The 142272-nt window shown below is 45.7% G+C and overlaps 4 protein-coding genes and 1 long non-coding RNA gene across 32 annotated transcripts in view; 3 read left to right on the forward strand and 2 right to left on the reverse strand.

Moving 5' to 3' along the window:
- Positions 1-23669: 23669 nt before the first annotated feature.
- On the forward strand, positions 23670-26739 carry MYOG (myogenin). Its single transcript, XM_043486176.1, has 3 exons — positions 23670-24349; positions 25148-25229; positions 25838-26739. The coding sequence occupies exons 1-3, from the start codon at positions 23795-23797 to the stop codon at positions 25957-25959; spliced, it is 759 nt and encodes a 252-aa protein (XP_043342111.1). The 5' UTR covers positions 23670-23794; the 3' UTR covers positions 25960-26739.
- Positions 26740-31705: 4966 nt separating this feature from the next.
- On the reverse strand, positions 31706-85509 carry PPFIA4 (PTPRF interacting protein alpha 4). Of its 17 annotated transcripts, XM_043484897.1 has the most exons (31): positions 85363-85505; positions 84026-84066; positions 70376-70777; positions 66964-67065; positions 66415-66579; positions 65993-66067; positions 65698-65787; positions 64964-65155; positions 64522-64668; positions 64132-64266; positions 62217-62300; positions 59746-59877; positions 59376-59438; positions 58370-58461; positions 56197-56305; positions 54459-54667; positions 52762-53002; positions 52280-52315; positions 51923-52056; positions 51455-51621; positions 49523-49619; positions 48943-49024; positions 48197-48397; positions 47464-47526; positions 46846-46872; positions 44960-45135; positions 41376-41473; positions 40544-40719; positions 38338-38406; positions 34494-34668; positions 31706-33637 (listed from the first exon to the last, which is right to left on the reverse strand). In XM_043484897.1, exons 3-31 carry the CDS (start codon positions 70607-70609, stop codon positions 33501-33503), a joined length of 3708 nt encoding a protein of 1235 aa, XP_043340832.1. In that variant the 5' UTR covers positions 70610-70777; positions 84026-84066; positions 85363-85505; the 3' UTR covers positions 31706-33500. The 17 variants fall into 17 exon arrangements, 15 of the variants coding, with proteins under 15 accessions (XP_043340832.1, XP_043340833.1, XP_043340831.1 ...); XM_043484898.1 differs by lacking the exon at positions 84026-84066 and having other exon boundaries at positions 65698-65772; positions 85363-85509; XM_043484896.1 differs by lacking the exon at positions 84026-84066 and having other exon boundaries at positions 85363-85509.
- Positions 33949-51421, forward strand: LOC122451868. Of its 3 annotated transcripts, none has more exons than XR_006272525.1 (5): positions 33949-34019; positions 38231-38420; positions 48568-48758; positions 49090-49219; positions 50731-51421. It is a non-coding gene; the product is annotated as an uncharacterized LOC122451868 (long non-coding RNA). The 3 variants fall into 3 exon arrangements; XR_006272524.1 differs by lacking the exon at positions 50731-51421 and adding an exon at positions 49672-49789; XR_006272526.1 differs by lacking the exons at positions 33949-34019; positions 50731-51421 and adding exons at positions 34246-34376; positions 49672-49789.
- Positions 85510-88219: 2710 nt separating the features above from the next.
- On the reverse strand, positions 88220-103498 carry TMEM183A (transmembrane protein 183A). 9 transcript variants are annotated; one of them, XM_043485543.1, is made up of 10 exons: positions 103239-103498; positions 102962-103051; positions 102003-102170; positions 96572-96728; positions 93945-94125; positions 92446-92585; positions 91958-92121; positions 91372-91452; positions 90252-90407; positions 88220-88954 (listed from the first exon to the last, which is right to left on the reverse strand). In XM_043485543.1, exons 1-10 carry the CDS (start codon positions 103345-103347, stop codon positions 88860-88862), a joined length of 1341 nt encoding a protein of 446 aa, XP_043341478.1. In that variant the 5' UTR covers positions 103348-103498; the 3' UTR covers positions 88220-88859. The 9 variants fall into 9 exon arrangements, with proteins under 9 accessions (XP_043341478.1, XP_043341477.1, XP_043341475.1 ...); XM_043485542.1 differs by having other exon boundaries at positions 91958-92118; positions 96572-96731; positions 103239-103488; XM_043485540.1 differs by having other exon boundaries at positions 96572-96731; positions 103239-103488.
- Positions 103499-103598: 100 nt separating this feature from the next.
- The window catches only part of LOC122452366 (RAB11-binding protein RELCH-like), a 72574-nt gene continuing 33900 nt past the window's right edge, over positions 103599-142272 (forward strand). For both annotated transcript variants that reach the window (XR_006272666.1, XM_043485909.1), the window contains exon 1: positions 103599-103798. Coding sequence is in view for 1 of the 2 variants with exons in the window: in XM_043485909.1 (XP_043341844.1) it covers positions 103795-103798 (4 nt within the window). In the remaining variant the exon portion in view is untranslated. The remainder of the gene's footprint in view (positions 103799-142272) is intronic.

Genomic DNA, 142272 nt, shown 5'->3' on the forward strand with positions numbered 1-142272 from the left:
CATGTATTCCAGTCACTGCTCTAGAAACTAGGGTACAGTGATGAACAAGATAGACAAGGTCCTTGCTCTCATCGAGTTTTTAATCTAAGAGGTACTTTTATCTCTACTTCTGAAAAAAATAATTGGCATCAGATTACTCCTCACACTGAGAATTTTAAATCCTGGGTAAAAGTATTTGAAGGCACAAAGCTGGTAGCCAGGACTTAATGGGCCAAGATCCAAAGAAAAGGGAAATGTGCTCTGATAAGTGCAACATTCTAAAGCCAATTTCCAATGAAGACCTTTGTTTAAATTTTGCATGTGTGAGGCAATGCTTCAAGAAAAAAAGTAGATGACATGGAACTCTGATCAATGTTATGTGGCAGCCTGGATGGGAGGGGAATTTGGGGAAGAATGGATACACATATATATGTATGGCTGAGTCCCTTTGCTATTCACCTGAAACTATTACAACAGTGTTAGTCAGCTATATTCAAATACAAAATGAAAAGTTTAAAAAGTGAAAATAAAAGAAGACAAGTAGATATTTTGGCAATGTTTCTGGATTAGGGGAGACAAAATTAGAGTTCAGGGCTCCAGTTTAGCCACCAGATATTCTAGAAATAAGGATAACATAGAAACAGGTAAGTCTCAATTGGACCAAGTTAATCTGCTCATAACCTATCTGCCTACCAAAAGACAATTAAAGTCTTATTTGGAGGAAGTTACCATCAAGAGCTCCTAAAAAAAATATCCAGCAAGTAATTGAAAATTAACAACAAAAGAAAGATTAAAAGTCAAGAAAAAAGGCCTCTCCTCCCAAAAATAAACCCCAGAACCATAGGTGATTCAGATTTTTTTTATTTACCAGATACACACTTTAAAATAACAATGATTATGTATTTTAAAATAATTGGAATTGAATGGAAATCCCAGGACTGAAAAATACAATAGCATAAATTAAGAATTCATTTGATGAGTTTAACAGTAAATTAGACAAAACAAAAGAGAGTACTGGTAAATTGGAAAAAGGAAACAATAGAAAATATTCAGATTAAAATACGCACGCCTCCTGTCCTGTGTGCTCAGTCCTGTCTGACTCTGCAACCCCGTGGAATGTAGCCCGCCAGGCTCCTCTGTCCGTGGGGTTTTCCAAGCAAGAATACTGGAGTGGGTTGCCATTTCCTTCTCCAATGACTGTGAACTCAGTGCAGAGTATGGAATTTTGCAGGCAAGAATACTGGAGCGGTTTGCCATTTCCTACTCCAGGGGATCTTCCCAACACAGGGATTGAACAAGCATGTCCTGCATTGGCAGGCAGATTCTTTACCACTAGCGCCACCTTAGAAGCCCCCCACATGCCCCCTAAAAGGGTGGAAAACATGTGAGGCATATAGTACATGGTCAAAATCCCAATGTACACATAATTGTAGTGCCAGAGAGGGAGAAAAATAAGACAGATTCAGTATTTGAAGAAATATTTCACATAGAAGTATTCTAAATCATAGAATATTTCAAAATGAAGCCACAGACTGAAGAATATCCATAAAACTACCCTCTTCCCCCAAATCTAAATATATCACAGTAATCTAGAGAAAACAAAGACAAAGAGAATGCCTTAAAAGTGAAATCATTTATCTTAGACTGATACTTGAATGCATGTGCTAGGACTCGAACCCAGCCAAAACCCAGTTTGGGACCCAAACCCATATGGCTGGGACTCGAATTCAGCCAAAACCCTGCTTGGTACTGTTATAGCCACGCTTTCCGGGAAACAAACTCACTCAGAAGGACAATGCAGATAGTGGAGTGCAGTTTATTACACCGGCGGGCCCAAGGCAGAGTCTCCTCTTAGCCAAGGACCCCGACCAGCATTTGTGAAAATCTTTTATACCCCATGTGTATGATGTATACGTGTCCAAACCCACTACCCCAATTCCCTTGAGACTTACATAAACAAAGGAAGGGTAAATACAACTACAATAACCCCATCATTCACGTGTTATGTGTTCAAACAGTCAATCAATAAGCCTGCAGTTACATTCCAAATAGGTAATAACCGATAAACCTGTGCTTACATTCTGATAGACAGTGTCCGGAGGCAGGGGTGATTAGTGTCTGTTTTCTCTTAGGTGATGAGTAACCTGGATAGATCTTCAAGGTTCCCCTGTCCAGAGGGGGTCTTATCCTTCCATTGTCGTTCCCACAGGCACTAAGCAGAGAGTTCAGAGTCCACTGGAGAGGTGGCCGAGCACGATCAGCACAGACAGGCCTGAGATGGAGTCCAGGCCCTATGAATTCCTTCTTCAGTACTTGAACCCATGTGGCTGGGACTCAAACCCAGCCAAAATCTTGTTTGGGACTCGAACCCACCTGGCTGGGACTCAAACCGAGCCAAAACCCATGGTACCTGGTTTAAGCACCTAGTGAAGCTCATGTTCTTGATGCCTCAGCACAGGAAGAATTCAGTGAGAGACAAGGCGATAGGTAAGAAGTGGATTTATTCAGATTCAGAGAGAAGCACACCTCACAGACAGAGTGTGGGCCTTCACAGATGTCAGTGTGCCGCAACATGTGGCACAGTTAGCTGTTACAGACTGGGTAATTTCATATACTAATGAGCGGGAGGATTATTCCAATTATTTTTGGGAACGGGTGGAGATTTCCAGGATTTGGGCCACCACCCACTCCTTGGTCTTTTGACAGTGCCTTGAAACTGTCGTGGCACCTCTGGGTGTGTCATTTCACTTGCTGATTGAAGATCAAGGTCTAGTCTTGTCTGCCGCCTCGGTCTCATGTGATTCTAATTGGTTTATGTTGTGTCAGAGGGCTATGTCATTCTTTGAAAAGTTGTGCCCTGCCCCTTTCCCTCCTGTTACAAAAGGAGGCATGGTAAAAACAAACTTTGTTGCAGTTAGTGAACTTTTCAGCAGAAACAATGAGAGCCAGAAGACAATGGAATAATATTTTTAAAGTGTGGAAAACAACCACATGTAGCATTTTATAAACAGCAAAAATAGCCTTGGAGTGACATTAGCAAGATGGTAGATTAAGAGGTAGGAGCACTTTTCTGCCAACAAACAACAGATGGCTATCTACAAACAAAAAATAGCTCTGGTATGCCCAAGAGTTTAGAACCTCAGCAACACAGTGGCACAGAAAACAAAGAACAACCACAGGAAGATTATTAGGGAGATTGGCTTAGCTGAGATGTCTAGAGATGGATGGGGATGAAGAAGGAGGGAAGGAGCCATCTGTATCAATATCATCACAGTTCCCAATGACCCTCTCCATGGAGATCTCTGGAAGACTTTGTCACTAAGGACCTCAATAGCTCCCACGACAACTATTGGCTCCCCACAACTTTCACAGCAGAGGACCCTGTAGTGTTTCTTGGCACAGACATCCACAGGTCTTCTGAGGTCTGTTCCACAGAAGACCTGAACAGCTTTCACCATTGAGGTAACCAACAGCTTCCCATTACATACAAAACTCAGTTCCAGACAAAGAGAACTAATGAAAAGTTAAAACAAGAAAATTTCTGGAAGAAAATATACAAGAGTACCTTAGTGACCTTGAAGTGGGCAATATTTCTTTAATAGGAACTAAAAGCATTAGCTGTAAAGTAAAAGAGGTGGGAAGACATCTTAAGAGTGAAAAGGCAAACTGGAATGGGAAGAGGTTTGTAATACTTATATCTGACAAAGGACTCCTATTGACAGTATATGAGGGACCTCTACAATCAATAAGAAAATGACAAACAATCCAATAGAAACACGGGAAAAATACTTGAAGAGGAACTTCACAAATAAATCTGAATGGCCAAAAATATCTTTAAAAATAGCCATTAGGGATATGTAAATTTTAAACACAAAAGATATCAGTTTGTTCCCTCCAGATAAACAAAAAACTGACAAATCATCATCAATGGAAGTATAAATTGGTATAATTACCTTAGAAAACAGTTTTCACATTATCTAGCAAGGTTTAAGATGCATATACTCTGTAACTCACCAATTCCAGTTCTATATATATATATAGCCTAGAGCAGCTCTTCAGCACATGCATCAAGAGAGATGAAGAATATTCATTGTAGCATGGTATTCAGTACTCTCAAACTGGGAAAAAAAATACTTTTCATCAGCAATAGAATTGAGAAGTAAGTTGTGATATACTCACACAATGGAATTCTGTACTACAAAGAAAAGAAAATGATTTGCAATACACATAACATAGATGAAAGAAGCTAGTCACAAAAGAAGATATTTACTTTGACTCCATTGATAAAATATTCAAAAACACATAAACATGATGCCATGTAGAGATTTAAAATGTGATAGAACTGTAAAGAAAAGCAAAGGAATTGTAAGCACAAAATTAATGATGAGGATTACCTTAGGTTGAGGAAGGAATGGATGAGATCAGGAAGGCATACAAAGGTAATGCTACCATATTCTCTTTGTTAAATTGGTTGGTGGGAATACAAGTGTTTGTTAAATTGTTATTTTTATACTGCATGACTTATAAATAAATATTACTTTATAATTAATAAAATTTGGTACAATTAAAATTTTCTATCTTTTACATAAATATATGTAAAATACATTTACATGTAAATATATGTGAAATATAAATCTTAAATACAGATTTCTGGTCATGTTGCTTATGATGGAGAAAACATGACTGCCTCCGTACTAGGCTTCACTAGGGAGGAGACCACAGTCATTGACATTGTCTCCAGGAATTATCCTGTTTAAATGCTCCTCTTGAGAATAGGGAATGTCCTAACCATTCTGTTTATATACAGTATAACAACGACTTAGGCTGCCATAAGAAAATACCATGGACTGGGTGGCTCAAATAGCAGAAATTTATTTTCTCACAGTTCTGGAAGCTGGAAGTCCAAGATTAGGTGCCAGCATGGTCAGATTCTGGTGAAGACTCTCTTCCTGGCTTGCAGACAGCTGCCTTCTTGCCCCGTTTGTATGGCCTTTCTTTGATGCACATGGATAAGGAGTAAGCCCTCTGGTGCCTCTTTGTAGAGGGACACTAATCCAGTCATGAGGGCCCCACCCTCATGGCCTCATCTAACATTTATTTCCTCTCCAAATATCATCATATTATCATATTCACATATGAATTTGGGGGATGTGAGACAAACATTCAGTCTATAACATATAGTCACCCAGATTAGCTAATTATCACTTTGACAGGTTGAGAGGGACTGAGGCACAGAAGTCTTATGCAGAATATATGTTTTTAGGGGTTGAGAATGAGTATGAAGAAAGAGCCCAAGGACTTTCACTTTATTCCCTTCATCAAGGTGAGGGCTCGCTTAGCTCTGGGGACTTAGCCACTGCTTCAGAACCCCTTTGCCATGGTTGGTACCTACCTCACAGTCCCCTCACGTTTTCTGTGCACATTCCATCTGCCTTGCAACTGCTCGCCCAAGGTTGAGGAGGGAGCACACTATTTCTATGCAATTTCCTTAAAAGAGCACTTCCTTCTTAAGAGAAGTGCTTCTCTTCCTTCCCCCAGAGATTTCCTCAACATGTGCAATGACAGAGATTCTACACAAGGCTTGGGGTTAGGGAAGAAGGCACAAAAGGGAAAAGATTTAAATTCTAAAACAGAAAATTAAAATCCTGCCAGAAGCAGAATAACATGGGGAAGCATAGGGAAGTTTTGTTTTTTACTCAGTATGGGAGTTTCGGAGAACAGATGGCTGGGGGTTATTTATAACTTATAACAGGCAGAGCTGAGATCTGTGAAATGCCAGGTGGCTTGGCTGAAAATGAATAAGGCCAGGGTAAGGACTGAGACCTCCACAGACTCCTAGAATGTGGGTTTTGTGTATCTGGGGGGAGGGGCGGTTCCGCCATAGAAAGGTTATGGAGCTGATCTCCATCCTCCAGACTAGGTGAGAAACCCTCCAGAGAATCTCTGCTCTTAGGAATAATAACAGTTTCACTAATAATAATAATTAACGTGGTATTAGCTAACTAGGTGTCAGGCACTAAGCTAATTTTATATTTGTAAAATGAGAAAGCTGAGTCTTGATGAGGGCAGGTAACCATCCTAAGACCTCATAGCTATGTGAAGTTCTCTGCATGGCACCCTGGCCTGTGTGGGAGTGGGAAGAGTGGCAAGTGTCTAGATAAATTTCCCTATCACATCAGCCCTAAGTGACTTAAAGAGACATGATCACAGGGCTTGAAATATGGACCAGGAACTTTGACAGGGGTGGGGAAGGGGACAGGGGACTGGCACATTCAGGAGAAGTGCTGAAGGGCAGCTCTGAACAGCACATGTGTGTGTGAATATCCAGGTTATCTTCCAGATAAAGGCAGTGTGATTATATGTAGAAGAGATTAAGTTATTTATTAAATGCTTATTAAATAAATCTGGCTCTAGAGGACAAGGCAGGCAGGCACTGAAGTCCAATCTGGCTTATTCTACTCTGCCAAAGGGCTTATTCTATGCACCTCTTAGGAAAGAAGGCAAGCCAATTCCTCTTCTCTAGTTCTCAGTCTCCTCTCTTTAAAACAAAACAGTTGGTCTATGATTCTTCCCAGCTCTGATCATCTATGCATCTATGATTTCACTGTAGTTAGCAAACGTGGAGAAGAGGACAGTTGGGTATAAAAGTCAAGCTCTTGGCTATCAACTCCAAGGCCAAGAGCCAAACCTTGGCAAGAACAGTCAGCAAGGCAAAGCAAAAGGAAGAAAAGTCAGGAGGTTCTGTCTGTGTCATGTGGCAGGGAGTGAGGTGCTATAAGCAGCACTGATCAGGCCAACACCCACTCCCAGGGCTATGCACTGGTGCCAGCCAATCCTGCCAACAGGTGGATAGAATGCTTTCAAATTCATGACTCCCGGAGCAAGGTTGTCTATCTCAGAATAAGTAAAGCCCTAGGCAACTTGATGCCTTCTTGAGGAATTCCCTTGTGGGAACTAGAGGACTTCCCCTGTGGCTCAGCTGGTAAAGAATCCCCCTGCAATGTGGGAGACCTAGGTTCAATCCCTGGGTTGGGAAGACCCCCTGGAGAAGGGAAAGCCTACCCACTCCAGTATTCTGGCCTGGAGAATTCCGTGAACTGTATAGTCCATGGGATCGCGAAGAGGCAGACACAACTGAGCAACTTTCACTTTCAGTAACTTGATGCAGTTTATCTACTTTTCAGGCTGCAACAATCCTTTTGAAGGTCAAATGTTCAACTTCCTATCTCTATTAGTCTACAATTCTATGTCCCTCTGAACCACAACTTCATTTTCTCCCAGTGGGCATCATTATCATCCAAAGGTCTAGAATTGACCCCAGGTCACAAAGCACATAGACTATGATGTTCAGGTCAACCTAGGGAAGAAATGACTCTGAACTCTCACACTCTGTGCCACAGAAGGGACTTGCATTGATGACATGGGCTCCATTGTTTAGCTCAGCTAATTAGTAAGTAGTTAGTGAACAGCCATTATGTGCACTAGCTGGGTATATACAATATACCTAATCTGAAGAGGAGCTGGTTATCAAAGTCATCCAAGGCCTGAGCCTGAGATAGCAGACTTTAATGAAGATGATTGTCCACTGACAATGAGGTTGGTCAGGCTGGGTTCTAATCTTGCATCTGTCTTCAATTAGTACCATTAGAAAACTCCTTAACCAGAACTCCCAGTCTGAAAATTGTAATAATGATACATACCTCCAATCACTGAGGGTAGGTAACCATCCTAAGACCTCATTGTACAGACAAAATAGTTAACGAGATGTTATAGAGACAAAATACTGTCTGGAAAACAGGAAAGTCCTAAATGCTGACGTAGCTGTTGATGATGACATGGTGATAATTGCCCTGCCCTGAGTCAATCCTACTTTGGGCCTAGAGTACTTCCCTATCTAACACCCACTAGCTGATATTAGGTAGAGAATGCAGCTGGGTATGGGTTCAGGAATCCAAGAAAACATTGCCCCTTACTCCTGGAGCATGAGAGCCTCATTAGCAAACAAAGGAAACTTACTTTCAAAAATCTGGATTCAGTCAAGAAAGATGAAAAACAGGCAACTGGAGACTTGGGAAGCCAGACACAGGGTTGTGAAAGCAGCCTTATGAGGAGACCAGGGAGGGAGGAATGGGTTAAGTGAGGGGCAGGTGCCTGAGATCCTATCCTGGTCTGGCCCCCTGACCCACCTCCCAAGGCCTCAACTTCCCCAGACATAAATGCAGAAAAGCAAACTATCGGTTGAGGTGAACTATGGCTAGAAATTTGAAGTCAGGGCTATGTCTCCACTGTTAAGGAGCCAAAATGAGGTAAGGATATGGAACAAATGAGTTGGTGAATGTGTGGGTGTGTGAACTCCATGGGTGGTCTGGGAGTGTGAGGACTAGAACTTTGGGGATGGAAACAGCCTGCTGAGGAGAAGTCTCTGGACCCAGGAAGCAAGTTCACTCAGTTACATATTTACCACCAGGAGACTACCTGCTTTCAGAGGCAGAAAAGCAAATGGGTCCTCCTTTGGGCTGGTCCAAGCTCACACAAAGAAGGGAATGCAGAGGGGCAATATGGCTCAGGGAAAATACTCCAGGCAACAGGATATGGAGGGTGGAATGCAGTGTTCCCACAGCTCACTCCGCAGGGAACACAGCAGATGGAACTGCCCTGATTCAGGGGAACATTTGGTTTCTGTCTCACATCGACTCACTGGAGAGGATTGTGAGGAGGGCCTGGAGACAGAGAAACAAAAGAAAAGGTCAGGAAAGGGAAAGCCAGGAAGCTGTCCACAAGTTTCCTAAGATCCTTCCAGAGGCCTTGAACAGGTGGTGACAAAAGGTCAAACTGAATGAGACCTTCCAGAACACAGAATCCAATTCTTTTATTTTATAGCTCAGGAACCTAAGGTCCTTAGAAAGGTTGGCATAGCACAATAGAAAGAGGCTGTGGAGTCAGGGAGACATGAACTCACCACTTAATAGCTGTGTGATTTAGTGCAAGTTTCTTAACTTCTCTGAGCCTTAGACTTCTCCTTTGTAAAGGGATTATATCACTTGTAAGAAGTGAGTGAGGTAATTTATGTAGACCACTTAGAATAGTGGCCAGTACCCAGAAAAGACTAAGTAAATATTAACTTCAATTTCTCAAGGTCACACAGGGGTTATCAGTAGACCTAGGACTAGAAACCAGGTGCCCTGATTTTTAAGCCAATGAGTTGGACATTCTACCACCCAGCTACAGAAAAGTGTCAAAGACAAAACATGCCTATGATGTGCCATTAGAGGTGGGGTAGGGAGGGGTTGAAGGAATGTTAGAAGGGATTTTCTCATGACCAAAGAACGGGAATGTATTACCAAAGGTTCCATTTTGGGAACTTATTTAATTGTGTGCTTGGAACGGATTAAAGGCTGGGAGTGAAATAAATGTCATCTCGATGAACTGTTAGGCTCATGGATACAGGAATTCAACTTACCAGAGGCAGGGATGGTTATACAATTCTCTAAACCTCCCAAAAGACAGAAAATAAACATGCAATCATTTATTCAACAAACATTTATTAAGTACATGATATGCCCAAAGAAATAGGGTTTTTAATTACCGTTTTGCCTATGAGGAAATGAAGGTTCCAAGATATTAAATGAAAAAAATCTCATACAACTAGCAAGTGTCACAGCTAGGATTCAATGCCATCTTGATTTATCTTTGTCCTGCACCACACTGTAGTTCTTGTTTTCTGATAGAGAGAAAGGAGTAAGATTGGATCTAGGGCTGACACCCTCAGAATGGTGTGCATGGAAAGGAGGTCTAGGGAGAATATCTGGCTTGCCCCTTACGGAGAGTAGAAGTAGTCCTTAGAGGCTGCCTTTCACAAGTTTCCCAGCTTGTTCTGAGGGGCGCTCTGCCCCTGGTAGGAATCTCTGTCTAGGATCCCATGGCTATCTCACCAGGACCAGACAATCTCCTGGGATCACTCTCCAAGATAGCCTCACTGCCCAGGAGCTTCACAGGGACTGTCATATTCACATCCTGAGTAATTAGGGGCAGAAATATTCAGGCACAGGCACATTTTCTGTGTAATGGGGGAGACATGAGGGAGCCCTGACTCTTTAGGAGAGATGCAGCCCCTTTCCCTAGAGAGTTCCCAGGATGACAATGTGATAGAACAAACACTACTTTTGCTCTTAGAGAGCTCCCAGCCTGATGGGGGACACGTAGACAAAGATTGCTATTGTTCAGTCACTCAGTCGTGTCTGACCCTTTGTGACCCCATGGACTGCAGGATGCCAGACTTCGCTGTCCTTCACCATCTCCCAGAGCTTACTCAAACTCATGTCCATTGAGTCGGTGATGTCATCCAACCATCTCATCCTGTGTCATCCCCTGCTGCTCCTGCCTTCAATCTTTCCCAACATCAGGATCTTTGCCAATGAGTTGACTCTTTCCATCAGGTGGCCCAAGTATTGGAGATTCAGCTTCAGTATAAGTCCTTCCAAAGAATATTTGGGACTCATTTCCTTTAGGATGGACTGGTTTGATCTCCTAGCAGTCCAAGGGACTCTAAACAGTCTTCTCCAATACCACACTTCAAAAGCATCAATTCTATGGTGCTCAGCCTTCTTTATGCTCAAACACTCTCATCCTTACATGTCTACTGGAAAACCATAGCTTTGACTATACAGACCTTTGTCAACAAAGTGATGTCTCTGCTTTTTAATATGCTGCCTAGGTTTGTCATAGCTTTTCTTCCAAGGAGCAAGCATCTTTTAATTTCATGGCTGTAGCCATCTGCAGTGATTTTGGAGCCCCAAAATATAAAGTCTGTCACTGGTCACTGTTTCCCCATCTATTTGCCATGAAGTAATGGGACCAGATGCCATGACCTTAGTTTTTTGAAAGTTGAGTTTTAGGTTCACTCTCCTCTTTTGCTTTCATCAAGAGGCTCTTTACTTCCTCTTCACTTTATGCCATAAGGGTGCTGTTCTCTGCATATCTGAGGTTATTGATATTTCTCCTGGCAATCTTGATTCCAGCCTGTGCTTCATCCAGCCTGGCATTTCACATGATGTACTCTGCACAGAAGTTAAATAAACAGGGTGACAATATACAGCCTTGACCTACTCCTTTCCCAATTTTGAACCAGTCCGTTGTTCCATGCCTGGTTCTAACTGTTGCTTCTTGACCTGCATACATATTTCTCAGGAGGCAGGTCAGGTGGTCTGGTATTCCCATCTCCTTAAGAATTTTCCACAGTTTGTTGTAACCCATAAAGTCAAAGGCTTTAGTGTAGTCAATGAAGCAGAAGCGGTTACTTTTCTGGAGATCTCTTGTTATTTTGATCATCCACCGGATGTTGGCAATTTGATCTCTGGTTCCTTTGCCTTTTCTAAATGCAGCTTGTACATCTGGGAGTTCTTGGTTTATGTACTGTTGAAGCCTAGCTTGAAGGATTTTGAGTATAATTTTGCTAACATGTGACCAGTGTTTGTTGCTCAGTCGTGCCTGACACTTTACAACCGATGGTTTGCAGCCCGCCAGGCTCCTCTGTCCACGTGACTTCCCAGGCAAGGATACTGGAGTGGTTTGCCATTTACTTCTCCAGGGGATCTTCCTGACCCAGGGATCGAACCCGGGTCTCCTGCACTGCAGGCAGATTCTTTACCAACTATGTGAAATGAGCACAGTTGTATGGTAATTTGAATATTCTTTGGCATTGCCCTTCTTTGGGAATGGAATGAAAACACCTTTTCCAGCCCTGTGGCCACTGCTGAGTATTCCATATTTGCTGGGTAACTGAGTTCAGCACTTTCACAGAATCATCTTTTAGGATTTGAAATAGCTCAACTAGAATTCCATCACCTCCACTAGCTTTGTTCATAGTGAAGCTTCCTAGGGCCCACTTGACTTCATATTCCAGGATGTCTGGCTCTAGGTGAGTGATCACACCATCATGGTTATTTAGGTCATGAAGGTCTTTTTTGTATAGTTCTTCCACATATTCTTGTCTCCTCTTCTTAATATCTTCTACTTTTGTTAGGCCCATACCATTTCTGTCCTTTATTGTGTTCATCTTTGCATGAAATGTCCCCTTGGTATCTCTAATTTTCTTAAAGAGATTTCTAGTCTTTCCCATTCTATTGTTTTCCTCTATCTCTTCTCATTGAACACTGAGGAAGGCTTTCTTATCTCTCCTTGCTATTCTTTGAAACCCTGTGTTCAAATGGGTGTATCTTTCCTTTTCTCCTTTGCTTTATCTTCTCTTCTTTTCTCAGCTATTTGTAAGGCCTCCTCAGACAACCATTTTGCCTTTTTGCATTTCTTTTTCTTGGGGATGATCTTGATCACTCCCTCCTGTACAATATCATGAACCTCCATCCATAGTTCTTCAAGCACTCTGTCTATCAGATCTAATCCCTTGAATCTATTTGTCATTTCCAATGTATAATCAATCATAAGCGATTTGATTTAGGTCATACCTATATTGCCTAGTGGTTTTCCCTACTTTCTTCAATTTAAGTTTCAATTTGGCAATAAGGAGTTCATCATCTGAGCCACAGTCAGCTCCTAGTCTTGTTTTTACTGATCATATAGAGTTTCTCCATCTTTGACTGCAAAGAATATAATCAATCTGACTTTGGTATTGACCATCTGGTGATGTCTACGTGAAGAGTCATCTCTTGGGTTGTTGGATGAGGGTGTTTGCTATGACCAATGCACTCTCTTGGCAAAACTGTTATGCTTTGCCCTGCTTCATTTTGTACTCCAAAGCCAAGCTTGCCTTTTACTCCAGGTATCTCTTGACTTCTTACTTTTGCATTCCAGTCCCCTATAATGAAAAGGACATCTTTTGGGGGTGTTAGTTCTAAAAGGTCTTGTAGGTCATCATAGAACCATTCAACTTCAGCTTCTTCAGCATTAGTGACTGGGGCATAGACATGGATTACTGTGATATTGAATGGTTTGCTTTGAAAACAAACCAAGATCATTCTGTCATTTTTGAGATTGCACCCAAGTACTTCATTTCAGACTCTTGTTTACTATGAGGTCTACTCCATTTCTTCTAAGGGATTCTTGCCCACTAGATATAATGGTCATCTGAATTAAATTCGCCCATTTCAGTCCATTTTAGTTCACTGATTCCTAAAACTTTGATGTTCACTCTTGCTATCTCCTGTTTGATCACTTCTAATTTACCTTGAGATTAATGGACCTAACATTCCAGGTTCCTATGCAATATTGTTCTATACACCATCAGACTTTACTTCCATCACCAGTCACATCCACAGCTGGGCACTGTTTTCGCTTTGGCTTCTTCTCTTCATTCTTTATGGAGTTATTTCTCCACTCTTCTCCAGTATATTGGGCACCTACTGACCTGGGGAATTCATCTTTCAGTGTCCTATCTTTTTGCCTTTTCATATTGTTCAAGGGGTTCTCAAGGCAAGAACACTGAAGTGGTTTACCATTGCCTTCTCCAGTGGACCACGTTTTGTCAAAACTCTCCACCATTGACCCATCTTTCTTGGGTGGCCCTACATGTCATGGCTAGGTTCAAAAATAATGATGTAGATAAAGCTTATTGAGTACATACTACATGAGAAGCATTCATATAAATATGAACTCATTTAATCCAAAACATAACTTTATGAGACAGGTCTTATTTTTATCCTTGTTAAACAGATGAAGAAATGGAGGCCAGTGAGGTCAAGCCACTTACACAGCTAGAAAGTGACAATGCTAACATTAAAATCCAGGCAGTCTGGCTAGTCTGGATAGTTTGGGGATACTCTAACTCCTCACAGGTCTAGGTGACCAGCAATAGTGGGTCTGGTCTGAGAAGGCTGTCTCAGGAACATGGGTAGTCTCAAGGCTTGTTTGGAGCCAGAGAAAAGGATCCAGAAAGCCCTGGGGCAGAAAGCAGGCCTGCTAAGATTAGGAAGTCAGCAGTGTGAGCAGAGAAGGTGGACTCCTAAAGGAGGAAGACCAGGAAGATTTGTGAAGAGTTTATTTATCTATTTGTTTACCATCACACTATATGGAATGGGGTATCTTAGTTCCATGACAAGGGATCATACCCATACCTCCTGCATTGGAAGTGCAGAGTCTTAACCACTGGACCACCAGGGAAGTCTGGTTTAGATAGACCACATGAGAAAGGCCTGTGAGCCTGCCATGGAGAGAGCTGGCTAGGGACAGAGGAGCCCTAAAACAGAGAGGAATCGGGGTGGGGAAGAACACAAGGAAACATCCAGTGGGAGACTTTCCATAGGGAAGGAGCTTGAGCACCAAGTATAAGGGTAATACTGAGGGTGGGGCGTTGGTAAGGAGGCAAGTCAACAACTGAGTCACACACTGCCCTACCCATCCACTCAACAGGGCTCTCCTTGGAACACCTGTCTCAGATTCTCTAACTAGTTGACTATTGAATAACATACTGATCATGACCCGGGCTTTAGCTTTAGATAGATAAGACTTTCTGGTCCTAGCTTTACAACTCACCAGCTGCCTACCCTCTCTGAATTCTGGGTCCTCATCTGTAAAATGGTGATAATAGTAATTACCTTATGGGATGACTGTAAGGATTAAATGAATTACAGTTTATCTAGCACTTATCATAGGGCCTAGAAGAAAGGGCTCAATAAATAATGACCCTTGGACAGCAAGGAGACCAAACCAGTCAATCATAAAGGAAATCAGTCCTGAATATTCATTGGAAGGACTGATGTTGAAGCTGAGGCTCCAATACTTTGGCCACCTGCTGAGAACTGACTCATCGGAAAAGACTCTGATGCTGGGAAAGATTGAAAGTAGGAGGAGAAGCAGATGACAGAGAATGAGATGGTTGGATGGCACCACTGATGGACCTGAGTTTGAGCAAGCTCAGGAGTTGGTGAGGGACAGGGAAGCCTGGCGTCCATGGGATTGCAAAGAGGCGGACATGACTGAGTGACTGAATTGAACTAAGTCATTTAAAAGTTTAATTTCAAAATATTTGGGGATTTTCTAGAAATTTGTTATTGATTTCTAATTTAATCTCATTGTTTTCAGAGCACATGCTCTTTATTATCAGTATTTTTAAATTTATTTAGACTTGTTTTGTGGTACAGCATATCTTAACCATGTGCAGCTACTGTTGGGTGGAATATACTACAGATGTCAATAGGCAAAATTGATTGATAAATTTAAGTCTTCTATTTCCAAGGTGTTTTATCTACTTGTTCTATGAATTACTGAAAGAAGACTTTTAAAGTCTCTAGTTAAAATTTTGGATTTGTCTATTTCTCCCTTCAGTTTTATTTTTGTGTATGTTGCTTTATGTATTATTTTTTACTTTATTTTAAAGGGGTTGTTATTAGGTACACATATATTTAAGATGATTGCTTTTTGATAAATTGAGCCCTTTGTCATTATATAATGTATCTCTTTATCCAAAGTAACAGTTTTTTCTGAAATCTACTTTTCTGATATGAATATAGCCACCCCAGGTTTCTTATGATTAGTGTTCTCATGGTATATATTTTCCCATCATTTTACTCTCAACTTATCTGTGTATTTGTGCCAAAGTCTACTTATATTTAATACAGTTATAGATATGGTTGGATATAAGTTTCCCATCTTGGTAATTGTTTACAATTTATCCTATTACTCTTTATTCTTTTTTGTTTCTTTTTTTTTTCTTTTTTGTTTCTTTTATTATCTTCTAGATTAACTGAGTATTTTTTAATATTCTAATTTATCTCCAGTGATGATGTATTAGCTACAGTTCTATGTTTTATTTTTTAGTAGTTGCTCTAGATTTGCCCTAGTATTCATCTTTAACTTATCACCGCATTCATATGTTGAAACCCTAACCCCTCAATGTAACCAATGTAACTGTATTTGAAGATGGGCCTGTGGAGTTGGTTAGGTATTAAGGGTAGGGGCCTGGTCTGATGGGATTATTACCCTTATAAGAGGAAATACAAGAGAGATTGATCTCTTATTCAAGGAAAAGCCATGTGAGCACACAGCATGAAGGCAAGCCAGCAAGAGAGCTCTCACTGGAAACCAACCATGCTGGTACTCTGATCTCAGACTTCTATCCTCCAGAATGGCGAGAAAATAAAATTCTGTTGTTTAAGCCATCCAGCCTATGGTATCTTGTTATGGCAGCCAAAGCAGACTAATACATAATTCTACCAGTGAAATTTTGGTTTCTTTTTATATCTTCTATTTTTTTCTTCATTATGCTCACATTTTTCTTTAAATCCTTAAGTGTATTGAGCATATTTATAATAGCCCTTTTAATGGTCTTGTCTGTTAATTATGTCATCTCTATCATTTCTGGGTCTATTCCAATTGACTGATTTTTCTCCTGATTATAGGAGAAAATTTTCTCCTGATTTTAGGTCACATTTTTTTTTTCTGCTTCTTTGCTGCCTATTAACTTTTTATTGAATAACTGACATGAATTTTATATAATTGAGCATTGAATTTTATCATATTCTTTTGATGAGTGTTAGAGTTTGTTCTGGCAGGAAGTTAGTTTGACTCTTTGCTTGAGGTTTGTTTTAAAACTTTTAAAAAGCAGATTTAGAGTACTCTTTATTTTACTGCTAAAGTGTGACTCTTTTGTGAGGCTCTTGTTATAACTAGTGGAAATTTAAATAATTCTGGCTTTGTGTGAAGCTAGGAATTGTTAAGATACAGAGGGAAGCAGAGATTGAGGGGCTTTTGACGAATTGGATTTGGAAGGATAAGAGGTAGAGAGGAACTACTGAATGGCAGCATCAGTCACCTACAGTTAATAGGTGGCACAACTACTCACGGCTGACGGGGAAGACATCACTCATCTTCCCATTATAAAGATAGAAAAGTGAATCCCAAAGGAGGAAGAGATTTGCCTCAAACCACAACAGCCTGGAACTTGGCAGAAGAGATCCTGTTCCCTATATCTGGCCACCTGACTTCCTATCCCACAAAGCTCCCTCCATATCAGCCTACAGCCCTGGCCATGCCTGCAGGAACCTAGGAAAAGCTGGCGGCCTGAGTTCCAGGGAGAGGAATGCAGGGAGGGTCTTATAGCAAATTCTGGGAAGTGGTGGCTATTGAAAGAGATATTGGGGAGGAGAAGATAGAGCTGGGAGAAAAGCAAAAGCACTTCCACCCAGGCAGCAGCTGCTCCCAAATATGTCACAACTCGTCAAAGAGGCAGAAATAGAAGCTGTCCAGGGAGTAGGAGGGGGTGGGGTGGCATGCTAGGACTCTTAGCCCACAGGGAGGACAGAGCTGAGTGGCTGGAAGAGAAGGGGGACAGGTGGGGTGTGCTGTTAGAGATGAGTATTACACACACATGCTAGGCAGTTCTAGGTAAGCTGAAGTGGGTCCACAGAACATCCCAGTTGCCCTTCAGTGAGTGAGTATGGGAGCAGAGTGGAGACGGGAAGAGGACAGACTAGCCAAGGAAACCTGCCTGCTCTGACCCTATGAATCATTCTTTAGAGCTGCATCTGATTCAAACACTCAAAACAGTGCTTCTACCCCGACCCCAGGAGTACTTCCTCCAGCCCCACATGCTATGTCAGAAAAAGAAAGTCACCTCTCAAAGGGCCACTGGAATCATTCAATCCAGCATCTTGATTTCTGAACAGGAGAGTTCAGACATGGGGACAGTAACGTGCCCTGACTCCGTATCTAGGGTTCCCTCTTCCTCTTTCCCTGAACTGTCTCAGCTGGGAGCTTAAGGTCAAGCCCTCACAGAAGCATGAACTACTCATAAGAAATCCTCACCTATATTTTCCCCAAGTTCCTCAGGTTTACACTGCCACATGCTCTGCTAAGCCCTGTTCTGCTTATTTTAAAAAGTAGCTCTGCACTTTGTGTCTACCAACCACCTCTCCATGACCCTCACTTCCTGAGGACCCTACCACCTCCAGACCTGCAATTCCCCACCCCAAGGCCAGAGATTCTTGATGAATGAGCCTGGCTCTGAGCTCCAGATTCCAGGCAGGGACAGATTTCCCAGTGGTAATTTGATGCTCAGTTCTCAGTGGAAACAATGTGATGTCTCTGGAGGCCTGGAGCCCTCCCCTCCCCCTCATTTCTCCACCATGACTCCCATCTGCGTCCAAACTTCTCCTTCTTTCTCAAGACTTCAGAATTCCCCCTTGTCTCTCCAGCCAATTGTCTCACCCTTCTCTTGTGTCTTCTATTCATTTCTCCATCACTACCTCTCCCAACAGCTCTCTAAACACTATTTGAAACCTAGAGCACCTCCAGTTCCCTTGCTGCCTCCCACCTATGGCCTCACACTTACCTGGAAAGCATGTATTGACAGCACACTTATTCACCTGTCAGCTTCAGAGAGGGAGAGGAGGCACCTTCATTCAGCTTCGAGGCCTAAACTCAGGCTAAGAGCCAACACCTTTCACACTTCTGACATTAGTGCTCTGTGCACCCAATATATAAAAAAGAAGAAGGTGCACTAGCTGATTTTTAGACTACCTCACAGTTTGGACATTCTATGATTCTGTGATCTCTCCTCACCCTGCTACAAAGTCCTAAAAATAATGCTGATTTGCATGCCATGTTCTTGCATCTAAGTCCTATTGAAATGCATGTGCATCCTGCCACCCAGCTCCCACCTGGTCCTCTTTCATAATACCAGAGAACTAGCCTAGGCAAACAGAATGTGGGGCCTGTCTCGAGAAACCAGAGGCTCCCACCCTTCCAGAACCTCCTCCTTGATCCTTTATACCTGCGCATGTGAGACTCTGGGATAGGAAACTTGCTTTGATGTAAGTCAACCAAACTAGCAGCCCAGGTCAGCCCCCTGCGAGGTCAGTAGGGACTGGAAGATCCTGGAAATCAGACAGCTGGGACTGGGTATGCAGCAGATGCAGAAGCAAAGAGTCAGGAGCAGGTGAAAGGGATCTCTGAGCATTTTGAAATTCGACCAGTACCATGCAAATGAGATCAGCTCAGCATGCAAATAGACAGAATCAAGTTGAGACAGTCAGGGTAAGGGCACAAACAGCCTGGTTCTGGAGCCTTAGACAGGGACAAGGGCTTCCTCTGGAGGAAGCAGGACTACTAGAGGAGGAGGCTGCAGTCAGAGCAGGGGGCCCTGAGTGCCCACGCCAGCAGGGGTAGGGATTAAGACCTGACGCCCTGCTGTCAGGTTAGAGCTGATGGATCACCACTGGTGGCAGAGCACAAAGGCTGTTCTGTGCTTGGCACCAATGTGTTCCCATCCATCAGAGGACAGTTTGCATGGAGTGGAGGAATATGCAGGGGGGGCCTCTAGGGGCAACTTTTCCACAGTTCGGCTCTGAGAGAGGAAAAAGGTGAGAAGAGGGCCAGTCCCTCCATTAGGGATCTGAGGTCAGAAACACTTGGGCCGCCCTAACTTCTCAGCCCTGGAAGGGTCTGTACCTCAAAGCTGGGATTTAACATAGTCCACAAGTCACTTACTTGGACAGACATACACAAATACATCCACAGACAGGGATTCATTGAAACCCAGACACAAGGACATCTCCCAGTCCTGCCCTCACATTTGATCAGAAGCAAGTAATACACAGACATAACGCTAAACTCACACCCAGACTGAGGGCAGGAACTGACCTTATTTGCCACTCTTGCCAATGTCCAGTCTTGCCCAGGGAATGATAGAGAGTAGGCTCTCAGGAAACTGAGTTGAGCAGAGAAAGGAATAAATGAATAAATTCCTTCTCTGGCTTATATTAAGCACTGCTTCTAGCCTACTCTATTATCACCGACTTTGCATAATCATCTTCCCATGGGTGAAGTGAAGATGGCAGAAAGACCATGTCTTATTCACATTAGTGACTTTGACATCCAGTACAAGGTACACATTATGTAATCCTTGAATGAAAAAGTGAATGAATAGCTATATACAAACATGGCGTGGGATCATGTTTTCCCTCTCTCATTCCTGTTGTTCTGGTCCCCTGGAGACAATGAAGACAACCAGAGAAATAGCCTGAGAGAGAGGCCAGGAGTGGAGGAGGGGACAAAACAAGGAAGGGAATGAAGATTTTAGGGGTGTTTCCATGTACCAGGTGCCCTTTCATTAATACAGCAATGATTCCCCTATCATACACATGTACCATCCCTTTACCAGCTGAAACTTGCATTCTCTCCCAGTTGAACCCACCCTCTTGTCTCTGAGTAGCTTCTGCAGGTCTTTAGCACTTCGTACCGTGTCATTGTCATGATCTTCTATGTGGTCTCCTTGCCTCAAGTCCCTCCCTGCTGCCAGGTGGGCCTCCTCTCATCTTTGCAGGCTTATCTCTGAGCTCCATACAAGCTCATCTACCCAGTGACTCCACTGCCCTCTTCTCTTCATCCAAATCCTACCTTTTCTCCAAGATCCAATTCAGGGATCTCCTCCCCTTCCACAGAGACTCCAGCCTTTGGTGGTTTTGATTTTCTATAAACTGAAACATTCATTTGATGAACCCACTCATTTTCAATAGGTCATGGCCCCATGTTTACTGCTGAATTAAAACATCTCTCTCTCTTGCACTGTAATTTAACATTCGCACAGTATCCACACTCACCAACTAGATAGTTCAGTTCAGTTGCTCAGTCATGTCCAACTCTTGGCGACCCCATGGACTGAAGCATGCCCAGACCTCCCTGTCCATCAGCAACTCCCAGACTTTACCCAAACTCATGTCCATGGAGTCAGTGATGCCATCTAACCATCTCATCCTCTGTCGTCCCCTTCTCCTTCTGCCCTAAATCTTTCCCAGCATCAAGGTCTTTTCCAGTGAGTCAGCTCTTCTCATCAGGTGGCCAAAGTATTGGAGTTTCAGCTTCAGCATCAGTCCTTCCAATGAACGCTCAGGACTGATCTCCTTTAGGATGGACTGGTTGGATCTCCTTGCAGTCCATGGGACTCTCTAGAGTCTTCTCCAGCACCACAATTCAAAAACATCAATTCTTCGGCGCTCAGCTTTCTTTATAGTCCAATTCTTACATCTGTACATGACCACTGGAAAAACCATAGCCTTGACTAGATGGACCTTTGTTGGCAAAGTGATGTCTCTGCTTTTTAATATGCTGTCTAGGTTGGTCACAGCTTTTCTTCCAAGGAGCAAGCATCTTTTAATTTCATGGCTACAGTCACCATCTGCAGTGGTTTTGGAGCCCAAAAAAATAAAGTCTGGCACTGTTTCCACTGTTTCCCCATCTATTTGCCATGAAGTGATGGGACCAGATGCCATGATCTTAGTTTTCTGAATGTTGAGCTTTAAGCCAACTTTTTCACTGTCCTCTTTAACTTTTGTTAAGAGGTTCTTTAGTCCTTCTTCACTTTCTGCCATAAGGGTGGTGTCACCTGCATATCTGAGGTTGTTGATATTTCTCCTGGCAATCTTGATTCCAGCTTGTGCTTCATCCAGCCCTGCATTTCTCCTTGCATATAAGTTAAATAAGCAGGGCGACAATATACAGCCTTGATGTACTCCTTTTCCCAGTTGGAATTAGTCTGTTAAGATCCTAGAAACAATCACAGAACAAGCTCAATTCTCCAGCTTCCATTTTTAGAGGATGAGGTCACATTGCTTAAGAGTGTGGCAGACTGGATCCCAAAAGGACAAAACAGTGCAATTTCTGGGTTTCTGTGGTAACTTCAACATCACTCTCTCAGCACTCAGAATTTGAGTGTAAACTGAGGCTAGGATTTTCTTTTCTTTGTGGGGTGTTAGAAATATTAATAGATTCTTCTTCAGCCTATTTGAAAGTGGAAGTCACTCAGTTGTGTCTGACTCTATGTGACCCCATGGACTATAGAGTCCATGGAATTCTTCAGGCCAGAATACTGGAGTGGGTAGCCATTCCCTTCTTCAGGGGATCTTCCCAATCCAGGGATCGAACCCAGGTCTCTGACACTGGAGGCGGATTCTTTACCAACTGAGCCATGAGGGAAACCCAAGCATACTGGAGAGGGTAGACTCTCTCTTCTCCAGCAGATCTTCTAGACCCAACAATCAAACCAGGGCCTCCTGCATTGCAGGTGGATTCTTTACCAGCTGAGCTATCAGGAACCTCACAGCTATCAGCCTATCTGGTCAGGATCAAAGCAAAGTTTATAACCCATAGCCCCTATACTGCTACTTTTTATCACACTAGTAAAACCAAAAACCAAATTAAGGCCTTGTTGCTTCCCCTCAACATGCTAGGGTTAAAAAAAAAAATGTCTAGCTATATACCCTCCTCATCTCTGTTCCTTATCCCAAAGGACACATTTTTGGGATAGCAGCATTTTTCTGCTCCTGACCACTGACAAAGAGGGTGGAATGCTGCGTTTTTCAAGCTCCATTCAGATCTCACCTCCCCTGTGAAGTCTTTCCCAAGACTCCAGCACTGTTCCTCTTCCTCTTTTTATCCTTGCCACCAGCTGGAACTTGTAACATCAGTCTCATCTGTCATTTGAGAAGAGATGAGACTTAGTCCAGAGTGTCCTAGGGGACAAAAAAACTGGGATCAAAGGATAGAAGATTCAGGGTGCAGGCTGCAGTTTAAAACCCAGAAGGGCTTCCTGCTCATCAGTGGAATGGGCTGCCTTAGGAAGTCAGCAGATGTTGGACAATGGCTACCTGGGAAGGGGATTCAGGCATCAGGGGTTGAGCAGAACTAGGTGGCCAGCAGGGTCTACTAGATGGGAAGGTCCTCAAGGGTAGAGACGCTGCCTTGGGCATCCCTGTGATCACAGACTGAGAAACCCAAAGATTGAGCAGTCCCTCCTCCACCTGACATTTGAGATCTGCATGGTATATATAAAGCTGATGGCTCAGATGGGAAGATCAGAGCAACCAAGCCAAGTGGTCAAGGAGAGGGTATATTTAAACTGAGTTTGAAGGTCTCTGCTTTCTCTCCTTCCCTCTTCACCCACATTACGGAGCCAGGAAAATCCTGGTGTCTAAATTGGGTAGGAAACAAGTTGAAAAGGTGACATAGGAAGACAGATAAATGATTCAGAGTCAGAAAGGGAGGAGACAGAGGGCTTAATAGATCTTGACCTTGCCACTGTGGGGAAGATGGTGATGTGTAGGCTGTAAATTCTAATCTCTGCTCTGACCCTGGTCAGCTGTATTAAAGAGAAAACTTCCACTGACTCCTACGATAAAGGAGAAAACAAGACCAAAAAATACACTTTGCCTCAGTTTATCCACCATCACATGAGACCTAAGAAATATATGCTGTCAAAACTGCTTTGAAAACTTAGAAGTTGAATTCATCTGTAATCCTTCTTACCCTGGACACTGAGTATAAATACATGCCCACAAACTAAACTGCTGTCACCCTCTGGAAAGAGAATCTTTTGAAGAGTTTCATCTCACCGACACAGTCTGGGTAAGGCGCTATGAGGAAGCAGGGAGATGAATAGACTGACTTCCTATGGCCCCTTCCAGCCTAAACCTACTCCTTCCTTGTCCTTCCCTGCCCCCCCCCCCCCCCCCCCCGCCCCTCTTGTTTGAGGCTAGCAGTAGGCAGGCCGCCCAGCTAGGAGTAATTGAAAGGAGCAGATGAGGGGAGAATGTGTGTCCTCCCCCAGCTCCCCGGCCCCCACGGGGGCTGTCGAGAAATGAGAACTAGTCAGATTACACCCTGTGGCCTCCCTCCCAGTGCACCGGAGCCAGCTAGGGGTAGGCGGGCTGGGGCAGGGGCCGGCGTGGTGTGTGCAGGGGGAGAGGGAAGGGGAATCACGTCTAATCCACTGTAAACGTCTTGATGTGCAGCAACAGCTTAGAGGGGGGCTCAGGTTTCTGCGGCGTTGGCTATATTTATCTCTGGTTCCATGCCAGCAGGGAGGGTTTAAATGGCACCCAGCAGTTGGCGTGAGGGGCCGCAGGAGCTTGGGGGCTGGTGGCAGGAACAAGCCTCTTCTGCCCCCATGGAGCTGTATGAGACTTCTCCCTACTTCTATCAGGAGCCTCACTTCTATGACTCTGTGACAGGGGAGAACTACCTGCCTGTCCACCTCCAGGGCTTCGAGCCGCCAGGCTATGAGCGGGCTGAGCTCAGCCTGAGCCCTGAGGCTCGCGTGCCCCTTGAAGACAAGGGGCTGGGGCCCGCGGAGCACTGCCCGGGCCAGTGCCTGCCGTGGGCGTGTAAGGTGTGTAAGAGGAAGTCGGTGTCTGTGGACCGGCGGCGCGCCGCCACTCTGAGGGAGAAGCGCAGACTCAAGAAGGTGAATGAAGCCTTCGAGGCCCTCAAGAGGAGCACCCTGCTCAACCCCAACCAGCGGCTGCCCAAAGTGGAGATCCTGCGCAGCGCCATCCAGTACATAGAGCGCCTGCAGGCCCTGCTTAGCTCCCTCAACCAGGAGGAGCGTGATCTCCGCTACCGAGGTGGGGGCGGACCCCAGCCGGGGGTAAGTGGCCACCCTACCCGCCCGCCCGGGGAGGGGCGCACAGGAGGCATCTGGACAGCCTCAGGGGACCCCATCATGGGCTCAGTCAGATGGCTGGAGCAGGAGCCAGGAAGGGTCTTAGGAGGCTGCAGGATGCCTTTCCTTTGTTAAAGCTGGACCACCCAGCTGACCTCCTGTGTCCCCACATCCTTTCCAGACAAGACAAAGGCAATGGAGGGGGAGGGGGGAGAGGCATGTGGAGGAGGGGGTTGGCACAGGACTGAAGGAGGGGTCCAGAAGCAAGTCTAGAGTCAGCTGGGTGAGGAGGAAGGTTAACCCCAGTGTCTGGTGCTAGGGCCTCAAAGGCAAGGTCAAGCGTACCTGAGAAGACTGCTTTGCCCCTCAGCCAACCCCATCCTGGGTAGGGCGAGCAGAGAGGAAACCCACTCAGCCTCCCTCATGGAACCCCAACAGGCCTGCACAAAGGGGGCCTGGTTGGGCCAGACATTCTGCCTCCTTCACCCCTATCCCGGGGTCAGGAAACCACAGAGCCCCCCTTAGTCTGGGTGCCCTATAGGGGCAGAATCACCCCTCACCCCAGGGTGAGTGCTGGGAAAGGCCTTGAAGCAGGGGTTCTGTGGCCAGGTTAAAAGAGCTAATTTCGAAGATTCTGAAATAGGTGGTGGGCTAGGCTGGAGGGCTGCAGCTTGTGACCCACCCTCCAACCCCACCACCGGCACTTCTGCCCACTGGGACTGGACAAAGAGACACTACCAAGACTGGTGGTGCCCTACCCTGGGCCTCCATCCTGTCTTGCAGGTGCCCAGTGAATGCAGCTCCCATAGCGCCTCCTGCAGTCCACAGTGGGGCAGCGCACTGGAGTTTGGCCCCAACCCAGGGGGTAAGTGAGACCAAGACCTTGCTTACTTTGACTCATATCACGCAGTCTGTCTCTAGGCCCAGTTCTTCCCTCTTCCCTTATTCCCTGCTCCAGTACTTTTCCCTTGGCCTCTCTAGGGGCTTTTTGAAACTAGGGCCCCAAATGGTGGGCTAGAAGACCCTGTGCCTCTCTGAAGCTTTGACCCGCTACGGAGTTGTCTAGGCCTCCTGCAACAGCCCAGTTGGTGCCTGGTGGCTGACCTTCCCCACAGAGAGGACAGTGTCCCTGCCCCAAGGGTCTCTGGGAATTGCTGAGTCAATGCTGCAAAACTGGGCCAGCAAAGGGCAGTTCCAGTCTCCCAGGATACACTGTTCTGGCTCCACCTCAGAATAGCTGCTTCCAGATTCTAACTACATCAGGGATTTCAGAAGACACACTGGTGTTCAAACACACATACACATATGTGTGCACCTAGCATTTGGAAAGGCATGGGCTGTGGAGTAGAACCCCAAGCTTTTCTCACCCATCTGTCCTGGAAAACCTGTGCTACTCCAAAGAGTTCAGCCCCTGACTCTGGTCATACAATCCTTTCATCAACCAGGTAACATCTTCCTACCTTCCCCTTATAGATCATCTGCTCCCAGCGGACCCTACAGACGCCCACAATCTGCACTCCCTCACCTCCATCGTGGACAGCATCACAGTGGAGGATGTCGCTGTGGCCTTCCCAGATGAAACCATACCAAACTGAGATTGTCTGCCAGGATGGGCATCCGTGAGAGCCCCCCAAGCTGGCCACAGATGCCACCACTTCTGCACCAGGTCTCTTCTAAGCCATGCTGTCCTGATGCCAGGAAACCAGCTCTGGGGCTGACAAATGCCAGATTACCCCCTCCTCATCCACTTAAGGTTTACCTGCCACCCAGAGAGGGAAAGAATGCTCTCACTTAGCTGACTCCTTAGAGCAAGAGGGCAGTTCTGTTTCCAGGGAGATAAAGCAAGGGACCAGAGTGCCCCCTTGTGTAAGCCCTCTGGTCAGGGGGCAACTCAGGAGCTGCCCTTTGATTGTTATGCAGCCTCCAAATCCACTCCCTGAAAAGATAGCTTGAGATACGAAGACAGTGTCCTGACATGGACAGACTATGCACATCTCCTGTTCGTCTCTTCCTATGCCAGTGGCTGGGCTGGGCCTGCCCTGAATTGAGAGAAGGGAGAGGAATAATTCAGTTCCCAAGTCACTGGGGCGGGGGCGGGGGGGGGGGGCAGGCTTTTACAGTGAATCCTGGGAACCTTCCAGTGGTTTTATGTTTTGTTTTGTTTTGTGTGTTGTTTGTAAAGCTGCCATCTGACCAAGGTCTCTGTGCTGAAGTCGCCAGGGATAGGTGTGGGGCGGGGGGCAGGGGCTCCTGGGTTGATTAATTTTGTTAACTAAGCATTGTGTGGTTTTGCCATTGTTTTGTATATTTTTTTTTTTGCTAACTTATTTGGATTTCTTTTTTTAAAAAAAATAAATAAAGACTGGGTGCTAGAAGAGTGTCTGTGATGATATAGAGGGAGGAGATGACTGATGCTATAGCCTCTTCCACCTCAGTGGTCCAGACACATTGCAGGGCCAGGGCTTGTGAAGCAGATGGGGCTCCCAAAGCATCTGAGGCACCACACTGCTGGTAGTGACAAGGTGTTGGAACCCCCGCTTTTTCACCATCACAAAGGAAGCCATGCCGGGTTTATTGGCTGGGCAAAGACAAGATTCTACAGAGAAATCCTTGGGGGACACGCAGGAAATTTCATTCAGCATTCTGTTGCATTCTAGTTCATAGGTGCTATTCACAGTCTCCTGTACTCCATCCCAATAGGTTCATTCCCTTTCAATTAACTGAACATGCTCATTTTCCTAGCACTCAGAACACAGCCAGCAGACAGGGTGTAGAGCTGGAATCTGTGGGTTTCCCCTCTCTTAATTCCTGCCTCTCCTCTGGTGCAACATTAGCAGGAGTCCTGTGAGGAAGTGGGAAGTGATCAAATCAGGGTGACTGGGGTCAGACACTGTCCCTTTCTTCCAGGCCAAATAACATGCCCCCTCACCACACTCTTCTGATACTCCAGGTGCAGGAGATTCTGGTCCCTGTCTACAGCTCAGAGGATGAAGCCAATTTCATTGGGGGTGGGGGCAAGGGGTTTATAAAGAACAATCAAAGGAAATGAAGGTAGGGCTCTCTTCATATGGGATGCCATTTTCCAAAGACTGGCTTCCTGAAGGGAAAAAGGTGGGTGGAGAATTGAGATGAAGGATTTGGATAGAGATCACATAACATTAACTGAAAAAGCATCAGGAGCTAGAATTTAGTCCATTCAGACTAGAAACTTTATTAATTCCAACTGTTTCAGGCTGTCTGATTTATTGCAAATTATAAGTTTCAGAATCATTACAGAAGTCAGGGGATTCAGAGTGCGGTACATTCCAGCCTCAATTCTTCTGGGCCCTTCACAACAGGCGTAACCCAGTTTTATCAACCAGGCCCAGGCCCCAACGCCCCTTCTGTACTAGCTCCGGGCTCAGCTGCGCCATCTCTACCACACCTGTCTTCCTGACTTGTTCCTGGAGAGGGAAGGCAACACACTGCTCCTGGAGGTTTCTCCAGAACCTCTGCTTAAGCAACAGAAGCAAGACTCAGAGCAGGCTCATAGAACCCAGCTGAGAGCACAAAAAGGGGGCCTCCTCCAGGGCTCGCTCATCCCAAACCACCAGACAGGGCTGGGCCTACTGGGAAGCATAAACTGGCCTAATCTTTCCCCATTTGTGAGATTTTCTTTTTGGGTTTATGTCGCTGTGTTTACACTATGGACAGGGGATGTTGTTCCATTTGCTGTTCCATTTACTGGAATGTTTGCCATTCCAGTAAACAAAAAATGTTGCCCACCATCAAGTCATCAGACACTGTAGTGGCAAGTTGCACCCATTTCCAGGATGGAGAAAAGAACAGAAAGCATTATGTGGTTCAGATACTGGCCCTAGACTGTTAAGATGCTTATGTAAAGAGTAATGCCAATAAGCCCAGACTCTTGCATATTCCCGTATATAGAAAGGCACTAAAATCATTAATTTGATATGCATTTTTTTGATTATCAGTAATCTTTGACATTTCACTACATTTTTATTTTTAGCAAAAACTCCTATATGCCCTGGCAGAACAGTTCCTCAGAGCTATTTGAGAGGCTGTCCCCTGGGCTATAGTCCTCAGTAAGTTCCCCCAAGTAAAACTTACCTTTCAAATATTAGGTTGTGCATTTTTCTTCAGTTAGACAGTCTTACCTCCTCGGAAAGACTGGAGAGGAATACTTAGGTCACTGCCACAACTCTTAGCTCTCTGTGGCTCACTGCCCTTGAGGATGAGGAGGGTAACACGTGTGGGTATTGAATCTATATTCATTCCCTTATTATCCACTGCAAATATCGAACTACCCATTCAAGGCGTATCTTCTCCCCTCAGATTCATTTCCTCTGCCCCTGGCACCTTCCAAGCTCCCAGGGGGATACAATCCCACTGCCTTCAGTTGCCCAGTAAGTGGTTATGGTCTGACAAAGAGAAAGGCACTCATCTCTACTAAGGAACTGATAGGCTCTCGGGTTGTTGGATAAGTTTATCTCTTCTCAATTATCATTTCAATTGGAACTTGAGGTTGATATTCATAATCTTACAAATGAACAGTTCTCAGCAATGGCTATTAGGGTTGATTGTCAAGTATTGTCATTGTATACTTATTTCTTTCTCAGTCTTTAAGTCCTTAAGCCTCCCACCTGGAAGAAACAATTTGCTGGAATTTCACATGTGTGAACGGCAAAGTTTTGTCAAACTGGAGCCTAGACTCACTCATTATTTTCACAGGATAAACATTTGTCATCAAAGCACAGAGGCTTTCTTTTCTTTTTTTTTTTAAATAGCAAAAAGGGGCAAAACTTTCTTTTTTTTCATTTTTATTTTTTCATTTATTTTTATTAGTTGGAGGCTAATTACTCTACAATACTGTAGTGGTTTTTGCCATACATTGACATGAATCAGCCATGGATTTACATGTGTTCCCCATCCTGAAACCCCCTCCCACCTCCCTCCCCATCCCATCCCTCAGGCTTTCTTAAATTAATAAACACCTAACTTCCACATTGAATTACAGATAAAACTCCAATTAATGAGTAATGAGTGATAGTTCTTTAGGGAAATTAGCTTAAATTTGGTCTCCAGTGGAAGAACCTGCAATAAATCAAACAGGCTTAATCAAATGCTGCCTAATAATGAACTTTAGGGAATCTGCTAGAATGAAAAGATAAGAATTATTTGAAGTTGATATACCAATTGTCAGTGTGTAGAGAGGAACTTCTTGGAGTGCTTAGATAATTAGTATGAATTGCGGAACACTTAAAGTATTATTTGCTGCACTTTAATAAACATCCTTGGGTATCTAACTTCTTAGAGTAGCCTCATTGTCAGTGAAAATCCTTTTAAAGTGCTGCAGGTGGTTGGACCAGCTGGAGAGGGAGGTGAAGGAGGTACAATAGAGGGTGAGAGAAGAGAAGCCCCCTCAGTTCAGTTTTACTATTTCATGGATAAGACCTAACATGTCACATCCCCTGGACTTATCTGAATTCCAGGCTTCTGGGCTCCAGGCTAGGCCTGAGACACCTGGAGGCGAGCTAAAGCTCAGGAAGAACTGAAGGGGTTGGGCTAGGGTCTTGGCTAGGGATGCACCACCTAGACCTAGATGGGAATCCCAAACACCACAGTGATTATGGCTGTGCCTCACCCCTCAGCCACATGCAACCACCAAATCCAGATTCTCTGCCTCTCACTATGCTGGGTACATTCCTAAGAGGAGCAAAGAAAAGTGTTCAAGGGAAGAAATCTAGTCTTCTTTTTCACAAATGCTGATAGAAACACAATGTCGGTGTCTCATCCATCTCAAATGCAGCTTGTCCAATATCAAGTTCACATTTCCACATAAGCCTGTTTTATCTACATTTCCCACCCCAGTGGATGGCAATGTTGGGAAACAGTAGTTTTCCTGAAATCCTTCAGATCTCACTCCTTAAGCCAGCTGGTCACCAAAGCTGGTCAACTGTACCTTTCATCATTGAGAGGGTAGTAGGGGACCCCCAGAGGCTTGCAGGCACTAGGCCAGCAACTTCCCTTGCCTGTTTGGCCACCCTCAATCAAAGGTTGCTTTGTCTTGCTCTCACCCTGCCATCTGTGCCCAGGGACTCTACCATCCCATATCATTGGTGGAATGGTTCCCCTTGAAGAAGATACAAGGCCGTATGATGCTGCCATCAGGGACTGCACCATTCAGGTGAACAGAAGAAAGAAGGCTCCATGAGGAGCACAGGAACCAAGTACCGTGGGAGTGGTACAGATGCCGGCGTCTGAGAAAGGGGGCTGGGGCGGCTTAGCCTCAAGGTAGGGGCTTACGCTCACTTAAAAGAAGCGAGTACACTGGTAGTGGGTCAGAAGTTTTAACAAACTTCCACATAGCTGTATCATACCAGTTACATGGTCTCAGCTTTACAATTTTCTGTTCTATAAAATGGTGATGATGACACATCACAGGGTTGTGAAGATTTAATGAGCTAATACATTTATCATGCTTAGAATAGTGTCTGGCACAGAAAAGTTCTCAATTTTTAGTAATTTAATAATAATCCTCATAAAAACCCTCTGAGATAATGTTGGCTCATTTATTCATTCAAGTATATTCATCTAGGGACACATGAGATCAACAGATTCCCTTAAAGGAGCTTCCTCACAGCCCTGTGGGAAAGACTAGAGAGGACAATGACTATGCAGAATCATGGTGTGCACAGAGTGCCAGGGTCAAAAAGGGTTGCTGGCTACCTAATTCTGCGGAGGAGAGGCAGGCAGTGCCTCCCAGGGGATGCTTGAAGTGGGTCTGGAGAGTTCATAGCTGCAAAGGCAAGAAAAGTATTTGTACTGCCTTCTGGTGACGGGGCTGGATAGACACACTTCTGAGTTAAGCTGACTCAAGATTGGTGAGAGGGAGAGAGGGTACGGGAAAAAGTCACGATAGCCTCTTGTCCTGCCCCAAGGACTTGAATCTCAGATCTAGAGGTGCTGGGGAGTTGCTACATAACTGAACAGCAGTGATACGACTGATGGGTGTTTAGGATAAGTAGCTCTGGCATCAGTGTGAAAGGCTATGAGGATAGTGAAGCAGGTGTGTACAGTGGAAGAGAAGGAAATAAATCAATCCCAGCAGTTAGGACTCCCTACTCCTTTTCCTATATTACCTTGGAACAAGTAACCCAACCATTAACCTACCAATTCCATGGTTACATAAGTAAATAGAAGGTCACTAACTACAAGTTTGAAAAACTCTGATATTTATATTCCAGCATACAGCAGCCCTTAGGACTGTGGAATAAGCTAGATGTATCAGGTAAGCTTGAAGTTTTTTTTTTTTAAAAAAAGACCAGAGCCATGTGTATGTTGTCTCAAGACCAGTTTATTTATTGGTATATATACACCCACACTCAACACTCATATACACCCACCCATCCACCCATTCTTGATGCATGGAGCCAGTACAGTGCTGAGAAGGGACCTGATAAGACACAGGAAGCTGGGGGGGGGGCGGGGGGGGGGCTGCGGTATGGGTCACTGGTGACTCTCCAGATAAAAAATATATTGATGGTGAGGCAGAAGATACACCAAGACAAGAACCTTCCATCACTGTATGCATAACTTCGCTGAAATACATCCCAAGATACTCTGAACAGACCTGGATCCTGCTAGCTGCTGCCTTATGACATAACCAATTAAGATAGGGTTAAGTTGCAGAGGAGAAGCTGGGACTGAATTTCCCACTTAGCCAGCCCATCAGAGTTCCCTGAAGCAATCAGATGGCCTTATGGTCTCCAACTGTGAGTTCATCAATCACAGGAATCTGGGGCTCTTCCATAATCTTAACATGCATTACCCAGAGACCGGGGCTCTTTCTCTCCATCCGACTTGTTTTCTGCTCAAGAACACCTCCAGCTCCACTGCCAGTGGCCTGACAGACAGGAAGGGCAGGCAACAATGAGAGCAAGGGCAGGTGAGGATCTTGCCCAGACACATGGAAGCCCACCCAGCCCCAGCACTCTGCAGCAGAAGGCTGGAAGTGAGGCATTGCCCCAGGCTCCATCACTCCTTCTAGACGGGGTTCTGACCCCTCATCCGACCTGCTGGACTAGCCCCTACTCAGACCCAAATCATCAGCTTGCAAACTAGCTGCTCAGCCACCTGAAGATTGGCACTGCACTGGCCCCTCTCCAGGTAACATGACCCAGGTACTTTTCCTCTCCTCTCACTAGAAGCAGCTCTGGGTTCCATCAACTCACCCTAAATTTGGGTTCCAAACACTTTCAAGCATCTTGACAGGAGGAGTATGTGGGTGAAGAAGGAGAATTTATTGGAAATGACATTCCTACCAAACCAGGACCTACATCCCTCAGCCCTAGATGCCACCATGCTGCTGGGGCAAGCAACTGAGACTGGGCAGGTCTCAGGAATTTCTGGAGGCAGCCCCTGCACACCAAAAGCACCTTGAATGAAGCGTGACAGTTTGGGGACAAGCAGGAGAATGGCAGTCTTCAACAACACTGGATTTCCTGGACCTAGGACATGATTCACTAAAGGGGAAGCTTTATTTTCCTGCTAGGAGATCAGGGGGAGGAAGCCTCAGATTACCCTTTTCCCAAACCAGATTTTAAGGTCAACGTATTAATATATACTCAATCCACTCATTAGGTACATTTTTGAAGGGCTGGGGTTATCAAAGAAGTGGGTCAGAGGGGGATATCAAGGGAAGAAATACTGGGCACATAGCTGGCAGCGCATGGTTAGCTCTGTTCTGCCCCAGAGCCAAGATCCTTCTCCCACCAGCCCAGCAGCAGCTCTACCCTAGAGCTGGGGCAGGAGGCAATTCCCACTGCCACTTGGGCTTAGAGCTACCACAGGACATCGGACCTCCCTCTAGCTGACCTGCCTGCAACCTCTCACTGGGCAGGAGGGCTGAATTTCCCCATGCTTATGTTGATGTTTGGGATTCAACTTAAACCAGGGCCTAGAATCTCCATCTGAGCCTTCCTTCTTCCCAGGTTCATCATCCTGAGGAAGAATAGGGCCGTCTACATCTCCTCCTAGCCCCCAAAGAGGTCCTGAAGGTGAGGCAGCAGCTACAAGGTGCGGATGAGTCGGGGGAGGGAAAATGGTGGGGGTGCCAAAAGCAGATGTAGACCATCTAGTGCATCCAAGAGACAGACAGAAACCAGAATGCCAAGTAACTCAAGCAATAAGTCTGAAGCTCCCTTTCCTTGGAAGGGCCACCCCAGCCCTTGGTGCTGCGTCCTGGTCTCCGGTGGAGTGTGCAGTCCAGACCTGTTAGATGCAGAAGACGGAAGGCGGAGTCCATCTATCTCCAGCTGCCTTCCTCTCCCTGCCGCAGACCCACAAGCACGGACGACCTGGCTGCCTCACACCACCAGGAGACCCGGACACATCCCAGAGAGCCTTACGAGGGACACACGGTGGACTTGGGGTAGCGGGATGCTGAGGGGTAGACGAATATATTCTGAGAGAGGAGACTAAGAGCTCTGGGAGTTAAGGGGAACCAGCAGGACAGCAAGGTCTATCCGAGCCTGTGATACCAAGCAGGAGGAAGCTGGCCTTGCGGGGGCTGTGGCTAGTCCCGGAAGGCGGAGAGCATGTGTCCGTAGAGATAGTGGGAGCGAGCTGAGAGAGAGAGAAAGGCATTTGCACGGTGAGTTGGGAGCGATCCCCTGGGAGACGGGTTGCAAGGTATCTGCGGCGTGCTTGCAAGCGCGAAGCACCCAAGGCCTGAGAAAACAGGAAGGGCAAGCGGGACAGTGGGTGCGAGCAGCGCTGGAGCAGCAGGGCCGGCCCGCCAGCCACAGGCGCTGGGAGGCCTCGAGCCCAAGGACGGCGGGCCGCGGAGCGCCTGCGCCCCGGGCCGGGCCCCCTCACCCCAAGCCACGGGCACAGCCGCTAAGGACCAGGGGTGGGAGGCGGGCTCAGCAGGAGTAGGTCCGCACTGCTGGCGTCTCCAGTCTCCGCGCCCCCGCCGTCCGGACAGCCGCCGGGGAACGCAGAGCGAAGGGTTAGTGAGCGCACAGCTAGCAGGTGGGGCCCTCCCGCCCGGAGCGGCACGCCCCGCCTCGGCCTCGCCTGAGCGCCAGAGCCGGCCCTGCCCTGCCCCGCCCCGCCTGCCCCTCACCTTCAGGCATGATCTTCTTCGGCGGGGGTGGAGGCGGCACGGGCCCCACGGCGGACGTGCGGAAGGCTGCCGGGAGTGTGTCGGCCGCGGCGCTGAGCGGGGCGCGGCCGTGCGGGTCCCGCGGGCGGAAGCGTTTCCTCCAGGAGGGCGCGCGGCGGAGTCCTTTTTCTTCCCCCTGCACGGGGGTGGGGGTGGGGAGCGGGCGCGCAGAGGCCCGGGGCTAGGGCGCTACAGCCGCCCTCCCTCCCTGCCTGGGAGGGCAGGCAGTGCCTGTTCTAGGGGCACCTTTCCCTTCAGAAACAAGAGAGCAAGGTCACGTCCCATTTCCGGCCCTCAGCCTTTCCCTGTGGAAAATGACTGAACGAAGAGGATGGCTCCGGAGAGTCCTTGCGATTCTGAAGTTCCCTGTCTCTAGGCGAGGTGGGGTCCCCTGTTTGAATCTGACATCCTGCAGTTTAACTCAGTTTCCCTGTCGCCTCAATCATCTCAAAGTGGGCTTGGGATGCCCACTGACCTTTAAGGTATTCCTCCTCTCAGCCTCATGCATGGGAAGTGGTCACCAGCCAGCCTCCGTGCACTCCTTCCTGCCCTTCTGGAGACTCATTCTGGCTGCAGCCCCAGTGTCCTGGAGGAGTGCTGGGTCAGGAGCCAGGAGACCTGGCTTCCATTTTACTAGCTATGTGACCCTCACAGGTGACCTCTCTGAGCTTCACTTTCATTATCTATAAATGTGCAGGCTGCCTCTCCCCTGGGATCCGGGGAGAGCAGTGACAGGGCTAGGTCAGGTAGATGGCCAATCTGAACAGGCTCCTCCAAGGAGGCAGTGGACAGCCCCCTGCTATCTGCCTGCTCTATTGCCAGCCAAGTCTCCAAAATAACTAATTCTGCCAAAGGGCACCCAGAGCCATAACCCTACAGGATGTCCCTCTGCACAAGCCTCCCAACCCACCCTTTGGAGCCCACATCCACCCTCCTTGGCAGCCATGCCTAAAACCCCTCAACCCTTGTGTTGGCAGAACTGGTGCAGATAGAGTGCTACCAGCCGGACTGAGAGACACCAACCCACCAGTTCTCACCTCAACAACCTCTCCCAGCCCCATTAGGTTTGCTTCTCCTGCCCCAAGTAGGGCAAATGTTCCCATCAGTTCTTAGCACGTTGTATCTCTGTCATAGCATTTTAAAATGTACTGATGAGATTATGTCATCAATTTATTTCTCTTCTTCTTGTCTTCCTTTCTCTCCCCCACCTCCACTTTCAAATTCTAATCTTCATGGGACAGAGATTTTGTTCTTTTGTTTCAACCAATATATTCCCCAGCTTCTGAGTAGTGTCTGGGAACACTGTAGGCACTCAATAAATAATTGTTAAATGGCAGCTGGCTCCCTATGCACACATCCCATCCCTGAGTTTATGAGGAACTTTCTTCATCATTTCTGTCTTCCCCATGACCTTTTCCTTATCCTAGTCCTGAGACCCTTCTCTTCTGCCTGCTTTCTCTCCATTTCCACCTTCAGCCAACACTAAGGTCTTGTTTCTGTTTTTCTCCCCTGTCCTCTAACATTCAGGTGTTCTTTCTGTTTGCCATCTCCTCATCTCCCTTGAGTCCTGCTATCCACGGACAGGAGAGCTGGATCTAGCCCTCCAGGGCCTTAAAACTTGAGAAGGGAAACCGAGAATCAGAACTGTCAGAGAACACAGCTCCAAGAGACAGCCCAAGATTGCTTATGATGTGCTAGATGGCTGGACAGGAGGCGGGCTCTTGGATCTGCAACCTCCCCCCTGCCACTCCCCCACAGCCCCAAATCTCATATTATTCATGGGACTTGGCCTTCTACTTTAAGCTTCCTTTTAAAGAATCAGTTCTTTCCAGCCCTACACCCAGCTGCATCCCAGAAAGCCCACTACATTGCCAAGATAATATCACCTACTCAATAACTCCACCTCAATGTCTGAAGCCTGGTATCTCCACTTTTAGGAGGCAATGGAATGTAGGAAAAAGAATACAGGAATCAGATACACTTTTGCTCCAGTCTTGCTCTGCCACATACCAGCCTATGACTGTAGATAAGTTACCTGTGACAGCAAGTTATCTCTTTGATCTTCAATCTCATCTGTAAGATGGGATAATAACCTGTCTCATGTGATTATTACTAGCATAAAATAAAATGTCTGCCATCACTTCACTACCATGCTTTGCCCAATGCCTGGCCCAGAGTAGGCATTCAAAGACTATTTTTGTCAGGATTGAAGGAGTAAAGAGCTTTCTAAATTATAAAGCATCATTCAAAGATTTATGAGAAAACTATATCAAAGAAAGCCTAGATCCTGGTGTATGGGAAATAAGTAGGAAGGTCCTCCTTGCAGGGGCATTGGGAAGATTCAGATCTCAGAACGGGGACACCTAGTGGGGTTTGGCAGTTTATCTCCTTGTGTGTGTGTGTATATGGTAAATAACACACTCCAAATTTCAGGGTACCTCTATGAAGAAAACACCCCTTTACAAATTCTGTGTGTTTCTGAGTGTGTCCTATCTACCCAGGCAGAGTAGTCATTCCACAAACAGGTTTTATCTCTGTTAAACCCAACCAAGAAAAGACTAACTGATAAGTAGATAATGCTAATGGTGTCCCATAAGGAGGCCCAGAAGTCTAAAGAGAGGCACTGATGGGGGTAGGGGTGCAAACAAAGGGAAGCTGCACAGAAAATGGGAATCAGCAGATCTGACTGAAGATGGAGAAATTAAAAATAAATAGTCTGGGCTCTTTTTTAACTTGTTTGGAATCAAGGCAGCTAAGGTGGACCTGATCGGGAGGGCAGGCAAGGCTGATGATAGGAAAGTGAGTAGGGAGGAGGAAGGGGAGACGAGGCAGGCACTGAGGGGACTGTGTCCTCAGGAAACCTGTGTGTTAGTGGGCATCTCTTACAGAAGCATTATGGCCAGAGCTTAGGAGTGTGCCCAGAAACAGTCCAGCCTAAACTTGAGAGGAAGGCCTGACAAAATCTAGTTGGAAGGGACTGCTTCTTCAGTGACCAGGGTATATGAGTAAAACTAGAGGGGAAGCTGGGATGATGGCAGCCTGGGCCATGTGTTTAACTATGTCACACTGAACTGAGGGACATGTGAGCAAACCTGTCATTGAATGACCTCAGCATAACAATCACACTGCTGGACAGGTTGGAAACTTTATGAACAGGCTGGAGATGTGCTTTGCTGACAACACTGAAAAGAGGAGGTCTAAGAGATATAGTCAGAGAAGGCAGTGGCACCCCACTCCAGTACTCTTGCCTGGAAAATCCCATGGACGGAGGAGCCTGGTAGGCTGCAGTCCATGGGGTCGCGAAGAGTTGGACACGACTGAGCGACTTCACTTTCACTTTTCACTTTCATGCACTGGAGAAGGAAATGGCAACCCACTCCAGTGTTCTTGCCTGGAGACTCCCAGAGACGGAGGAGCCTGATAGGCTGCTGTCTCTGGGATCGCACAGAGTTGGACATGACTGAAGCAACTTAGCAGCAGCAGCAAGAGATACAGTAAAAGGTATGATCCCAAAGAGATGGCCTTTGGGGGAAACCTCTGAGCTTCTGTAGTTAGGAGGTTTGGGGCACAGAGTTCGAAAATGCTAGAGGTTCAAGGAAGGAGTTTCATAGAGACTTCTCTAGGCCTATTGCTAGGCATGTTTCTGCCTCCTCAACCCCCTGACATCATCCCCATCCTCTATGGCTGTCCTCTTTTAGGTTACTCCACCAGTCATCAACCCAAGGAAAGAAGAACTCATGAACTTCAATGAACCAGCAGTGACCACCAAATCTTCAAGGTCCCCAGTTCACAGCCAGGTACTCACATCATCCAGCTTCCGGTCTGTGCCCAAAGCCAACAGGTTGTTGAACTCTCTCTCCAAAACTTGGCGTGCCTAGAGTCCACAAGGTGAGAGAGGGGGAGTAGGGAGGGGCTATAGTTAATGACTTCTAATACCATCTTTCACCTGTTTCCTACGGAGTACAAGGGCGGAGATGGGGTTTTCCCATTGGCCTTTGATACTGTTCCTTTAGGCCTGACCTTGGTGTCCTCCTACAAGTGAAACTGTAAACCTTAGGATTTTTTCCTATGGCGCTAATTAGAAAACTATAATTAAAAAAAAACAACAACTATAGAACACATGGATGGACAGGCTTCACCTACTGGGGGAAAAAACCAACAGTTTGTCTGTAAGGGAATATCATGGCATACTACCACTCTGAAGGGGTAAATATGCATGGAGAGCATGGATAATAAAGATTTAATTTATTTAGATTATATAAATGTATTTTGTGAGGTTCCAAATAAACAGTTTAACTTAGGAGACTGCTCAGTCATGGATATCGGTAGCCCTTATGCTGCGTGGGGCATAAAGGCCTTCTGTAGGCCTCCTAGTACCTTAACTCACTAGGAGATTTGAGAAATGCCAGAAACAAGGAAGTTTTCAAAATTGCCGCCAGATATTTTTAACCATTTTTAATGAAGGATTCCATACTGGATCAGATCCTACTTCCCTTAATAGCTAAGCTAAATGAATGGGTCAGAAAAATAAGAATGGTTAGAGAGCAACAGAGGGGTAGCCCTGCTACTGTTTACAGATGGACTGCTACCCACAAAAGCTGGATGCATGTAGAGACAGGAATCAAGACAAAAGCCCATTTCTGAGTAGAAAACACTAACCACAGAATTCTGTGAGGACAGTCTTTGTTGGTAATGGGAACATAATATTTTTATAAATGATCAAAAAGGAGATGCACAGTTAATTTTCAAGTATCCAGATGACACTGTTCCCCTGGGTGGTGAAAAATGACTATGAAGCTGTATAAGTGGGCAAGAAGGCGACCAGTGAAGCTGGAGGTGGACATTCATGTAGAAATTGCATTTTGTGGGGAAAATCTCAGCTCTTCCTGGAGAACAAGGGGAATCTGTGCGATCCATTCTGACTGGTGGGGATGGGTCACTGCAAAGAGACTACAGGACACCCTGGGCTTGTGTGCTGCCATCACCCCTAAAAGGCCAATACACCACCAAAGTTACGAGACAGTTCAGCACCACCTTGCACAAGCAAAAACTCGTCTGTTCCCAGAATAGCTTGTGCAGCTCTGGTGGCTGAATTTCAGAAGATAGATGACAGCTGCAAACAGTCCAGACAAGGGTAGCTAAAATGATAAGGGCATGGAAACAAGTCTATATGAGAAAGGCTAAAAGAATTAAGACCACTCTGTCTGGAGAGACAAAGCCTCAGACCCAGAGGTAGCACAATCAGGGTTTATGAAATGACAGAAAGTAGAACTAGTCAAAAACAAACATCTCTACCAAATCACAGACAATTAGGATGAGGCAGTTCTCGTCCCCAGGGGAAGCCCAATGTGAGTTACATGTAGGAGAAATAAAATCAGGAAGTACTTTACACAACAGGTAGTAATTCTAGAGTCCATTATCCACAGGAAGTTAAAAAGGTCAAACATAAATAAGTTCAAGAAAATTTAGATATATTATTAGATGATAGCTCCATAATAAATATGAAATGTAATGGAAGGAGATGTCTAATCTTTTGAGCTGTTGACAGGGAGACAAAGCCTTGGCATGGAGAAGCTCTGGGCTATGTTATTTGGTATAATTAGCTTTCTTAAACCTAGGGACCCAGAAGCAGATCCCTAGGATGGGAAACAAAGGAGATACAGGTTCTCTGGTCTTTTTGGGCCCTAGGGCTAGGGCTATTCGTTTTCCTCTATGAATAGTCAGGTCAAAAAAGCAAGTCGAGGAGAAGTCTCAACTGCAGTGACGTAGCTGGGAGGAGACGGAGGTGCCCACTGCAGTGGCACCAGGCCTGTGCTGAGCGTGTTCTGTTAGTGAAGAATACTTCTTTCCTAGGGAACTTGGTTATGCACAAGGACCACTTGGAAGTTTGAGGACATTGTGATGCCCTCTAGGACAGGCCTCCCACCAATCCAGAAACCTATGCATATCAGAGGGAGAGAAAGCAAGAGGAAAGGGAGACCGAGATTGAGACTGATGACAAGGATGCCCACCTGGGTATTTTGTGTGGGTATCTGGAGAACGAGGGCCAGTGTGTTGTGGTCAAAGTTCTCATCCAGGGCCAGCAAAGCGCCATGCACACCACTCTCATGGAGGTTTCCTGCGTAGTCCCGGAGCCCAATAGATTGGACCCAATGAACTACCTGGTCATTGGTCCAGACCAGCACATCTGGAGGGTGGGGGCAGAAAAGGAGCAGAGACAGGTGTGGCCAAGGCCTCTCTAGGGACAGAAATGGAGGTTCCTGGACCCAGAGCCCCAGTCGACCCTGTTTGTCTTGGCTCCTACCCACTCCCACCGCCCTCAACTTTCCACATCTTCTTTCTGTCCTCCCTGGCACCTGAGCTCTTGGAGAACCATCCCATACCACTCCATTCTTGCCAGGCTGCAGGTTCAGGCCAATAGGCTTTCTCCCCAGAGCCCCTGTATCAGGCATCCCCTGTCCCTAGGCAGGAATGGCCCTTTTCTTAGTCTTTCTACCTCCAGGGTCTCTCCTAAGACTTGCCTTTCTTTCTGGTCAAACCCTACCCACAGCACCGAGTTCTCTGAGCACTTTCTCACATCCTTGCATTTGTCTGGTTGGTGGCCCTGTCTTGTGTGTGGGGTGGGGACTGTTGCAGCTGCTTGGGCAGGGGCTGTTTCTTCTCCAACAGATGGCAGCATCCTCTGGGCAGAGCCTGTGTCTCCCTCCAGGCTCTGCCTTCCCTCTCAGGTTTGGATCTCCTCTCTTCCCACAGCCAGAGGCCGGGTCCTTGCGGCAGGCCCTCGTCCCCCCAGGCTACTTCCACAGCCCTCGGCGGAGGCTCCACCGAACCCGACAGGCTTACCCTTGATCTCATGCTGGCTTTCCTCCCGCCGCTTCTCCAGCTCCTTCCGGTCATAATTCAGCCTCTTCAGGCACATGATGCCATACTGAAGACTGGTTCTGCAGGCACACAGCTCCCCTGAGCCAGAGCCTCAGTGGGGTCACATTTCTACCTCCCTTGCCCCATATCCAGCACCAGTCACAGCACATCAAGACCTACATCCTCCAGCACAAAGAGCATCCCCGCCTGCTCCTTCTCCGCCTTCCCCAGGGCTTAGACATGATCCATTCCAGGCTTACTTCCCTCTCGCTGCCTACCCTACCCATCTTCCCTCTCAGCCAGAGCTTGACTGATGAAGGAAGGTTCTTTGAATGATAGCAACATGTCCCTCCCTTTCCAGGGTTTGAAATGACAAAGACCCCTGGGATACTCTTTTGTGTGCCCATTTCATTGAGTCCCTAAAACGGCCTATGGTATGACCTTCCCCTATACTGACAGCCCCGCTGTTCCTCAGACACGGCAGGTTTGCTTGGCCTCTGTGCCTTGGGGCCTTTGCAGTGGCTGCTCCTTTTGACTGTGACATCCCTCCCCCTTAGACTGCTACATGGCTCACTCTCCTGTCTCCTTTAAGTTTTTGCTCAAATGTATTTCAAGTTGAGTAGTTACCTTGTCCACCTGATTTAAAACTGCATCACCAGCATCACCCCCAGCCCATATTCCCAACCCACCTTACTCTGGTCTAATGTTTTTCCTACCACCTTTTATCTATTAATATTCTTCATACTTATAATTCCTTGCTATGTCTCCCAGTTACAATGTAACTGGGAGTTTTGTTTTGTTCACTGATGTATCTTAAATCCCTAGAATGGTGCTTTACACAGTCCATAAATGTAAACATCATAAATGCTAAGTGGATTACATGAAATAATTCACATATACTATTAAAGTACTTTACACTGTACCTGGTACATAGTACGTACTCAGTGAAAAATGATTAAGCCAGGCCAAAACCCAAAAACTGTAGAAGGGACCCCACACACTATCAGTCCAAGTTCCAACCTAATGCAGGCTTCACCTCTTTAGCAACCTTCTGAGTATTATGAACACCTGTGCCTGAACACTTCTGGTGACAGGGAACTCACTACCTCTCAATGCAGCTCATTCCACCTTGAGCAGCTTTCCTTGTAGTGTTCTTTAAACTTGAACACTACCCTGTCATTCAGCCTTTCTGGATTTTATCATCTATAAAGTGGAGGAATAAAATAGGTCTCTCCCAACTCCAACTGCTTTTGACTATCATTGACGTCATTACTTTGTGAGATTGAGTTATGCTGGATTGCTCCCTACTTTTCTTACCTCACTTCTACCCAGGTAGCCCATCTGCCTAGAAGAAAATCCCTTATAGCTCAGAGACACCATTTCTAGGAACTGTTTTCTGGTTCATGCCCTTTAAGCCTTTTGGTCCCCTGGAAGGAGGGCAGATGCACACAGACCTCCTAACTGGAAATGCCTCTGTCTAATTGCAATCTTACTATAATTTCAATTCAGTTCCTATGACTTTCAAAAAGCTGTTGTATGGTGTAGCAGAAATATAAAGCCCTTCACGTCAGGTCAGCCTGGGTCTGAATGCCGGCTGTGGCACTCTCCAGCTGAGTGGCACTCGGCATGTGTGAAATGGGGGTTGTCCTTCTCCTGCAGAATCACCATGAGCATTAAAGGGGATCCTGTCTGATAGGGTTTAGCCCAGCCCCTGAAATATAAGAGGCACTCAACAATGGTACCACTCTTAGGAGGACACTGCTGATTATTGTGCGTGTGTGTTCTATCAAAATTGGAGATTCTCATGGAAACCTGCCCGATAGAATACTATGGTCTAAGGAAGAGAGCTCTCAGTGAGGTGTCAAGAAAGAATGTTGGCCCCATTCTGCAGCCACTTGACTGAGACCTGGTGACATTCAATCTCTATTGGACTTGTTTTCTCCATCTGTGAAAGAAGTTTTTAAATATCCCTTCCTCATTGTTAAAAAATTTTAACTTAAAAAACATTTTTTTAAAAGATGAGAATATGCTTATGAAACACTGAGTGGAATGAAAGCAGTTATAGACATAACTGAGGTAGTAAGGAATGTAGACATGCTTCATTAACTCTGAAGTACCAACGATCTGGGGCTGCGTCTGGAACCGTGTGTATAGGCTGAGAGTCTCTCCTGGGACCTGGGCAAAGGGTCAGAGGAAGACTTCCATAAGGCTGGGCAGGGCTGGGCTACCGGATCCTGAAGCAGCCGAGGCACATCCCAGCTTGGTGGGCAATGGCCCTTCTCTCCCCAGCCCCATCAATCACTCAGCGGGGACAGGTGCAGCTAGGTCTGGCAGCCTCCCAGACTGACAGAGACGAAAGAGCGCCTTTCAGCCCCAGCGGTGAGGGGGGAGGGCAGACACAGCTGAGGGCCCCAGCACAGGAGGTTCTCCAGCATGGTGACAAGAGAATTGGGTTTGCGTCGGGAAACTTGCATTCTGATAGTATCCCTGAGTGACCTTGGGCAGCTACTCCTTTCTATGCCTCAGTTTCCTCACCCATAAAAATATGGAGGCTAACTAATCTCTTCCAAATATAATTTGTTCTTTATGAGTTGGAGAGACCAAGGGACACCTGCAGTCCAAATAGAACCTTGAAAAGCCACACACTCTCAGCTGTAACCTTTGACACATTAACCACTCAAGGCTATAGACCTGGCTCAGGTGGCTGGTATGATGTGAAGCTCAATGTTAAAAAGGACTTCCTAAAAACTATAAACTCCTGGAACTATTACCACCTACTTTACTCTCCCATGCAAATGCCAGCTGGGGTCAAGCATATATTTCAAATGAGTGAAGCAGGCTGGAGGGGCTGGGAGGACCTGGGGGATACCTATGTTTTAGGAGGGCTGCCTCCCTAGCTCCAGCTGGTTGTTTCCATGATCCTGTTTTTCAGGAGAAGCCGGACATCCAGAATTCTGTGTAATATTTCCTAGTGTTTAAATGTTGGCAACTAAAGTCATAATTTTAAAAATATAAGGTAGGCCAAACAAAATACATTAGTGAGCCAAATTCCGCCCTCAGGCTACCAGTTGGTGATCCCCACTGCAGACACTTTTGCACAGATCTGTCAACAAAGAGAAGAACACTGGATGACTTCCTGGACAAAAGGATGTATGTTTAAAGCTGAGAGGCTCAGATCTAGAATGTCAGCAGAGCAAGAATTCAGACAGAACCTTCCTCTGATCTTGTAAGGAATCAGGCACCTAAAATGGATGCTGGGTTCAATATGAGTCTTCTCGGGATACATGTAGGGAATTCACCAAGCCCAGTGACAAGAAATTAAATTCATATCTATGAGGAAATTTTTCCAAGTGAAGCTAAAAAGAAATGACTGTGTTTTATGAGCTGGAGGTGAGAGGATTAAACCCTCAAATTGCAGTGGAGACAAAGATTTGACTTTCCCTAAATGGAGATCTGTCACTATCCCAAACTGGTAAAGAAAGAAGCACCTCTATTCCTGGAGACAGACCCCCAGAACTGGGGGAGACCTGTGCTGGGAGGTGGCCTTGGGTTCCAGCCTGGCTCACCGGTGGGAGCTGTCCACCATCTTCAGGTGGACCCGCAGGTCCTTCTTGGTGAGGTGATCCAGCATGCGAGCATCCACGAGGCACTCCATGAAGTAGCTGCGGTACTGGGGGAGCCCCAGGCTGGGGAGCCACTGGTTCCCAATCCACTCGTGGTTCATATCCCCATAGACCAGGGTCTGGAGGACAAGATGGAGGAGGATGGGGGCAAAGGCAGTGTCAGCAGGTTGCAGCTAGCATATAGTTGAGAGAAACCTTACTCCAATTCAATAAAATCTCAGCTTACTTTCACTGAGAGGCTGGTATATGTGGGAGGTGGGGATTTTTAATGGAATTTTTAAAATCCTGAAATGTTGTATTTACACTCACTTATCAATTATCTACAGTAATGAACAGAAGCATCTATCTAGGCAGCAAATAATAGGAAATCCTTCCCATCAACTTTGAAAGGCATTTGTGGTGCTGTAAGGCAGACTTGCCTCCCTGATTAGTCAGCCACAAGCCTGCTAAGTCAAAGGGTCAGGCTGCTTTACAGAGAACCTGCAGAGTGGCTAAGAAAGCCAGTCTTTCTTGGGAAACTGTCTTCATATGGTCCACAAGGGATTGTGTTTGACTAAAGATGTAAAAAAAAAAAAATGAAGTAAGGTGAGCTGCGCCTGAATAGCCAGCGCTCTTCTCTAAGGCTTGTGGTCTCTCCAGAAATCCTCTAGGTCCTTTGTATGCTGCCTCCCCACCCCCCAACACAGCACGTGCACCACCCCTACCCAGTCTGGTTCTGAGAGGCCTGCTCCAGTTAGCCACTGCCTCCTGCCTTGCAGGCAGGGACCTCTCTGACCATCTATCCTTAGAAGGAATTTTAATGGCAACCCCCATCACTCTTTCCTTACCTAATCTGATTTTTTTAGAAATGAAAATTTTATCTTCATTATCTTTTATAAAAATAGTTGATGCATATAAAATATATGCAGCGTATGTTCATTGTGAAGCATAAAAATGAAGTTAACATCCATCCACTGCAGCCTCCATCCCTGTGTCTTCCCCAGCTTGTGTCCTGCTCCCTTGAGAGGAAACACCTCTACTGAGTTTTCTATCATTCCCCTGCTTGAGAAAATGTTTTATTTGTTCTTATGGTCACTGATGTGTACTTCTTTAAATAATATAATTACATTTGCTTGGTTGTGAGTTTTAAGAGAAAATCTTTTGGGGACTTACACTTTTCACATTACACTATATGTGTGAGTCATTTATTTCCTCTGCTGAACAGAGTTTTACTGTGACAATATACTGTAACTGATCAGTCCAGTCTACTATTGCTGCTGTTGCCCAGTAGGTATAAACAGTGCTGCTCTGTGCTTCATTTTAATTCATGGCACTCATATCTACCTGACGTACTGTCCATTTATTTGTTTATTTACTGTCTATCTCTCCACTAGAATATAAACCCCAGGAGGCTAAGTTTGCTTACTTCTGTAGAGCAAGGCCTAATACCTAGTAGCTGCTCAATAAATCCTTGCTAAGTGAATGAATGAAAGCCCTTTGCTAAGCTCACCAGGGGTACCCCCGAGAGGGTCAGGAAGAGGAAGAGGATTCATACAAATGATCTCAATGCTCCTGGGAAGGGTGTCAAACTGAGGGGAAGAGGCAGGCATGCTGGGGGCACAGCCATCCAAGGCTCCTCACCTGCCATGGTAAAAATCAGAGGTAACGAAAGGGGACTGAGGAAGGAAGGAGGTGGGGCTTCAGCAGAGGAGAAAACCTGTGCCCAGGGCTCTTCGTGTGAAGAGCGACCTAAAAGACCAGGGCTCAGAGTCCTCCAGGAGCAAACCTGCTGGGAGAACACCACCCCAAACTGCTGCGGGTTGGTTCTGAATGAGGGGACAGGGTCTTACCTGAGCCCAGCTTCCCTCCTCACTGTCCTGGGAACAAGTGCAGCATGTCAGGGGGAAACAGGCAAAGTCAAGAAACCTGGCAGCCTCCACCCACGGCCCCATCAGGAAGAAAGAGCAGACACCCCACCAGCGGGATGGGTGACTAGGGAAAGCTTGCTGGGATAGTTTTAGCACAGAAGGCTGGTGCACATGCCTGTGTTTGCAGGGAAAGGGGATCAAATGTGTGTGTGGCAGAATCACAGCCAGCCATGTTCCCAGGTCCTCATCACCCTCCCTGTTCCTCCCAAGGATCCAGTGCAAGGGCAAAGACTGGCTTCATGCCTGTAGTGGGGCAAGATGCTCCCAAGCCTTCTGCAGTACATCAGGAGCCTAGCGTGAGCCTGTGAGCCCCCTGGGATGCACCCCCACCCCCACGAACTGTTTCCATTCTCGCTTCTTTCCCACCAACCCACCACTCTGAGAGCAGAACTCCATCAAACATCAGGGATCCCAATCTTTCAATACAATCTCAGGGGGTTCTATCAGCTGCAGCCGCCTTTGACTTCCTATAACCTTCCCCTCATCCTCATGCAAGTCATCAGTCCTAACCCCAGACCCGGGACCCAAGGCCTGACTCACTGTTTTAGTGGATGTTGCCAGAGTTTCCATCTCTTCATGGGTGACCCAGACATTCCCAGAAGACTGCAGGCAGAGAAGAAACCCAGCTGGTCCTGGGTAGGGGTGTCTAGGCTCCCCATTAGGCTGAGAGCCCCAAGGACAAGGACAGAACTGCCTTCCCCAGGTCCTACCACAGGCCCAGCCCAGAATTCTGCATCTGGCTCTGAGCAGCTCTCTTTTATCACCGTGTCTGCACTGTTTAGCACAGTGTCTGGCACATAGAAGTATTCAGCAAATGTTTTCTGAATGAATATGAATAAATGGTGTGAATCTGGTATATGGACTGACCCAATCACAGAGATGGACCACAGTGAAAGATTTCATCTAGGCCTCTATGGAGAAGTTTACATTCTTCTGGAAAGGTTGGAGGGCCAGAATTTACAAATGCCCTATTCCCTCTGCTTCCCACAAAGGCCCTGTTTGCAAACTCTGCCCAAAGATCTAGAATTACTGGCAGAGGAAGAATTGGGGAGATGGAGCTCATGGGCGATATGTGGGAGGCAGCGAATTAGACCTACTGAGATCCTGCTGAATCAGTGCTACCACCTCTTGGAGGCCAGGTGGGACCCTCTGTGGGGACAGGAAGTAAGGGGCAGGACTCAATGCTACCATCTTCCCAATGACCCATGGGAAACTTTGCAGACACTATTCTGGGGCTTCTGAAAATATTCTAGGTGAGGGAGAGGCCACTCACAGTCCTAGAGGTGGGCGGGGCAGAGGGGCTGGTCAGTGACACCATCTCCTGGATGGCCAGCCGGAGCTTGAGCCGGTGCAGGGCATTGCTGATGCCAATTTCTCGCTGGATCTCTGTGTCTGATAGGGCTGACATGATGGCGCCACTCTTGACGTTGGCCCGACAGGCTGCCACATACCAAGCAGGCATCCCCACCCAGAGCTGCAGATATGAGGCACAGAGAGTAAATTCAGCCCCTTCTCTGAGATCTGGGCTTCACTCAATACTGATAGGCAATGGTCAGCCCTCATCCATGGTCCCAGAATAGCAAATGCAGAGCAGAGGAATTTAGACATGATGACCATCACCAAATGCTTTTTCTCATTTTACAGGTGAAACCTCTGAAGCCTGGGAAGGTGAAGGGATTTTACCAACACTGCATGGGTGATCAGCTCCTGGGGATAGCTATAGGAAAAGTGAAACCACCTGTGAAAGCCTTATGGCTCAGTGATGATTAATTCCCAGACTTAGCCACCTGAGAAACATCAGAATGTAACATCCATTATGTCCTCCAAAGTAACAGGTGTGTATGTTTGGGGAAAGGAGTGTTAGCTAAGTGCTAGATATGGCAATTGCACTTGGCAGGAGAGAAACATGCTGGGAAAATTTTAGAAATACCACCCCTGTGCCTAAGGAGTCCTTGTCCTTTCCCACGCATCCTTCCCACCAGACCCGAGTAGACTTGGACTCCCTTTGCCCAGGTTTACCTCTAGCCAGGAGACCACAGTAGGGCCGTCCCACTGGGCAAAGGACATTCCTTTTCTCCGGGCATCTTCAAGCAGCTGGTGTCTTTCAGGAAGAACAACAACAGACTCACTAGTCCTTTTTTCTTTCTCAACCATGCTTACTCTCAGGGACCATGGGTTCTGCCAAGATGTGGACTCCCATTACCCCAGCTCCCCATCACAGGACTGCCACCTTTGCTCTATGGCTGAAACAGCGTAACAGGAAGACATGAGGAGCAACACCTCTCCATTCCTAGAGGTGAGGGCTTTCAGTTTGTTTGCACATGGCCTGAAACACAGATATTTTAGTCTATTCTGTCAGAGATCCCAGGTGCTGGGTGGTAGCACACTTGTCTCCTTCTCCCAAAGCACCTTTGTCTCGTTGCTCAGGTCATCCTAACAACAATCTCCCAGCCCCCACTTAGACCAGGCCAACTCAGGCCCTTTATAGGGCCTTGCTGGGCTCTGACTGCCTGAGCTCAGTCCCACGGCAGTCCTAGGGGACGACCCCCTAGTGAAGGGCTGGACCCCACCCTGGCAGAGCCTAGCCTGTGGTTCTTACTTCTTCTTCAGCCTCCGGTCCTTTTCTGCCTGGGTTCCCAGCTTGGCAGGCACCATGGGCTCCTGCAGACCGAGCTCAGAGTCTGTTAGTAGTACAACTAGAATGGAAGAGACGGCGTATCAGCTAGGTCCTCTGCTTCTCCTCCCAAGGCCTGGGTCAGGACCGGAGAGCAGACCAGCAGGAGGCACCTCAGCACAGGAGAGCCCACGGGCCTGAGGGGACCACCCATTCTTCCTGGAGCCTCCACACAACATCCCTACAACCCGGCGGTCCCACAGTGGCATCAAGTGGGTCACCCCGAGCCCAAAGAGCCTTCCCCTGGGGCCTCGGCTCTGGAAGTGTTTTCCAGCCAGATGGTTAGAAGTTGTTCCACCCTAAGAGCAGCAGAATCCTAGCAGAACTTGTCCCTCCTCCAAACCAAGCTGCAAAGGAAACTCGGACAGCCAGAGTGGGCTTTGAGCTCAGCCAGGATTAGCCTGGCCTGGGCTGGGGTGGGCAAACAGGCATGCTCAGAGATGTGTGTCTGGGCCCCTTTCTCAGGGCCACTCACTTGCACAAATCACAAAAGGGAACATGCATGGTTCTGTCATCTTCTGTTAAGGACCTCCTGAACTGATGCCAGAGTTCATGGCAGGGGCAGCATTGTAGAATTCATTTAAGTCCCAGTCACTTCTCACAAGTATAGAGGGGGCAGAGGGTAATCCAGAAATCAATCTGCAATGCTGTTTTAGGTTTAGGTGCCAACATGGTGTGGGGAACATAGGAAATTATAAGGCTTCAACACAAGATGCCTCTTGCACTGCCAGACCTTCTCAGCCCTGGCCCCTCCCATCTGTGGCTGGCTCCATAATGTATTTTGCAAAGCCCTTATGAGCTAGCCCCAGCCCAGGGTCTAAACCCACCTCTTCCATTTCTCCCACACCCCTCCCTCCCCACTCTGAAAAGATTCAGCTATGTACAAAACCCTCATACCCACGAATCTTTGTCTTTCTCAGACCCACCCCCTTCCCCTCTCACACACAAATGCTTCTTCTTGGCTAATTCCCACTTAGCCTTCAAGCTTCTTCCCAGGTGTTACCCAGCAGAGAAAGTCACTCCCATCACTCCTACTGCTCCATAACTGACCTCTGAGTTCCAGAAGCACCCAGAGCATATTGCTATCTTAATATTGTTTTGGAATCATCTCTTTATTTTTTCTTTTTCATTAGAAACGGAACTCCTTGAAGGAATGACTACTGCTCTGATACCTACTACGAAGCCTTGCTTACTATAGTAGTTAATAAATATCTGTTGAGCAAATAACTGAATAGATGAGGGCAATGAAAGGAGGAAGGGAGGGAAAGGAAGAAAGGAAAGAAGGAACAGTGGAAGGGACAGGAAGACAGCTAACACTTACTGTGTACCTACTACATGCCAAGCACACACTGGAACTTTATATTATCATAGAGGTGTTAATAATGCTACCCTTGCCCAAGTACTTACTTGACTACAGTGTCTACAAAGTTATGATTAGGCATTATGATATTTTGAGTCTTGGAGGCAAGATATACTAGGAATTAACAAGTGACTCTCCTAGGGAAAAAAAAATCCAAGAAATTTCTCCTGAAGGTCCTGAGCACAGTACACTAGAAAACCTCCAAACTGGAAGAAACCTCAGAGGCCCAACCTCACACTTGATACAGGAAGCCCTTCTGTGGTACACCAAATAAACAGCCATCCATCTGATGCCTGGCACTTCTCATGGCAGGAACTACCACCTCATGAAGCAGCCCTTCTAGCCGTGAAACAGCTCTGACAGAAAACTGCTTCTCTTGAGTGGAATCTCGGTGTCTGTGGCTTCTGCCCCCTGGTCCCTGGCAGAGAAGTCTGGATCCAAGGACACCCTCCTGCTTCTCCCCTACTCACACCCATTTACTATGATTAGACAGAGACCATGGCCTGTGGGTCCATCCCGGCTCGGCTGGATCAGCCTGCCTTTCTCCTTCTTCCCAAACAGGCGGCCGATGGATGATTTGATGCCCTTGCGCTTGGCACCCTTGTGCAAGGAGTCCTGGCTGCTGTTGCTGCTGCTGGGGTTGCTGCCTGGATCCTCCAAAGCACTACAGGATGACAGCCAGGATGGGGTGGGATGAGAAGAAATATACTTAATTACAGCATGAGAGATGGGAGCTAGACTTCAGGAAGAACTTACAGTAAGTATCAGAATTGAAAGGGCAAGGGGGTATGACCAGAGCACGGGACCAAAAGAGGCATGGAAATGTCCTTCTCTCATGGCGTTTCAAAGAGAGGTGAGATGTTCAGACACCTGGGACAGGTGAGACTCAGCCTGTTCAGAGGCAGAGAGAGGGACAAGATAAACTTGGGGATGGAGAGGCTTGAGATGCGGTCTGCTCCATTTACCTCTTGCCTTCTTCCTGGCTCCGGGCTGGGTGGCCAAGCTTTTCTAGCTGCAGTGTCCTGGGTGAGGAAGGAGGAGAAGTCTCACATTTTATGGTGGCTTTATCCTCTCGGTTCTCTTCCCAAGACACTGGTGACTGAACAGACAGTGGAGCCGTCAGGGGGTAGAGGGAGAGATTGGGGGCCTGCTGACCCAGCCCAGACAGGCGGAGGGGCGTGGAGACCGGCAGAGGGGAGGCCCCAGGGCCTCTCAGAGTTCAGACTCAGACTCAAGGGCCCAGGGGGGAGAAGTCGAAAGGGAAATGTGGGGGAAAATTAACAGATACCCTGTTAGTACCTGGGTCATCAGGCAGCACTCACCAGCAGCTTCCTCCTATGCTTTCTTAAGTCACTGGGCTGGAAGAGAGAGTGAAGGGTGAGCTTGGACTCACCTTTTGGATGCTTGAACGTCTACTCTAAGGGAAACCCAGTGGTCTTGGGATGAGAAGATAGAACTCAGTGCCTTATACAGGCCTGAAGAGAATATCACAGCAAAGCAAACCAACAAAAAACTGGCTTGAAAAAAAATAAATCAGGGCTTCCTCTGAAAGAGAGAAAGACCTGTGGGCACTGGGTGAGTTTCTTAAGCATTATCCAAGGGGAGAGGGCAAGAAAGAAACTACGTAGCTCTTTCCAAACCCAGGACCTGCTGGTGACCTGGCATGCCAAGGTCTATACACATCATAAGAAGAAAATGCTTTGACCCAGCTGAGAGTGAGCCCTGCAGTCAACTCCCCTCGGTCAACCCTGAAGCAGAGCCTAGTGATGACAAGGTTGTTCATCAACTGCCCCGAGTCTCTCACCAAGGTCATGACCCCCATTCGGTCCAGGTCCTGGGCAGCACTGCGGGAGGTAAGCTTAGGTGTGGCACGGCCGCTGAGTGGAGGGGATGCGCTGGCCAGGGACAAGGCAGTCAGAGAGGTGGGGATGGAACCTCGTTTGTGCAGCTGGGTCAGGTCTAGGGCCTCCATGCTGCCACTAGTCACTCGAGTTTCCAGCTCCTCAGCACGGAGCTCTGTGGACTCCTTCTCTTGCTGGATCATCCTGGCAGGTAGGCAAAATCAGGCCTCACCGTTAGCCCAGGGAGGACCAGCAGGAGGCACGTGTGGGCACTGCCTGAGTCACCACCAGGGACCCTGGGTAGAAGGCGATGCTCAGGTGTATCCCAGTGTTCGGGGGCACTGCAGGGACATACAAGGCCTTGTGGGCATAGCTGGTTCTATCCCACTACAGCTTAGCAGTTTTCTGTCTGGTTAACCAGCCTAATGTAACAAAACTCCCTAGTGTAACAAAAGCAGTTGCTAGGAAAGGAGGCAAGTCAATCAGTGGAATATAAACCTTCCGGGAAGTCAGAATGCTTGACCTACCACTATCTATAGGGCCTCAGTTTCCCAATATACCCAATGTCAGGAATGGTCTAAGTCAGTAGTTCTCAAACACAGAACCTTTAATTGATGCTGATCCCTGATGGAATGTCCCTGTTCCACGGAAAAATTAGAATAATAGTGATAATGTAATGTGTATGGGGGAGGCACTCAGAGAGAAATGTGTGTACACACACTCATACACACACACACACAAATATAACGATGTCAAGTATCCTCTAGAAGCAGGACCTATCTTTATTCTCAGAGCATATCTTTCCAACTTTAGGGATGTTAAAATATCCTTTCTTTGATAGAATGGCTATGATAGGAAATGGTAATTATCTTTACTGTTTCATTTTGCAGAATCAAAGTGGGCAGTCCTATGTTAGTACCCTTCTCTGTGTGTGTGTGTGTGTGTGTATGTGTGTGTCTGTGTGGTATTTTCTTTGTAGCTTGTCTGCGAACTCCAAAAGTGTGGGAACCACTGAACCAGGTGACCCCTCCAGCCCTGTAAAGCTCTGGTGTTCTTTGCTTTGGACTTTCCCTTGCCGTTTGTCACAAACATTAACCAACTCTCTATAAAAATGGAGTAAAGTGCAGATCTTGGTAACATTCCCTGCCACTGGTTTCTGTCTGATGCTTCATTAGGGATGGAAGGCATGACACAGTGCACTGAGTTTAGAAAATTTTGAATCCTGGCTCTGCCACTTACTGCACTGCTTTGGGCAAATCGTTTAATCTATCTGATTTGTTTCCTTGTCTGTAAAATGGAAATAATACTGTCTCCTCCAGTGACTGTGATAAGACTGACAAAAGCTCTCACCCTGAGTTGGCCTCAGTATGTGGGAACTATACTTTTAGTGATTGTGTTTAGCTGTAGGAGGTCAGGAACACAGCCTCCAAAGACCTGGGAGGAAAAAGGGAGCCTGAGAAGTCAATCTGAGGTCCTGCCCCTCTCCATCAGCACGGTGCCAGAACCTTGCCTGATCCCCACACAGGGCCCCTAGGCTATGGCACTCAAGGTGCAGCTGTGAGAGAGAGGCCAACACATACAGCACCTCTCCTGCAGTGCCCAAACACAAAGAGCCTCTGTCCCTCAAGGAACCGCCCAGGCCCTCCACCCCTGCCCTAACCTGATCTCCTCATTGATAGCATCCAGCTGCTCCTGCAGCATCATGGCCAGGGTCTGGGCATCTGAGTGGCTGCTGGGGGAGACAACATCCATGGAGCCCACCAGACCCCCTGGTTCATCCTCATCCACATCAGAGATTTCACGGTCACTGTCAAAGGCAGGGGTGGCTGTCGGGACCAGCACCTCAGGCGGTGGAGATGGCTCCCAGTCCTTAGCAGAGAAGGATAGAGAGATGGGTAAGACGCACCCGATGGCTGAGGAGCAGGCCCCTCCCCCCCTACAGCAGCAGCACTGACATCTCCTGGGAGGGTGTTAGAAACGCTAAATCTCAGGTACCATCCCAGACCTACTAATTCAGAATCTGCATTTTAACAAAATTCCTGGATAACTTACTTGTATGTTAAAGTCTAAGAAACACTACCCAAACTCAAGGAGGCATACAGCAGAATAGTTAGGAACAGATTCCAGAAACTGCCTTGCTTTGAATGCTGGCTCCACCAAGTCCCAGCTATGAAAGAGCTGTTTAACCTCTCTGTGCCTCAGTTTCTTCATCTGTAAAGTGGGAACAGTAACAGTATCTACTTCATAGTTAGCTCTGAGGATTAAATTAGGAAATGCATGCAAGGCACTTAGCACAGTGTCTGGCACCAAGTAAGTATTATGTAAAGTCTATCCATTTCTATGCACACAAAAGGTAAAGGGAACAAGAGAAAACCAAGCTGGCCTCACTGTCTTGTGTCTCTCAGACTTTCAGCACATTATAGAACCCTCTGGTCAACCCTCAGAGGAGGCAGCTTCCCAGAAATCATCCCAAAAACCTCTTTGGTAGACAAAGGCCTAGAAGTGCAAAGAGCACAGAACTGGGCTGGGAGAGTGAGACCAGGGGAGGAAAAGGGAAGAGCCCATCTCTAACCCTATCTTCTCTGTCCCAAACCCCCCAGGGCTTTTTTCTCACTCCTGCAGCCTTTAGACTGAGCTCCCGGGCAGCTGCTGTGTTGTTATAAACAGAAGGAGGACAAGGAGAGAGGGGAGAGAGAAAAAGAGATGATTTCAGAAGTCAACTCCCCGCCTTAGGGGTTTCCCTAAGGGCGGAGATGAATCTTCCCCCATTAGATAGGAGTTCCCTCCTTCTCTACCTCTATAGCATAGCACCCTAGAGCATGTAGGGAACCTGTGTTCAAGACAGAGCATGGTTAACAATTATGGGGCTAGGAAGGAATCAGACTTCCCCCAAAGACTGAAGTCAGTCCTTTTCTGCCCCTAATCTTTCCTGTTTCCTCTCAGCTTCCTAGGCAGACCCCACAGAAACTACATGCTTCTCAGGAAATTGCAGGAGCCATCCCAAGGGTCAGTTAACCTGTTATCCCTCCCTCACCTCCCCCATAAATCACAGCTTTTGTTTCAGAGAGCTTGCCAATTCCATCTTGGCCCTACTTCCCCCACCCGCACCACTAACACACCCAGGCACACGTGCACAGGCTTCAGCGGAGCCTCAGGGACTGCCTGGCCACCCACCAGCCCCTACCTCTTGCCCATCAGGAGGTCAAGGCGAAACACAGCTGTTGTAGCTGATGACGGCCCTAACCCCGAGGCTGCAGCTGTCACTGACATGGGGGAGGGTGGGGGGAGGATGTGCACCACACACCAGCTGTCTGTGAAACCAAAGCCAGACACGTGGCTGAACTGACCCCAAATTCCCCTGGGGAGACCCATCCGCACTCACCCCTCCACCCCCTCACCTTGGCAGACTGTTCCCGCCGTGCTGGGTAACAACGATGCAGACCTTGGGATGCGTGGGCAGCTGTGCTCAGGGAGAACCGCACATCCGTCGCACTGCCCGTGTATGCCCTTGAGTGGTGGATGGGGGAGAAGGTGAGCCCTGAGGCCTGACAGCCCCAGCTCACACCCACTGGCCCCAAAGAGCTAAGGGATCTTCAGCTTGGAGAAGAGAAGGACATGACCTTTGTAAATGATTTAAGGGTTTCCATGTAAGCAAGAGATTAGGTTTATTCTCTGGTGCTTCAGGAATGAGAATGATCCAGGTGAGTAAGTTCTAGGCAGGTAGCTTTTCAATTAATACAAGAAGAACCTTCAAACAGTGAGAGTTGGCTTATGATGCAACTGGTGGCTTTAAAAAAGCTAAGCTCCTGATCAGAGAGGTATTCAGGTGGAGGCTCTCTGGCCATCTGACAAGAATGGTGTGGGAGTGTTTATGGCACCAAGAGAATTTGGAAGGGATAATCTCTAAAAGTCCTTTTAACTCTGAGAGTCTTTGTTTCTTGGTTTTCTCCCCAGCAACTTCCTCTGGTCTTCCCCTGGACTGAGTTCCTGGCCAAAATTCAAGCCAGGCATACTTCCTATCCCCACAAAACTTCAAGAGGCCCTTCTCTAGCCCATGTATCAGAGACATGGGCTAGAGAAAGCATTCTGACTGCCCCAAGGGTCTATCCGAACCCTGAAATTTTAGGATCACAGTAAAGATCCTCTGGACTATCTGGAGCCTCCTCTGCTGACATTTCTTCCCTAAATCTTCCCAGTTGAGAACCCGAGAGAGCCCAGAGCAGAGGGACAGGGTGGGCCTACAACAGATTACACAAGGTATCTGGAGGGAGAGGGGAGTTCCTGCTTACCCCCACTGCCACTTTTCTCCGCAACTCAGTTCCAGCTCTATGATGGGGTCAGTACTTCTACAGTCAAAGCCAAGAATTCTCAGTCACTATGGAAAGCAATGCCAAATAGCTTGGTGTACTCCAGGCTATGTCTTTTTGATTGGGGTAGGGGGTTGGTCTCTTCTGAGCATCCTACAGGAAAGGAGGAGTAGGAGGAATTCCAACTACCATTTCCTGTCTCTATTCTCTGCTTCCCTCCATGTGTGCTCTGTTGCTCAGTCATGTCCAACTGTAGCCTACCAGGCCCCACTGTACATAGAATTTTCCAGGCAAGAACACTGGATTGGGTTGCCATTTCTTTCTCAAGGGGATCTTCTAGACCCAGGAATCGAACTTGCATCTCCTGCACTGGCAGGCAGATTCTTTACCCACTGTGCCACCTGGGAAGATGCTTCTCTCCATATTCCTATGCAATAATTCCTAATAAACTTGAAATTGATACCCAAGTGCCTACCACCCTAGAAACCCACAGGCTTCTCTTCAACATCTCTTTTCCTAATTTACATTCTATGCTACCCCTCTGCACATACACATACACACATTTACTTTTACCTCTCTTCAAAAAAACTGATCCCTATTTCCCTGATACAACAAGAGCATGACCACAGGGAACCTTATGAGTTCTGATCTAAGACATTTTGGTTTGTACAGAAAATATCCAGAAGCCATGAACCTTGAGTAGCACCATCCACTTCAGTCTCCTCAATCGTCACCCTGCCTCTCTGGGCAGAGAACTGAGTGCAGGCTTGACGTCTGAGCTCAATACCAAATGCTTCAGAAAATATGAAGAAAAACCCAGAAGTCCCCTAAAACGTGGGCCTAATTCAAGCATTATGTTCAGAGCCCTAAGTAAGTTATCTCAAAAGAACTAGAGTGAACCAGATACTCCAATGAGCAGGCCCTGTGGGAAATAGGTGGGCATGTAATTCAGCAGACCCCTCTCAACAGCATGCCCTCTGTCAAGGAAGCAGGAATCATGCCCTGTGTTCCACGACAGTGAGGAAGGATCATGCTGTGGTTTATTGCCTCTCAGCATCTCTCAGAGGACAGGCGCTCCCTTCTAAACTGCCCCAAGTAAGCTGGATGACTTTACCAAGTTCTCTAAACCTCAGTGTTCCACCCTGAATAGGAGAAGGACCCTGAGGTCCTGAGCAGCCTTTTGTTGGGAGGAAGTCTCCTTCCCCAGGGTCTATGCAGGTCCATCCAGGACCCCGTCCCAGCGTGCCTGGCCTCCTGAGCGTACCTGGAATGGATGCCATCCACAAATGGCCCTCCTCGACCCTTCAGTTGGTCCACCTCTTGGCGCAGTTTCTCAATCTCTTCAGACAGGCGGCCCTGTGCCAGGCAGACACACAGTAGGGGTAGGGGGAAGGGAAGGGAAGAAATGGGATAAAAGGACACAGAGAACAGCAGAGTTGGGGAGAAGAAGAAGAATGCACTACAAAGTCCAAACCCAGGGGCCCATGGCCAAGACCACAGATGACATCAGAAGAGAAGAGGTCCAACTGGAAAGTGAGTAGAAGGGTTGGCAGGGCAGGGCCAGAAGAGGGATCTGTTTGGAAGGACTCGAGCAGAACACATCTGCTGAGCCCTTCCTGCTGACAAGGCATGTCACATAAGGCCGGGTGGCAGAGGGGCCCGCAGTGAACTCCCAGACCTCATGGACATTGCTGGGGAACACACAGTGGTAATCCTCTCCAGATCACCAGAAAGCAAGAGCTTCACCAGGTTTGTGTGCATGCATGCTCAGTGGCTTCAGTCATGTCCAACTCTTTGCAACCACAGGGACTATAGCCTGGCAGGCTCCTTTGTCCATAGGATTCTCCAGGTAAGATTCCTGGAGTGGGATGCCCTTCTCCAGGGGATCTTCACCCAGGGACTGAACCTGTGTCTCTTATGTCCCCTGCATTGGCAGGTGGGTTCTTTACTCCTAGTGCCACCTGGAAAGCCCCACCAAATCATTTTGTCAAGTCCTTCACTGGGCCCTGTCTCTCTGCTACCCACTCTCTGCCCTAAGGTTATGGCTCAGTCTCTTCTTTACAGGTGGGCGCTGATGCATCCACTGTGACAGGCTTTAGTGAGGATTAGTGGGATAACATGTGTACACGGACTACCAAACTGGCTAGCACAGTTTGAGCTCAATACCACAGTGTTGGGTTTGAGAGCAGCTCCATGAAACACAGGTGTGTGCTTTCCACACAGCAAGCTCAGCCCTCCCAGGCTGGCAGGGCTGGCCAGCAACTGGGTACCTTGTGATGGTGCTGCTCTTCAATCTGCCGCTGGGAGGTCTCCAGCTCTTGGATCAACGTGTTCTGGGGGAGAACAGCTGTGAGCCAAGAAGCCTCCCTCTCCCCGCCCTGACTCCGACTCCAGCTCAGGCCACGCCGTCCCTCCCAGCACCAGCTGCCCTCGGCCTGCTCTCCAGTCCGCCCTCCCCTTCTGCGCCCGCCCCCTTCCCCTCGCCCCCAGCTGCTCTTTCACTTCACTCCGGTCCACAGCCCACTGCCACAGCCCCACCCCACCGGCTCGCCTGGGTCCCCCCACGCCTTTGTCCCCCACTCATTTCCACCAGCTCTGCTCCTCCCAGTAACCTGCCCACCAGACCGCTGCTCACAGCACCTTCTCCTCCAGGGCTGCCATGCGCTCCCTGAGGTGGAGCTGCAGGCGCTCTTTCGCCTCGCTCAGCAGCCGGTCCACCGTGTCTGACAGCCGCTTGTTGTGGGCTTCGTTCATCCTCTCCCGCTGGCGCACCTGCGCACACAGCCCCCTCACCACAGGGCCCCGCGGTCCTCCCTCCACAGCCCCCTCACCACAGGGCCCCGCGGCCCTCCCTCCACAGCCCCCTCACCACAGGGTCCCGCGGCCCTCCCTCCACAGCCCCCTCACCACAGGCCCCGCGGCCCTCCCTCCACAGCCCCCTCACCACAGGGCCCCGCGGCCCTCCCTCCACAGCCCCCTCACCACAGGCCCCGCGGCCCTCCCTCCACAGCCCCCTCACCACAGGTCCCGCGGCCCCCTCCACCAGCCCCTCACCACAGGGCCCACACACACACATCCCTCCACAGCCCCCTCACCACAGCCCCCGCCGGCCCTCCCTCCACAGCCCCCTCACCACAGGGTCCCGCAGCCCTCCTCCACAGCCCCCTCACCACAAGCCCCGCCGGCCCTCCCTCCAAAGCCCCCCTCACCAACAGGGTCCCGCGGCCCTCCCTCCACAGCCCCCTCACCACAGGGCCCGCGGCCCTCCTCCACAGCCCCCTCACCACAGGGTCGCGCCCTTCCCCCCACAGCCCCCTCCACCACAGGGCCCCGCGGCCCTCCCCCCACAGCCCCCCCTCACCACAGGCCCGCGGCCCTCCCCCCACAGCCCCCCTCACCACAGGCCCGCGGCCCTCCCCCCACAGGCCCCCTCAACCCCAGGGTCCCGCGGCCCTCCCCCCACAGCCCCCTCACCACAGGCCCCGCGGCCCTCCTCCCACAGACCCTCACCACAGGACCCCACGGTTCCTTCCCTCCACAGCCCCCCTGCCACAGGGCCCCCATGGCCTCCCTTCCCAGCCCCCTCACCACAGGCTCCCCGCACACACACCTCAACACAAGCCCCCGTCACCAACAGAGGCCACGCGGACCTCCTCCACAACCCCCCTCACCACAGGCCCCGCCGGGCCTCCATCCTCCACAGCCCACCCTCCACACACACACACATACACACACATCCACAGCCCCCCTACCAAGGCCCCACCCGTCCCCCTCCACAGCCCCCCTTCACCACAGGCTCCCACGACCTCCCTCCACAGCCCCCCTCACCACAGGCTTCCGCGGCCCTCCCTCCACAGCCCCCCTCACCACAGGCTTCCGCGGCCCTCCCTCCACAGCCCCCCTCACCACAGGCTCCCGCGGCCCTCCCTCCACAGCCCCCCTCACCACAGGGCCCCGCGGTCCTCCCTCCACAGCCCCCACTCACAGACCCCCATGGTCCTCCCTCCACAGCCCCACTCACCCACAGGACCCATGGTCCTCCCTCCAACACCCGCATTCACACACCCCATCGGTCCTACCCCACAGCCCCCTCACAGGCCCCCATGGTCCTCCCTCCACAGCCCCCCTCACCACAGGCCCCCACGGTCCTCCCTCCACAGCCCCCCTCACCACAGGCTTCCGCGGCCCTCCCTCCACAGCCCCCTTCACCACAGGCTCCCTCGGCCCTCCCTCCACAGCCCCCCTCACCACAGGGCCCCGCGGTCCTCCCTCCACAGCCCCCACTCACCAGACCCCCATGGTCCTCCCTCCACAGCCCCGCTCACCACAGGCCCCCACCTCCTCCACAAGCCCGCTATTCACAAGACCCCCATTGGTCCTTCCCTCCACAGCTCCCCCTCACAGACCCCCATGGTCCTCCCCTTCCACAGCCCCCCTCACCACAGTCCTCCTCAAGCCTCCCTTTCACAGCCCCCCCCTCACCACAGGCCCCCATGGTCTCCCTCCACAGCCCCAGCCCCCTCACAGGCCCCCGCAGTCCTTCCTCCACAAGCCCCAGCCCCCTCACAGGCCCCCACGTCCTCCCTCTACAGCCCCAGCCCACCTCACAGCACACGGTCCTCCCTCCACAGCCCCAGCCCCCTCACAGGCCCCATGGTCCTCCCTCCACAGCCCCAGCCCCCTCACAGGCACCACAGTCCCCCCTCCACAGCCCCAGCCCCCTCACAGGCCCCATGATCCTCCCTCTACAGCCCCAGCCCCTTCACAGGCCCCCATGGTCCTCCCTCCACAGCCCCAGGCCCCTTACCACAGGCCCCACAGTCCTCTCTCCACAGCCCCAGCCCCCTCACAGGCCCCCGCGGCCCTCCTTCCACAGCCCCAGGGAAGCACCTGTTCCTACGGTGGTTCCACGCCCACCCTTCCTTTTCTCATTCTCTGGGGCTGTCTCTCCAGTGCTTCTGCCCATGCCCCCCAGCTCCTCCATGGCTCTGTCTGTCCTAGCCAGGTCCTTGCCCAGCTCCCAGTCTCCTCCTTTCCCTGTTTACAGACCATATTGCGGTACCTCCGTGGGGCAGAGAGGGGCACCAAAGAGTCCAGTCTGGTGCTCTCACCCGCGCCAGCTCTTGGTTCTTCTCCTCCAGCTGTCCCTCCAGCTGTTGGAGGTGCTCCTCAATGTTGCCATGTCGCTCTTCAGCCTGGAGGTAGGAATGGGTCAGTGCAGCTTGTAGATCATCCTTCCTCCTGCTCAGACCTTGGATCCCATGCTCCCAGGTGCCAGAGGAATCTTTGGGAATTAGGGCCTCAGGGAAAAATGAAGCCAAGCTCTCCACTTACCGTCCCAGAGCATTTTGTCCCCACCACTGCCATTCTTCCCAGGTACCCCAACCCCTGCCAGATTCCCCCACCCACACCTCCTCCTTCCTGCTCAGGGCTAACCTTGAACTATCTCAGAGCTGGCAGCTCAAGAGACTGTAAATTCTCATGCTTCCAGAAAGAATGCCACTTGAAAGTATGAGCTACCATAAATCTCTGTGCCTCTAGATAGGAGCACGGACTCCAGCCAGAGTTCAAATCCTGGCTCCTTCCAGTCCCAGCTGTGTGACATTGGGCAAGTCACTGAACCTCTGTGAGCCTTTGTCTCCTCTCTTGTGATAATAGTACCTATGCCTTTTGCAAGGACCAAAGGTCATAATCCATGGTAAACACTTAAGACTCAATGAGTACTCAACAAATGCTAGCCATGGTGATTACTTTTGTTGTTAAACTGGCCCTGGTAGAGTGGTCTCCCCTTCTGTTCATGCATCGTCAAAGATGGGGACCCCACTGTCTCTTTTGACAAGGTATTCCAGATTATTACACATCTTATAGTCAAGAAATCCCTCCTAAAAGTCCTTCTACTATAACTTCCTGAACACATTAATCACTTTGGTCCAGCCCTTCTGGTCAGTTTTGGGAGTGATGAAACCTGACTGCTCAGCATCGCACACATAATATTTTCTGCTGGACTTTAAACTCTGTTCTTCATTCCTAGGGGATGATTCCTGAAAGCCTTAGAGATCACCAAGTTCAACCCCATCATTACAGAGATGATGGCTTCATCACAGAGATAATGACACAGACACCCAATTAGGGAAGGAGTGACTTTTCCCAGATCACAGAGCCAGTCAGTGGCAGAAGTACATCTGGTCCTGCGTGCATGAGGCACAGCCAGGCTGGAGGGTCCATCTGCAGAGCTCCCAAGCTGCCACACTGGCACAATGGCCAGCCTCTCACCTCCAGAGGTCTAGGGTCTGATGCTGACTAAATATTGGTTTCCTTCTCTTCAATGCTTGAGGGGGTAGCTATGGTGATCCTACATGGGGCAACCCTCAAAGTCTCTCCCACTGTAAACACTCCTAAATTCTCCTGATTAAGCCACCACATGTCCATGCATTTACACAGCTCTTCCAGACCTAGGATGTTTTCAGCCATACACCTCCATAAAGTTAACTATCCTTTGGGTAAAATTATATTCCCTTTCATTTGTCCAAAAGTTGTAGCCTTCAAACAGCCAGAGGTAGTCCCAAGATCTAGAATGCTTCAATGACAAAAAATAAAATGCTTAGCCTAAACTCCCACCCCCTTCAGAGATGTATAAACTCTGATCATATCTCCTCTCAAATTTCACCTTTCCAGAAATGAAAGTCCTATGTTTTCCACTTCAGATTCCCCCAAAAGGAAGTATTACTATTAATCACAATGGTATAAATAATAGTAAAAATACTTTGCACTGACAGTTTCTTCTACTTCTTAAAGTACTCTTACATCTGCCCTCATGGGACTCACATACCTGTGGAGTGATAAGGGCAGGGGTTACTCTTCCATCTGACAGAGACAAGAAAGCGTGTTTCCTGGAGTCGTGCAATGAGCAGCAGCTTCCTGGCCCCAGCCCATCATGCCTCCTAGTTTCTCCACCCACTGCCTGGCTCCAGGAGAGCTCAAGCAGCAGCGGTCAGAGGCAGATTCCCAGACCCGTGGTCCACTTGCCTTGGTGAGGGCTGCAACTCTCTGGGCCAGCTCAGCCTCCACCTCTGGCAGCGTCTCGGCTTTGCGCATTGTCTGCTGAAGTTTCTGCTCGGCTACCTCCAGTAGCTCCTGCAGATATCGGGCTTTCTCCTCACACTAGCAGAGTGAGGGGTGGGAAGGACAGTCAAGAGAGAGCACTGAAGTGTCCCCCAGCCCCTGCTTCAGGAGAGAGCAGGTGACAGGCCAGGGGTCACCTTGGTTCCTGGTTACCCAAAGACACCTGAGTTCCCTCTCCCAAGGTGGGCTGCTGCACTTCAGAGGCTCTTGGGCCACCAAGGTGAGGGTCAAGGATGATCACCAGGACCTCCAGGGTCAAGTACAATGCCCCCGAGCCCCAGATGCAGGAGTTACCTGGCGATGCAAGGATTCCTTAGTGGCCAGCTCGTTCTCCAGTTTGTCGTTGAGGTCATGGATTGATGCAGCCTCACGCTGAGCAGCCAGGTAGCGCTTCTCCAGGGTGGTGATCCGCTCCTCCATGTCCTCCTTCTGGGCTAGAGCCTGAGCAGGAGAGGAGAGGGTGCTGGGGAAGGCCATCAGCTTCTTCCCACCTCCACCCTGTCTGTGCCTCCGCACCAGGATGGCTGTGTCTCCTCCACACTCCCCTACCAGTTTCTGACCCTGACCCATCCCTCCCACCGCTTCTTCCCACACTGGACCCCCCCAAGCGTTCAGTCTCACACTCCTCAGCCCTCGTTTGGCTTTCCCTCAATACCCAGGACATCCAACAGCTGGTTTCCTAAGTATCAAAGGCCCACACCCAGAAAGACAGCGTCAGGCCCAGGCCCCTGCTCACTTCCCGGAGGTCCCGCTGGTGTTTGCTGCTCAGCTCCTCCGACTTGAGGAGGTCCCGGCGGGCTGTGCCCAGGTCCTCCTCCAGTTCAGCCACAGTTGCTGTCAGGGTGACCAGTCGCTCCCGGGCCTGGCTCAACTCAAAGTTCTGCTTCTCCAGAAGCTCCTGCAGCTCCTCAACCTGGCCCACGTCCTCCTCCAAAGACAGGGAGCTCTCAGTCAGCCGTCAGGCGCCCCCTCCGTGCCCTGCCCCGGGAAGGGGGGCAGAGGGACAGTGCGGGCCACAGCTCTGCCCCAGCTCTAGAGCACACATCCAGGAACACCCTTCATCCTCTGAGCTCCAGGACCTCACACCAAACAACAAGCAAACACCCTCACTCTCCTGTGTCTCTCTTGAAAAGTGATCATTTCTAGTTTTACCTGCTATTTCAGTCTCTTGTAACCTAGAGAGGGCCATGGCTAGGGGAACAGAGGCTCAGAAAGAGAAGTGATCTCTTAGATAGATGGCTCCTAACAATTCAGTTACATGCTTACCAGTGTACATACTGGGCACTAAAAGAAAAACCTGCAGATTTCTTTGCAGATGCGGTAAGGGGAAGAAGGAAATAGAGATGGTAACCTTGGAGAAAGCTCCAAATTTAATTCAAGCAGTCGCTCTACTGCATGAAGGCAGGGCAGGGCCCACACCCCCTGTCTGGGGTAAGACGCACCCCCTCTGTGCAGCTCCCCATGACCCACCTTCCACAGGCCTTTTGGTCCCAGCTCCACAGTCCCCTCTTCTTCGGCCACTCCATCCCGAACCCCTGCCCCCTGCTGTAGGGAAGACACCTGTAGGGCGCAGTCCCCAGGGCAGTGAGTCAAAGAGAAGAGAACCTTCTAGACCTTCCAAATCCCCCACCTCCCAGAGAGTGATGCCTCCTGTTAGCTAACAATCTCCAGCTAAGACAGGAGGGGAAAGTCTGATGGGGACCAGAGTTGGGAGCAGGTGTAACCCAGCCGTGGCTTCCAGATGAAAAGAGGGAAAGCAGCTTACCTGCTGGTGGGCACACGCCAGCTGCTCTTCCAAAGTGGTCACTCTCTCGAGGGCCGCCCGGAGCCGCTCTCGCACCTGCCCAAGGTAAGGGGAGGTGGAGAGAGAAACAGGGACCCTCTGGACTCAAGCTGGGGAAGCCGGGGCTTGGTCTGTCGTCACTGAGCATGAGGCAAAGAGAAAGACCTACCAAGAGGCAAATTTCTGAGAGGGCACCTAATAGGAGGACCTGGAAATTGGACTAATGGTAGGAGTAAGCCAGTTAGGAAGCTAGAAGGCAGTTTTCCCTGAACACAGGATACAGAAATCTCAGAGAAGGGATGCATGGAGGCTCCAGGGAAGAGACTGGGGGTGGACTGGACTGTATTGTATTGTATCCATGGTTGCATTGGGGGTGGATGCAGGCTGTCGGCTAGCCTAGGTACCTTCTCATCCAGGGCCTTGTGGTGCTCAAACAGTGACTTGAGAGCCTTCAGCACCTCCACCTCGCTGGAAACCCCTGATGGTGATTGAGCCTGACGCTTCACCACAGTCATCCTCAGTGACCGCTCATGGCGGGACACCAGGCACTCCAGATGTTCCAGAAGCAACTGGCAGAGAGAAGGCAAGGGTGCAAGGAAGGACTGTGAGCCTACGCCCCAGGGGCTGTAAGCAGGGTCCACACAAACACCCAGCAAACCGAAGTCTTGCCGTGTGTACCACTGTTGGAATGCTGAAATACTCCCATGGGGTTAAATGGTCGCTGCCCCAACTGCAGACCTGCCGGAGCCTCTCTCTCAAGACCCTGACTTTCCCATGATCCCCTAACTAGAGGTGAAAAGCCTAGGACTGATGGTTGAACACACTGACTATCGTCCCAGAAGACAAGGCAAGAGGAGGTGAGGATGGGGCTGGATGTGCTGGCTATGCCTGCTCCCTCAGTCATATGCCCCCACCCCCCAAAGCACAAACACACACAAGGTCACCCCACTTACCCTTGTGTTATTCCGCTCTGCTTTCAGCTCTGATATCTCTTCCTCCCTCTCTAGAAGCTGCTCCCGACACATACTCAGCTCCCGGGTTAAGGTGGTAAATTCCTGTAAATCCCCAAGGCCCCTCAGTGCTTGAGGATCCACCACTTAAACAGTATCCAGCACGCTCAAGTCAGTGAATGGTGGGATCCTGTCACTTGTCCCTTACTTCCACCAACTGTCCCCAGAAAAATCCCTACCCATCCACAAGTACTTAGTCGCTCAGTCATGTTTGACTCTTTGTGACCCCATGGACTGTAGCTCGCCAGGCTCCTCTGTCCCTGGGGATTCTCCAGGAAAGAAAACTGGAGAGGGTTGCCATGCCCTCCTCCAGGGGATCTTCCCAACCCAGGGACCAAAACCAGGTCTCTCGCGTTGCAGGTGGATTCTTTCCTGTCTGAGACACCAGAGAAGCCCAAGAATACTAGAGTGGGTAGCCTATCCCTTCTCCAGGGGATCTTCCTGATCCAGGAATCGAACTGGGGTCTCCTGCATTGCCAGTGAATTCTTTACCAGCTGAGCCACAGGGAAGTCCTATCCATCCATACTATTAGCATGTATTTCTCCAGAGGGGAGAAGCATTCCAAGCACATGCAAGGGAATGCAGTTGGATATAACAGTGAGAAAGTCACCAAGTGTGCTCTGTGATTCCTTCCTCCTCCAGCCACCAATATAACCTGATTATGTCCTCCCTCCCATTTTGTATTTCTGTTTCTCCAACAATCCAGTGACATTTCCCTGTAGAAGTGGATGGAGGGGAGTTTCACTTCTGGCTTGCTGTTAGTGAAGTCCAAACAGAGACTGATGGATATTAAGGAAGGAAGAGAAGGGGGCTTTGAAGTGAGTGTTCTGGAGAGCTCTTTTCTACTCCCTTCCCAGAGTTTTGCAAGTTACAGGTAGCTAAAGAAATGAGATCACTGAAGGGCCCACCACACAGAGAAACAACAGAGTGTACAGATCTGCTCAATCAGCTATGTGGCTTCAGCTTTGACTTCTAGGATTCCAGCTTACTCCATCCTGGGGCCTGATGCCAGGGCATTTGTCCTGGCTTTGCTGAATGCCCATGTATAAAGCATCCCCATTGTCTTTTCCCACAATGATAGGCCCTGAGACACATTCTGAGATACATTCCACTCTCTCACACAGCACGGAATCACTACAGAAGGAAGAATTTCCAAGCAATCACTGTTTATCATTCCATATCAGGCCAAGGGGACAAGAAACACAGGGAAGAGACAAGGGACACAGAGAGATGCCGGAGCCAAAGAGGCCTCGGATGCAGACCCTGCTCATAATTCCTGCCTTTCTCTCAAAGCCACGGCAACAGCGGTCAAGCAGCTCCCATCCCGGAGGCCAGGCCTGGCCTCATGCGGCTTCACTATCTAGCTCACACACGTGTGCATGCACACATTCTCCCACACACATACCTGAACACTCGACGGCATGCCCCCAGCCCATGCCATGGCACTACCAGCTCTCCCATCCTGTCCTCAGGCTCAGTCACTGCCTAGTCTTCCCACCCCAGGGCGCCTCCTACTTCCCTCCCCAGCTCTAACCCTCTGAACCACTGTTGCCAGGGTAACCTCCCAAAGCAATGTTGTCTTCACCATTAAATACAAACTTCTTATCCTGGTGCCAGCTTCTCTCTCGCAGTTCCTGTCCAAATACCCTAAGACCTCGTCAACCTGAGTAACCTGCTATTCTCAATCACTAGTAAAGTCCACACCTTTGCTCAGTGGGCTCCCTCTCCCTCCCGCCCAATCCTCTGTCAACACCTGATTTTTCCAAGTCCATCACAAAGGACACACTTCCTTGGGATCTTCCTAGTGGAAGGCTTTCTGCCTCTACTGAAAGCTGGAACAAAATATTGGGAGTGCCTACCATGTACCAGCTCCTGTGCTGGTCCCTGGAGGCACAGTAACAAGAAAGACATGATCCCTGTCTTCGTGAAGCTCCCAGTGCAGAGTTAAGATCAATTCTCAGCTCTACCCATTTGTGATCCTGGGCAAAATGCCGAACCTCTTTGAACCTGTAATCCGAAAGAGACAGTCGCCCCTCAAGGGCTGCCATGAAGATCAATGATCTGGCCCCTATTTGAACCACTGATATGATTTTAACAGTCCTCTGGAGCCCCTTTTCTGTTCCTCCACACTCTTCCTGTCGTTTGAGTTCTTGTATATTTCCTTTTTAGTGTATGAGCTCCCTAGAGGCAGGTGGTTCCTTCATCCCAGGGTTTGTTCAGGGCTCCAAACACAGTGCCTGGAAAATCCCACGGGCAGAGGAGCCTGGTGGGCTGCAGTCCATGGGGTCGCGAAGAGTCGGACAAGACTGAGCGACTTCACTTTCATGCATTGGAGAAGGAAATGGCAGCCCACTCCGGTGTTCTTGCCTGGAGAATCCCAGGGATGGCGGAGCCTGGTGGGCTGCCATCTATGGGGTCGCACAGAGTCGGACACGACTGAAGAGACTTAGCAGCAGCAGCAGCAGCCAAACACAGTGAGGGTAGGATGGGCCCACCTCTCACCCCAGTTCCTCACCAGGGATCCATATTCCCATCTAGAAAGCATCGTAAGACTCTGCCCCGCAGACACTTCTGAAGCCTGGGCAGGAACCTTGCCCGCTCTGGCCCTTCTCCCCACGTGCGAGGGGCAGAGGAGCACTCCGGCTCCTCAGGGACGCCTCCTCCACCTCGGCGGCTCCCCTACAGGCAGGGCGGTCAGGAGCAATTCACCAATCTCCTCAAGGTTGAGTTTCATCCTTTGTATAATAGAGGTGATGGTGATAATAGCACCAAATTCACAGTTGTGAGAGATATGTGAGGGAAACCCCATGCAAAGTGCTCAGCATACAGAGATACCATAAAGGGTGACTGTAATCGCTACTAGTTGTGCTGACGGAGGAGAATAAGAGAAGTGTCACAGTTCTGTCTATAATTGTCCATGGGATGCCTCTTGTTTCTCTCATCCGTGCAATGAGAGGTGAACTAGATTGTCTCTAAAGCTTCTCCCATCTTCGCTCTCTGTCGTCCCCACCCACCACTTCCAAGAACACACCCTGGTGAAGAGCAGCCAAGGGGAAGCGTCCTGCCCAGTACCGGCTGCCACCTGCTGGCTGCCTGGGCTCACTGCAGCTGGCCACTAAGGCGGGGTTTTCCTGCATCAAAGGCCATCCTTTTCTCCAGGTGAAGCCAGTTTCAGCCTGAGGCGCTTGGGAGAAACAGGGAAAGGCTTTATGAAACAAGGCGAAGGAGAGGAAATGCTCTGTGAGTTCCATCTGTTGAGATGCTCACAGATGCAGAAAGCTGAGGGCTCAGAAGCTGTGGCTCTGCTGGGCTGGGTGAGGGGAAGGGGAGGAGAGAGATGCTGGCAGGCCTTACCTGGGGGAGGGCAGAGTTAAGGTGGCGCTGGAGCTGGTCTCGCTCATGCAGGGCATCCTGGAGCCGGCTCTGTGTCGCCAGCAAAGTCTCCTGACTCTCCCGAAGGGACTCTAGCAACTTCTCCCGCTCATCCAGCATGTTCACCATCAGCTGCTCAAAGTTGGCGTCAGCACCGGCTTCGTGGGGAGGCCCCAGGGGGTCCCCCTCGTTGATTGTGGGCATGACTTCACACATGGTGGGCTGGGCAGGGGCAGGGGAGTGGCTTACAGGGGTGGCGCCTCCGGGGGTCTCAGTGAAAAGGTCTCACAGTGGGCAGGACCAGGTGAGTGAAGAGGTGGGCAGGGGCTTCTCCATGGCATCAGTTGCTCTCAGTCTGAAAGGGGCCTGGTGCCCAGAGCGCCCCTGTGAAATGGAGTGAGAGGGCCTGGTTTAAGCTCTCTGGGCTGGGGCTGGGTACCCTGTGTCCCCAGACAAGGAGGAAGCAGCCGAGTGTGGCCATGACAGGCAGAGCAAGCAGGGCTCAGAGGGGACCCTTCTCTAAGACTGAGCACTGGAGCCTGGCAGAGTCCCAGCTGGGTCCACTGACAACCATCGTTTCTGGAGGGCCGTGGTCTGTTGGAGAAGAGACTACTGTGAGAAGCAGCTGAGCAGAGAGGGGCACAGAGGAGGAAGCGTGGGTGAGGGCAGACAAGGCAAGAACCTGGACCAGAGTGTGGGGGAGTAGGGGAGCAGCCGGGCAGGCCCCTCCTCTGGGCTTTCTCACTCGGATGGTGCCTTCCTTAGTTCTCCCAAGAAGTGCACATGCCCGCTGCTGCAGCTTCTGCTGCCGGCGTTCTCCACCCCCAGCTGTCAGGAGGGCAGCTGCAGTGGGGTGGCTCCCCGCCCACATGGCTTGCTGGCCAAATATAGAAACGATGCAGTACATGGCAAGGGAGCAGCCAGAAAGTGGCCTGAGTCCTCCTGAGTGGGGCGGTGCTGGTGGGAGGAGGGGAAGCAGGGTCCCCACCCACCACAGGCTTCTCCTCCACATTCAGGCCAGGGTGAGCACAGAAGGGGTTAAACAGTTCTTAGTAGATATGAGTCCCATACAGAATAGACTACTGGGGTCACAGGAAACAGGGACAGAGTAGCTCTTACCCTGACCCCTGGTACAACATGGCTACCTGGCAAAGGCCCAGGCTGGACACTGGGGCAGGCAGAGAAACCTGACATGCTCCATGCCCATCATTCAGGGAAGAGTCTCTGGATCAAGTCATCCCCTGCTCCTGAACCCTGGCACACAGCAGGCTTTCACTCTGAACTCGTGAACTGCCAACTCTGGGCTGGAGCAGAGACGGAATGAAGTGAACAATCGGTGATGGGGAGTGGGGAGGGTTACTCTCCTAAGGGCAGGGCTTCCAAGGGGGGCCTCTGCTCATGTCTGGGAATCTTCTCCCTCCAAGTCATTGTCCAATGCTACCACTGTCAGAAGCCGCCAGCTAGGGTGGTTAACATGTGCACAGCCTGGCAGTAACACCTTGAGTTTGGCACAGGGATGACCAGCGGTCAGAGCAAAGGAAAGGGAACTGAGGAAGGTGGCAAACAGCTGGGGATTTCCACCTGCCATCAGCTTCCAGTCTCCCTGCTCACTGCTGGAAGGCTACCACCTAATCAGTTTTCAGAGGAAGCTGTCTTCAAAGCTCCTGTTCTAGGAGAGATGGGGTGTGAGACAGCCAGCGTGGTGATAAGGACTCAGAGAAACCCCGTATGTGGTGCTTTCCTTCCTTCCCTGCCCCTTCTACATCTGGGTAACTCAAGAGACAGCTTCTTATCTACCCCTCTGGTGGCAGACTGGGAGGGTCAGGGAGAGGACAGACAGCATCTGGACCCAGTGTGAAGTGAAAAGTCAGACACTCTGTGGCAGGACTGAACCTAGCAGGAGAACCAAAAAAGGGCTGAGCCTCTTCTACCTGAATTTACCCTTATCCTCCCCCAGCCCCAGGAATGGAGGACAGCCAAGGTGATGCAGGGGAGAAACATGGGCCCAGAGATAAAAGTCAGAGCACCAGCTAGAGAACTCCCAAGTCCACAGCCACGGCCATTCCCAGAGGACCCAGCAGTTCAGGCAGCATGTGGGTGAACTACTACTATATGCACACACACGCCCACATATGTATGTACACTGGCAGACACAGGAATTCGGAGCCTTAGGACATACACATGTTCCCAGACACAGAAAATGGATACAAAATCTGACCCAGGGAGCCCTTCTCCAAACTGGAAAGCCACTGTAAAAGGCAGGATCCCACAAGGTTAAAAGTAGCACCCTGGTCTGCACCCTATGTTACCCCAATATCCCTGCTCCACAGAGTAGCTGGGAGCAGACAGCAGGAGCTGCTGCCCCAGTCCTGCCGGAGCAGTGGTCTCACTAATGCTAATAACAGCAATTCCTCGGACTCGCTCACCCTCCTCACCTGAAACGCTCTACTCCGTGAGATTTAAAGGCCACTGGCCCCACCATACCTCTCTAAGCTCATCAACAGCCAAGCCCTAATCCCTTCCCACTCTCCTGCCCCCACCCGAAGAAGAAGTGAGAAGCCGAAGAGAAGGCCAGTCTGGGGAAGGGGCCCTTGTGGCAAAGGCTGTCCTTTGGAGAAGGGCTCAGGAGCACGGGACTGAACCCAGCAGATCTCAGGCCGCCCACAACGTAACACACAGGAGGGAGCCCTGAGCTGCAGTCCTGCCACAGACCAGCTGCATGACCCTGGGCTTGTCTTGACTTACTGAGACCTCTGCTTTAAGACGGAACCCAAGACCCTTATTCAGTCCACCTCAGAGGGATGAGATCATCGATAAAGAGCCTGGGAAAGCAGAAAGCACCCCATGATTGTAGGGAGTATGAATTATGTTAGTAGTGGGCAAAGGTGGGCCTGGGGGTGGAGTTTTTATGGTTCCTTCTAGGAAAAGGGTTGAGAAATTCTCAGGAAGGGAACATAGGATCTCAGGCTGCCCACAGTGACGTGCTAGACATTTGCTCTGATTTGGCCTACCAAAATCCTCCCAGTCATCCTGGCAACTGAGAAGCTGACTTTGGTACCATCATCGCTTCCCCAGGCTCCTTCCAAACCAAGAGCCAGGTAGCCACTCCACCGCCCCTAGTGAAACAGCATCCCACAGAGCAGGCTGAAGATGCGCCCAGAGGTGCATGGCACGTGGATGCCCCTGAGATGGCTGTCCAGGGCTTCCTATGGCTGCCCCCACAGACTGCACTAGCGTGGTGAGCAGATGGGGCTCAAGAACAGCCCTATCAGGACACCTGGCTCTTTCTGGTTCCATGGCCATCTTTAAATAGTGCAGTTATCATCTCAACCTAGCAGAAGCCTCAACTCCTGCACAATTTCTAAGTAACACTCACAGGTCAAAAGCTACCAGCCCCTAAAGCAGACATATGTGAGGAGCTGTGGTGGTGAGTGTGGGCAGGCTGTGACAACAGAGGAGTGCCCCCAACCGGGCTGATGTGTGTGTGTCAAGAGGGAGGGGTCAGATGAAAACCAGGCCTCTGCACTTATGAGTACAGGAGAGACTCTGAAACCTCTTTGGCTCCCTAAAAATCACCCCCATCTTTTCCTAACAAACAGGAGGGATGGGCACTTGGATGTGATGCTCTGGTTGACCACACAAACATACACAGGCTGGCTTCCCACCGCCCTACCAGATGGCAGGCCCCACCATGGTAAGATAGCTCAGCAAGGGCAAAACTACTGGCTTCCATAGAGGCCCAAGGGCCAGGGCAAAGCTTCCAGGAGCTGTGCCCAAGTGTAAGTGGGCCAGGAGCCAGGCAAAGAGGGAGCTTCAAGGTGAGAGCCCCTTCAGGATAAAGAGGTAAAAAAGGAAGGTCAGATACCACCCAACTGGAGGAAGGGTGAAGACCTGAGAAAATGGGGGAGAGTCATCTAGGAAAACAGCAATAATTATGAAAGCAGCTATGATTTATTCAGAATTTACCATGTGCCAGACATTGTGGCATCAGTTGACACATAGTAACTTTAATTCTCAAGTTCCTTGCAAGGAAGACAAAATTCTTCTCATTTCACAGATTTGAGAATTGAGACAAGTCATGCAATCAAGCCTATGTGGCTAGTAAGAAGAGCGAGGATTCAATCCCAGTCTGTCTGACTCCAAAGAGGAGTAGAGGATGGAGGAGGGGGAGTGGACATGACTCCTTCAGGCATCCTGTTTCTTCCAAGAAGCCAAGGTACTTGGGCCCCAGCCCCTTTCGCCCTTAGCCAGGAGATGGCAGCCTAAGGGTTCGCTTGCCTCATCCCTCCTCCACCAACCCTCCTCTAGCCTGAGCGAAGGCCTCTGCAAGCAGGCACCGTGGTCATGAGGTAGCCACATCCCCACTGGAAGTGACCTGTCTACCGAGTCTCATCCGCCACCTAAGCAAACCTCTCCCCCTTCCCCTGGCTGGCTCTATACTGAGCTGTAAGGAGACTGTCTGAGTTTCCCGCACCACTCCATATTCCCTATTCCCACAGGAACCAGAAAAGCAGACATTCTTCAGAGCCCTCAGCCTCCTCCCTCTGGGGCTTTCAGACACCATCCTCTCAGTGGAACGCAGTCCAGCTCCCCACCTCTCTTTCCCTCTCATGCAGAAGTCCATCCTACCCCCCTTGTTCCTCTTCCAATCCAGCTCAAAACCCCAAGAAGACTTGCCCCCACTCAGCCCCCTCTCCAAAGCCCCGTCAAGCCCCCTTTCCTTGCTACTCCTTGTCTCTGCTCACCGTGAAGCTCCCAGAGTCTACCTATTGCTCACGAGCTTCTAGCACCTCATCCGGCCTGCCTCAGTCTCCTTTCCATGTGAGTCTAAGGAACTTCTGATCACCCTTAAGCTCATCTTAAGCACCACGTCCCCCATGGAACCTTTCTGGTTCCCTCCACACATAAGATTGGCCCTTCTACTGACCCAGAACAGCTTTTCCCTCTGTTTGTGGCACATCAACTCAACTGAAGACTCTAGAGTGAGAACCATAACCTAATTGTCTTTGGATTCTACAACACTTACCGTGAGCCTGACATACACAGAGTTGAGTGGATACATGTGACAGAGTCATTCTAGGAAGTCCATTCCTGACCCATTTTAAGGAAGGGGAGTTCTAAAATAGAAAAAACTGACTCAAGGCCTAGAGCTAGGTTCATTTATCTTGCCCTCTAAAAAATTAAAACTTGTTTACAGCAAGATGGGGGCCACTCCTGCCTTAAAAGGCAGACTCTGGAGCAGGTTGATGGACTGGCTCCTCCACTGACCACTCATGTGACTCTGGAAAGATACCTAATCTCTCTGAGCCTTGGTTCTTCATCTGTGAAATGGGCATGATAATAGTATTCACCTCAGATAGCAGATGTGAGAATTACTAGAGTTCATTCACATACACAAAGTGCTGACATCAGTGTCCATCAAACACTCAGTAAGTGTTAATTCTTAGCATTTCAGGCTCCTGAAGCACCTTGAGGCTGAGCCCACTCTAAATACATTAAGAGAACTAAAAATCTGTATTAGCTAGAGGAAGCCTTCCCAGAGGAAAAAAAAAAACTTTTGGAAAATCTTTATTAATACTTTCTCACTGCTGGCCACAAATCCCTTCAAAAGCATCCAGTTCTCTGGGTCTCTAAAGGGCCAGCAATGAGACTTCCTCTCTCTGAGCTTCAGGTTCCCAAAACTGGGAAATAAGTCATAACATGTAACATGATCTAGTGATCTCACAGGTTGTTATGAGGGTCTAAGGAGTTAAGAGACATGAAACTGTTCTGAGAAGTATAAAATCCTACTCAAGCACAGGTTAGCACTGACTGCCACCTTAAGACACTCAACGTCTGAATGTTGGCATAGTCTGCTGACCCAGGAAGAGGCTGCTCTATTGGACAGGTTCCCCTGGGCCCATATGTGTGAAACCTGTCTCTCCAGCTGCTCCACAAGAGTTAGTTATAAGCCACCTCTTACTAAGACATGGCCGATTATTTGGGTAAGCAAATAACTTCCTGTCCAAATCAGGACAGTGAATGGAGGCACTGTTAACAACCGTACCAAGACACAGATATAAATGCCACTGCCCCAGGCATGTCAAACCATATAGTCACTCACATTCTCACCACCCAAGGAGGACTAACGGCAAAGGCTAGTGTGGAAAGGAGGACTGCAGGTTTCTGTACACCTCCAAAATAGTTCCACTCCTAAAATAACCAAAATTATAGCCATCACAGCTCTGTTTAAATTAAGCCAGGGATTTGCAAACTGGGCTTTTTCATAGAGTACCTTCAGGGCAGCCTGGCATGAGAGGAAAAAAAAAAAAAAACAAAAAAAAACCAGGAAAGAGGTAAGACAAACGCAAAGGGCTCTGAACTCTCTTTCCTTTCTTTAATCTCATCAACTCCAAATCGTGAATTTTACTGGATTTCTGATTAAGGTTTCATTTGTATAAAAGGGTTCCAAGTCTAACAAGAGGTTAGAAGATCTCTGTAAGTATTGTCTACAGAGACCTCTGCTAAAATAAACACACATTCTCTCAGAGAGGCAGCACATCAATGCAACAGAAAAAGAACCTGGGAATGCTACACAGGAGACACTGGGGGGCCACATTCTAAAGGTCTAATGGTGGTGCTTTAGTTGCTCAGTCGTGTCTGACTCTTTGCCACCCCATGGACGATAGCCCGCCACACTCCTCTGTCCATGGGATTTCCCAGGCAAGAATACTAGAGTGGATTGCCATTTTCTTCTCCAGGGGATCTTCCTGACCCAGGGATTGAACTCTGATCTCCTGCATTGCAGGTGGATTATTTGCTGACTGAGTCACTAGGGAAGCCCCAAATGCCTAAGAGAGATAATTTATTTACAAAAGTTAAGATAGGCTGCACCACTGAACATAGTGCCTGACTTTGGCTGAATTTACATCATAAGTACAGTAACCCTAACCATCTTCTGCTCATCAGAGCCACTGATTAACACATATATGTCCTCAGTCCACTCTGGTGGCTCAGTCAGTAAAGAAGTAGGGAGCTACCACATAGCACAAAACAACTGTCCGGGGGCTAATAAGGAATCAGAAGGCAGTACTGTCAGGTGCTGGGTGTGAAAGATCCAGAGTACACAGAGCTGCCCAGAGAAACGCAGGCACAATAAAAAGTGTGCATTGCAGGTGGCCACAAAAGTGTGTGTGGGGGCGGGAGTATGTGCAGATACAAAATAGAATATGGTGGGGGGAGGCATGTATATTCACACAACAGACTGTGTAAGTGTACAGTCACGAGAATTTGTGATGTCAATGTGTAATCTTGAAAGAGATATGTGCGTGTGTGTATGTGTGTGTATAAGGGTATGGTCATGATAATGGGGTCCTAAGTCCATGTGCATGACAGAACATGAGTGGGTATGTAAAAAGGTGAGACTGTGTGGGCGTGTGTGATCATGAGTATATGTCAGGGCTCATGACTGGTCATGAAAATACATGTGTGTGCAATCATGAGAATGCATCTGGGAGTCATGAAATTATGTATGTTAATAAGAGCATATGGCTGCCATGAGAGTTTTGCATGTGTGCATGATCATGAAAGCATATCGCTGATTATGAGAGAGTATAAGTATATATGTGGTCTTGAACTTCCGTGAGAATGTATGAGAGGGAAAGTAGGGAAGGATGAGTATAATAATGAAGGAATAAAAATTGTATTTGTTTATATGCTCTGCCCCAAACAAGGACCAAAATTTTAGGGTACTCCACAACTGGCCTAGTGTGAGTTCAAGTCAAGGAATTAGGCTCAGCCCATCGTTCTACTTACCACCAACCATCAGAGCTTCACTGCCTAGTCTCCCAAGCCCAGGGCATCAGAAATGGCAGTGGTCACCCCCTAAGTCTTCCAGAATGCTCACTCCTGAAGGAAGAGCCCAGGCCAAACTTCTTGCCTGACCTTCCTCTTAGCAGCTATCCTCTAAGCCAAACATAGGAAAATCCTCTTCCATTGAGTGGTGAGCGGGGGCTGTGTGGCACTGGAGTGGTGAGCGGCTGAGAGGAGATACCCCAAGTCCAAGGTAAGAGAAACCCCAGTAAGATGGTAGGCACTGACAGAAGGCATCAGAGGGCAGACAGACTGCAACCACAGTCACAGAAAACTAACCAATCTAATCACATGGACCACAGCCTTGTCTAACTCAGTGAAACTAAGCCAACCAAGACGGACGGGTCATGGTGGGGAGGTCTGACAGAATGTGGTCCACTGGAGAAGGGAATGGCAAACCATTCGGTATTCTTGCCTTGAGAACCCCATGAACAGTACGAAAAGGCAAAAAGATACGGCACTGAAAGATGAACTCCCCAGGTTGCTAAGTGCCCAATGTGCTACTGGAGATCAGTGGAGAAATAACTCCAGAAAGAATGAAGAGACAGAGCCAAAGCAAAAACAACACCCAATTGTGGATGTGACTGGTGATAGAAGCAAGGTTCGATGCTGTAAAGAGCAATATTGCATAGGAACCAGGAATGTTAGGTCCATGAATTAAGGCAAATTGGAAGTGGTCAAACAGGAGATGGTATGAGTGGATGTCAGCATTTTAGGAATCAGTGAACTAAAACAGACTGGAATGGCTGAATTTAACTCAGATGACCATTATACCTACTACTGTGGGCAAGAATCCCTTAGAAGAAATGGAGTAGCCATCATAGTCAATGAAAGAGTCCGAAATGCAGTACTTGGATACAATCTCAAAAATGACAGAATGATCTCTGTTCCTTACCAATTCAATATCATGGTAATCTAAGTCTATGCCCTGACCAGTAATGCTGAAAGAGCTGAAGTTGAATAGTTCTATCAAGACTTAGAAGATCTTTTAGAACTAACACCCAAAAAAGATGTCCTTTTCATTATAGGGGACTGGAATGCAAAAGTAGGAAGTCAAGAAATACCTGGAATAACAGGCAAATTTGACCTTGGAGTACAGAATGAAGCAGGGCAAAGGCTAATAAGAGTTTTGCCAAGAGAATGCACTGGTCATAGCAAACACCCTCTTCTAACAACACAAGAGAAGACTCTACACATGGACATCACCAGATGGCCACCACCGAAATCAGGTTGATTATATTCTTTGAAGCCAAAGATGAAGAAGCTCTACACAGCAGCAAAAACAAGACCGGGAGCTGACTGTGGCTCAGATCATGAACTCCTTGTTGCCAAATTCAGACTTAAACTGAAGGAAGTAGGGAAAACCACTAGACCATTCAGGTATGACCTAAATCAAATCCCTTACAATTATACAGTGGAAGTGAGAAATATATTTAAGGGACTAGATCTGATAGAGTGCCTGATGAACTATGGATGGAGGTTTGTGACCCTGTACAGGAGACAGGGATCAAGACCATCCCCAAGAAGAAGAAATGCAAAAAAGCAAAATGGTTGTCTGAGGAGGCCTTACAAATAGCTGTGAAAAGAAGAGAAGCAAAAAGCAAAGGAGAAAAGGAAAGATATACTCATTTAAATGCAGAGTTCCAAAGAATAGCAAGGAGAGACAAGAAAGCCTTCCTCAGTGATCAATGCAAAGAAATAGAGGAAAACAATAGAATGGGAAAGACTAGAGATCTTTTCACGAAAATTAGAGATACCAAGGGAACATTTCATGGAAGGATGGACTCATTAAAGGACAGAAATGGTATCGATCTAACAGAAGCAGAAGATATTAAGAAGAGGTGGCAAGAATACACAGAAGAACTGTACAAAAAAGATCTTCATGATCCAGATAATCACGATGGTGTGATCACTCACCTAGAGTCAGACATCCTGGGATGTGAAGTCAAGTGGGCCTTAGGAAGCAACACTATGAACAAAGCTAGTGGAGGTGATGGAATTGCAGTTCAGCTATTTCAAATCCTAAAAGATAATGTTGTGAAAGTGCTGTCCCCTATATGCCAGCAAATTTGGAAAACTCAGCAGTGGCCACAGGACTGGAAAAGGTCAGTTTTCATTCCAATCCCAAAGAAAGGCAATGCCATAGAATGCTCAAACTACCACACAATTGCACTCATCTCACATGCTAGTAAAGTAATGCTCAAAATTCTCCAAGCCCGGCTTCAGCAATACGTGAACCATGAACTTCCAGATGTTCAAGCTAGTTTTAGAATAGGCAGAGGAACCAGAGATCAAATTGCCAACATTCGCTGGATCATCAAAATAGCAAAAGAGTGCCAGAAAAACATCTATTTCTGCTTTATTGACTATGCCAAAACCTTTGACTGTGTGGATCACAATAAACTGTGGAAAATTCTGAAAGAGATGGAATACAAGACCACTTCACCTGCCTCTTGAGAAACCTGTATGCAGGTCAGGAAGCAACAGTCAGACTGGACATGGAACAACAGATTGGTTCCAAATAGGAAATGGAGTACGTCAAGGCTATATATTGTCACCCTGCTTATTTAACTTATATGCAGAGTACATCATGAGAAATGTTGGGCTGGATGAAGCACAAGCTGGAATCAAGATTGCCAGGAGAAATATCAATAACCTCAGATATGTAGATGACACTACCCTTATGGCAGAAAGTGAATAAGAACTAAAGAGCCTCTTGATGAAAGTGAGAGGAGAGTGAAAAAGTTGGCTTAAAGCTCAACATTCAGAAAACTAAGATCATGGCATCTGGTCCCATCACTTCATGGCAAAAAGATGGGGAGACAGTGGCTGATTTTATTTTTGGGGGCTCCAAAATCACTGCAGATAGTGACTTCAGCCATGAAATTGAAAGATGCTTACTCCTTGGAAGGAAAGTTATGACCAACTTAAACAGCATATTAAAAAGCAGAGACATTACTTTGCCAACAATGGTCTGTCTAGTCAAGGCTATTGTTTTTCCAGTAGTCATGTACGGATATGAGAGTTGGACTTAAAGAAAGCTGAGCACTGAAGAATTGATGCTTTTGAACTATGGTGATGGAGAAGACTCTTGAGAGTCCCTTTGACTGCAAGGAGCTCCAACCAGTCCATCCTAAAGGAGATCAGTCCTGAGTGTTCACTGGAAGGACTGATGTTGAAGCTGAAACTCTGATACTTTGGCCACCTGATGCGAAGAGCTGACTCATTGGAAAAGACCCTGATGCTGGGAAAGATTGAAGGTGGGTGGTGAAGGGGATGACAGAGGATGTGATGGTTGGATGGCATCACTGACTCAGTGGACATGAGTTTGGGTAACTCCAGGACTTGGTGATGGACAGGGAGGCCTGGTGTGCTGCAGTTCATGGGGTCGCAAAGAGCCAGACACAACTGAGCAACTGAACTGAAGACTCTCTATCATCCAGTGCCCATGCCTACCTCCACTCCTGCCCCTACCTGGAATTGTAGGTTCCTATTTGAAAGGTTCTCTGAGGCCATGCAGGCCAATCACCCATGCTGGGAGTGAGTTCCTTCCACAATATCCCTGACAGCTCGGTCTTTCTTTGATTATCCTTCAGGAATAAAGAACTCACTACTAAATGAGGAAGCCCTCATTGTCCTAAGGAAGCTTTTTGTTAAACTGAATGGAAACCTATCTCTCCTTTAAAAACAGTTATCGATCAAAGGACAGTGGCTATGAAGTCACATCAGACTTGCATTTACGAGAAAAATTTATCAGAATAAACAAAACTACACTGGTTGGGCAAAGTGAGCAATTGTTGTTGTTGGGTCACTAAGTCATGTCAGACTTTTTGCAACCACATGGACTATAGCCTCTGTATAGTCCCATGGCTCCTCTGTCCATGGGATTTCACAGACAGGAATACTGAGCCACCAGGGAAGCCCAAGTGAGCAACAGAGGTCTCTTTGCAAACCAGCTATTTTCATCAGAGACTCAGCAACAAAATTATACTTGTAACTAAGTATTCTTTTAAATGACTGTATACATTATACATTTTTATAATTACTATATAATGTATATTGTATCTGTACATTAGTATCATTATTCAGAGATATAAACCTAAACCACCTACCACGCTTTATGGGAGATTTAGGAATTTTCCCTTTACTGACTATAGAATCTAATTGCTCCATTAATGTAACACCACTGTATTGGGTGCCCAGAGGATCTTCTGCTCCTGGTTAAACGTATCTAGTTGCAAGGCTTCACTGAACCCAGGGGATCTGCAGATAGACTTCTTTAATTCAATCCAATGATTACTATGAGTAGATTTCCTATTCTGCAGTAGATTACTTTTTGTTATGGATACGAAAGGCAAGTAAGATACAATCTAAACCCTTAAGAAGTCACAGCCTAAAAAAAAAAAAAAAAGAAGTCACAGCCTACTTGAAAGAAAAGAAGACATATGGAGTAGCATGTAATCAAATATTCAGTCTCTGGCACATCCTGGGCTTCAGCACTGAGCACCACTTGCAGTATGATCAACTGAGTTAACCAGTGACCGTTTCTCCCCCTGCTCTTTGGGAATGAAGCAACCCCAGCCAAGGCCTCTCGGCCCCTGACTGACACGCAAGATGCTTCTCTGGACTCGAACTGACTTCACTTTGGGGAACAGAAGGTGCTTGAGGGAGGTGGGGCTGCAGTTCCCAACGCTCTCTGAAAGCAGAGCCACGAGCTGGGCAGCCATCATGCTTCTCGTATGAGTGGTGAGCCAGCAGCCCAGATCCTCAGGCTCTGCCAGCCCTGGAGTTTCATATGAAGCTGGCTTAGAGCTCCTTGCCTCACTGCTATTGCCCCATGACATTCCCAGTTTCCATAGGCCCCTTCCAGTTCAGCAAATTCCTCTAGCAGGACCCCTTCTCCGAGTCTGCCCAGCATCAGCACACCTCTGGGTATGCTTCACTCTGGTGGCCATCTCAAGTGCCACGCTCCTGGTAGCCAGCATGCCCCCAAGAGCTAATTATACTTAGTGAGCTAGCAGCCAGAGGGGGACACATGGTGACTTCATGTAGCTGCAATATATACTTGTCCCTCCCTCTGACCCCACTTTCTCTCCTCTATTTCTCCCAATTCCTTACCCGGAACCTAAACTCTGAGGCAGCTCCCTGCTCCCTACCAGCTCCTCCTCTCCAGCACACACACACACCACACATAACTTCATACCACTTAGAAACCACACCTTGTTTCTATATCAAGTCGTCCAAGGGCATATAGCCCCAGAGTACAGTATCCCTGGCACAGAAAGACTTCAGTTGTCTCCCCCATATCCTAAAGCCCCATTGGCCTCCACCTCCCTGGCCCTGCTGAGCTTTCACCATGCTTCACTGCCCCCAAAGCTGACTACTCTCCCTCTCCCCTGGCTCTCACCCTGCTGTCCTCAGTGGCTCTGAAAGGACCCACAAGCAATCCCTGACAACTATTGCCAGCTCTAAGATTTCAGCAATCAACCTAGAGAGGAGACCCAGCATCCTGGCTTCCTGCCCTTCCCTGCCTATCCAATCTCTCCTTATCATCCAGCTGCAAGACCTTCCTTATACATGCCACAGTTCTGGCATCATGACAAGCTCAGCAGCACATGCCCTGATACCACTGGAGGAGATTTCCTTTTCACATCCCCACCCCCTTCTCACCCCCATTCTTCTATCTTTCAGAGATGGTGTATCTCATTGTGGAGGGTGTCTAGTGCATTCTTGGCCTTCAATAACCATTGTGCCATTCATTGTCTTGTTATCTCGCGGTACCTCTTAATCCAGGCAGCCTCCTCACATCTCAGCGTAAAGTCCTAGAAAACAGCCAAAGGAAATCATTCAAACACTTCCTTTTTAAGATCGCTTTCCTTGGGACTGCCTGCTAATTATTAGTGGCAGAGGGTGGATAGGTTGGAATCCAGGTAAGACAGTTATTTCAAAGGGTATGGACCCGGTTCTTTTCATAATCCAATAGCAGTGTAACAAAACTGGTGCTGGTAGTGAGGGAGGAGGAATGGAGCTGTTAACAGAGAGTCTGCTCTGTGTACCTTTCAGGTGCTCCATGGCCCTAAATTGCCTTCAGAAGACTTAGCACCTAGCATGGTGTCTGGCATTACGGTAGATGCCCAATTAATATTTGCTGGATGTTGAACAAAGTACTAGGTACCAGTTCCAACTGGGAAGATTGAGGGACGAACCCAAAATGTGGCTACTGGAGGCACCCGTTAAGATCCCACCAGGAGAGGATCTCCATGCTAAGGACAGCCTCCTCCCCAACCACTTGCTCACCAGAGGACAGCAGTCTCAATACCCCCACCCCTCTACCAGCATACCTCTCCTTAAAGGTGACATTGGCACCCCCTCCTCAAAACAAAACAAAAAACCCAGCCACATCACGTTTCCAAGTCATTCAGTCAGACCTCTCTTTTCCCACTCACAACCAAACTGTACTGGAAAACATCTCAACTGCGTAGTGGAAAGTCAATTCTCCGCTCTGGAATCTCTACCCAGCCTATTTTATGGTTGCTCCCACCCTGAACCCCACCTTCAGCAGACCTCTGATTGGCTGCTCGTTCCACTCCACCGCCCCTGGCACTGCAGAAATGTGGGCATCTCTGGCACAACCTGAGACTGGCAGTTCGAGGAATGGAGAGTGAGCAATATTAAGAACGGCTGATATGAGCAATGTGGGAGGGGATAAGAACCCCTGGAAGAACGAAGACCTCAGAACCGCTTGTGCCAAAGCAGTGGAGCTGGCCCCGGCGCTTCTCTGACTCTTCCGGATGGGAAACGGGGATGCAGTCAACCCAGCTCCCCCTGGGAGACTTGCCAACTCAGACCCCCCGCCCCGAGCTGGTGGAGCTGAGGGCGAACTCCAAGCCCTCCCCGCAAATCGGGCATCGTCCCCTCATTCTCATCCCCAAGGGCACAGGGCACTGCGAAGGCTGGTGAGGGGCAGCAGGAAAAGTATCTACCGGAGAGACACGTTTGAGTAAAAAGGTGCTGTTTCCCAAGAACCGCTGGATTGAGACCTCCTTCCCAAACTGTGAGGGGAGCTGGAGGTGGGAAAAACAGACATCCCTCCCGCACCCCGGGCTTTGGAGGCTCACCTGCCTGCACTCCCCGAAGGCCGGGCAGCTTGGCTCTGCGTAGGAAGCCGCCCCGGCCTCGAGGCGCCGGACTCGTCCCCGCGAGCGGAGCAGGCGCGGAGGCAGCCGCAGCCTTCCCGAGCCGAAGCGCCCCGCCTCAAGCCCCGCCCTTCCCTCCCGCGGACGGCCCCCGGCCCCACCTCAAGGGCGGGGCTGACCGGCCCCCTCGAGGCCACGCCCCCTCCCCGGCGCTCCCTCTTTCGTGACGTGGAGCCGCTTGGGACTGCGCGCCATCTTGGCTCGGCCGGAAGAGTCTCTCATGAGGTGGCAGGGAGCCAGGTTTTTACCCAACGCCAGTCAAGTTTTAGGGCCCAACGGAACCCTGCCTCCATCCCAGCGAGGTGCAGCACGTATTCCTTGGAACCCACCTTTGTCTCTAACCACCTCCTCCCTAAATTGGTCTCAGTACTGGCCTTGTAACTGCCAGTGATTTGTCGCCTTTCACACTCTGTTGCCCATTTATTACTCGTCCTTTGGTTGCGCCCATTTTTTAAGTGGAGAAATTTGAAAGCCAGATAAATTTTCATAGTGCACGCTTAAGTGAATTGTGTCGCTTGCCTTAATTCAGGTATTTGGCTGTGCTAACAGTTAACTATAAAATCAAATGTTTGCCTATAGTATGTACAGAGTAGGAAGATAGTTTTAAATGCCAAAATTCCTGAAAATATTGGTTAAATCTGACCATTTTCTTTTAATTGCACCGTACTCTGTACCCTGTGACAATTAATGCATCTTTCCCATATGGTTTGTGAAGTTTCATCACAGTGCCTACTCAGTCCTTTACAGTGGCCAGTAAGCACTGCTAGAAATGTAAGGATTTTTATACACATGCAATGTGCACAGACTTACAAACAAACAAGTTCTGTATCAGCAACAAATGCTATAGTTGAGATCAATGGCACGTATAACCAATTTTTTCTTTCCTCCAATATATTCACCATTTGGCTTCATTAATTCTATGTCATTGGTAGAAGGCAGGAAAATCTGAGTAATTCTGCTTACTTGAAGGTTAAGAAATGAACCTAAATATTTCATTTGTCTGACCCTCCAAGCAAATTCAAGGTACGTATTTAAAGAAGTGGAAAGTACATAGCAGTTTCTATAAAAGCAGTCCAGAAAGTGCCAACTCTTCTCCAGATGGTTTTGGTTCCCATCAAAAGGAAATCCCTGAGACACTTTATATCTTTTCACTAAAAACCAACTCAGTCAATGCAGAGGGAAGGCTAAAGCTTGTAACCTTTGATAACATACTTTACCAAGTGTTAATGTTTTACTAAGAGAACAGCTGAGGCAGTATTTAATGTTGAATCTATCATACCATGGAGTTTGATACAAAAACTAGGAAGTTCAGTCAGGAGCCAATTTTACTTCACTCCCCTTTTAAAAGTAACTCCTAAATAGGGGACACAGAATTAACTAGACATCTCCCTTCTGCTCCATGGCATCTTATAAGGACACTAGGAACTGTGTGCTTCTCTCCTTCTGCCTCAGAGGCAATTTTTGATTGTGGAGATATCTAAGGTGCTTATTGTCCTTGGGTTTTTGTTTTTATAATTTAAATGCCCAAATTCTGCTTTTCACCGACCTAGCTCACTTTCTGCATAAACAGCTTTAGTACCCACCTCAGTGTGGGGTAAGGTTAGCTATTAGCAGCAGTACTAAGCAGATCCTTCCTAAGAATACTCTTTAAATAGCAGGGGGTAGGGAGAATGGTAAGGAAAAAAACAACACTCATTTAGCAGTCAAGCTCACGACTGTACTGCCCCCATGGGATTTTCATGTTTAAGGAATATGGTCTTAATGCCCACCTTGTGGCAATATCTAGCTAATATCCATCCCCCCTAGCTAATTTGGGTAGGGGGTGGGGCAGGAGACAAGCAGCAGAGTTATCTTGTTAGCAAAAAACAAAACAAAAACATGATCTTCTTCTCAGAGTACACAGGCTATAGCAAGTCCTCTCACCAACAGGACATTAGTTTTTCTGCAGGGATGAAAAGACCAGGCTCTAATAGGTAGCACAGGGCAAAGCAGAGCAAAGGAGGCACTAAATTCTTACAGTGCCGAAGCCTGGTTCCAATATGGGAATGCATTTTTTAAAGGACCTTCAGCATAATAAATGACTTTTTAACAATTTAGTCACTATTCTTCCTGCAGTAACTTTCATGGTTTTACATTTTAGTTAGAAACATATATTTAAAAGATTCTTTCATTGATCTTATATACTATTTAGGCTGACTAGGGATAAGGTTTACCACAATCAACTTTTTATTCATCTTTTTATTTTTTCCATCTATGTTCACTTGCTTGCTTCCCTTTGCTGACATCTACTGTGAGAATAATGAGAATGACCATTTTAACTGTGGCAATAGCGAAGGGTCAGAATCCTGGCTCTGCCATTTACTGGGTATTATGGCTTTTGAGTGGGCTTCCCTGGTAGCTCAGGTGGTAAAGAATCTGCCTGCAAGGCAGGAGACCTGGGTTTGATCCCTGGGTTGGGAAGACCCCCTGGAGGAGGGCATGGCAACCCTCTCCAGTATTCTTGCCTGGAGAATCCCCATGGATAGAGGAGCCTGGAGGGGTACAGTCCACGGGGGTCGCAAAGAGTCAGACACAACTGAGCAACTAAGCATAGCACAAGATAGCTTTGGGTAAGTCACTGATTCAGGTTTTTCAGCCAGAGAATGGGAACAGTATCACCCACCTTGCGGGACTGTGAGAACTAGAGACATTATGAAAAGTTTGTAATATAGCACAAAATCATTATTATCACCACTATCAGCTTCATGCAAAAAAAAAAACAAAAACTAAAAAACTAAAATTCAAAACTGGCAAATTATTTATGCAACAAGTATTTTTAAAGAAAGATACACAAGTCAATCTCATTAAGATTCTGAAAACCCTGTCACCTGCTTTATTTCTAGATTCACTTGAATTTGAGGGGCAGCTAAACTGAAACCAATAGTAGCAACAATTTTACACCTCTAAGGTTACTCTGATCCATAAAGGAATGCTAAAATTTCCTTGTTTGGAGATTTAAGAGTTTAATTTTCCCCTAAAGCAAGATCATCCACTTTGGCTGTGGTAAAAGAATAAAGAACAAACTCAGTAGCACCAAATGGGGTTTAACACAGAAAATAGGGCCAGGTTTCTCCTTTCAAATGCAAAATTTTACATTAAAATACATTTATAAATCATAGTTGTTTTTCCTCCTGATTCAATCCTTCTCCTTCTACCAGGAACCCCAGAAACCTAAAGAGCATGTGCATTACTGACTAGATATACAATCCAGCTGCCCCTTCCAAACTGGAATCTGGTTACAAATGGACTGGCCTAGCTCAGGGCTGCCTTCAGTGACAGGAAGCAATATCTATGCTCTCAGGGAAAACGGATACTGAGGATGCCACCAGTCAAAAAGTCGAATGCTGTGTACTGGGTCCAGGATGACTTGCACACCCTGTTCACTGCGCAGTTTCTGACCACCATGGACAGGATAATCTTGGAACACCAGTCTCACTCGATGATGCCGCATGTCCGTGCTCACGCTGATAGTAAACTAGGAGGGAAAAGTAAATTCAATACCCAAATTTAACAACTTTGTTTTCCTATGACACACTCTGAAATGAAACAGTCTAGACAATTGACATGGACTAGGCCACAAAATAATCTCTAAGTTACACTACCAGCGCCTTTGCAAAACTATTAAAAATTAACAGTGGTTTTTATAAGTTTTTCTTAGCTTCATATATTTAAACTGTGTTAAAGAAAGCCTCTCAAATGGCTGCACATATTAGGATATGTGCACATAGAGTACCATCAGTGACAATTTTTAAAAACTGGATTGGAGCTCTAAGAGATGATTTGAAGGGATTTTGATGAGATACATTTGATGACTTTTTTTTGGGAAAATAAACCACAAAATCTCTAAGTGTGTTTATATATCAACATATATAGATGGGTAGAGAATTGTATGAATAGGAAGAATATGAAGTATGAGTATATAAATAAGTCATTAATGTGGTTTAATGAGATGCCTACCATAAAAACAGATATGTGACATACTTTGAATTATACAAAATTATTTAAGAGAGTGGGTATATACATGTATATATTAACAGAAACACTAAAGAACAATTCCCCAGAAGTTAACTGCAGTTATAGGATACAAGTCTAAGTTACCTTTACTGTCTCAACATGTTTATGTATTATTTAATTCTTCACATGAAGTATGCATTGCTTATTTTACCATTAAAAAAAGAATAAAGCTATTTTCAATGTGGAGGGGGGAACATATCTCTGAACATAAGCCAAAAATACAGAAAAGATAAATTACATGAACTCTCCAGTTGCCAATCCAGTTAAAAATGTTAAAAATATGGAAAATATACCAGAGGTATATTTGTTGTTTACTAATCTAATTCTTAGCTAAACCTTGAATAGTCAAGAGAATCACACAAAGGACAGAGCTGGTAACCCTACATTTTAATATTCCATTTATGATACCACATGCATGCTTCAGATCCTGACATAGTGTCCATGCATAAGCTTTATCATTAACCTTAATGGGATAATGTTTCTCAAACATTAACGAGCACAACACAGGAGATACAAAACCATTCTATTCACTATAGAGAAGGAAACAGAGGTAAAATATTCTCAGACATAATTAACTTCTCCACAAACAAGTCTATTGCTAATATAAAAGTCAGTTTTCAGATTTTGTTTAAAATTATTTTAAAAAATAACTTTTTTCAAAGATTTCTTCCTCAGTGGTTAAATCTACAAATCTTTCAAACTCTAGGTACAGTGAGAGTCTACGAAAGAACTGAGGATGACATCCTGTCTCCACTTACCAGGGTAAATATCATTCCCATGACAATTGGAATAAAGATGAAATTGAGGGTGGTGACCTGCAGTAGGCAGCAGTCCTGGTCCGGGTTGGTATGAACATCTTCGTACTGAATGGGAGGCTGCAATCCTCCCATACACTTGCTCTTTAATCTTGGGGACTGAGGAGAATTAAGAATTACTCTCATGGGTTAGAGGAAATGTTATGGCTCTAAGATTCCACCAATGAAAATGCTTAACTAAAGCTGCTGAGATCAATTTTTCTGTATCTCTTCTCTCTTTAATATACATATCAGCTTCTACACAGATCAAGGAAAGCCCTTTGAAAGATGAGGAAACACATGCAAGGACATGCAGAACAGGTCCTCTCAGTATCCAAGATCTCAGGTACAGTCCAAGCAAAAAGGAGAAAGAAAGGTACAATAGTATCTGATCTTCTTGCGAACAGACTCTCGGCAGTCCCTCTCCCCAGGGCTTCCTCAAATTGCCTCAGATATAAAACCATATGAATTATTATTGTTTACAAATACATTTGCTTTGAAAAAAAAATTCTTAGGCAAATAACCTCAGTACATTGTTATAACAAGTTCTTTCCTTTCCCCTACTTTTAAGTCTTCAAGTATACAGAAAAATTAATAAAACCATGCAATAAACTCCTGCATACCCTTTACCACTGGCTATTCTGCCATGTTTGTTTTCTTTCCTCTCACATCTCTCATTTTATAAATACATGTATAGTCACATGTTAAAAAAAAAACAAAAACACAGCTCTGGTGTGGGGGAGGCAAAGTCATTTGAAAGTAACATTGGCACCTAAAAAGATTAACAATAATTTCATATCATCTAGTATCCACAGAATCTTCAAATTTCTTTAATTGTACCAAAAATGTCTTTTATACATAAAGAGGTATCTCTGTTCATTAATCCAGGATCTACTCAAGGTTTACTCTATGCATTAAGCTATTAAATCTTTGTACCTCTTTCATATAAAATAGTTCCTTCTTTCTTTTCATGACATTATTATGTTTTAATGTATAGTATCTGATTTTAAAAAGGCATTTTTATGTTTAGCAAAATTAGAGCAAGTTATTACCTGAAAAGCAAAGAGATGATAAAAACACATACCTGTTTTTTGAACTTGAAGTTGAATTCCCACATTGGTTCCTGTCTGTTCCCAACAATCTTTCTGCACCAGAAAAGTAAGCACTGTAAGAAAATAAAAATAACTTTTCTGTTTGCCATTACAGCCATGGCTCTAATGCTGAGAGTTTACTTTGGCACAGATAGAAAACCCGTGTCCTGCCCCTCACCCCCCAATCTGACATTGGTGCAACTTGAGAAGAGACAAGCCCAAGGCTCTTCAACAAAGAGAAGAGGTACTGATAAAAGTCAACCTCAGATGCTATTAAGGTCAACCCCTATTGTTCTCATCTTTAAAGACAGAAACATGGTCTCTAGAGACTGGGGCATTCAGCAGGCCACTTCTCTATATTAAAATATAAGGGCAGTCAGTAGCCACCAGATAAGATGATAATAAAGCCATAAAGCAGGCAGAGATAGCCAACCCTGAATGTAATAGGAGCAAACCACTTAGGACCTCTGGGAGCAGACAGCCGGTGTGGAAACTACAGAGCTGAGCTGAATTCAATCTAGAGTAAGTCCCTCAAGGAAAGTCAGGCTACAGCTAGGGTTAACACAAGAAGTTAAGTACCTCCTAGGGGATAAGGGGTGGGTCGTCCGCCGTGCCAGCTGTCCTGCCCTTCAGACATGCCCTGTACGTCCTGCTGTTCCATCAAAAATAATGGGCTTGGCTTTAAGGGGTAAACACTTCTGCTGCCAACACAACGGCTCCAGTGTCCCACACAAGCTATGCTACTGAAAAGAGAGAGAGGGAGAATCAAATACGAAAAGGTGGAGTCCAGCAACATGTGACAACTTCCTTCAGGCATGCTGGCAACTTCCTGAATGCCATGCGATTATGGTTATACTAGCAAGGCAATGCATGGGACATCAGCCACTGCAGGTCCCACGTCCTCCAGATCTCTTAACAATGGACACAAAAGCAGCAGACAGGTGGCCTAGGCTTCCTGTCTCGATTAAGATTTTTGTTATCACCACTGTTAGTAGTCCACTTAAAAAATTAATATACAATTATAAAAGTATGAAGACAGGCATTTTAGATTTAGGAGTAGCACTTGCATTGTGCACTGGAGCCGCAAGGATGTCCAGCATGAAGTCTGCCCAGTGCTGCTCTGCTCCCAGCAACTGATCAACACCCGGCCACGGTCAGCTTTGGGATGATCCCACCTCACCACAGTTAACCTGCGATGATCAAAGGTCTTTGGGGGGAGGAAAACTATAAATGTGAAAAGATACTCTGTCTACTTATATTATAAGAAGGAATAAAATTCTACCCACTCGGCATTCTAATCCTGCCCTAAACCCATCAACTAGTGTGACATTAAATTGAGCTCAGCCAATGACCCTGACCACCTCAGTTTGCAACCCTGGGAAGAACCATGATGATCCTGAAATCAACAGTACTCTTTTAATCAATATGTATCAGGTAGAATGTTATCACACTAGAGCTGAACTAGGGAAAAAGAATCATTAACATCCAAAGCTTAAAAAACAAAATAGAATTACAAAGTGCTAAAGAACATCAGACTTTGGGTAGGAATAGAGTAAAAAGAAAAATAATTCACAAACTCAAAAGATACAAAATTTGGACAATAGTATTAGCTGAATGAGAAAAAAGTTGGAGACATCGACTTGCCTAAATAATCATATATGCTATAATAGTCTAGCTTGGCAAAGGTGTGTTCACTAGATACCTCATAGTGGAACAAAGGACAAAATGGACCACAGGCTTACAGACCCACTTACAGATCAGAAAAATACAATGAAACTTGAATACAATGTATGAATGAATATAAACTACTGGGGAAATTCAAAGATATAAATAATGGCCTAGAACACAGGAAGAATTTTAGAGCGCTAAAGTCTATGAGTAGAATACTTCATAGTCTCTGAAACAACCCATCCCAGAGCCTGGCAACAGTAGGCACTTTACAAATGCTGAGGAAGTCTACACCAGAATCTTTTAAGAAGGTCAATGAGAAAGTGACATTCCAGATGTCAAGGTCACATCAGAAAAAGAAAATTAGTAAGTTGTTTTATATTTTTGTATCATGATTTAATGGAGGAGGAATGGCTACCCACTGCAGTATTCTAGGCTGGAGAATCCCCATGGACAGAGGAGCCTGGGAGGCTATAGTCTGTGGGGTTGCACAGAGTCGGACACGACTGAAGTGACTTAGCACATCATGATTTAAAGCACCTTTTGAGAATTATGGTTTACATCTACCATTTGAACTGTCTTCTTCCTCGCTCAAACCATCAAACCATTTAAAGTGGTTCAATGTATAAGGCATGAAAATAAATGAAAATAAAGAGAATAAGGAATCTGCTAAAAGCACAAGAAAGCTTTAAGGTAAAGATAACATAAGCCAGCCCAGCACAGCAGGAATGTCCTGGAGAAACGATACCCCCAAGCGTGGAAAGTTTATATCAGTCCCCGAGCAGCCTGCTATCTACAGCCCCAGACCACCCCATTAAGGCAGCTAGAAACAAGCCATGATAACAGGCCCATTATACAAGAGCCCATTTGTTAAACCCTACCACTAATACCCACTTACTTTGGAATTCTTTAATGTGCTAGGAGTGCTTTCTGGAATGGCTGGATTCTTGGAGATTCGAGCAGCAAATGGCTCATACATATGGTACAGAGATCGGATCACACATGCCCGAAGACAGTGCAGCTTCTCCATTGACTCTGGTCGCAGGCGCAAAGGCAGAGAGGCATCCAGTGTGTAGTGTCTGAAACATGACACATTACTCCTACCAGTAAGCGACTGTCTCTTCTGTTCTAGGCCAGTCTCCTAGGACTCCTAGGCTCTGTACAAATTTTACATTACTATTCCACTGGCCAATAGTTAATTTGTCCCCAGTGCTCTCATGCGGTCTCTCTCTCTTACACACACACACACACGTACAAATCACCATCTCCTTCACTTCTCAGCTACTTTTCTCTGTTATGCAAAACCCAATTCACATATACCTTATAATCCTGCACTTCTCTATTCATTTAAAAATTTTAAATCCTTGCTATTTCACTTTAAAAAAGGGCAAGTCTCTGACTTGATACTAGTACAATATACTTCAGTTACTCAAAAAGAACTTGCACTGGAGAAGATCTACCAGATTCTCTTGTCACATGTCTCAGAAAGTTCTCCACTCCCTGATAACCTCAACAACTCCTTTCACCATATTCTTACCGACAGTTTATAATCTTCACTTCGCTTCTAACCCAGGCCCTCTTATTAATCACATCATTCACTCTCTCCTCACCACTGCAACTATACAGAGCCACATAAATGCAAAGACTATGCATTCAAGATGACTAGCAAATCTAAGAAACAACCAATCTAGTTGGAAAGATAAACAGATGGGCATCTATAGTTTCTGAGAATTCTAGCTAAGATAAACCTCTGAAGCAACGTCAAAAACAGTTATTTTTGAGACCTTACTTTTGCTGAAAGCCTTAGGTTGGTGCAAAAGTAATTGGGGTTTTACATTGTTGAATTTTGCCACTTGATATTGGAATATATTCTTAAATAAATGTGGTTATATTATACATCATTTTAATGTGCATTTCTCACTTTTTTTTTTTTTTGCTAATGACATTACTTGCTGTCTATTTCGTATTTATTTTAGACTATGGAAAAATGATGTTAGACAAGAAGCAAATTGGAGTGGTTTTTTATTTGAGTTCAAAATGGGTCATAAAGCAGCAGACAACTCACAACATCAACAATGCATTTGGCCCAGAACAGCTACCAAACACAGTGCAGTGGTGGTTCAAGATGTTTTGCAAAGGAGACGAGAGCCTCGAAGATGAGGAGTGTAGGGGCCAACCAGTGGAAGTTGACAACAACCAGTTGAGAACCATCATCAAAGGTGAGCCTCTTACAGCTATAGGAGAAGTTGCTGAAGAACTCAGCATTGACCATTCTATGGTCGTTTGGCATCTGAAGCAAATTGGAAAGGTGAAAAAGCTCAATAAGTAGGTGCCTCATGAGCTGACCAAAAATTAAAAAAATTGTCATTCTGAACTGTCGTCTCCTAGGGCTTCCCTGGTGGTTCAGAGGGTAAAGCATCTGCCTACAATGTGGGAAACCTGGGTTTGATCCCTGGGTCGGGAAGATCCCCTGGAGAAGGAAATGGCAACCCACTCCAGTACTCTTGCCTGGAAAATTCCATGGACAGAGAAGCCTGGTAGGCTACAGTCCATGGGGTTGCAAAGAGCCGGACACCACTGAGCGACTTCACTTTACTATTCTACTCAACAACAATGAACCATTTCTCAATCGGATTGTGATATGCGACGAAAAGTGGATTTTATACAACAACCAGCAATGACCAGATCAGTGGTTGGACTGAGAAGCTCCAGAGCACTTCCCAAAGTCAAACTTGTATCAAAAAAGGTCATGGTCACTGTTTGGTAGTCTGCTGCCCATGTGATCCACTACAGCTTTCTGAATCCCAGCAAAACCATTACACCTGAGAAGTATGCTCAGTAAATTGATGAAATGCACCAAAAACTGCAATGCCTGCAGCCAGCATTGGTGAATAGATTGGGCCCAAGAATTATTCTCTACAACAATGCCTGACTGCACATTGCACAATTGACACTTCAAAAGTTGAACAAGGAAAAAAAAAAAAGTCGAATGAATTGGGCGATGAAGTTTTGCCTTATCTGCCATATTAACCTGACTTCTTGCCAATTGACTACCACTTCTTCAAGCATCTCAACAACTTTTTGCAGGCAAAACGCTTCCACAACCAGCAGGAGGCAGAAATGCTTTCCAAGAGTTCACTGAATCCAGAGGCGTAGACTTTCATGCTACAGGAATGTCTTATTTCTCATTGGCAAAAATGTGTTGAATGTAATGGTTTCTATTTTGATTAACAAAGATATGTTTGAGCCTAGTTACAATGATTTAAAATTCACGGTCTGAAACAGCAACTACTTTTGTACCAACCTAATAAGATTCTGCTTGGGGGTAAGGAGGTAACCATAGGGAAGACAATTACCTAAATGAATTAATATCAATTTTAAAGAGGAGTTCAAGGAAGTCAAAGCTAGGTTCAAGCCTGAATTAGAGAAAGTGAAAAGAGGTCACCATCCAGGGAGTAGCACCAAATCAAAAACAACAATGAAATCAGCCACACAGATAACACAGTGAGCTCTCTGTGGTCGCACCTTCGGTACAACCTCGTCCAAAAGGCAGCAGTGCAAGTGACAGTCCAGGCATTCTTACAAATCAGGGAAAAATTCACAATGTCCTCAGGACGGATATAGGAGGCCAGCAATAGCCAAATATCCATGGGATACTCTTCTCCTCCAGTCCCGTCCAGGTCTTCTGAAATAGAGAAAAGAACTATAACCTCTGACCTTCTATTATATTCACATATAAAGATCCCTATCATTTCAATTCTTCCAGGGCTTGCATAGTTAAGAAATAGTTTAAAGAGGTCCAAGGAAGCCTCTCAAACTCACATTTCCTGCTTATTGTATCTGCTGAAATTTTTTGTTTCCTGTTGCCCAAGTGAATAGGCTGTATTCTTAAGGCCTTTATTTAACCAGAATTTACACACTATATTGAAGTTTTCAAAGTACCTTAGCGTACATTATGCCATTCAACTCTAATAATATGGAAATAAGGAAAATATTTCTGTGCCCATTTTACTATATTATTGTGGCCCATATTACTTTGTGCATGTAGTCAAGGTAAACAAAGCTCAGTTTTCTCCAAATTCCAACTTCACACTATAAATTCTACCCTTGATTTCCCTTGCAATCCCCATCCATCATTTTCTTCAGTTCAGTCATTTAAAAACCAAAACTGACTTTTATATAGTATAAGGAACCCTCAAAGTACAAAATAAAAAACTAAGTAAATTACAATGTATTTTCATTACTCAATAATTGCTTGTACATATGTCTTTTTTCTTCTGGTTTCTTGTTTCACTATCAGCTTGGTCTACAGTTCCAGCCACAAGCATCCAGTAATCAAAGATACCCGGTGAGGACATATCCTCATTTCTTCCTCCTTCAGACCTTATTAGCGTTAATTCTCTTGACCCTGAGGTCCACTATACATGTCAGATTCAAGTAAAAATTCACACTCCATAGAAATACCAGAATCTGGTCTAACTCTAAACTTTAATTGAGACTTAGTTATATAGTTATCCAAAACCAAGGTTTCTTTGTTTCCTGGGCAAAGCCCATACAACCACCTCCCTGAAGCTACACCTGCTCTTCTAGTCGCTTCCTGCAGCTCTGTAAGTCAATTAGGTTCTTGCATTAGGTTCTTCATGATGGAGACCAATGCTTCTAAAACATTGTTTCTTGTGGTTCCTATGCTTCTTGAAATCTCCAGTAACCATTTAAGGCTCAGCCTACAGCCCTTGGGGCCCTCTTCTCCCACATTAAATCTCTCTCTCAGAGAAGGCAAACAACTTTCAGTAATTCCTCCACTGAGAACCATGATGACTTTTACAAAGCAGAGTACTGTTAAATTTTTGCTATCTTTAGGGACAAAACTCAGTGATTATAAAAATTGACAATATTCTTATTTTACCAATATTTTAAACATAATTATTAAGAAATTTCAAAACATAAATGGAATCAGTAAAGGAAAGCTTCATGTAGGTAAGTTATGTAGGACATAAAAAATTTGGTAGGCATAGGTTAAGAGGAAGTATTATTCCAAGTGAAATAAACAGCTAACACGAAGCCTGAATATTCAGAAAAACAAAACACACGTGAGGGCAATAAAGGGATAAGTTGAACAAGATTTTGATGATATTAATAAACTGCTGTTAACTTTTTTAGATGTGATAATTTTTTAAAGAGCATTTATATTTTGGAGATAATTACCAAAATATTTACAGATATAATAACGGGATGTCTGGAAACTTTCAAACTAATTGTGCACGTGTGTGTGTTGTGACTAGGGGTGAGGGGGTAGTGGCTGAAACAAAAACAGCCATGAGTTGGTAATTGTTGAAGTTATGTGATAGCCACATGGGATTCATTATACTACTCACTCTTCTTTTGCATATGTTCCTTTTTTAAAAGAAAAAAGAGGGGGGAAAAAAAAGACTGGTTCGATGAGAATGAAGGACCTTAATGAGGGTAAAGTGGAGCAAGGAAGTAAAAGATGAATTATAGCTAAGAGTTTGTAAACCACAAGTCATACATCTGATAACTGGGCTCTTGAATACAAAAGAATTATTACAACTCAGTAATAAAAATATAACTTAAAAATGAGTGAAAGATTTGAACAGATAATTTCTCTACAAATGATATACAAAAGGCCAGTAAGCACATAAAATATTCAGTGTTAGTATGCAAATGAAAACCATGAGATACCACTTCACATTCACTAGAATGGCTATAGTTTAATAAAGTTAGACAAATAAGTGTTGGCTAGGATGTGGAAAAACTAACTCTCATTCATTGCTAGTGGACATAAAATGGAAACTTCATAAAGAAAGCTTGGCAATTCCTCAAAAAGTTAAACACAGTCACCATGTGATTTAGCAATTTCACTCCTACCCAACAGAAATGAAAATATATGTTAAGACAAAAACTTGTCCATGAGTGTTCCTAGTAACATTATTCAAATACGGATGAACCTTGAAAACACTATGCTAAGTCAAAGCAATCAGATGCAAAAGACCACATATTATATGATTTCATTTATATGAAATGTCCAGAATAGGCAAATCTATAAAGACAGAAAGTAGTTTGGTGATTGCCTGGGGGGAAGGGATGGGTGGGAAACAGCGCTAGGAGGGAATTAGGAATGATACTAACAGGTTTGGGTTGACAGAAATATTCTAACTTAGATCATGTTGATGGCTACAGAACTCTGTGAACATATTAAAACCACACACGGCACACTTTAAAGGGATGCATTTTATCTTAACAAAGATGTTTTAAAAATCTGTAAGCTTTTCAGTGGAACGTGCTCAAAACCAAAGAAGAAAATCAAGAGAAATGTCTAACATTGATACAACGGTGACAATAGGCAGGGATTTCAAGTAAGAAACAGAGAAGAATGTCTATTAGCATCCTTGGTTCTGGAAAAGAGTGGTATAAATGACAACTGGCATAATTGCAAAGCGATGTCAGTTCATTTATTATTGATTATTTCAATTGTTGTTGTTCAGTTGCTCAGTTGTATCCAACTCTTTGCAACCCCATGGACTGCAGCATGCCAGGCTTCCCTATCCTTCACCATTTCCTGGAGCTTGCTCAAACTCATGTCCATTGAGTTGGTGATGCCATCCAACCATCTCATCCTCTGTCGTCCCCTTCTCCTCCTGCCTTCAATCTTTCCCAGCATCAGGATCTTTTCCAAGGAGTCAACTCTTCGCATCAGGTGGCCAAAATACTGGAGTTTCCGCTTCAACATCAGTCCTTCCAATGAATATTCAGGACTGATTTCCTTTAAGATGGACTGGTTGGATCTCCTTGCAGTCCAGGGGACTCTCAAGAGTCATCTCCAACACTACAGTTCAAAAGCATCAGTTCTTCGGTACTCAGCTTTCCTAATGGTCCAACTCTCACATCCATCCATGATAACTGAAAAAACCATAGCTTTGACTGCATGGACCTTTATTGACAAAATAATGTCTCAACTTTTTAATAGGCTATCTAGGTTGGTCATAGCTTTTCTTCCAAGGAGCAAGTGTCTTTTAATTTCATGGCTGCAGTCACCATCTACAGTGATTCTCGAACCCAAGAAAATAGTCTGTCACTGTTTCTATTGTTTCCCCATCTATTTGCCATGAAGTGATGGGACCGGATGCCATGATCTTCGTTTTTGGAATTTTGAGTTTTAAGCCAGCTTCACTCTCCTCTTTCACTTGCATCAACAGTCTCTTTGTTCCCCTTCACTTTCTGCCATAAGGGTGGTGTCATCTGCATATCTGAGGTTATTGCTATTTCTCCCGGCAATCTTGATTACAGCTTATGATACTTCCAGCCCAGCGTTTCTCATGATGTACTCTGCATATAAGTTAACTAAGCAGGGTGACAATATACAGCCTTGATGTATTCCTCTTCCAATTTTGAACCAGTCCATCGTTCCATGTCTGGTTCTAACTGGTGCTTCTAGATGTGCATACAGGTTTCACAGGAGGCAGGTAAGGTGGTCTGGTATTCTCATCTCTTCAAGAATTTTCCACAGTTTGTTGTGATCCACACAGTCAAAGGCTTTAGCATAGTCAACAAAGCAGAAGTAGATGTTTTTCTGGAATTCTCTTGCTTTTTCTATGAACCAACAGATGTTGGCAATTTGATCTTTGGTTCCTCTGCTTTTTCTAAATCCAGCTTGAACATCTGGAAGTTCATGGTTCATGTACTCTGAACCCTAGCTTGGAGAATTTTGAGCATTACTTTACTAGTGTGTGAGATGAGTGCAATTGTGCTGTAGTTTGAACATTCTTTGGCAATGCCTTTCTTTGGCACTGGAATGAAAACTGACCTTTTTCCAGCCCTGTGGCCACTGCTGAGTTCTCCAAATTTGCTGATTATTTCAAAATATTTTAACAAATGCAAAAGTCTGTTATCTGATTCTCATGTATAGGTGAAAGTTCTCATAGATCTGAGACCAAAACTATACATATTATTATATTAACTTCCCCCTGACTCTAGCCAATCATCAGAACCACTTTAGCTTTATCAAAAGGTACCCTTAGACTTCACTGGTAGTGCAGTGGATAAGAATCTGTCTGCCAGTGCCGGGGAAACAGGTTCAATCCCTGATATAGGAAGATTCTACATGCCATAGAGCAACTAAGCCTGTGCACAACTATTGAGGCTGTGTGCTACCACTACTGAAGTCCACGTGTCTAGAGTATGTGTTCCACAATAAGAGAAGCCACCACAATGAGAAGCCCACGCACCAAAACAAAGAGTAGCCCTCACCCACTGCAACTAGAGAAAGCCCCCGCAAAAAGCAACAGAGACCCAGTGCAGCCAATAAGTAAATAATTTTAAAAAATTACAAATAAAAAAGCATAGGTATTCTGGGCTCCATTCCAAGAGTATGACTTTTTAAGTCTGGAGCAAACCAATGAATGATGGATTGGCACATTATATACTGTTAATTTAACTTTCTTTGTTTCACCTGTGTAAGTTTTATCACCACTAATACAAAAATATCACATATTTTTCTATTTACTACAGTACCTAGTAGACATAAAGCAGACATTAACAACTGCAGAGCACATACATATCTAACAGAAATGAAACTGGTTATATAAAAATTCAAATATTTAGGAGAACATTTCTGTCAAAAGTCTGCTTCTTTACACATTCAGAAATCCAGAAATGCAAAGGCTTTTTGTTCTCCTGTTGCTAAATGCATTTTACCTGATAATATTCTCAATGAATGGCTACTACAGTTTACAGCTCCAGAAATACACTGACTGCTACAACTCTCCTTTCCTCTCAAATTTAGATATAAGTGGAAAGCCCTGGTATATTAAAGTCCTGTCCTACTCCTAACATTCAAACTCAGGTTCCCTACTGGTATCACCTCTTGTGTTACTGAGAAGTGACAGCTTCAAGTTATCATCACAGATAGTACTAATCCAAAAGCAAGCAAGCCTGGTACCTCTGTGCCTCTTGCTTTTCTTTTTTCTGGAGATAGTTCTCTCATGGATGCTTTCCTCCTGGGCATCAGTCTCACCACTGCTGTCGATGATGTCACAGGGCTCACCAGCCCCAGAAAGAGCTTCCACTGCAGGAACCTGGGAGGCTTCCAAGCCACAAAGAGATTTTACTAGAAAAAAATAAGAGAATGAGACAGCAGAGCCTAAGCCTATGGCTTAGGTAGGGTATCAGCATACATGAGGAAAAGAAAACAGAAAAACAAAAAAAGCAAAAGCAGTGTGCGAGTCTGCTAAAGAAAGCTGAGAATGTTAAAAAAATAAAATAGCATTTTAAATACAAAAAATTGGAAAGCAATGGGCAAACTGACTCTAAAATTGCAGAAACACATCAGACCTGAAATAAGGGAGTGAATTATTCTCCACTATAAACCCCGCAGGATAAAAGCAAAAAGTGAAAGCTATTTTCATTTGCATAATTTCTGAGGAGAATGTTGAGAGGAATTAAATCCAATTTAACCTTATTCCTGGGCGAGAGACAGTACTTATTATAAAAACACAAGTTTCCAGACCTCTGAGTAAGAAGCTTGAAAGAGAAGCATGAAAAAAGGGAAAAAAATGCTTCAAGGTTATTACACAAGCAAATAGCAGTTAAGTGAAGAATATATGTAAACAACAGGAAGAAGATTAATAACCAGGAAGAAAGCAGTGGAAATCAAGACGAGTACTCCACGACTTATTTTTTAATATAAAGACAAATGAAATATTTACACTACAGAAACTTCTACTGCTCTTGGCTAATCTTTCCCCTCCTCTGAATAGGTAACAACGGAGGACAGCAAACACGTTTACAGTAATATCCCCAAAGGACTGTAACAAAAACACTGAGGCAGAACCACAGGAAAATAAAAATCCTAGTTCTCTTTTCACTGCCTGAGTCTGAAAAGACTCATTGGAAGCCTACCTTCCTGCTGAACAGCATTGGCGACAGCTTTCTTGACCCTTCCGGACCTCACGACAGCCGGATCCGAGTTGGCATAATCCGCCACGGTCACTGAAACACAGTACCAACCCTCAAAGGAGTCCCTCCTCAGCTTCCTCCCCACCAAGATTCCCTGCACACTCCAAGTCCCCAGACGGCCCCAGCCACCCTCCCATCGCAGACAAGCGAGCACTCGCCACGGTACCTTCCAGCCCTGCTTCCAGCCCCAAGTCTTTCAACGCCCCTGCCCCTCGCCCACCTCTTCCTGAGCAGGCGTCTTGGGCCCGGAACTTGAGTCGCTTCCCTCTCTTGGGCATGACGACCGTGTCGGGGCGAGGCCGAGTTAGAGGGCCAGGACCCCGGGCCATGTTTCAGGGCAGAGAGCGGGATCTGTGAGCCTAGGGCCAACTACGGCCGGCTCCGCGGCCATCCCGCTCCAGAGACCGCAGCTCCCGCGAGGACTTAGGCCCCGGCTCCGCATCGCATTGGCCGCCAACTCTCCTCTTCAGAAACCAATCAGGCTCTGGTTTAGGGAGTACGTCATCATCCGGCGCCTGCAGATCACCTTGCGTCTGCGTTCGTTAAGTGGTGGGAGGGTGTCTTTGTGGGCCGTGTGGGTTTTATCATAGGTCTTATAATTTTGTGTCTCGGACCGAAACCCACAACCCCGTTGATAAGAACTGAGTTTACCTTCTGGTCTCCCTGATTTTTCTGCTATTGTATATGTTCACACTCCAGGTTCCCTTCAGTACACCCAAAGCGCGTTTATTGCCATTCTCGTGCTCATCTCTCAGGCCACAAAGGCGTAGTCTAACATGGGTAAGAGTCTTCACTCTAATTTCTTATACGAAAGCTATACATTTCTGAATTCTGAAATTTGGGGAAAGAGTTCTTAAAAGTTTATTGATTTACACCATCCTCCAAGATAAATGCTAGTAGGATTGATGAGGAAAGAATGGTGTCTCCTTTGTTTTGAGTGAGAAAAACTTCACGGAGCTAAGGTTATAGAACTATGACGGAGCAGGATCCTGGTCTAGTATCACCAGTAGGAGTAAGTTATAGTGGGTGCTAAATGATTGGTCCTTTGTCCTTCTAACTTCTTTGCAGCTACCAAAAGGTGCTAATCCCTGTCTTGAGAAGCATGGTACTTAGGGACCAGGAACCCAACCAGGACCCACCAGACAGTGCCATCCTAACATATTTAGGATCAGACTTACGTTTTTAATCTAATTAAACATAAACATAGACATTCGTTAGGCACAAACCACTGGCCTTTTACTAACATTGTGTAACACTAGAGATTGTGCTAATAAGGTTGAATGAATTAGGAATTGTAATAGAAATTAAATATAATTGACTGTAGTCAAGAAATAGTCTAATTTATCAGAAGTAATAACATGAACAAGGGTCTAACAGACTGAACTAAAAGAAAATTATTTTATTTTAAAAATAATTTTCCATGTAATTGATATTTGTAGTCAAAATGCAGCTGGTCAATCTCCAAACCTTCTCATTTCACAACAATAATAAATTTGCAGGGGATGCTGATTTGGATCCCTGGTCAGGGACCTAGCATGCCACATACCAAAAAAAAAAAAAAAAAAGGAAGCAATATTATAACAAATTCAATAAAGACTAAAAAAAAGAATATGAAGATCTTAGGCAAAGCTCTTCTTGAGTTCTTTAGCCACATTAGTGGAACAGAACACATGTAGATCTTTTATTTCACCTTCTACTAAAAAGCAGCAATTTTAAATTAATGACACTGCTAGAGTCCAGGTTTGAAGAGACACATTTTTTTTTTTCTAGAAAGATAAGTTGTAAAAGTTACAAAAAGAGCTGTTATTTTTTTCAAGTTCCAAAAATTTTTACTGAGTTTTTTAAATTAAAATTTCCTTCAACTTATAGACTTAATTTGGGGATAAATTGATATCTATATACTATTGAGTCTTTCCACTCAGGAGTTAGAAACGCATCTCCATTTAATAAATTCTTCTAAGTCCCTTAATTATTTTAACTCAAGCATTGTTATTCTTATCAGCTTTTCTTTATGTTTTGTTGAAATTTAGTTAATTTACAATATTCTATTAGTTACAGGTGTACAACATAGCAATTAAATATTTTTGTATGTTACAATCCATTTACAAAGTAATGGCTATGTTTCCCTGTGCCATACAATATATCCTTGTTGCTTCTTTATGTATAAGTACTTTGTATCTCTTAATCTTATACCCCTATCTTGCTCCTCCTCCTTCCCTCTCCCCACTGGTTTGTTCTCTATATCTGTGAGTCTGTTTGTTTTGTTACTACATTTATTTGTTTTAGTTTTTAGATTCCATATATGAGTGATAATATACAATATTAGTCTTTCTCAGTTTAACTTATTTCACTGGGCATAAAACTCCCTTGGTCCATCCACATTACTGAAAATTGCAGAATTTCTTTTCTTTATGGTCAAGTACTATTCTACTGTGTGTGTATACACATATATACGTATTAATTTATATATGGACTTTTTGATGGTGTGAGGTGATATCTCATGGTTTTCATTTATGTTTCTCTGATAATTAGTAATGTTGACAGGTGTGAAGTGATATTTCATGATTTTCATTTGTATTTCTCTGATAGTTAGTAGTGCTGAGCATTTTTCATGTGCTTGTTGGCCATCTGTATTTTTTCTTTGGGAAAATGTCTAGTCAGGTCTTCTGCTCACTTTTAAATTGGGCTGTTTGTTTTTTTGATATTAAGTTGTATGAGATGTTTATATTTTTGGATGTTAATCCTTTATTAGTCATAAATAAAGGCTGTCTTTTTGTTTGGTCAATGATTTCCTGTGCTGTGCAAAAGCTTTTAAGTTTAATTAGGTCCCATTTGTTTATTTTTGCTTTTATTTCTTTTGACTTAGAAGACAGATCCAAAAAATACTGTTGCAATTTATGTCAAAGAGTATTCTACCTATGTTCTCTTGTAGGAGCTTTATGGTTTCTAGTCTTACATTTATTTATTTATTTATTTTTCTAGTCTTACATTTAAGTCTTTAATCCATTTTGAGTTTATTTTTGTATGTGGTGTGATGAAATATTCTAATTCCATTGTTTTACATGTAGCTGTCCAGTTCTCTGGCACTATTTACTGAAGAGTGTAAATATTCTAGCTTTTTTCCATTGTATATTCCTGCCTCCTTTGTTGTAGATTAATTGACCATAAGTGTGCAAGTTTATTTCTGGAATAATATTTATTTATTCTCTTCCATTGACATATGGGTTTGTTTTTATGCCACTACTGTGCTGTTTTTATTACTATAGGTTTGTATTATGATCTGACTTGGGGAGTGTGATACCTCCACGTTTGTTCTTGTTTTCTCAGTATTGCTTTTGTTCTTTGGGATCTTTTGCAGTTTCAATAAATTTTAGGATTTGTTCTAGTTCTGTGAAACATGTTATGGATATTTTGATAGGGGTTTCATTAAATCTCTAGATTGCTTTGAGTTGTATGGACGTTTTAACGTCCAATATTATTTCTTCCAATCCAAGAACACAGGATATCTTTCCATTTCTTTCTATAATTTTCAAATTCCTTCATCAGTAATTTATAGTTTCAGGTATTTCATTCCTTGGTTAAATTTATTTCAAGGTAGTAAGCAGTGACAAATTTTATTTTCTTGGGCTCCAAAATCACTGTGGATGGTGACTGTAGCCATGAAATTAAAAGATGCTTGCTCCTTGGAAGGAAAGCTATGACAAACCTAGGCAGTATATTAAAAAGCAGAGACATCACTTTGCCCACAAAGGTCTGTATAGTGAAAGCTATGGTTTTTTCAGTAGTCATGAACAGATGTGAGAGTTGGACAATAAAGAAGGCTGAGCACCAAAGAACTGATGCTTTTGAATTGTGGTCCTGGACAAGACAAGAGTCCCTTGGACTGCAAGGATATCAAACCAGTCAATCCTAAAGGCAGTCAACCCTGAGCATTCATTGGAAAGACTGTTGCTGAAGCTGAAGCTCCATTACTTTGGTGACCTAACTGAAGAGCAGACTCATTGGAAAAGACTCTGATACTGGGAAAGATTGAGTGCAAGAGGAGAAGGGGGTGGCAGAGGATGAGATGGATGGATAGCATCACTGACTCAATGGACATGAATTTGAGGAAACTCTGGGAGATAGTGAAGGACAGGGAAGCCTGGTGTGCTGCAGTCCAAAGGGTCACAAAGAGTCAGACACAATATTATGACTGAAGAACAAAAATATCTTATACTTTAAAAAAATTATTATTTTATAATTGAAGATAATTGCTTTACAGAATTTTGTTGTTTTCTGTCACACATCAACATAAATCAGCCATAGATATACATAAGTCCCCTCCCTCTTGAGCCTCCCTCCTATCTCCCTCCCCATCCCACTCTGCCATGTTGATACAGAGCCCCTGTTTGAGTTCTCTGAGTCATCGGTTCACTGAGTCATCAAATCCCCATTGACTATCTATTTTACTTATGGTAATGTAAGTTTCCATGTTGCTCTCGTCATACGTCTCAGCCTCTCCTCCCCTCTCCCCATGTCCGTAAGTCTGTTTTCTAGTCTATGTCTCCATTGCTACCCTGCACATAAATTCATTGGTATCATCTTTCTAGATTCCATATGTTACATTAGTATACTATATTTATCTTTCTGACTTACTTTACTCTGTGTAATAGGCTCTAGGTTCATCCATCTCATTAGAACTGACTCAGATGCATTTCTTTTTTTTTTTTTGCATTTCTTTTTATAGCTGAATAATATTACATTGTGTATATGTATCACAGCTTCTTTATCCATTCACCTGCCAATGGACATCTAGGTTGCTTCCATGTTCTAGCTATTGTAAATAGTGCCTCAATAAACCTTGTGGTACATATGTATTTTTCAATTTTGGTTTCCTCAGGGTATATGCCTAGGAGTGGGATTGCTGGGTCATAAGGTGGTTTTATTCCCAGTTTTTTAAGGACTCTCCATGCCATCTTCCATAGCGGCTGTATCAATTTACATTCCCACCAGAAAGGCAAGAGGGTTCCCTTTTCTCCATAGCCTCTCCTGCATTTATTGTTTGTAGATTTTTTGATGATGGCCTTTCTGACTGGTGTGAGGTGGTATCTCATTGTAGTTTTGATTTTTGCATTTCTCTAATAATGAGTGATGTTGAGCATCTTTTCATGTGTTTGTTAGCCATCTGTATGTCTTCTTTGGAGGAACATCTGTTTGGTCTTTTCCCCACTTTTTTATTGGGTTGTTCGTTTTTCTGGTGTTGACTTGTATGAGCTGCTTATTTATTTTGGAAATTAATCATTTGTCAGTTGTTTCATTTGCTACTAATTTCTCCCATTCTGAGGGTTGTCCTTTCACCTTGTTTGTAGTTTCCTTTCTGGTGCAAAAGCTTTCACATTTAATTAGGTCCCACATGTTTATTTTTGTTTTTATTTCCATTATTCTAGGATGTGGGTCATAGAGGATATTGCTTTTATTTATGTCATTGAGTGTTCTGCCTATGTTTTCCTTGAAGAGTTTTATAGTTTCTGATCTTACATTTAGATCTTTAATCCATTTTGAGCTTATCTTTGCGTATGGTGTTAGGGAGTGTTCTAATTCCATTCTTTTACACTAGCTGTCCAGTTTTCCCAGCACCACTTATCGAAGAGGCTATCCCCATTGTATATTCTTCCTCCTTTGTAAAAAATATGGTACCCATAGGTGTGTGGGTTTATTTCTGGGCATTCTATCTTGTTCCATTGGCCTATATTTCTGTTTTTGTGCCAGTACCATACTTTCTTGATGACTGTAGCTTTGTAGTATAATCTGGTCAGGAAGGTTGATTCCTTCAGTTCTTTTTTCTCAAGACTGCTTTAGCTATTCAGGGTCTTTCGTGTTTCCATATGAATTGTGAAACTCCTTGTTAGGAGGTCATCTCAGAATACATTTCCACATAACCAGAGTGGCTATAGGTATAGTACTAACTAGTCACAGAATTCTCTACTTAAACCAGTGTTCTCACAGAAGTGTCCAGCATGTACTGTGTATGTCTCTAAACTAATGAGGAACATGTGGTGTGTGAACTTGAAACTCTGAGCTTCTTGACAAAAGCTGTATTTTCTGCCTCTGAAAACTTGGTAGTTTTAGACTGAAAGTTACATGAAAAAACACTTTGGTTGCTTTTATTTTATTAGGTTCAATAACTTCCATAGTCTAACCCTTGAGTTTTTTGAAAGTAACAGGCTGCATGCAAACTCCTTGTTAGGAGGTCATCTCAGAGTACATTTTTACGTAACCAGGTTACTTATAGGTATAGTGCTCACTAGTTACAGAACTCTCTGCTCGAACCAATGTTCATGCAGAAGGATCCATTGTGTCCTGTGTGTGTCTCTAAACTCCTCAGAAAAATGCTGAGTGTGAACCTGGAAATCCAAGCCCATGGGTAAAAGCTGTATTTCTACCATTGAAAGCTGGATAGTTTCAGACTGAAAATTACTTGAAAAGTTCTCTGCTTCCTTTTTCTCTATCAACTTCAATAAGTTCATTATCAAATCGTTGAGTTTTTGGAAAGAAACAGGCTGCTGGAAACTCCATGTTAGGAGGTAATATCAGAGTATATTTTTACCTAACCATGTTAGTTACAGTTGAAGTACAAACTAGTCCAGAACTCTGGTCAAACCTTCTCAGAGTTCTCAGAGAAGGCTCCAATATGCCCTGTTGGTGCATTTACACTGCTCAGAAACATGCTGTGTGTTAACCTTGAAAACTGACATTTTCCTTAAAGCGGAATTATCTGTATCTGAAACCTAGTATATTTTAGACTGAAAGTTATGTGGAAAACACTTTGCTTGCTTGTGTGTTATTCAGTTCCACAACTTCTTTAGTCAAATCCTGTTGTTCTGGAAACCAAAGAAAGCTGCTTGCAATTCCTTGTTAGAGGGTCATCTCAGAGTACATTTTCCCCTAGGCTTAGAGTAGACTTAGAGTAGTCTCTGGTCCAGAACTCTCTGTTCAAAACGAGTGTTTTCACAGGAGGATCCTAGTGCCCAGGTTGTGTCTTTACATTCTTCCAAATCACGCTGTGAACCGGGAAATCAGAGCTTGCTGGCTAAAGCCTCTTCTCTGCCTCAGAAAGCTACTTAGATTTTACAGTGTGAGTTACCAACAAACCCTTTGGTGGCTTTGCTTTGTTTCTGATCAATCACTTCCAGGTCTGATTCTTGAGTTTTCTGAGAGAGAGAAGCTGCTTGCACCTCCTGTGAGGAATTCATCTCAGAGCACATTTGCACCTCAGCAGCTTAGCTGTAGTGAGAGAAGTAGCTACGCACAGGACTCTCTGCTCAGAGCAGTGCTCTCCCAGGAAGATTCAGTGTGCCCTGTTTGTTTCTTTACATTCTTATTTGGAAACCTGATGTGCCTGAACCTTGAAAACCAAGTTTTTGGTTCAAGCTGTATTTCCTGCCCCAGGCAACTAGCCTCTTGCTACACCATTTGCTCACTATGGCTTTGTGGAAATTGACAGCTTCCTACTCTAATCCTCAAGTTTTCAGAAGTGAAAAAGATGCTTGCAACTCCTCATTAGGTCATCTCAGAATACATTTTCACCTATCCAGGTTTCCTATAGTTAGAGTGCTAACTAGTCACAGAACTCCCAGCTCAAAGCAGTGTTTCCAGAGAAGGATCCAATGGGCTTGTTTGTGTCTTTACCTTTGGAAGGCACATGCTGTGTGTGAATGTTGAAACTGAGCATTTGGTGAAAGCTCTATTTCCTGCCTCACAAAACGAGTCCATTTTAGACCGAAATTGACCTCCAAAACACAATGGTGCTTTTCTTTTACTGCAGTCAACAAATTCCTTAAGTATTGTTTTATTCAGTTCAATGGCATCCATAAGTTGTGACATTTTACAAGGTTCAGACACAGCATATCATGCTGTGTGTAATCTTGAAACCTGAGCTTTGGGTTCAAGCTGTACTGTCTGCCTCAGAAAAGGAGGTCGTTTTCCACTGAAAGTAACCTGAATAACACTTTGGCTGCTTTGGGTGAATCCATTCAACAGCTTCCTTAGTCTGATCCCTGAGTTGTCTGAAACAGGCAAGCTGCTTGCAACTCTTTGCTCCAGGGTCATCTCTGAGTCTGTTTACACCCAACCTGGTGAGTTATCGTTCAGAGCACTAAAGAGACCCAGAACTCCCTGCTTGAACCATGGTTTCTACAGAATTGTGTGCCCTATCTGTGTCTTTGCAGTCTCAGGAATCAAGCTGTGTGTCAACCTGGAAAACCGAGCTCTTGCTTAGGGCTTTTCTTCTGCCTTGGGTTAGTTACTTGAAAGGCGCTTTGGTCGACTTTTGTTTTAATCATATCAACAACTTCCTAGTCTAAACCTTGACTTTTCTGAAACAAGCTGCGTGAACATGCTAGTTTGGAGGTCATCCCAGAACATTTGCACCTAACTGCATTACTTATAGCTAGGGAACTAACTAGTCACAGACCTCTCTGCTCACACCAGTGTTCTCACAGAAGGATCCTGTGGGCCCTGTGTGTTTTGCAATCTTTGGAACCATGCTCCATGTGAACCTTGAAACCAAGCTCTGGTCAAAGATGTACATTCTGGCTCAGAGAACGAGTTAATTTGAGATGGAAAGCAGCCGCGAGATGCCTTGCTTGCTTTTGTTTTATTCTTTTCAACAACTGCCTTAGTCTAATCCTAGAATTTTTCAAAACAACCAAGCTGCTTGCAAACCCTTGTTAGGAGGTCCATCTCAGATGACAGTTTCAGATATGCAGGTTAGTTATAGTTAGAGAACTAGCAAGTCACAGAACTCTCTACCCAAACCAGTACACCCAGAGAAGAGTCCAGAGTGCCCTGTGTGTGTCTTTCCATTCTTCAGACTCATGCTGTGTGGGAACATAGCAAACTGAGCTTTTGGCTCAAGCTGTAACATTGCAAATCAGCAAACAAGTTGGGTTTTGACCCATTTCCTGGAAAAACACTGCCGTTTCCTGGAAAAACACTGCCATCTCCTTCATTTTATTCAGATTGACAGGTTCCTAGCCTAATCCTTGAGCTTTCTGAAAGAAAGAAGCTGCTTGTCATGCCTTGGTAGTTCTTCTAAGAGGTCAAGTACACCTAAAAATGTTAGTTACAGTTTACTGCCCGCTCAAACAATGGTTCTCCCAGAAGGATCCACTCAGCCCTTTTGTGTCTTTATGTTCTTCAGAAACATGCTGTGTGTGATCCTTGAACCCCAGCTTTGGGTTAAAGCTCTATTTTCTGCCTCTGAAGCCTAGTTGATTTTAGACTGAAAGTTACTTGGAAAAACTTTCCTTCCTTGTGTGTTATTCAGTTCCACATCTTCGTTAGTCAGATGCTGTTCATTTTGGAAATGAAAGCAAGCTGCCTGTAATTCCTTATTAGAGGGTTACCTCAGGGTACATTTTCACCTAAGCAGGCTAGGTAGACTTAGAGTATTCTCTGTTCACAGAACTCTCTGTTTAAAACCAGTGATCTCACAGGAGGATCCGAGTGCCCAGCTTGTGTTTTCACATTCTTCCGAATCATGCTGTGAACCAGTAAGTCAGAACTTGCTTTCCAAAGCCTCTTTTCTGCCTCAGAATACTGCTTAGATTTTACACTGTAAGTTACTGACAAACCTTGTGAGGACTTTGCTTTGCTTCTGCGTGATCACTTCCAGGTCTGATTCTTGAGTTTTCTGAGAGAGAGAAGCTGCTCGCACCTCCTGTGAGGAATTCATCTCAGGTGCAATGTCTGGGTTCTCCTCTCCAGCTGTGGTGGTGGGACACTCTCCAGGTTGGATGGGTGGGGCTCCTCTCTGGTGGTCATGGGCTTCTCTTGAATTGTGGCATAGGCCTTCTCAAGTTCAGGAGGGGACTTGGGGCTCCTAGCTAGTAGTGGTGGTGCCTCCTCTGGGGGTTCTTTGTGGGGAGGCTGTTCTCTGTATTTATGGCACTGGGGGCTCCTCACTAGTTTTCACAGGGTTGCTCCACTCTAGTTGTGAGTGTTGTAGCCACACATTCTGGGAAACAAACTCACTCAGAAGGACAATGCAGATAGTGGAGTGCAGTTTATTACACCGGCGGGCCCAAGGCAGAGTCTCCTCTTAGCCAAGGACCCCAACCAGCATTTGTGAAAATCTTTTATACCCCATGTGTACGTGTCCGAACCCACCACCCCAAATTCCTTGAGACTTACATAAACTAAGGAAGAGTAAATACAATCCCAATAACCCCATCACTCATGCCATGTGGTCAGACAGTTAATTAACCAATAATCAATAAGCACGAGGTCACACTCTGACAGGTACAGAAAAATTTATGGCCTGTCTGGAGGAAGGGGTGATTAGTGTATGCGTTCTCTTAGGCGAGGAGTAACCTGGATAGATCTTCAAGATTCCCCTGTCCGGAGGGAGTCTTATCCTTCTGTTGTCATTTCCATAGACACTAAACACAGAGTTCAGAGTCCATTGGAGAGGTGGCTGAGCGTGATCAGCATGAACAGGCCTGAGATGGAGTCCAGGCCCTATGAATTCCTTCTTCATTCCCCCCTCTTGTTGCTCCTAGTTTCCGTAAAGAGCATCATTTATTGCGATATATTGTACCCTATCCCTCCGGCCACCCACATGAGAGAACACTATCAACCTCTGGGTTACAAAATTCATAATACATTGTAAAATTCCTAATTTTAAATTATGAATTCAAAATTCATACATTGTAAATACATAATACATTGTAAAAGTTTGGAGAGCAAGTCTCTTCCCAACAGGGGTACTGGGCACTCAGGAATGTAGAGGAATTCATGAATCACTTGGTGCCCCCCCATCTGACATTTTCTGGGCTGGCAAAACGATTTAATCATCTCTTCTCCTGATACCCCAGTTACAGCGGTAGTCTTTTTGGACAGAGGTGACATAGGTTTTGTTACTACCGCAAGTTCTGCTCCTGTATCCACCATGAAGTCAATGTTTTGGTCCCCCACTTTTAAGGTTACCATGGGCTCTCGGGGACCTGATATCTCTGAGCCCCGGCAGCCCTATTTAATTTCCAAGTCAGCAAGCCCCACAACTGTGGGAGCTTCCTCTTCCTTCCTTGCCTTAGGGTATTCATTCTTGCAGTGGCCAAAAGCTCCATACCCGGCACACTGGTTTGGCTGCAGCGGGGCCCGGGGCCTCCGTTGGGACCGGCTGAAGGACTGTCCTGTCCCTGGGGCAGAGGAGGTTTTCCAGAGGGCCCGAGATAGACTTTCCCAGAGCAGCAGCTAGCACTGTAAATCTCTTGTCTGTTCTCTTTTGTTCCCTCCGGCTCTCTGGCAGAGCGCAGTCTCTGCTTAATTCCAATGTCTCCCCTTCTCGTCAGTATTCACCAGGAGAGGGGCTATAGCTTGGGCGGTTCGGGTGGAGCTGGATCCTGGAAGTGTTGGCCAAAGGCTTCTGTCACCAGGATCAGAGTCTGCCAAAACAGTGACTCTACAAACTCCGGGAGAGCTGGTGGAAGAGCAGTGGCTGCTGCAGACACTTCACCTGGCCCTGGATGGGGCATTAAGGTGGCCTCTGGTCCTGGTGGAGCACTGGGAGGCAGACTCCTCATTATCCAGTGTGGGGGAGGGGTCAGGTCATCCCCATCCAAATCCTGCCAGGTCCCAGAGGGAGAAGGGGGATAGGCGGGTCTTCACCTGCTAGTCAGCACGGCCAAACCAGAACACCACGTGGTCCAAGACTGTTTCTCCCTTAAAGTCCATTCTGCCTTGGTGGGCTTGATCAGGTGCGTATGAAAACACAGATGGGTTAAATATTCCATATCCCAGGCCGTCTCTGGAAAAGCCAATTCATACTCACTTATGTATCCCCCTCCTTCTAGCCTGACAATTCTGAGGGGGTCAAGAATTTCACAGCAGATGGGGCACCTCCTGGGTGAGGGCAGAATATGAGCATACAAGGACCAGTTTCCTATCCTAAAAATCCCCTGGCGATTGCTGGTAATAATTTTCCCTGAGACAGCGTGGACACACCTCCTAAGTGACCTTCATAAATTCCCTTCCTAAGCCCTAGCATGCTCATCGACCGCCTGCCTATTCCAGGCTCCTGTGGGTCCGTACCCCTTCTAGTCCCTCCCAGGGGGTTGATCCGGCCCCCTCTTCCACCCTGCTGGGGTAGGGGGGGGTTCCTCCTCACCTGAGCGCTCAATTTCCCTGCTGCCATCCACTACCTGCTAATGTGAAAGGTTCGGGCGTTGAGAAGCAGAATATTTCCAGAAGGGTGGGGCGCCTTCCCCCTCTAGAAGATTCAAGTCACAAGGCCTCATAGTAGTCCCAAATGGGACTTGTCTCCTCGAAGTGAGGAGTTTCCTGGCCAATGTACCAAATGTAGCCACGCATTCCGGGAAACAAACTCACTCAGAAGGACAATGCAGATAGTGGAATGCAGTTTATTACACCGGCAGGCCCAAGGCAGAGTCTCCTCTTAGCCAAGGACCCCAACCAGCATTTGTGAAAATCTTTTATACCCCATGTGTACGTGTCCGAACCCACCACCCCAAATTCCTTGAGACTTACATAAACTAAGGAGGGGTAAATACAATCCCAATAACCGCATCACTGATGTGCCATGTGCTCAGATAATTAAACAATTAGCCAATAATCAATAAGCACGAGGTCACACTCTGACAGGTACAGAAAAATTTATGGCCTGTCTGGAGGAAGGGGTGATTAGTGTATGCGTTCTCTTAGGCGAGGAGTAACCTGGATAGATCTTCAAGATTCCCCTGTCCGGAGGGAGTCTTATCCTTCTGTTGTCATTTCCATAGACACTAAACACAGAGTTCAGAGTCCATTGGAGAGGTGGCTGAGCGTGATCAGCATGAACAGGCCTAAGATGGAGTCCAGGTCCTATGAATGCCTTCTTCATGAGAGGCTCATCTTGAGTTACTTCAGGGGCTTCCTCTCTATTTGCAGTAGAGTGGCTCCTCTCTAGGTGCAGTGTGCTGGCGGCTCCTCCATACATTTGGCAGGGGAATCCTCTCCAGTTTTGGCAAGGAGCTCCTCTATTTGTCACCGGGGTCTCCTTCCCTGTGACAGCATAGGGCTCCTATCGAGTTGCGGCGGGCATCTCGGGGGTTCCTCTCACGTTGTGACAGGTGACTTGGAGCTCCTTTAGAGTTGTGGTGGGGCCTCCTCTCAAGCTGCATGAGGCAGCTCCTTTCTAGTAGCAATTAGCATGCTGGCTCCTGTTGAGCTGTGTTGTGCAGTAGTGAGAGGGTAACAGGCAGGAAGGCCAGGGGTCGCCAAAGGGAGGAAATAGGCTGCAAGTGTCAGACATTAAAAAAAAAAATTATTTATTTTAATTGGAGGCTAATTACAATATTATAGTGCTTTTTGCCATACATTGACATGAATCTTCCATGGGTGTACGTGTGTCCCCCGTCCTGAACCCCCCTCCCACCTCGCTACCCATCCCATCCCTCAGGGTCATTCCAGTGCACCAGCCCCGAGCACCCTGTCTCATGCATCGAACCTGGACTGGGATCTGCTTCACATATGATAATATACATGTTTCAATGTTATTTTCTCAAATCATCCCACCCTCACCTTCTCCCACATAGTCCAAAAGTCTGTTCTTTACATCTATGTCTCTTTTGCTATCTCACATATAGGGTCATCATTACCATCTTTCTATATTCCATATATATGCGCTAATATACTGTATTGATGTTTTTCTTTCTGACTTACTTCACTCTGTATAATAGGCTCCAGTTTCATCCATGTCATTAGAACTGATTCAAATGTATTCTTTTTAATAGCTGAGTAATATTCCATTGTGTATATGTACCACAGCTTTCTTATCCATTTGTCTGCTGATGGACATCTAGGTTTCTTCCATGTCCTGGCTATTGTAAACAGTGCTGCGATGAACATTGGTGTACACATGTCTTTTTCAGTTTTGGTTTCTTCAGTGTGTATACCCAGGAGTGGGATTGCTGGGTCGTATGGAAGTTCTATTTCCAGTTTTTAAAGGAATCTCCACACTGTTCTCCATAGTGGCTGTACTAGTTTGCATTCCCACCAATAGTGTAAGAGGGTTCCTTTTCTCTGCACCCTCTCCAGCATTTATTGTTTGTAGACTTTCTGGTAGCAGCCATTCTGACCAGTGTGAGATGGTACCTTATTGTGGTTTTGATTTGCATTTCTCTGACAATGAGTGATGTTGAGCATCTTTTCATGTGTTTATTAGCCATCTGTATGTTTTCTTTGGAGAAATGGTCAGACATTTTTTTGTCTCTCTCTTAAGTGGCAGGAGGAAACAAACTAGTGTTACATTTTTTTCCCTTCTCTATACAAATTTAGGGCTTCAGAGGTTAAAGCGTCTGCCTGCAAGGCGGGAGACCCGGGTTTGATCCCTGGGTCGGAAAGATCCCATGGAGAAGGAAATGGCAACCCACTCCAGTATTCTTGCCTGGAGAATCCCATGGACGGAGGAGCCTGGTAGGCTACAGTCCACGGGGTCGCAAAGAGTCGGACACGACTGAGCAACTTCACTTTCACTTTCGCTTTCATACAAATTTAAAAAGAGATTTCTCTTAAAATTCTGTGTTGCCATAATGACACCTGGCTCCACCTGAACTTAACTTTTCTCAAACCTTGAGGTAACCGATGTATTTTTCTTATGGGCATGTGTCTTAAGCTATGTTAATGTACTATATATTTACCCCAGACTCTGTCTTCAAGTTGGTTCAGCCTAAAGGCTCAGAACTGACTTGACAAACCAGTAAGGTATACTCATACATTGTTCTCCTAATCTATGTTAATGAAAGTATATATTTGTATGGAAATCTGCCTTTCTTCAAGATTCTTGTCAATGTTTTTATGGCCCAGGATGACTCACCTGGTGCCAAGGTTATCTCCAAATGCATCTTGTGGGTGAGGGGCCTGGTGCCATTTTCTGAGTTTTGAGACATTTCCTTTCTTTAATTAGCAGACTGCTAGTAGCTATATAATATCCAGCTAAAGACTAGCAGGGGTGTACTCTCTGCCCCTTCTGATGTCTGTATCAGAAGCTTTCTCTATCTCTTTTATACTTTAATAAAACTTTATTACACAAAAGCTCTGAGTGATCAAGCCTCATCTCTGGCCACGGATTGAATTCTCCTCCAGAGGCCAAGAATCCCAGTGTCTTTTGTGGTTTAGCAACAACCTTTTAGAAGGCTACTGTATAGTTATGGCATGTGGCTCCACACTTGTTGCAGTGGTGTCAACTTGAAGAAGGAATTCACAGGGCTTGGACTCCATCTGAGGCCTGTCCGTGCTGATCGTGCTCGGCCGCCTCTCCAATGGACTCTGAACTCTCTGCTTAGTGCCTGTGGGAACGACAATGGAAGGATAGGGACCCCTCCGGATAGGGGAACCTTGAAGATCTATCCAGGTTACTCATCACCTGAGAGAAAACATACACTAATCACCCCTGCCTCCGGACAGTATCTATCGTAATGTAACCACAGGCTTATCGGTTATTAACTGGTTGGAATGTAACCACTGGCTTATTGATTATTAACTATTTGAACACATAACACGTGAATGATGGGGTTATTGTGATTGTAGTTACCCTTCTTTCGTAAGTCTCAAGGAATTTGGGGTGGTGGGTTCGGACATGTACACATGGGGGTATAAAAGATTTTCACAAATGCTGGTCAGGGTCCTTGGCTAAGAGGAGACTCTGCCTTGGGCCCGCTGGTGTAATAAACTGCATTCCACTATCTGCATTGTCTTTCTGAGTGAGTTTGTTTCCCAGAAAGCGTGGCTATAACAAACTAACGTTTTTGTTTCCGCTTCTCTCTAGTTGTTCGCAGACTCCTCTCTAGTTGTGGGGGTTGGAGGGGCTCCTCTTTAGCCGTGGTATTGGACTTCGTCACTTGTTTCAGTTGAGTGCTCCTCTCCAAATGCGGTGGGGGTGGCACCTCTTGGGAATCCTCTCAAGTTGCATCAGGGGGCTTGGGGCTCATCTTGAGTTGCGACAGGGAACTCGGTTTTCCTTTTGAGTTGCAGCAGGGGAGTCTGGCCTCCCCTCAAGTTGCATCAGGGAACTCAGAGCTCCTCTTGAGTTGTGGCAGGAACTCATTGTTCCTCTCGATTTGCAGCATGGGACTCAGGATTCCACTCGAGCTGTGGTGGGAAACTTGGGGTTCCTCTCAAGTTAGAGGGGTACTGAGGGTTCCTCTCAACTTTTGGTAGGGCCTTCTCTCAAGGTGTCTTGGGGTGATTCATCTCTAGCAGGGATGTGCAGGGTGGCTCCTGTCTTGTTGCGGTATGTATGTGGCTACTTACTAGTTTTGGCATGGGGCTTCTCTCTAGTTGAGGTTGGGGTCAACTCTGTAGTTTTGGTGGGTTCGATTCTCTCTAGTTGTGGTGTGCAAGCGCCTCTCTACTTGTGGTGTGAAGTTCGTTTCTGTTAACAGCAGAGGGCCGCCTCTGTATGTGTGATACCCAGCAGGCTCCTCTCGAGTTGTGGTGGAGGGCTCTTCTCTAGTTTCGGGGCTGTGTCCTCTCTGGTTGGCGTGTAGTTGGCTCCACAGGGGAGGTCCTCTCTAATTTTGGCACTAGGGTTTCCTGACTATTATTACTGGGATTGCATCTCTAGTTGTGAGGGCTTCCACTCAAATTACTTCAGGGAGCTTGTTCCCCTTTGCAGCAGAGCAGCTTCTCTCTAGGTGTGATGTCCTGTGGGACGCCACTGTACTTGTGCCAGGGAAATTTGCTTCAGTTTTGGTCTCAGGGCCCCTCTGTCATTTTGGCCCATGGCCCCTTTTGTTGTTACAGCCTAGGGCTCCTGACAAATCCAGCGGGGAACTCAGGGTGCCTCTTGAGTTACAGCAGGGGTCTCCTTTCTAGTTGTGGTGCTGACCTCCTGTTTCGTTGTGATCCATGTGTGAGTTCCATTCTAGTTCTGTGGGCTCCTATCTACATGTGACAGAGTTGTCCACTCTAGTGGTGGCAGTGGTTCTCCACTCTAGATGCAATGTACAGCAGGGGGGCGGGGGGGACACCTCCCTAGTTTTGGCAGTTTGCTTCTCACTAATTGTGCCTGAAGGTCAACTATCTAGTTGTGGAGTGTATTCAGCTCTCTAGTTTTAGCAGTTGGGCTTCTCTCTAGTTGTGATGTGTTGTGGTGCTCCTTCCTAGTTGTGCTGTGCCTGGGGACGTCCTCTCTAGTTGTGGACTGGGAATTCCTGTCTTGGTGTACTATGCTATGCGACTCTTCTCTAGGTGCAGTTTGCTGGCCCATCTCTACTTGTGGTTTGAGGGGCTACTCTCTAGTAGTGGTGTGGAGCCTCCTCTCGAGGTGTGGTGTTGGAGATTGCTCCTCTCTAGGGGCAAGATACAGGTCCTCCTTTCTTCATGTGGTGTCTGGGTGGGCTCCTCTCTTGTTGCAGTGTGTGTTCTCCTCTCTAGTTGTGGTTGGGGGCTCCTCTCAAGTTGCACTGGGGGACTTGGTGTTCCTCTCGAGTTGAGGTGGGGCCTCCACTCGAGTTGTGGTGGGGTGGCTCCTCTCTAGTAGCAATGTGCAGGGTGGCTTCTGTTTAGTTGTGATGTATGGGTGGCTAAATTACCTGTGGCGTGGGACACCTCTCTGGTTGTTGTGGAGGGTCAACTCTTAGTTGCGTTGGGTGGGCGCCTCTCTAGTTGTGGTGTGCAGTCTCCCCTCGAGGTGTGTTGGGGGGCTCCTCTCTTATTATGGTGTACAGGAGGCACGCCTAGAGTTGCAGTGGAGTGTTCCTCTTGAATTGTGGAGGGGGCTTCTCTCTCTCGTAGCGCTGTGCACAGGCACTCTTTCCAGATGCAGTTTGGGTGAACCTGCTCTCTAGTTTTGGCAAGGCCCCTCCTATTTAGTCATGGCATGCGAGTCTTCTCTCTAGTTGTGGAAGGAGGCTTCTGTCTAATTGTGATGTGCAAGAATGCTCATCCCAAGTTGTGATGTTCAGGGGGCTGCTCTCTAGTTGTGGCGAGGTTACTCCTCTCTGACATTGGTGGGGGCGGGGGGTCTACTCAACTTGCAGCAGGGAGGTCGTCTCTATTTACAGTGGAGGTGACCCTCTCTAGGTGTTATGTCCATTGTCTCCACCCCAGTGTGGTAATGGGACACTTCAGTTTTGGCCGGCGGCCTTCTTTCATGTAGCCATGGACTTTTCTTGAGTTGTGGCACAGGCCTAATTTCAAGTTCAGCTGGGGACTCTGGGCTCTACTCTAGTAGTGGTAGTGCTTCCTCTGGGGGTTCTCTGTGGGGAGGGTGTTCTCCTTAATTGTGGAATTGGGGGCTCCTTACTAGTTTTCATGGGGTTGCTCCACCCTAGTTGTGAGAAGCTCATCTTGAGTTACTTCAGGGGCCTCTTATCTATTTGCAGCAGAGGGACTCTTCTCTAGGTCCAATGTGCTGGAGGACTCCTCTCCAGTTTTGGCAGGGGGCCCCTCTGTTTGTCGCTGGGAGCTCCTACCTTGTGACACTATAGAGCTCCTGTTGAGTTACGATGAGGGACTCTGGTCTCCTCTCGAGTTGGGACCGGTGATTGGGGTTCATTTAGAGTTGTTCTGGGGCCTTCCCTTGAGCTGCATGGGCAGCTCCTCTCTAGTAGCGATTAGCAGGTTGGCTCCTCTCTAGGTGTGCTGTGCAGTAGGCTACTGTAGAGTTACAGTATGGGGCTCCACTATAGTTGCAGTGTGGTGAACTGAGGTTTTTGTTTCTGCTCCTCTCTAGTTGTGGTTTGCAAACTCTTCTCTAGTTGTGGCAAGGGGGTCCTCCTCTTTAGTTGTTGTATGGGGCTTCCTCTCTGGTTGCAGTAGAGTGCTTCTTTAGATTTGTGGTGGGGGTGGCTCCTCTTGGGAATCCTCTGGAGATGCATCAGGGTCCTTGGGGCTCGTCTTAAGTTGCAACAGGAACTTGGGGTTCCTTTTGAATCACAGAAAGGGAATAGGGCCTCCTCTTGAATTGAGGAGGTTGAAATTGGGGTTCCTCCTGTGTTCCAACAGGGGAGTCAGGTCTCCTGTCGAGTTGAGGTGGGGAACTCGAATTTCCTCTCCAGTTGCAGCAGGGGGTTTCAGGCCTCCTCTCAAGTTGTGAGGGGGATCTCAGGGTTCCTCTCGATTTGCACCAGGGATCTCGGTGTAGCTCTCGAGTTGTGATGGAGAACTCGGAGTTCTGTCAATTTGCAACAGGGAAGTCAGGCCTCCTCTCTAGTTGAGGCATAAAAATCGGGTTTCCTCTTGAGTTGTAGCAGAGGAGTCTGGCCTCATCTCGAGTTTGAGGCGTGGAACTCGGATTTCCTCTTGAGTTGCAGCAGGGGAGCTGCGCCTCCTCTCAAGTTGCGAGGGGGAACTCGGGGTTCCTCTCGAGTTGCAGCAGGGAACTCAGGGTTCCTTTCGAGTGGCGGCTGGGCAATCAGGATTCTTGAGTTGCAATAGGGAACTCAGCGCTCCTCTCTAGTTGTGGTGGGAATTCAGTGTTCCTCTTGAGTTGCAGTGGGGGATTCAGGGTTCCACTTGAGCGGTGGTGGGGAACTCAGGGTTCCTCTCGACTTGCCTTAGGGCCTCTTCTCGAGTTGTCTTGGGGCGACCCCTCTCTAGCAGGGATGTGCAGGGTGGCTCCTGGCTTGTTGCTCGGTGGGTAAATACTCACTAGTTTTGGCATGGGAATTCTCTATAGTTGTGGTCGGAGTCAACTATGTAGTTGTGGTGGGTTTGATTCTCTCCAGTTGTGGTGTGCAAGCTCCTCTCTAGTTATGGTGTGAGGTTCGTCTCAATTAGGAGCAGAGTGGTGGGCTCCCCTGGAGTTGTGATGGAGAGCTCCTCTCGAGGTGCAGGACTGTGTGCTCTCTGGTTGGGGTGTGGCTGGATCCACGGGGGAGATCCTCTCTACTTTTGGCACTAGGGATTCCTCACTAACATTAGTGGGATTGCTTCTCTCTAGTTGTGAGGGACTCCACTCGACTTACTTCAGGGAGCTCGTCTCTATTTGTGGCAGAAGGACTTCTCTCTAGGTGTGATATCCTGGGGGACTCCACTCTGGTTGTGCCTGGGGAGTCCGCTTCAGTTTTGGCCAGGGAGCCCCTCCGTCATTTTGACCAGTGTCCCCTTTTCTTGTTACAGACTAGGGCTCCTGTCAAATTCCAGCAGAGAACTCAGGGTACCTCTTGAGTTGCAGCAGGTAACTTGGGGTTCCTTTGAGTTGTTGTGGAGCCTCCTCTCGAGCTGCAGTGGGGCAGATCCTCTGTAGTAGTGATGTGCTGGCTGGCCCCTGGCGAGTTGCAATGTGCAGGTGGCTACTCTCTAGTTGTGACATGGGGCTCCACCTCTAATTGCAGTGAGGGTCCACTCTTTATTTGTGGGGGGTTGGCTCCTCTCTAGTTGTTGTTTGCAGACTCTTCTCTAGTTGTGCAAGTGGGGATTCTCTTTAGTTGTGGTAGCTAGATGCGGTAGAGTGCTCTTCTCAAATTGTGATGGGGGTGACTCCTCTCTGGTTGTGATGAGAAGGGGCGTTTTTCTAGTTGCTATGTGCAGGAGGTTACTCTCTGGTTTTGGCAAGGGGGCCTCCTTTTTAGTTGTGGTATGGGGCTTCCTCTCTTGTTGCAGTAGAGTGTTCCTCTCGAATTGTGGTGGGTTAGACTCTTCTTGGGAATCCTCTGGAGTTGCATCAGGGGGCATGGGGCTCATCTTGGGTTGCAACAGGGAATTCGGGGTTCCTCTAGAGTTGCTGCAGGGGTATTAGGCTTCATCTCGATTTGAGGTGGGGAACCCAAGGTTCTTCTCGAGTTCCAGCTGGAAACTCAGGGTTCCTCTCGAGTTGCAACAGGGGAGTTAGACCTCCTCTTGAGCTGAGGTGGGGAACTCGGGTTTCCTCTTGAGTTGCAGCAGGGGACTCAGAGTTCCTCTCGAGTTGCAGTGGGAACTCAGTGTTACTCTTGGGTTGGAAGAGGGGAGTTAGGCCTTCTTTTGAGTTGAGGTTGGGAACTCAGGTTTCCTCTGGAGTTGCAATGGGGATCTCGAGGTTACCCTCGAGTTGCAACAGGGAAGTCTGGCCTTCTCTCGATTTGCAAGGGGTAATTCGGGGTTCCTCTTGAGTTGCAGCAGGGGACTCAGAGTTCCTCTCGGGTTGCAGTGGGAACTCAGTGTTACTCTCGGGTTGGAAGAGGGGAGTTAGGCCTTCTTTTGAGTTGAGGTTGGGAACTCGGGTTTCCTCTGGAGTTGCAATGGGGATCTCGAGGTTACCCTCGAGTTGCAACAGGGAAGTCTGGCCTTCTCTCGATTTGCAAGGGGTAATTCGGGGTTCCTCTTGAGTTGCAGCAGGGCCTCAGAGCTCCTCTCAAATTGCAGCCATTACTCAGTGTTTCTCTCGAGTTGCAGCTTGGGACTCAGGGTTCCACTCGAGTCGTGGAGGGGAACTCGGGGTTCCTCTCGAATTATGGCTGTACTCAGTGTTCCTCTTGACTTGCGGTGGGGACTCCTCTTTAGTTGTCTTGGGGTGACTTGTCTCTAGCAGCGATGTGCAGGGTGGCTTCTGTCTTTTTTTTTTTTGTCACTAATTTTGTCATGGGACTTCTCTATCATTTTGGGCAGGTTCAAATCTGTAGTTGTGGTGGGTTCGATTCTCTCTAGTTGTGATGTGCAAGGTCCTCTTTACTTTTGGTTGAAGTTCATCTATATTAGCAGCAGAGGGGCTCCTCTCTTTGTGTGATGTCCAATGGGCTTCTCTAGAGTTGTGGTGGAGGGCTACTCTAGAAGTGTGGGGCAGTGTCCTCTCTGGTTGGGGTGTGGGTGGTTCCACAGGGGAGGTCCTCTCTACTTATGGCACTAGCAGTTCCTCACTAATATTAGTGGGTTTTCTGCTCTCTAGTTGTGAGGACCTCCACTCAACTTCCTTCAGAGAGTTTGTCTCTATTTGCGGCAGAAGGTCTTCTCTCTAGGTGTGATATGCTGGGGGACTCCACTCTAGTTATGCCAGGGGCGTCCGCTTCAGTTTTGGCCGGGGTCCCCTCTGTCATTTTGACAAGTGTCCCCTTTACTTGTTACAGCCTAGGGCTCCTGTCAAATTGCAGTGGGGAACTCGAGTCCCTCTTGAATTGTAGCAGGTAACTCGGGGTTCCTTTAGAGTTGTGGTGGAGCCTCCTCTTGAGCTGCAGTGGGGCAGGTCCTCTCTACTAGAGATGGACAGGCTGGCACCTGTCTAATTGCAAAGTGCAGGAGGCTAGTCTCTATTTGTGGCATGGGGCTCCACTCTAATTGCCCTGAGGGTCCACTCTCTATTCATGGTGGGTCAGCTCTTCTCTAGTTGTCTTTTGCAGACTTCTCTCTTGTTGTGGCATGGGGGCTCCTCTTTTTATTTTTAATTTTTTTTTACCATCTTTTTATTTTTAAAAAATGAATTTATTTAATCGGAGGCTAATTACTTTAAAATATTGTAATGGATTTCACCATACATCAATACGGACCAGCCACGGGTGTACAAGTGCCCCCCATCCTGAACTCACCTCCCACCTCCCTCCCCATCCCATTCCTCAGGGTCGTCCCAGTTCACCAGCCCTGAGTACCCTGTCTCATGCATTGAACTTGGACTGGTGATCTACTTCACATATGGTAATATACATGTTTCAATGCTATCCTTTCAAATCATCCTACCCTCACCTTCTACCACAGAGTCCAAAAGTCTGTTCTTTATCACTGTGTCTCTTTTGCTGTCTCACATATAGGATCATTGTTAACATCTTTCTAAATTCCGTATTAATTTTCATGTGATTAATAGCCAACTGTATGTCTTCTTTGGAGGAGTGTCTGTTTAGTTCTTTGGCCCATTTTTTGATTGGGTCATGTTTTTTCCTGGTATTGAGCTGCCTGAGCTGCCTGTATATTTTTGAGATTAATTCTATGTTAGTTGCTTTGTTTGCTATTATTTTCTCCCATTCTCAAGGCTGTCTTTTCACGTTGCTTGTGGTTTCCTTCATTGTGCAAAAGCTTTTAAGTTTAATTAGGTCCCATTTATTTATTTTTGCTTTTATTTCCATTGCTGTGGGAGGTGGGTCATAGAGGATTCTGCTGTGATTTATGTCAGAGTGTTTTGCCTATGTTTTCCTCTAGGAGTTTTGTAGTTTCTGGTCTTACATTTAGATCTTTAATCTATCTTGAGTTTATTTTTTGTGTATGGTGTTAGAAAGTGTTCTAGCTTCATTCTTTTACAAGTGGTTGACCAGTTTTCCCAGCACCACTTGTTAAAGAGATTGTCTTTTCTCCATTGTATATTCTTGCCTCCTTTGTCAAAGATAAGCTGTCCATAGGTGCGTGGGTTTATCTCTGGGCTTTCTATTTTGTTCCATTGATCTATATTTCTATCTTTGTGCCAGTACCATATTGTCTTGATAACTGTAGCTTTGTAGTATAGTCTGAAGCCAGGCGGGTTGATTTCTCCAGTTCCATTCTTTCTCAAGATTGCTTTGGCTATTTGAGGTTTTTTGTATTTCCATACAAATTGTGAAATTATTTGTTCTAGTTCTCTGAAAAATACTGTTGGTAGCTTGATAGGGATTGTATTGCATCTATAGATTACTTTGGGTAGTATACTCATTTCACTGTATTGATTCTTCTGATCCATGAACATGGTATATTTCTCCATCGATTTGTATCATTTTTGATTTCTTTCATCATTGTTTTATAGTTTTCTATACATATGTGTTTTCTTTCTTTAGGTAGATTTATTCCTAAGTATTTCATTCTTTTCGTTGCAATGGTGAATGGAATTGTTTCCTTAATTTCTCTTTCTGTTTTCTCATTGTTAGTATATAGGAATGCAAGGGATTTCTGTGTGTTAATTTTATATCCTGCAACTTTACTATATTCATTGATTAGCTCTAGTAATTTTCTGGTGACATGTTAAGTGTTTTCTCTAGAGGATCATGTCATCTGCAAGCAGTGAGAGTTTTACTTCTCCTTTTCCAATCTGGATTCCTTTTATTTCTTTTTCTTCTCTGATTGCTGTGGTGTAAAATTTCCAAAACTATGTTGAATAGTAGTGGTGAGAGTGGGCACCCTTGTCTTGTTCCTGACTTTAGGGGAAATGCTTTGAATTTTTCACCATTGGGGATAATGTTTGCTTTGGGTTTGTCACATTTGGCTTTTTTCTGTTGATTTATGTTCCTTTTATGCTTCCTTTCTGGAGGGTTTTTTTTTTTTATCATAAATTGATGTTGAATATTGTCAAAGGCTTTCTCTGTATCTATTGAGATAATATTATCCTTTTTATCTTTCAATTTGTTACTGTGATATATCACACTGATTGATTTGCAAATATTGACGAATCCTTACAACCCTGAGATAAAGTCCGCTTGGTCATGATGCATGGTCTTTTTAATATGTTGCTGGATTCTGTTTGCTCGAATTTTGTTGAGGATTTTTGCATCTATGTTCATCAGTGATACTGGCCTGTAGTTTTCTTTTTTGGTATCATATTTGTCTGATTTTGGTTTTAGGGTGATGGTGGCCTCATAGAATGAGTTTGGTGGTTTACCTTCCTCTGCCATTTTCTGGAAGAGTTTGAATAGGTTAGGTGTTAACTCTTCTGTAGGTTTTTGGTAGAATTCACCTGTGCAGCCATCTGGTCCTGGGCTTTTTTTTTTTTTGCTGGAAGATTTTTGATTACAGTTTCAATTTCCGTGTTTGTGATAGGTCTGTTAAGATTTTCTATTTCTTCCTGGTTCAGTTTTAGAAGGTTATACTTTTCTAAGAATTTGTCCATTTCTTCCAAGTTGTCCATTTTTTTTGTTCTATAGTTGCCGAGAGTAGTCTCTTATGATCCTTTGTGTTTCTGTGTTGTCTGTTGTGATTTCTCCATTTTAATTCTAATTTTGTTGATTTGATTCTTCTCCCTTTTTTTTAATTGATGAGTCTGACTAATGGTTTGTCTATTTTATTTATCTTGTCAAAGAACCAGCTTTTAGTTTTGTTGATTTTTGCTATAGTCTCCTTTATTTCTCTTTCATTTGTTTCTGCCCTAAGTTTTATTATTTATTTCCTTCTACTAACCCTGTGGTTCTTTATTTCTTCTTTTTTCTAGTTGCTTTAGGTGTAAAGTTAGATTATTTATTTGATTTTTCTCTTGTTTCTTGAGGTAAGCTTGTATTGCTATGAACCTTCCCCTGAGCACTGCTTTTACTGAATCCCATTGGTTTTGGGTTGTTGTGTTTTCATTTTCATTTTTTTTCTATGCATATTTTGATTTCTTTTTTTTTTCCTCTGTGATTTGTTGGCTATTAAGTAGCATGTTGTTTAGTCTCCATATGTTTGTATTTTTAATACTATTTTTCCTGTAGTTGACATCTAATCTTACCACACTGTGATCAGAAAAGATTCTTGAAATGATTTCATGTTTTCTACATTTACCAAGGCAGATTTATGGCTGAGGATGCATTCTCTCTATCCTGGAGAATGTTCTGGGTGCGATTGAGAAAAAAGTGAAATTCATTGTTTTGGAGTGAAATATCCTATAGATATCAATTAGGTCTAACTGGTCCATTTTATCATTTAAAGTTTGTGTTTCCTTGCTAATTATCTGTTTGGTTGATCTATCCATAGATGTTAGTTGGGTATTAAATCTCCCACTATTATTGTGTTGCTGTTAATTTCCCCTTTCATACTTGTTAGCATTTACCTTACATATTGCGGTACTCCTATGTTGAGTGCATATGTATTTATAATTGTTATATCTTCTTCTTGGATTGATCCTTTGATCATTATGTAGTGTCCTTCTTTGTCTCTTTTCACAGTCTTTATTTTGAAGTCTGTTTTATCTGATATAAGTATTGCGACTCCTGCTTTCTTTTGGTCTCCGTTTGCATGAAATATTTTTTTCCAGCCCTTCACTTTCAGTCTGTATGTGTCCCTTGCTTTGAGGTGGGTCTCTTGTAGACATCATATATAGGAGTCTTGCTTTTGTATCCATTCAGCCTGTTGGGGCTGTTGGTTGGGGCATTCAACCCATTTACATTTAAGGTAACTATTGATAAGAATGGTCCCATTGCCATTTGCTTTGTTGTTTTGGGTTCACATTCATACAGCCTTTCTATGTTTCCTGTCTATAGAAGATCCTTTAGCATTTGTTGAAGAGCTGGTTTGATGGTGCTGAATTCTCTCAACTTTTGCTTGTCTGTGAAGCTTTTGATTTCTCCTTCATATTTGAATGAAATCCTTGCTGGGTACAGTAATCTGGGTTGTAGTTTATTCTCTTTCATTACTTTAAGTATGTCCTGCCATTCGTTTCTGGCCTGAAGAGTTTCTATTGAAAGATCAGCTGTTATCCTTATGGGAATCCCCTTGTGTGTTATTTGTTGTTTCTCCCTTGCTACTTTTAATATTTGTTCTTTGTGTATGATCTTTGTTAATTTGACTAATATGTGTCTTGGAGTGTTTTCCCTTGGGTTTATCCTGTTTGGGACTCTCTGGGTTTCTTGGACTTGAGTGGCTATTTCCTTCCCCATTTTGGGGAAGTTTTCAGCTATTATCTCCTTGAGTATCTTCTCATGGCCTTTCTTTTTGTCTTCTTCTTCTGGGACTCCTATGATTCGAATGTTGGGGTGTTTCACCTTGTCCCAGAGGTCCCTGAGGTTGTCCTCATTTTTTTTGATTCTTTTTTCTTTTTTCCTCTCTGCTTCATTTATTTCCACCATCTTATCTTCTACCTCACTTATCCTATCTTCTGCCTCCCGTTATTCTACTGTTGGTTCCCTCCAGAGTGTTTTTGATCTCTTTTATTGCATTATTCATTTTTAATTGACTCTTTTTTATTTCTTCTAGGTCTTTGTTAAACATTTCTTGCATCTTCTCAATCCTTGTCTCCAGGTTATTTATCTGGAACTCCATTTTGTTTTCAAGATTTTGGATCATTTTTGTTATCATTATTCTAAATTCTTTTTCAGGTAGCTTCCCTATCTCCTCCTCTTTTGTTTGGCTTGGTGGGCATTTTTCATGTTCCTTTACCTGTTGGGTATTTCTCTGCCTTTTCATCTTATTTAGATTGCTGTGTTTGGGGTGGCCTTTCTGTATTCTGGTAGTCTGTGGTTCCTTTTTATTGTGGAGGTTTCTCCCAGTGGGTGGGGCTGGATGTTTGGCTTGTCGAGGTTTGCTGGTTAGGGAAGATTGTGTCCATGTTCTGGTGGGTGGAACTGGATTTCTTCTCCCTGGAGTGCAATGGAATGTCCAGTAGTGAGTTTTGAGATGGTTCTATGGGTTTGGTGTGACTTTGGGCAGCCTGTATATTGATGCTCAGGGCTATGTTCCTGCATTGCTGGAGAATTTGCGTGGTATGTCTTACTCTGGAACTTATTGGCTTTTGGGTGGTGGTTGGTTTCAGTGTAGGTATGGAGGCTTTTGGGTGACCTCTTATTAATGTTCCCTATAGTCCGGAGTTCTCTGGTGTTCTCAGGTTTTGGGCTTAAGCCTCTTGACTCTGGATTTCAGTCTTATTCTTCCAGTAGCCTCAAGACTTCTCCATTCATACAGCACTGATAATAAAACTTCTAGGTTAATGGTGAAAGGATTCTCCACAGTGAGAGACATCCAGAGAGGTTCACAGAGGTACATGAAGAAGAGGAGAGGGAGGAAGGAGATAGAGGTGAGCAGGAGGATGAAATGGGGGATTCAAGAGAAGAGAGACAGATCTAGGCAGCACTGTGTTCCCTAAGTTCTCTCTGCAGCCCAGAACACCCACAGAGATTCACAGAATTGGACTGAGAAGAGGAGGGGGAGGGAGGAAATAGAGGTGACCTTGGGGAGGAAAAGGAGAGTCAAAAGGGGGAGAGAGTGATCAAACCAGTAATCACACTCCTGAGTAAAAATGGGTACTGAAGGTTGGATTCTTAAATGTCCAAAATTGATATCAAATACTGAAAAACAAAGATTAAAAATCTTAAGAATACAATATTAAAAAACTACAGAAACACAAAAAATTTAAGAAATAAACATGAATTTCACTTTAAAAATAGGATCTTTTTTTTTTTTTTGGCCAGGTTATAGTGGGTTATAAAATGAAAATTAAGGAGTAATAGAGGACTTTAAAAAAAAAGAAAGAGAAAAATTAATTAAAAAAAATAACAATAGTAAAAATATATCTAGAGTTTCTCTGGAGCTGTTTCAGGCAGTTTGGGTTCCGTTCAGTTTCAAATAGCTCCTTGTTCCAGCTTACACTTCTCGATATCTTTAGGCTCCTTCCGGTGTAGTCAGTGTTAACTACAGGGATTTTAATTTGTTGTACCTGTCACTTCTAAAGCGGTTCCCTGTGTTTATTTAGCTTCTGTTTGCAGGTCTCCTCAGTGTCTAATTTCCGCCCTGACACAAGCGGGCGGAGGTGGTCTCTTGTTTAGGTTCACTTGTTCAGTCGTGCTGTGGGGAGGGAGGGGCGATGCAGACAAATGTCACTGGCCTGTGTGGGGAGCACTCGCAGTGTTCTGGCCACACTGGGTTTGCCCCCACTCGCAGCATGTACTTTCCCCGTCTACACTGCTCAGGCTCCTGGCTGCTCTACAGGGAGCGGGCCCTGAGTTGTGTGCACTTCCCAGGCCTAAGCTGCTCAGATTCAGGTTTTCGGGCACTCCACAAAGACGCAGACTACTAGGTTGGGCCTGCGTTTTGTGCCTTCCCCAGTTGGAGCATCTCAGGGAGCTAGGAGCTAGACGAGCGCACTCTCCCCGGGTGCAGTGCGCCTTATCCCCTCTGCGGTTCCAGCCTCAGTTTCTGGGCGGGCTGGTTGGGTGCGCCTTGTGTCCCTTCTGGGAAGCTGGTTTCTGGCTGCGACCCTCCTGGCGGATGTTGACCATCCAGAATCTCAGGAAGTCTTTGGTTAGAAGCTAGAAACCTGTTAGCCATTTGGTAGGGGATGCCGTCTCTGGGGCCAAGTTTGCCCCTTTCCATTCGCCCCTGCCTCCTGCCTCTGGTGGGGGATGGGCCAGTCCCAAATAAGGACATTATATAATAATAAAGAAACGAATGCAAGTAGAAGATATTATACAAATTGTAAATATCGACTGAGAAGGGCCTTAAATATTAATAGCCTATTTTTTCTCCTTCGGGTAGTTGTTTTTACTGGCTTCTAAGTATATGTACTGTAACTAACTGAACACACACAATACACACATCTGTACTGTAAGAGTTAATGATAAAATGTGGTTTCTAAATTATTTATACTAAAAACATACTTGTTGATACTTAAATAAATTGTGTTATACTGTTTGGCCATATTTTGAACGTGATGCCTCTTTGGTTGACTTTTGGGGGATTTACATTAGTTTAGGATTGATCTGCTTCAACTCCCTTATCATGGGAATGTTTGTGGCAATATTACCATTAACCTTTTTTTGAGATGTAATCGTCATGACATTTTACTAGTTTTAGGTGTCCAGCGGGATGATTTGAAACATGTCTGTATTTTGAAATGATCACCACAGTAAGTTTAGTTAGCACACATCATCACACAGTTACAGTTTGTCTGTTTGTTTTTTCCTTTGATGAGAACTTCTGTGATGTACTCTCTGAGCAGCTTTGAAATACACAAAACAATATTGTTAACTATGGCCACCATGCTGTACACTTCATCCCCGAGACTTATCTTGTTGGAAGTTTGTACCTGTGATTAACTTTTAAAAGTGGTTCTGGCCCCATTTCACTGGAGTATGGGAAACTGATAACTCTTCAATTCCATATGTGCATATAGTTTCTACAAACTAAGGAAATCTGCACAGAACAATCTGAACAAATTGGATGTAAATTGTTTAATTTACTTTAAAAATAGATTCTTTGGATTTCTGAATACTTGATATAATTGAATACAGCAATGGTATTTACTAAGATTCAGCAAAAGGTAACTATAACAGGATCAAGAAGAATGTCCTAGTGATGATGTATTTGTATTATAGCAAGCTATGTGACAGATCTCTCACATTGGTGTGAATAGAATAGAGAAATATGAGTTTGGTAGAAGAGTAACTGTGGAAAGTTGTGTGGCTGATAAAACAATAGTATGTCTGTGCCAGTGTGTACCACGTATACTTTTGAAAGTGAAAGTGAACTTGGCCTATTTTTTGAAGACCACTGAACTTGCAGTACTGATGTCTGATCTTCAGTTCTGCTCTGCCACCTATAGCTCTACTACCTTGGGTTAATTACTTAGACTTTCAGAGCTTTCTTATTCTGTGTAAAACACAGTAATAATTTCTGTCCAGTGCTGGTTATGGAGCTTTAATGACGTTCACGTGAAGGTATATATGTGAGAAGACTACAAAAACTCATTTGATAGTAACTTCTTTGTTTTGTAAGAAAATATGTATGAAACAGGGGAGACTAGATCATATTTGCTGATGATAAATGACTGAGAAAGATCGGTGATATCTGACAGTACTGATTTATAGCGTTAAGCAGGAATAATGGATATCTGTTGGATCATAGAAAAAGCAAGAGGATTCCAGAAAAAACATCTACTTCTGCTTTATTGACCATGCCAAAGCATTTGACTGCATGGATCACAACAAACTGTGGAAAATTCTAAAAGAGATGGGAATACTGGACCACCGTACCTGCCTCCTGAGAAATCAGTGTGCAGATCAGGAAGCAACAGATAGAACTGGACATGGAGCAACAGACTGGTAACAAATTGGGAAAGGAGTATGTCAAAGCTGTATATTGTCATCTTGCTTGTTTAACTTCTGTGCTGAGTACATCATGCAAAATGCCGGGGTGGATGAAGCACATGCTGAAATCAGGATTGCCAGGAGAAATATCAGTAACCTCAGATATGCAGATGACACCACCCTTATGGCAGAAAGCAAAGAGGAACTAAAGAGCCTCTTGATGAAAGTGAAAGAGGAGAATGAAAAAGCTGGCTTAAAACTCAACATTCAGAAAACAAAGATCATGTCATCTGGTCCCATCACTTCATGGCAAATAGATGAGGAAACAGTGGAAACAGTGCGAGACTTTATTTTCTTGGGCTTCAAAATCACTGCAGATGGTGACACTGCAGCCATGAAATTAAAAGACGCTTGCTCCTTGGAAGGAAAGTTATGACCAACTTAGACGGCATATTAAAAAGTAGAGACATTACTTTGCCCACAAAGGTCCGTCTAGCCAAAGCTATGGTTTTTCCAGTAGTCATGTATGGATGTGAGAGTTGGACTATAAAGAAAGCTGAGCACCAAAGAATTGATGCTTTTGAACTGTGGTGATGGAGAATTTTCTTGAGGGTGCCTTGGACAGCAAGGAGATCAAACCATTCAATCGTAAAGGAAATCAGTCCTGTATATTCATTGGAAGGACTGATGCTGAAGCTGAAGCTCCAGTACTTTGGCCACCTGATGCAAAGAACTGACTCATTGGAGAAGACCCTGATTCTGGGAAAGATTGAAGGAAGGCAGGAGGAGAAGGGGGCGACAGAGGATGAGATGGTTGGATGGCATCACCAACTGGATGGACATGAGTTTGAGTAAGCTCGGGGAATTGGTGATGGACAGGGAGGCCTGTCATGCTGCAGTCCATGGGGTCGCAAAGAGTCGGACATGACTGAGCGACTGAACTGAACTGAATGGGTATGTGACATCCTAATTAAAATAATTGTTTGAAAAACATACTGGGAATATCTGTACTTGAAATTCATGTGAAAATTCATGTGAAAATAGACAGCATTTCTATTTGAGTAGCCACCATAAGTTAAAGAAGTAAAACTGTACAGCATAGAAAGTTAAGAGCACAAAGTTTGGAATCCTGGCTTTGATCCTGTTTCTACCACTTTTTTATTCTTGTTTCTTAATCTCTCAGTGCCTCAATTTCTTCATCTAAAAATGAGGATTGAGGATAACAGTACCTACCTGATAAGAGCTGTTATGAGAGTCAGCTGAATTAATATTTATTATCATTTGCAGTAAATATGTAAGTGTAAAATAGATTATTGACATTAGAAGGCAGACATTGGATTTAAGATTTTGTAATCGTTCATTAAAACCTGCCTCCATACAGTTAATTCATTGTATTTTATATCTGTAAAGGCATTGTACCTCCATTTTTGTAGATATTTTAAATTACATTCATATAAGTTATTTTTAAATATTTCTTTTTGTGTTCCTCTTAGGCAATGGTTAGTTACTTGATTTTATAACCAACACATGGTGAGAAAATGGGATTTGTCTTTTTTGGAACTTACTAAGATTTTTTTCATACTGTCATGGGGTTCTCAAGGCAAGAATACTGAAGTGGTTTGCCATTCCCTTCTCCAGTGGACCACATTCTGTCAGACCTCTCCACCATGACCCGTCCGTCTTGGGTGGCCCCAAGCATGGCTTAGTTTCATTGAGTTAGACAAGGCTGTGGTCCGTGTGATCAGATTGGCTAGTTTTCTGTGATTATGGTTTCAGCCTGTCCTCTGATGCCGTCTCGCAACACCTACCGTCTTATTTCGGCTTCTCTTTCCTTGTACGTGGGGAATCTCTTTACTTCTGCTCCAGCAAAGCACAGCTGCTGCTCCGTAACTTGGATGTGGGGTATCTCCTCACGGCCGCCCCTCCCGACCTTGAACGTGGAGTAGCTCCTCTCGGCCCTCCTGCGCCCGTGCAGCCGCCACTCCGTGGACACGGGGTTTCTCTTGTCCCGCCACCCCTGACCTCAGGCATGCGGTAGCTTGAGATGTTCAAGCTGGTTTTAGAAAAGGCAGAGGAACCAGAGATCAAATTGCCAACATCCAATGGATCATCAAAAAAGCAAGAGACTTCCAGAAAAAACATCTATTTCTGCTTTATTGACTATGCTAAAGCCTTCGACTGCGTGGATCACAATAAACTGTGGAAAATTCTGAAAGACATGGGAATACCAGACCACCTGACCTGCCTCTTGAGAAACCTGTATGCAGGTCAGGAAGCAACAGTTAGAACTGGGCATGGACCAACAGACTGGTTCCAAATAGGAAAAGGAGTATGTCAGGGCTGTATATTGTCACCCTGGTTATTTAAATTACATGCAGAGTACATCATGAGAAACACTGGGCTGGAAGAAGCACGAGCTGGAATCAAGATTGCCGGAAGAAATATCAATAACCTCAGATATGCAGATGACACCACCCTGATAGCAGAGAGTGAAGAGAAACTGAAAAGCCTCTTGATGAAAGTGAAAGAGGAGAGTGAAAAAGTTGGCTTAAAGCTCAACATTCAGAAAACTAAGATCATGGCATCCGGTCCCATCACTTCATGGCAAATAGATGGGGAAGCAGTGGAATCAGTGGCAAACTTTATTTTGGGGGGCTCCAAAATCACTGCAGATGGTGACTGCAGCCATGAAATTAAAAGACACTTACTCCTTGGAAGGAAAGTTATGACCAACCTAGACAGCATATTAAAAAGCAGAGACATTAGTTTGCCAACAAAGATCCGTCTAGTCAAGGCTATGGTTTTTCCAGTGGTCATGTATGGATGTGAGAGTCAGACTGTGAAGAAAGCTGAGTGCCGAAGAGTTGATGCTTTTGAACTGTGGTGTTGGAGAAGACTCTTGAGAGTCCCTTAGACTGCAAGGAGATCCAACCAGTCCATCCTAAAGGAGATCAGTCCCGAGTGTTCATTGGAAGGACTGATGCTGAAGCTGAAACTCCAATACTTTGGCCACCTGATGTGAAGAGTTGACTCATTGGAAAAGCCCCTAATGCTGGGAAAGATTGAGGGTGGGAGGAGAAGGGGATGACAGAGGATGAGATCGCTGGATGGCATCACTGACTCGATGGACATGGGTTTGAGTAAACTTCGGGAGTTGGTGATGGACAGGGAGGCCTGGCGTGCTGCGATTCATGGGGTTGCAAAGAGTCGGACATGACTGAGTGACTGAACTGAACTGAAGATTATTTTAAAACCAAAATATGTTGCTAACTACAAAATTTTATTTTAAAAGCAAAGGCAAGCAGAGGTAGACAGATTGAAGAAAGAGATTATAGGCCCGAAAGAAGCTCAGTGAATCTTTTGTATAAGAAAGAGAGTCAGATAAAGGAGGAAAGGGTAGACTGACTATTCAATACATTTTTCTCCTTCTAGAGGGAAGTTATTTCTGTCTCTCCTGCTGTATACATACACACATCAAAACAAAGTTTTCAAATGAATTGAAATACTAAATGTGGGAAATGGAGCTTGAAGACTTTTTGAAGGAAATATTAAACATATTTATGACCTTGTGGTAAGATTTCTTACACATAAAAATTGTAGACTTTGAAGAGATTGATATATTTGTATCACAATTAAAATTCCTGTATATGAAAAGATAAAGTAAGAGACAAGCCATAGACTAGGAGTACATATTTGGCACATATATATAATAGTCAAAAAGTATTTCAAATATAGAGTCTGTATAGAATGCCTGCAGAGTAAGGGAAAGAAAAATAACCTATTGAAAAATAGGCAGAAAGAAACCAATGAAAAGTTGCTCAAGTTCACTACTAATCAGGGAAATGCATAATACCTATACCTAATCTTTTGGCAAAATATGAAGAGGTCTGACATTTAGTATTCCTGATATGGAGGAAGCAGGCACTCTTGTGCTACCAGTAGAAGTGTCAGTACAACTACTGTGGAAAATGTTTTGATAAAACACAATAAAACTGAAGATGGTGCACACCGGTTAACCCAGCTTTTCCACATAGAACTATTTATCTGGAACTTACGAGGGTGCCTACTGAAGTGTGTACAATCTTGGAAGCAGTTCTTTTGGCCATACATAATGGAAACATTAGTTACAGTATATTCATAGAATGGAGATCTCAGCAGCCTTTTATTAGATCTCACATCTGTTGTGAAGCATCACACACAGTTCTATGCCATTATGTACATTTTCAAATGCATAAAACAATATATTATTTGTGGGTAACTTCCAGATGTACAAGCTGGCTTTAGAAAAGGCAGAGGAACCAGAGATCAAATTGCCAATATCCACTGGATCATCAAAAAAGCAAGATACTTCCAGAAAAAACATCTATTTCTACTTTATTGACTACACCAAAGCCTTCGACTGTGTGGATCACAATAAACTGTGGAAAATTCTGAAAGACATGGGAAAACCAGACCATCTGACCTGCCTCTTGAGAAACTGTATGCAGGTCAGGAAGCAACAGTTAGAACTGGGCATGGACCAACAGACTGGTTCCAAATAGGAAAAGGAGTACGTCAGGGCTGTATATTGTCACCCTGGTTATTTAAATTACATGCAGAGTACATCATGAGAAACGCTGGGCTGGAAGAAGCACGAGCTGGAATCAAGATTGCCGGAAGAAATATCAATAACCTCAGATATGCAGATGACACCACCCTGATAGCAGAGAGTGAAGAGAAACTGAAAAGCCTCTTGATGAAAGTGAAAGAGGAGAGTGAAAAAGTTGGCTTAAAGCTCAACATTCAGAAAACTAAGATCATGGCATCCGGTCCCATCACTTCATGGCAAATAGATGGGGAAGCAGTGGAATCAGTGGCAAACTTTATTTTGGGGGGCTCCAAAATCACTGCAGATGGTGACTGCAGCCATGAAATTAAAAGACACTCCTTGGAAGGAAAGTTATGACCAACCTAGAGAGCATATTAAAAAGCAGAGACATTAGTTTGCCAACAAAGATCCGTCTAGTCAAGGCTATGGTTTTTCCAGTGGTCATGTATGGATGTGAGAGTCAGACTGTGAAGAAAGCTGAGTGCCGAAGAGTTGATGCTTTTGAACTGTGGTGTTGGAGAAGACTCTTGAGAGCCCCTTAGACTGCAAGGAGATCCAACCAGTCCATCCTAAAGGAAATCAGTCCTGGGTGTTCATTGGAAGGGCTGATGCTGAAGCTGAAACTCCAGTACTTTGGCCACCTCATATGAAGAGTTGACTCATTGGAAAAGACCCTGATGCTGGGAGGTATTAGGGGCAGGAAGAGAAGGGGATGACAGAGGATGAGATCGCTGGATGGCATCACCGACTCGATGGGCATGCGTTTGAGTAAACTTTGGGAGCTGGTGATAAGGAGGCCTGGGGTGCTGCAATTCATGGGATCACAAAGAGTCAGACATGACTGAACGACTGAACTGAACTGAACTGAACTGATATGTGCTATAGGTTTAGAAAACATCAACTAGAGTCACACTGAATCCATTATTGTGATTGCACTTGAGGAAGGAAACATTGGGGGCATGAACTTTAAGGTATAACTTTTTAAATTTTGCAAAATGTTAGCAGTTGTTCACATTAGGTGGTGGTTATGTGGTGGTACACTTTGTACTTTTCTTTTTTGAGTCAATTTAAGGTATTTTTGTCAAATTTTGCATGTAATGAATTCTAGCAAAACAAGAAACATTTGTAATGGGAATTATAGCTCCAGTATTCTGCCATTAATTGACACCAAATCCTATAACTGTGCAGTGTAAACCGAGTTTGGTGTTTCTAGTGATGTGAAATACCAATACCATCTTCCCTATGGTATATGAACACAAAGAATATATTCTGCATTGTTAAGTTATTTCTGCATGTGTGTTTGGTGCATGTCTGCCTTTTTTGTTGCTTTATATTGAATATCTGTCTTGTATCATCTATTAATTAAATTTGCATAAGACAGCAGCAAAAAATGTCATTCTTTGCTCACAGTTTCTCTGTTCCAGTTTCTCTGTTTGTACCAGTTTCTCTGTTCTCAGTCTCCTATTGCTATTTTACCTTGAAGGTGAGTTTTATTTGGAAGGGAAATTTTGAGACTCAGTTGATAATTCTTACTATCATGTTGACAAAGATCTCTTTTAGGATACATTTGACATGTTTCAAGCAGACATAACTATATCAATAGCTTCTTATTGCACTGGAATAAGTATTACAGTTTATTGTACTGCACATTGCACTGTATGGGGAGTCTTGTAAATATTCTGTATGTATGTGCAGAAGTAGAATCATCATTGGAGAAGTATGTAGCAGCAGCCTTAAAAGCTTCTAATTTTTTTACTCAAGAGTAGTTCCTGATTATAGGCATTCTTTACAATCATTGTAAGGAATAAAGCCTGTGTGTGTGTGTGTGTGTGTGTGTGTGTGTGTTGGGGGATAGGGGGCATGGAGAATGGATGTATGAGTAAGGAGAAATGTCCAAAGAGTATAAAATGAGATGATGAGAGTAACAAATGTATCACCAAAATCTATTGGTCATATTTTATTATGTTCTTAATGTTTAATATTTGCATTGAGGTAAGTTACCGACTCAATGGACATGAGTTTGAGTAAACTCCGGAAGTTGGTGACGGACAGGGAGGCCTGACGTGCTGCGATTCATGGGGTTGCAAAGAGTCAGAGACGACTGAGCGACTGAACTGAACTGAACTGAACTGAAGTTACAGTAGTAAGAATACTGATTTTTGCCTTCTAAACCTTCTAATAAGATGTCTGTAACAAATAGGTAGCTTGTATTGATAGGTGGGTTTTGAGTCTACAGTCTCACTGAACTCTTCCTAACAGGTTTTTATTTTTTCTGTAAACAATGTTGTCTTCTGAGTGTAGTTTTGATCAAAATACGTATGATACCAAGGTTGGAAAGCAAAATGTATACTTATATACTTTTGGTAATTTGGTGTTATCAAGCACATTTAAAAAAATGCATATTCCTTAGTATCCAGTTCCATTCCATATTTTATTATAGACCAGCTCGTTTGCATCAAAATTTTTGAACCTAGATTTTTTTATATCTTCTACATTCGAGTAAAGGTATCAAAGATTGAAAACGACCTGAATGTCCAACAGTGGGGGATTGGTTAACTAAAACAGAATGGTCTATATGTGTTGATGTAGAATGATATAAGATATATTATAAATTGAACAAGTTAGGATGCAGGCAATATTTGTGAATTGTTTCAATTGACATACATAAAGGAAGAAACTGGTCTATGCCTAGCATATTTCTAAAAGGATATATACAGAAGAGTCTAAGCAATGATTGGTGACCCATAGGGTGATAGCTGGTTGAAGATGGGCTGACCTTTTATTTGTATGCCCTTTGGATTTTACTATGTATCATGTCTTAAGTTCCTAAGTGGCAAGACTGGGATTCCAAACCAGATCATCAGCTTCCAAGTTTTCATTCTTTCCACTGCACCACAACTGCTGTTTTGTCAATTTTAAAGCACAGTTAAGCAAATGTTCTCGAATCATTTTAGTATGTGATCAGGCAAAGTATCTTAGTAAACCATTCAGAGTATATCTTACTGACTCAGAGTAGCCAGTCATTTTAATGCAGAGGGCAGGTCAGGTAGAATAATATTGATCATTTAACAAATAAAATGATAAACTGTAGCACCACACCAAGGCAAAGGAGAATAATCTGCTGAATGAAATTCAGCTATGGAAATCCACAAAGGTTGGATTAGTATGTCCTCTTTTTTTTCAATCCCGAAGCTTTGCTGCATGGTTACATCTCAGTTTCTGGTCTAGTCATGGAAGATGACTGAGCCTCTCAGAGGGGACCATGGTTGCCATCATGGGTGTAACCTTCTTCCAGATTTCCTCAGCAGTCAGAAATGATGTTCTTTTGTTTTTGAAACCAGCCGGTCCTGATTAGGTGGCTAATATTGCTCAAGGTGGTGTCATCCTATTTTCTGTGTTCTTTCTAACCGTCCATCCGCTCTGTGCTTGTGTGCTGCCTTAGTTCAGGCCTTCAGCTCACATCTGGACCCTCAGTTTTAGGCTTATCACTGGTTCCTGTGCCTTTAATCGGTTCCTCCCTCCTTAATTGATTTTAAAAGCAGTTTGGTCATGTCACTCTAGCTAAAACCATTTAAAATCACTCTCACCCAAGACAGTTTTTTGGAACTCTTTTTTTATGAGCAGAGTTATATATTGCAGAAAAAAGAATTTACAAATCTGTTTAGGAGTTTAATTTTTCCCATTTTTGCACAGTATATGATGAAAATGACTTTGAAATATTTTATTATAAATATGCCCCATAAAGTTCTCCTGGTAACTTTGTTTCTTCCTGTGTTTTCCGTCCACATTGTCATAAACAGGCCTTTCTTGCACTCACATTGTGTACTTCGTGTTTCTTGAACTTGGTTTATATGTTCTTGTCTCTGTGCTCTTGTCCATATTCTTTCCATTCTCTTCATATTCTTTTCCTCCATCGTTCTTTTCTTCTTTCCAGATTCTGTTTATTTTTAAGGGAAGGTCCAGTTTATGTTCCTTCCTCAAAGTAGTCTCTAAATCCTCGGAGCTTGTGGTTTCTTTGTTTTTTGTTTTCTTTTTTTGTCTCTCTCTTATGG

The sequence above is a fragment of the Cervus canadensis genome, chromosome 13 (genome assembly GCF_019320065.1).
Source record: "Cervus canadensis isolate Bull #8, Minnesota chromosome 13, ASM1932006v1, whole genome shotgun sequence".
NCBI lineage: Eukaryota > Metazoa > Chordata > Mammalia > Artiodactyla > Cervidae > Cervus > Cervus canadensis.

What these genes read in the sequence shown, in the direction of transcription:
- PPFIA4 (XM_043484896.1), bottom strand. Translation starts at nt 70,609, where the DNA reads ATGTGTGAAGTCATGCCCACAATCAACGAGGGGGACCCCCTGGGGCCT. An exon ending in GAATGGGGGTCATGACCTTG is followed by an intron (nt 52,316 to 52,761) that starts GTGAGAGACTCG and finishes TCTCTCTTCCAG; the next exon opens with CCCAGTGACTTAAGAAAGCA. An exon ending in GAAGAAGATCATGCCTGAAG is followed by an intron (nt 33,638 to 34,493) that starts GTGAGGGGCAGG and finishes TGCATCTAACAG; the next exon opens with GTCTGGACTGCACACTCCAC.
- TMEM183A (XM_043485540.1), bottom strand. Translation starts at nt 103,347, where the DNA reads ATGGCCCGGGGTCCTGGCCCTCTAACTCGGCCTCGCCCCGACACGGTC. An exon ending in GCACATTAAAGAATTCCAAA is followed by an intron (nt 92,586 to 93,944) that starts GTAAGTGGGTAT and finishes CTCCCCCCAAAG; the next exon opens with ACCTTTGATCATCGCAGGTT. An exon ending in CACCCCTTATCCCCTAGGAG is followed by an intron (nt 91,453 to 91,957) that starts GTACTTAACTTC and finishes ATTTTCTTACAG; the next exon opens with TGCTTACTTTTCTGGTGCAG.
- MYOG (XM_043486176.1), top strand. Translation starts at nt 23,795, where the DNA reads ATGGCACCCAGCAGTTGGCGTGAGGGGCCGCAGGAGCTTGGGGGCTGG. An exon ending in GGGGCGGACCCCAGCCGGGG is followed by an intron (nt 24,350 to 25,147) that starts GTAAGTGGCCAC and finishes CCTGTCTTGCAG; the next exon opens with GTGCCCAGTGAATGCAGCTC. An exon ending in GTTTGGCCCCAACCCAGGGG is followed by an intron (nt 25,230 to 25,837) that starts GTAAGTGAGACC and finishes TTCCCCTTATAG; the next exon opens with ATCATCTGCTCCCAGCGGAC.